At 40.1% G+C, this 137680-nt stretch overlaps 1 protein-coding gene and 1 long non-coding RNA gene across 4 annotated transcripts; one reads left to right on the top strand and one right to left on the bottom strand.

Moving 5' to 3' along the window:
* The first annotated feature begins 29762 nt into the window (after window positions 1–29762).
* Window positions 29763–59152, top strand: TIPARP (TCDD inducible poly(ADP-ribose) polymerase). The gene is made up of 6 exons (XM_068980084.1): window positions 29763–29960; window positions 32819–33771; window positions 50009–50177; window positions 51499–51659; window positions 56164–56442; window positions 57113–59152. The coding sequence occupies exons 2-6, from the start codon at window positions 32858–32860 to the stop codon at window positions 57558–57560; spliced, it is 1971 nt and encodes a 656-aa protein (XP_068836185.1). The 5' UTR covers window positions 29763–29960; window positions 32819–32857; the 3' UTR covers window positions 57561–59152.
* LOC138085622 (uncharacterized) lies at window positions 58459–90121 on the bottom strand. Of its 3 annotated transcripts, XR_011145378.1 has the most exons (5): window positions 89993–90121; window positions 88139–88242; window positions 87373–87510; window positions 86632–86721; window positions 58459–59103 (listed from the first exon to the last, which is right to left on the bottom strand). It is a non-coding gene; the product is annotated as an uncharacterized lncRNA (long non-coding RNA). The 3 variants fall into 3 exon arrangements; XR_011145377.1 differs by having other exon boundaries at window positions 87373–88242; XR_011145379.1 differs by lacking the exon at window positions 58459–59103 and adding an exon at window positions 86431–86460 and having other exon boundaries at window positions 87373–88242.
* Window positions 90122–137680: the final 47559 nt, after the last annotated feature.

Below are 137680 nucleotides of genomic sequence, written 5' to 3'. Positions count from 1 at the left end.
AAGGAGAATGTGTTTGAATGCATAATATAGTTATGGTGGGCTATTTTATTGTTCATAAAGATTCAGTGCTCCTTCCTGGAGGAGATTTCTCAATTCTAATGATATTAGTCTTGGCCATGAGGGCCAATTTAGCCAATAAAATATGAATGAAGGTGAGTTATGACATTTTGAGACAGAAAGTTAAGAGCCACTGTTTGCCATGTTCCCTTTTCTCTCTGCCATAACAACCAACAATGTTCTAGACAGCAACTATTGTGAAACTTTGTCTCAAAGTAAAGAAAATGTAGAATAGTGACAACCCAGCATGCAGTGGACATGCAGCATGAGTAAGAAAGAAAACCAGGTTGTAAGCTATAAGCCACTGAGCTTTGGGGGTTGCCTGTTATTAGAACATAACCTAGCCTGTGTTCACTGATGGACACAGTATCCAGCTTATTTTAAGAGCTCATATAATGTCTGGGAAGCTGTAAGCCAATTCCAGTGTTCACATAGTCCTGGAAGACATTTGAGTTCTGTACAGCTAGTGTCCTTGATGTCACCTAGTAACAGAACTTCAAAATACATGAAGTGAAAATTAACAGAAATGTAAAGAAAAGTAGACAAATCCACAGTTATGGTCAGATTTCAATACTACTATCTCAATAATCTATTGAACAAGTAGACAGAAAAGGATATAGACTATTTGAACAGCAATCAACTTGATCTAATTGACATTTATAGGCTATTCCACCCAACAGTAGCAGAATACACATCCTTCTCAAGTGCACACAGAATAATCATCAAGAAAGACCATATTCAAGCCCATTTAACAAGTCTCAGTTCAAATCATTCAGAAGATATTCTCTGACTACAAGGTAAATTAATTAGAAATCAGTAACACATCTGGAAAATCCCTAAATATTTGGAATTATGCTACACATAAACCTATGCATCAAAGAAAAAACAAGATGATTAGAAAACATCTTGAACAGAATTAAAATGAAAGCACAACATATCAAAATTTGTGGACACAGCAAAAGCAGTACTTAGCGGGAGATCTCTACCTTTAAAGACTTCTATTAGAAAAGTAGAAAGGTATAAAATCAGTAATACTTTCAACTTAAGCTACAAAAAAGAAAACTTTAACCAAAGTAAGCAGAAGGAAAGACAATAAGACCAGAAATTGGTAGAATAATTAAACCCAAAGCTAATTTTTTATAAAGATTAATAAAACCAATAGAGAAGAAAGAAGAATGTTAGAAACCAAAGAGGGGACATTATTATAGATTATATAAATATCAAAAGCTTAATAAAGTAATATGAACAGCTTTGTTAATAAATTTGGCAACTTACATGAAATGAAAAAGATCCCTTAAAAGACTCAGTCAACAATGATTCAAGAAGAAATGGGAAACCTGCTTAGCTTCATTAAAGAAATTGAATTCCTACTATGTATTTAAAATATTAAAATTTGGCCTGGGAATTCCCTGGTGGTCCAGTGATAAGGACTCTGCTTTCACTGCTGCTGCCCAGGTTCAATCCCTGGTGGGGTAACTAAAATCCCACACGCTGCCTCACTCGATCAATAAATAAAAGTCAGGCCCAAATCTGGGCCTAGCAATAGATGCTATTACTCCACTGGTAAATTTCACCAAACATTTAAAGAAAAATAGTATCAATTCTACCTAAACTCCCTCACAAAACAGAGAAGGAGAGCAAATTTCCCAACTCATTTTAAGAAGCCAGCATTTCTGAGACCTTGTTAAAAATATTATAAGAGCACTGACCAGTATCCCTCATGAATGTATATGTAAGGATCCTTAGCAAAATATTAGCAAATTGAATCCAGCAAGATTAAAAGGAGACCCTGTCATGATCCAGTAAGATTTATCTCAGGAAAACAAGATTGATTTGAAATTCAAAAATTGATCAATATTTATTATTAATATGGTAATTGTTAAATTGGACTTCCTTGGTAGCTCAGATGGTAAAGAATCTGCCTGCAATGCCGGAGAACCCAGGTTTGATCCCTAAGGAAGATCCCCTGGAAAAGAGAATGGCAACCCACTCCAGTATTCTTGCCTGGAGAATTCCATGGACAGAGGAGCCTGGTGGGCTACAGTCCATGGGTCACAAAAAGTTGGACATGACTGAGCAGCTAACACTTTCACTTTTCCATATTAACAAAATAAAGGATAATATGATCATCTTAATAGATACAAAAAAATCATTTGATAAATGATTCATTTATGACAATCTCTCAGCAAATCAGGAGTAGAAAGGAACTTCTTACACCTGAGCTAAAAAAAAAATCTACAAAAGTCTGCCATTAACACCATACTTAATTGTAAAAGATTGGATGAGAAAACATGGGGAGAAAGTCTTCTGAAGCTTTCTTCAGAAGATAGGCAAAGATTTCTTAAAACAAAGATAAGGGAGGAAAAAATTGAACCTCTGCTCTTAAACAAAAGCAGAAAAGCCACAAACTGGAAAAAAATATTTGCAAAATACACATTAAATCAAAGACTAGTACCCAGAATATATGAAGTACGTGTATAGCTCAGTAGTATGAAGATTTAGTTCAGTTCAGTCGCTCAGTTGTGTACAACTCTTTGCGACCCCATGAACCACAGCATGCCAGGCCTCCCTGTCCATCACCAACTCCCGGGGTCTACCCAAACCCATGTCCATCGAGTCAGTGATGCCATCTAACCGTCTCATCCTCTGTCGTCCCCTTCTCCTCCTGCCTTCAGTCTTTCAGGGTCTTTTCAAATGAGTCAGCTCTTCACATCAGGTGGCCAAAGTATAGGAGTTTCAGCTTCAACATCAGTCCTTCCAATGAACACCCAGGACTGATCTCCTTTAGGATGGACTGGTTGGATCTCCTTGCAGTCCAAGGGTCTTCTCCAACACCACAGTTCAAAAGCATCAATTCTTCGGCACTCAGCTTTCTTTATAGTCCAACTCTCATATCCATACATGACTACTGGAAAAACCATAGCCTTGACTAGATGGACCTTTGTAGCAAAGTAATGTCTCTGCTTTTTAATATGCTGTCTAGGTTGGTCATAACTTTCCTTCCAAGGTGTAAGCATCTTTTAATTTCGCTGCTGTAGTCCCCATCTGCAGTGATTTTGGAGCCCAGAAAAATAAAGTCATCCATTGATTCCACTGTTTCCGCATCTATTTCCCATGAAGTGATGGGACCAGGTGCCATGATCTTAGTTTCCTGAATGTTGAGATTTAAGCCAACTTTTTCTCTTTCCTCTTTCACTTTCATCAAGAGGTTTTTAGTTCCTCTTCACTTTCTGCCATAAGGGTAGTGTCATCTGCATATCTGAGGTTATTGATATTTCTCCTGGCAATCTTGATTCCAGCTTGTGCTTCCTCCAGCCCAGCATTTCTCATGATGTGCTCTGCATATAAATTAAAAAAGCAGGGTGACAATATATAGCCTTGATGTACTCCTTTTTCTATTTGGAACCAGTCTGTTAGTCCATGTCCAGTATGGAGATAAAACAATCCAATAAAACAAGAGGCAAATTATTTGAACTTTACAAAAGAAGATATATGAATGTCCAGTAAACCCATGAAAAGATGGTTCATATCCTTAGTCTTCAGGGAAGTGCAAAGTAAAACCACAATGAGTCACCACAACTTATTCATTTTGAAGGCTAAAATTAAAAAGACCCAAAATACCAACTGTTGGCAAGGATATTGAGCACCTAGAGCTTGTCATACATTGCTGGTGGATGGAAACAGAAAATGCTACAACAGCTCTGAAAAATAATTGGGCAGATTCTTAAAAAAGTTAAGTATATACTTACCATACAATCCACCTATGTCATTCATAAGTATTTACCCAAGACAAACGAAAGGGTGTATATATCTATATATGAATGTTTTTAGCAGGTTTATTCATAGTGTCACAGCTGCAAATAAACCAAATGTCTATCAATGGATGAAATGATAAATTATAAAATATCTATACAGTGGAATATTACTCAGTTATTGAAAGGAATTAGTAATGCATGCAACAGTATCAATGATCTCAAATAGTATGCTGAGCAAAAGAAACTAGACATAAAAGAGTAAGTACAAGCTGTATGATCCTATTTATATGAAAGTAGAGGAAGAAGAAATCTAATCTAGTTACAGAAAGCACACTAGTAGCTGCCTAAAACTAGGGGTTGTGGATCTAGGAAAAATGGACTACAAAAGAGTACAAGGGAACATTTTAGGGTGATGAAAATGTGCTGTTTCTTGACTATGATTGTGGCATGATTGTGCACACTTGTTTAAACTTATTAAACTATAACTTAAATTAGGCACATTTTAAGGAAATTATATCTCAATACTTATTTTTCGAAAAGTTAGAACTATCTAACTTTTCTTTAAGGGCACACATGGTGAACTCGTTAGCCTAGACTGGAAACCTAGCTCCAACTCTTTATTAGTGATGTAAACTTGGTTAAGTTATTTAATCTCCCTTAGCCTCCATGTCATCATCTGTACCATCAACATGATATTACTAGTACCTACCTCACAGAATTGTTATAGGAATTAAATGAATGAATATACAGAATGTGCTTAGATCAGACAGCAAATATAATATTGTTTCTTGGTCACATGACTATCCATAGAAAGACACAAATATTTCAAAAATGAAATATTTTTACTCCCTCTGTTGGTTTGTTTTTCTTCCGTTGCTCCTTATTCATCTCCAGTATCAACCATGGGATGATAAGCATAGTGGGTACTTAATAAATGTTTTTTTGTGGATGAACTATTTATTTAATGAATAAGCACTTAATCAACGTATTACATAAAATATACTTAGTGATACAGAGCTCCTGTTTAGAGTAATGAAAAAGTTTTGGAAATAAATACTGGTGACGGTTGTACAATATTATGAGTGTAGTTAATGTGCCTCTGAATTTCATGGTTAAAATGGCATATTTTGTTATGGACCTTACCACAATAAAAGAAAAACTCTTAAATACCTAATGAAAAAGAACCCACAGCTTTGGATTTTAGCTTTGCAAAGGCTACAAATAACCTCAGAAGAGTCACTACAGTTGTTTTGTCTGTGGTTAAAATAGGGAGGAAAATGTTTACTGTAAAGGCCTTTAAGGTCTGAAGATGGGGATGTTTGTGAACATCTCGAAGAAAAACAGGTGGAGATTGGGTCCATCACAGGGTGCATTAAGAACCAAAAATCTTGATCTATCAAGCATTTGTCTAGTAACATAAAATTTCCACCAACTAAACTACAGCTTGCTTCTCACACAAAAGCTATAAGAATATAACAGAATTAGCAAAAACCTGTTGGCAAAATTATGGATTGAAATCTTGAGTTCTAGTGTTAAGTTATTCAATGATTTTATGATTAGCATTCTTCTTCTTTAGAACTTTTTTAACATGATTTGCTTGCATCCCTTGAACACCTCTATGCTGCTGCTGCTAAGTCACTTCAGTCGTGTCCAACTCTGTGCGACCCCATAGACGGCAGCCCACCAGGCTCCCCTGTCCCTGGGATTCTCCGGGCAAGAACAGTGGAGTGGGTTGCCATTTCCTTCTCCAATGCATGAAAGTGAAAAGTGAAAGTGAAGTCGCTCAGTCGTGTCCAACTCTTAGCAACCCCATGGACTGCAGCCCACCAAGCTCCTCCATCTGTGGCATTTTCCAGGCAAGAGTACTGGATTGGGGTGCCATTACAGTGATTTTGTTGAAGTGGTCATTTTTTAGGAAATGTCAAAATGACAGCTTGAAAATATCATTTAGTTTATTTAGACACTTCTAAAGCAAATGGATAGAGAAATGTTTACTTTATGGATACTTACATCCTCTTCCTGGAGAAGGCAATGGCACCCCACTCCAGTACTCTGGCCTGGAAAATCCCATGGACAGAGGAGCCTGGTGGGCTGCAGTCCATGGGGTCGCTAAGAGTGGGACACCACTGAGCGACTACACTTTCCTGCATTGGAGAAGGAAATGGCAACCCACTCCACTGTTCTTGCCTGGAGAATCCCAGGGACAGGGGAGCCTGGTGGGCTGCCGTCTATGGGGTTTCACAGAGTCGAACACGAATGAAGCGACTTAGCAGCAGCAGCAGCAGCACATCCTCTTCCTCCTCTTGATGGAAATTACTTAAGAATTCATGTCCTGGTGTCTAAAATAATTAAAATTACAAATACAGAATAAAAACAGTTTTAATGGTCAAATTAGTTTCAACTAGCAAGGTCCGTCTAGTCAAGGCTATGGTTTTTCCTGTGGTCATGTATGGATGTGAGAGTTGGACTGTGAAGAAGGCTGAGCACCGAAGAATTGATGCTTTTGAACTGTGGTGTTGGAGAAGACTCTTGAGAGTCCCTTGGACTGCAAGGAGATCCAACCAGTCCATTCTGAAGGAGATCAACCCTGGAATTTCTTTGGAAGGAATGATGCTAAAGCTGAAACTCCAGTACTTTGGCCACCTCATGCGAAGAGTTGGCTTATTGGAAAAGACTCTGATGCTGGGAGGGATTGGGGGCAGGAGGAGAAGGGGACGACAGAGGATGAGATGGCTGGATGGCATCACTGACTCGATGGACATGAGTCTGAGTGAACTCCGGGAGTTGGTGATGGACAGGGAGGCCTGGTGTGCTGCGATTCATGGGGTCTCAAAAAGTCGGACAGGACTGAGCGACTGAACTGAACTGAATACACATAAAAGGAGTAGGCTGAAAGTGTTCAAGGAAAAGGGAACAGTTTATACAAAAGCCCTGAGGCAGGAAAGAGCTGGGCTGGTCCCAGGAACTGAAAGGACAGGAGGTTTAAGCTCTGTGGGTGAAGGAGAGAAGGGAATGAGATAAGCCTGGAGGGGCTAGCGAAAAGCCACATCATGTGTGGCCTTGTAGATTGTAGTAAGAAGTTCTTAAAATTTCACTTTCTAACTGGGTGAAGAGATGCAGGTTGGGGTGAAGGTGGTAAGAGATGTGTCAGAGAAGTCAGTCTCAAGGCTGGGTGTTAGCTTAGACCAAAGTGGTAGAAGAGAAATATAGAGAAATTCATTTAAGATTTTTTGTGAAGGTAGAAACCATAGAGTTTACATATGGATTAGACGTAGGGGACCAGGGAGAGGGAGAGGCTTCCAGCTGGCACAATTATGTGAAACTGAATATACCATTGACTGGGTTGGGAAGACTGGAGGAGGACAGGTTGAACTGGAAGAAGTTGAAAGAGAATCAGGAGTGTGACTGAGGCTGTGTTGGGCAAGAAGATCCAACCAGTCCATCCTAAAGATCGGTCCTGGGTGTTCATTGGAAGAACTGATGTTGAAGCTGAAACTCCAATACTTTCGCCACCTGATGCGAAGAGTTGACTCATTTGAAAAGACCCTGATGATGGGAAAGATTGAGGGCAGGAGGAGAAGGGGATGACAGAGGATGAGATGGTTGGATGGTATCACCGACTCAATGGACATGAGTTTGGGTAAACTCCGGGAGTTGGTGATGGACAGGGAGGCCTGGTGTGCTGCAGTTCATGGGGTCACAAAGAGTCGGACACGACTGAGTGACTGAACTGAGCTGATGTTGTGTTTGAGATGCCTGAGAGAGATTGAGAGAGAAATGTCAAGTAAGTAATTATTTGTACTATCTAGAGCCTACTGGATATATGGTCGATCAGTGTATATTAACAGTATTTAATGATATGTTAGTGGGACTCTGTATTTTAGGGATTGAAGAGGAGAGGGTAAGAAGGTAGAGAAGGAATGGAGAAAGGAAATAGAAAGGAAAGCAGGAGGTGCAATGTACCAGAGGTCAAGAGAAGAAATGGTCAGCTGAGAAGTGTGCAGCTCAAAAGCCACTGAGAAGTGTAAGGAGAATAAAGTGACTATTAGATTGGCCAACACCAAGGTCACTGGAGGCCTTAACCAGTTCATTTGGAGAGCATGACAGAGCTGAGCAATTTGAGACAGTATAAGCAGATAACTCTTGGGGGAGATTCAGAGAGCACATAAAAAGGAAATTCAAGAGGAAGAGACTGATTAGGGGAAGGGATATGGGGTGGAGATGAACTAAGTTTTTAGGTGTGGAGAGCTTCGGGTAACTGTGGAACATCTAAGTGAAAATATCATAGATAAGGCTAAATTATGACTTGAGAGGGAACTTTGGAACCATGTATGTGCAGCCAAAGCTGGGCAGCAGGCATCTCTGGCCCAGATGCCCTTTTAACATACCCTGTCCCCTTATACAGTCCATGTTCAAGGTCCTGATGTAAAATAGGAGACTTAGGATCTTATTTCTCTTCTAGACCTAAGTCTTGGGAGACTATCGATGAACTCACCTAGTAACCACTGGCTCTTTCCTCTCTCCATAAGCCACCCTAGTCCTTTCTGTGACCCTTCTTCTTTTTTTTTTCTTTTAATAAGTGAAATTTCTAGAAGTAGCATTTCTGGGCCACAAGATACATATTGATCTGACATGTCAGAGGCATGATCGTGGGAGGTTGGAGATAGCTGAATGAGATATGCTGTCTCTCTCTGTTCCTGCTCTGAGTGGTACCCTTACTTCTGCTTGGTTTCTGTAGTCTTTGCTAAATAAATCAGGCTCTTCCTCTTTTTTTTAGTCAGTAAGTGTGGCCTCTCAAGCCGTTCAATGGCCCAAGACTTTCTTTCAGTGTTGCGAAGGAGAGAATAGCTATGAAAATTAGAGGAAGTGGGAGGATTTTTGGAAGTGGAGCCCATTATGTATGATTGCTGAGAACTTTTCTCAACACTTTGGTTTAGACTGTGTTTTAAGATTCCTCATGGGACCTCTTTCTTGTGAGAATTGCATACAGGTTTATTTTACAGGCTTCTTTTCCTTTTTTCAAAATAACTTTAACATCCACCTACTCAAATAAGCTACCCATCTTACATGAAATGACTCATTTGTCAATACTAAGTGCAGAAGCCAGTGTGGAGGCTGACTGTTTCATCAAGAACACAAAGTGTATTGTATTTCAGCTTAAGCATGTCAAGTAGTGAACTTTTTCTTGTTCTTAGGACATCCTTTGACTTACACTTGAGCTCTCAGTGTCCTGAGAGAGACTGTGGTGGTGGTGATGGTGGTGTCACTCAGTCATGTCCTGCTTTTGCAATCCTGTAGACTATAGCCTGCCAGGCTCCTCTGTCCATGGGATTTCCCAGGCAAGAATACTGCAGTGGGTTGCCATTTCCTTCTCCAGGGGATCTCCCAACACAGGAATTGAACCTGGGTTTCTTGAATCACGGGCAGATTCTTGACTCAGAGCTACAAGGGAAGTTCAATGGGACACAAAATGGGCAGAATGTAATAGAGATAGATGATTTATGGTGCATCAAGAAAGGACTGTCTCATTGTATTCATTATTGTAGTAGTGTCCTAGGGCGATCATAACAAAGTACCACAAATGGGTGGCTTAAAACAACAGAGATGTATTGTCTCCCAGTTTTGAAGGCTAGGAGCCCCAAATCAAGATGTCAGCAGGACCCTGCTCTCTTCTGAAACCTGCAGAGGAAGTCTTCTTTGCTTTTTTCTGGCTTCCAGTGGTTGGCTAGTGACCTTTGGCATTTACTGGTTTATAGCTGCGTAACTGAACTGAACTGAACTGAACTGAACTAGTCTCTGCCTTCATCACTATGTGCTTCTGTGTTTGCCTGTGGCTGTGTCTTTCAAGGACACTATTATATTGAATTAGGGCCCACCCTTCTCCAGTATGATCTCATCTTAACTAATTATATCTATTTCCAAATTTTTGTGGCCCTATTTCCAATTAAGTTCACAGCCTAACTTACTAGGGATAAAGATTTCAACCTATCTTTTTTTTTTTTTTTTGAGGAGACATAATTCATCCCATAATGCTCATGTTCACAGGAAGGAAGATAGGGAGAGGGAAGGGAGGAAGAAAGAAAAGTGATTGATAGTTATGGGTAATACATTGGAAGGCTAATGTTTACAGACCACTACTTCCCTACCCTTTTTTAACAAAAAATTGCTTCTAAGGCCTCTGTTATTTGGGTAAATTGCCCTCTCTTACTTTCTTCTGGTAGAAACTGTTATGTACTGAACACTCTTCTGTCCTTTGCACTAAATTTTGGGCAGTGGTTGTCAGACTCTGCTGGATATTCCAGATCACCTGGGAACTTGCTAAAAATAAACAGATATCCAGTCTCTATCTCATTTCAATGAGCCTACCTCTGTATCTTCTAAATGGTGCCCTCCAGTCTGAGAACCTCTGGCCTTGGGTGTATATGGCTTGCAGTCTTTCTACCCCAATCTCTGCCAACATCGTGGATGCGTCATCATCCACACAGAAGACTCAGCTAACACCAGACTTTTCGTATCTTGACCTCTTCACCCTCAGTGACCTTCTAGTCCAGGCCTTTCAAGCCAGCCCCTCCCACAGCCACACAGTGTACCTCCTCAGCGGTATCGCACTGAAGTGTGAAAGCAATGTCTCTTGCCTCCTACTGGCTTCCTACATTCCTTCCTCAGCCTCAGGCCATCTGGTGGCCACTCCCTCTAGCCCATCTTGAAATCTGAGATAGCTCCAGACCGCCTCTTCCCACAGGCCCACATCTGGTCCAGGAGCAATACTCCCCGCCTCTGGCCCGGGAGATGGCCTTCCAGTGCAGCTCAGCGGCCCCCACCACCTCCCATTTGGCCAGAGCTTCTCTTACCAGTCCTTATACTCTTCAAACTGAAGGAGGCATGTTGGAAGCTCTTCGGGTGCTTTCTAAAATTATCTCTCTCACTTGGTTTGAGAAGAGAGGAGAACCATTCCCTTCACCTAGGAGAGGGGAGAAGAAAAAGTCAAGGTATTCCAATTCTTAAAAGAAAATGTCTCCCAATTTTTCAACCCCTGTGCTTATACATACTCCAGTTGAGTGGATTTAAGGTCACAAAACTAGTTTGACCCCCCTTTACAAGCTCTGCATTGGTGATATAGCCCCTCATTATAGCACCTATTGTTTTCTTCTCAATCTTTAGGGCTTCAGCCAAAAGGAAAACAGAAAGAGCTCCTACTGAACATCCTGTTTACATACAGCACTGCTCCCTAATTTAGGAAATGGCTAGTTTGTTTGTTAAACAATTTTCACTGGGACCATTCCTTGATCTTAAGGGGACCTTTCCTTAATCCATGCTTCCCTTCACTTTCACCACAGGACGTGTCCTGCCTCCCTGCATCCCAGGTTAGATTTCATGGTTCATACTTTCAGTAATTCCCTTGTCTCCTTAACTCCGGGAGTTGGTGATGGACAGGGACACCTGGCGTGCTGTGGTCCATGGGGTTGTGAAGAGTAGGACACAACTGAGCAACTAAACTGAACTGAGCTCTGGGCCCTCACTGCCAACAATGCTGTTATATTTCTTGGCCAACGGGCTCTCTTACTCTCTGCAAGGGCCATTTCAGATCTTCTCCACTCTCCTCAATCTCTAAACTCCTGCCTTGCTGCTTACTCAGAAAATATCTTATCTATCTTTTATTTCTTAGAGAAAACAGAAGTCATCATACTGTAACACCTTCTCCCTAGCATATTTACCACCCAACTTACATGGGCACCCACGGTATTCTCTGTCCCTCCTGTTAAAATAGAGGTATTCATACTTTGGTCCAAGACCAATGCCTCTGTCTCTTCTTCAGATCTCATTCCCTCTCACTTTCTTAGGAACCATATCCATTATCGCTTCTTCAATCTGGATTTCTATGGTATCTGAATATATTAAAGTCTCCTCTAGATTAACAAACCTGCAATAGCTTACACTTATAAAGTAATTACTGTGTATCACCATTGTGCTAAGTACTTTATATATGTAACCTATTTATTTATTTTTAAAAATTTATGTATTTCTTTATTTTTGGCTGCACTGGGTCTTTACGACTGTGCTTGGGCTTTCTCTGGAAATGGCAACCCACTCCAGTACTCTTGCCTGGAGAATTCCATGGACGGAGGAACCTGGTAGGCTAGAGTCCATAGGGTCACAAAGAGTTGGACACGACTGAATGACTTTCGTTTCACTTCAGTTTGGGCTTTCTCTACTTGCTGTGTGCTGGCTTCTCAATGCGGTGGCATCTCTTGTTGCCATGCCTATGCTCTAGGGTGCACAGGCGCAGCTGATCCAAGGCATGTGGATTCTTCCCAGACCATGGGTCAAACCTGTGTCCCCTGCATTGGCAGGCAGATTCTTAACCACTGGACCAACTGGGAAGTCCATATACAACTTATTTAGTCATCATATTACCATGTGAAGTAGGTAGCCTTTTTAACTCCTTTTTTTTTTAAGAGGAAATCAATTCAGAGAGTACATAACTTGTCCAAGATCATACAGCTGATGGGTAAAGTGGGATTCAAACTGAAGCAGTCTAATTCCACAGGGTTTTCTATTCTCTGGATTCCCTGTTGGTCTGTTTTTGTTGCCTATTGTTTCTCTACATTTTCTTATTTTGTTGTTTCCTCCACGACCTGCTTCTTTTCCCATCTTGCTCCAATTTTTATTATGACAAATTTGAAATTACAGAAAGCTGCCAAAATAGTGCAATGGGTACCTATATATCTTTTATTGAGATTCACACACATAAATAGGTGTACACACACAGAGAAAGGCAGTTACACAATGACATGATTCGAATTTCAATTACCATGGTATACTAACTGTAATTGTGTAAAGTACAAACTTCACTGCCAGCGCTTCAGTCTTCAAATAGCTACATAATTAACAGATGCTTGTAATGACCTGTGACAGTGGCCATTCATGACACGTCTTTCAAATCTGTTCGAATGGTCACTACACATCTGTTACTCAGTTTATGCAGAGATAGCACAGCATACAATTGTATTTCCTCCTTGCCTCTCAGTGATAAATTCACATGACATTTTATAAAAAGGGTATTGACCAAAAAAGATGAAAATGCAAGAAAGAAATGAAAAGTAATAATGCTGAAAGTGAAATTCAAATCAAACATAAATGGAGTTATGCAAGACTTAACTGGGAATATTGACACTGCTACCATTAGATATGCTCTGGAAATGCAGCCAGAGGAACTTAGTGAAGGCAAATCTATCTATCTTCTTAGTGAAGATTAATGAGGAAAGTGGTTGTGATGAAAAGGATGAAGATGTCCCAGGGAAGTGACAGTATCAAACACTTCACATTATAGGAGCGTTTGGAAATATTTCACAATATTGTAAGTGAAAGAGATGAAAGGCGGCAAACTGACTCAAACTTAGGAGTATGACAATTTGAAAGGCATAGAGAAGATTCTATATAGTTACATGATCAGAAGAACTGTTCAAACTACTCTTCAGTTTTTTATGAAGAAATGAAATACTTTAATCCTCAATATTTCTAGTGTTTTAAATTACAGTACCACTTCATGGCAGATCGAAGGGGAAAAAGTGGAAGCAGTGACAGATTTTATTTTCTTGGGCTCTCAAATCACTGTGGATGGTGACTGCAGCCATGAAATTAAAAGATGCTTGCCCCTTGAAAGGAAAGCTGTGACAAACGTAGACGGCATATTAAAAAGTAGAAACATCACTTTGCCAACAAAGGTGTGTACAGTGAAAGCTATGGTTTTTCCAGTAGTCATATGGATAATGAGAGTTGGTCCATAAAGAAGACTGAGTGCCAAAGAATTGATGCTTTTGAACTGTGGTGTTGGAGAAGACTCTTGAGAATCTCTTGGACTGCAAGATCAAACAGTCAATCCTAAAGGAAATCAACCTTAAATATTAATTGGAAGGACTGATGCTGAAGCTGAAGCTCCAATAACTTTGGCCAACTGATGCAAAGAGCCATCTCATTGGAAAAGACCCTGATGCTAGGAAAGATTGAAGGCAATAGGAGAAAGGGGCAGCAGAGGATAAGATGGTTAGATATCATCACCAGCTCAGTGGATATGAATTTGAACAAACTCCAGGAGATAGTAGTGGACAGAGGAGCCTGGTGTGCTGCAGTTCATGGGGTTGCAGAGTCAGAGATGACTTAGCAACTGAATGATAGCATACTAAACAAAAATTGAAAGTGAAAGTGAAGTCGCTCAGTCATGTCGACTCTTTGTGACCCCATGGATTGTAGCTACCAGATTCCTCTGTCCATGGGATTTTCCAGGCAAGAGTACTGGAGTTGGTTGCCATTTCCTTCTTTTCCTTTTCCTACATTTATAACTGAACATAAGAGTTTATAGTGTTTTGATATAACTGTTTAAAGGTCATAGAACAGTGATCATTTCCCCCACTGATCATTAAAAATACTTTTGCACAGTTTCACTTTACACAGTCATTAAAAAAAAATTATTTATTTTTGGTTGCACTGTGTAGGCTTTCTCTAGTTGCAGTGAGCAAAGGCTACTCTTCATTGCAGTGTGAGGGCTTCTCACTGCAGTGGCTGCTTTTGTGGCAGAGCACAGGTTCTAGGATATGTGGCCTTCAGTAGTTATGGCACATGGGCTTAGTTGCTCTTTGGCATGTGGAATAACCCAGGACCAGGGATCACACCCATTTCCCCTTGCATTGGCCGGTGGATTTTTATCCACTATGCCACCAGTCTTTTTTTTTTTTTAATGTGGTCATTTTTGAGTTTTGCACTACCAGGCAAAATGAGGACTGCATATATGCATACTTTTTTTTTTTTTTTTTTGCCTAAACCATTTGATGTCATGATGCTTCATCTTGTAAATATTTCAACATGTATCTCTGTCTCTTAAGAACAAGGACATTCTTCTACATAATCACAATACCTCTCTTACTACTCTCAAGAAGTTTGACATTAATAACATATATTCATTATGTATTCAAATTTTCCCAACTGTCTGAATAATAGTTTTTGCAGCATTTTTTAATATCTAATGTCTATATAAAGCTCAGACATGGCCTTTAGTTTCCTTTAACCTAGAATAGTTCTGCTGCTTTTGTTTTCTTTTCCTCTCATAACACTGCTATTCTTTACTGAGTTTTGCAGAGTGTCCCACTATTTGTGTGATTATTCTCTCATGCTTAGATTAAGACATTTATGTTCTAGAAATTTTTTCCTCCACCTACCCTACTCCCACTTCCCAACCAGGCCCCTGGTAGCTATGGGAAGGTATGCTGACATTTCTGTAATGTCCTTCTTTTCTTTATATTCCTTTCTTTCTCCTTAACCAAGTAATTAACCAATCCTCTTCTCTCCAAAAAACAAAACCAAACTATCCTACAACTAGCTCCCTCAACCCTCCCACACATTCTTAAGAAGGACTGAAATTCCATCATGCACTTCCTTCATTCTATTGTTTCTAGAGCAGGTCCTCTTTTAACCCCTTGGGTGCTCAAATGCCTGCACATTCCAGTCAAAGTGCACTCTCCAGAAAAGACTGAAAACTCTTTCACTAAACTTGAAATGACTACCAGTAGTTTTAAAAAGTCACATCTCCCAGAGGAGAGTTTTCCTTTGGAGAAATATGTTCAGTGCCCAGCCAGTTGCCAAGGCATAACAGAATCTCTAATTTTTTGTTCAGTTAAATTGCCATATAGCTCAGTAGGTAAACTTGAGATTTCCATATCAAACTCTGTCTTCATTAAAGCACTGCTTTCAGAGTGTTAACACTTTTTATTGGTAAGTTCATATAGGAGAGAGCTAGAGTCTTGGATGATCAGGTGGGCATTTGCAGATCTTTGTGATATTGCTGTTTTACCCTTGGCAAAGAAAATAATTCTTATAAGTTTCATGGATGGCTTACCTCATGAACTACTTATTAACTTGAATTCAGAGAAGACAAAGTTTTATCTTAAGGTCTCATTCATCTAAAGCTCCAAACACATGCCTTATGCTATAATCAAAGGTCAATATATTTGACAAGAATACTACATAGATGATGGTTTGTCTTCTTTTGTTCATCATATCAGAAGGTTTATAATGTCTGTTAGCAGTCATTTAAGTTTGACCATTGGGTTAAGCTAGTGTGTGATTTCTTTAATGGTCAGATTACTTCTTTACTTATTTTTTAAAAAAACATTTATTTGGCTACATCAGATCTTAGTTACATCATCTGGGATCTTTTGTTGCCTTGTATGAAATGGCAACCCACTCCAGTATTCTTGCCTGGAGAATCCCATGGATGGAGGAGCTTGATGGGCTACAGTCCACAGGTCACAAAGAGTCGGACACGACTGATCGACTTCACTTTATGGACTCTATAGTTGTGGAGTGTGCTGCTCCGAGGCATGAGGAATCTTAGTTTCCCAACAAGGGAACCCAAGTGTAGAACCCAAGTCTTCTGCATTGCAAGGCAGATTCTTAACCACAGGACCATCAGGGAAATCCCATCTTTCCTTTAGTTATTAATGAGTAATGTTTGGGCTTCTCTGGTGGCTCAGACAGTAAAGAATCTGCCTGCAACGCAGGAGACCGAAGTTTGATCCCTAGGTCAGAAAGGTCCCCTAGAGAAGGGAATGGCAATCCACTCCAGTATTTCTGTCTGGAGAATTCCATGGACAGAGGAGCCTAGTGGGCTACAGTCCATGTAGTCAAAAAGAGTTGGACACAGCTGAGCAACTAACACTTTCACTTTTTCTTTTTATCAATGTACAAGGAGATACTTGGAGACTATGTGAATGTTTTATTTTCCAACCTTTCACCCAGTAGTGTTAACATCCATTGATGATCTTTCCTTGTCAATTATTAGTTGTTATGAAATGATTATTTTCTAATCTTGTCGATCCATCTACATTTATTACCTGGAACCCTTCTGTAAAGAAGAGCTTTCCATCCTCCTCTGTACCCTGCTTCCACTCCCTGCCTTTTTTTCTTTCTTTCTTCTTTTTTTTTTTTTTTTTTTTTGAGTATTTTGATTGACTCATAGATTCTTTTTCATTCAATATATTATAATGAATTGCCATCATTATTTTTAGAATTCAAATTGCCCTGTTTTGGCCAGTAGGAGAACCTTTAAATCTGGCTTCTGTGTCCTTTGACATATCCCATTAGTTTGGAATGCTTATCTGGTTGCTTTTAATTGAGTGCCAGATATTGCATTTAGATAATTGTAAAAATAGTTTGAGGCCTACAATAATATTATCTTTCTCCAAGGAGGATTTATGTTTGCTTCTGGCAAGAGGTTAAGGCCACTAGCAATCCTAGATCATTTTAATCCAATTGCAGAACCTGAGAGGATTTGAAGCTAGGAGGGCTGGTCTATTTCTGGTTTACCCTCACTCCCCATGTAGTCCTTTGGGTCCCAACCCCAAACCTGACGTCTCTCCTCTTGACCTTTCCTGAACTTCAGTTTTTATACCTCGATCCCTGCTAGGCTGTCAAAAGTTCTCTTCAGCTTCTCAACCACCTCTTTGGGAAAAGTGGCTTGAAATGTTCTGCTCACCTCTGAGTCTTCTTCTCAGGTCTAATTACAGTAATTCTTTATGTTAGCTCTTGGAATAATTAAAGAAAAATTTTTTTTCCAACTTTGTGGGTTGTCTGGGTAAGAGGGCTAGCCTGAATTACCTAATCTATTACTGGAAGTGGAAGTTCTCCTGACCCCAGAGCTGACCTTTAAAAATAAACTATGGTCACATCATTTTTCTAATTTAAACACTGAAGTGACTGCCTATATTTCTGCCGAATTCTTAATCAAGCCTGAAGGTCTATATCCCCACAACATCTCTAGCCACTCTCCTTCTCACTTTCTACTTTCTAGACATACTTGCTCTCTTTGCATGCCACACCTTCACAATTTTGGCTTTGCACTTGCGGTTCCCATCTCCTGACCTCTGTTCATTTCTCCCACCCAACTCACTCTGAGCTAGTTAGTGCTTCCTTAATCTTCAGAGCTCAGTCAAATGTTTATTCATCAATGAAGCCTTCCCTGGCTCCCCCAGCCTAGGTAGTTCTCAGTGATGACACCCTGCTGTTCTTCAAAGCATTTAGTAAAGTTTGTAATTTTAGATTGATTTGAGTGATTATTCAAGTAATATCTGTCATCTTCCATATCCTATATGAAGGCAGGAATCATGTCTGTTCTGCTCACCATTACACACCCAGCAACTATTTGTGGCAGGCATTCAACAAAATAGAAGAATGAATAAAATTAATTGTCAATCAACACTCTTTTTCTAGGTCACTTACATATGCAATTAGCCCACTTATTTTTTTTTTACCAACGGGTCCACATATAGGATTTTTTGATGTTGTTACAATTTCCTGGCTTTTAACTTTGAAGCCTGATAAACAGTTTCGGTTTCCTTTTCTCTTACGGTCACATTGATTTCATGTCTGTAGAAGATTCTTTTTAACCAAAGAAACATTTTGATGTTTTTTGATGACTTTACATAACTCTGAAACCAAGAGGTTTCCTTTGTTTCAGTGTAAACACACTGATGGAGAAATAACCAATTCAGAGCCTTGATTTCCAATTAAGTGAAGTCTTTAGAAAGTGAAAAATAAAAGTCAGAGTCTCAGGTAGGTGATAGAGTCAAAAGAATTCAGTTAATAATGTTGCAAATATTTTATTTTGTTTAATATAGATTTCCCTGGTAAATTTCCATCTGCTTTGCATTTGAAAATAAAAGACAGCTGCTTTTTAAAAGTTTGTAGGCAAGAAGTCAATAAATAATGGGAACTCTAATTGCTACTATAGGTTTTTGTTTTAAAACCAGACTTTGGCTTACATTGCTAGAAACTGGTATGCACCTGTGTCAATTTTTAAAAAATATTTATTTATTTGGCTGCTGCACTGGGTCTTAGTTGCGGCATACAGGATCTTTAGTTGTGGCATTTGAACCCTTAGTTGTGGCATGTGGTATCTAGTTCCCTGACCAGGAATCAAACCCAAGGACCCCTGCATTGGAAATGTTGAGTCTTAGCCACTGGACTACTAGGGAAGTCCCTCAATTTTTTTTTATAAATGTGTTTTTCATATTGTAATATACTTCACTTGACTTGGCTATTTTTCTTCCTCTAAACCCATAGAACCCATACAAATGTCAGTTGTTTCTTTTTCTTTAGACTCAAATTAATTTCATAGCTTCCCCCAATGGGATCTTCATTAACAAAGTTAGATAATAAGACTTGTAAATTAGCTTAGATTTATAGATTTTTTTTTTCCTAACATGCCAAGCTTGCCTCTACCTCAGATGCTATTCCACCTACCTGAAATGCTCTTCCCCTAATATCCTCATGGCTAGCGACTGTATCTTCCCCAGGCTTCTGCTTAGAAGTTTCTTTTGAAGGAAATGCCTTTCTGAATGGCACATCATTTTTTAAAAGGCCCTCATTACTTACTCAAACTATGTTTTTTAACATCTTACCCAGAGTGACTGTATATCTTTATCCAGGACAGTCCTGGTTTCATTTGCATTCTCTTAACATAACTATAAATAATTACTCTCAATGTGTGCTTGTTGGATGCATTATGTGGCTTGTCTACCCTTGAAAAAAAAAATGTGAAAGTGTTAGTCACTCAGTCATGTCTGACTCTTTTTGGCCCTGTGAGCTATAGCCCACCAGGTTCCTCTATCCATGGAATTCTCCAGGCAAGAATACTGGAGTGGGTAGCCATTCCCTTTTCCAGGGGAGCTTCCAAACTGTTACCTTGTCTTATTTTTATAGCACTCATCACTACCTGATACCATCTGTCTGTCTCCTCCTATTAGAATATTGATAGGAATTGAGGGTTTTTTCTATTCTGTAGTATCCCTAGCACTTAGAAATGCTTACAGCACAAATATTCAGTAAATGTGTTGAATGAATGAGGGAATAGGTCATTAAGTACATGCTAATGTTAAATGTTGAATTTGTTGGATCATAGAAAAAGCAAGAGAGTTCCAGAAAAACATCTGCTTTATTGGCTATACCAAAGCCTTTGACTGTGTGGATCACAACAAATTGTGGAAAATTCTTAAAGAGATGGGAATACCAGATCATCTTATCTGCCTCCTGAGAAATCTGTATGCAGGTCAAGAAGCAACACTTAGAACCAGACATGAAACAATAGACTGGTTCCAAATTGGGAAAGGAGTATGGCAAGGCTGTATATTGTCACCCTGCTTATTTAACTTATATACAGAGTACATCCTGTGAAATGCCAGGCTGGATGAAGCACAACCTCAAATCAAGGTTGCCAGGAGAAACATCAGTAACCTCAGATATGGAGATGACACCACCCTTATGGCAAAAAGCAAAGAACAAAAGAGCCTCTTGATGAAACTGAAAGAAGACAGTGAAAAAGTTTGCTTTAAACTCAACATTCAAAAAACTAAGATCATGACATCTGGTCCCATCACTTCATGGCAAATAGATGGGGAAACAGTGGAAATAGTGAGATACTTTATCTTTTTTGGCTCCAAAATCACTATAGATGGTGACTGTAGCCATGAAATTAAAAGACACTTGCTCCTTGGAAGAAAAGTCATGACCAACCTAGACAGCATGTTAAAAAGCAGAGACATTACTTAGCTAACAAAGGTTCATCTAGTCAAAGCTATGGCTTTTCCATTAGTCATGTATGGATATGAGAGTTGGACTATAAAAAAAAGCTGAGCACCGAAGAATTGATCCTTTCGAACTGTGATGTTGGAGAAGATTCTTGAGAGTCCCTTGGACTGCAAGGAGATCCAACCAGTCAATCTTACAGAAAATCAATCCTGAATATTCATTGGAAGGAGTGATGCTGAAGCTGAAACCCCAATACTCTGGCCACCTGATGCGAAGAACTGACTCATTAAAAAAGACCCAACTCGATGGACATGAGTTTGAGCAAGCTCTGGGAGTTGGTGATGGACAGGGAAGCCTGGTGTGCTGCAGTCCATGGGGTCTCAAAGAGTCGAACACGACTGAGTGACTGGACTGAACTGAATGTTAAATGCTCTTCTGTGAATTAGACAGGAGAAGCTAAGACGGTCTATGTTCAATGCACAAGTCCCAGCTGAGAGATTCTTGTTTGATTGGTCTTATGTAAAGAATATATATATATATATATATATATATATATATTCTTTATATATATAAACAGATATGTATATACATAGGAGTATGTGTACACATACACACATATATAATAAGTAGCTGAAGTGATTCTCAGGCCAAGTTGAAAACCTATGCTCTAGGTGCTATATGCCTAGAGGAATCAGGGATGAAAGGCAGGTGGACTTTAGAGCCATCTCTTTTCAGTGAATGGCTAGCATGTCCAGTCTATCAAAATCAACACACTGAACTTGGATATTAGCATAAAAATTTATGCTCTGTACATGATCCTGCCCAGTGTGACTGGCCAGGGCTAATGATGAATTAAATTCCTAAATTCTGTTTTTGTCACTGGAAAACGTTTAGTATAGACAGAGTAAGGGCTTTGCAGGGCATGAAAAGAAATGGAAACTTATTTATAGCCCAGAATGTCTTATGACAATATATAAGTGGGAAAAGGGAGGTTGTCCATGGAGAACTGATTCTGGGACTTGATGAAAATGAACACTTGGTCACAATTTATTCACTACAGGGAATAACTTTGTTATCAAACCTGTGCATACACCCTAATTATATCGCTAGGATAAATTCACACAGTAGAAATGCTTTTAACTCAGTTGATGCTGCTGCTGCTGGAGAAACGCTTTTAACTCAGATGGTACCTGCATACAATTTTCAAGATTACTTGGGAATCTTTATTACTTGGGAATTCACTTTTTAAAAATATAAACTTTTTCCCTATTAAATTTAGGTGTACTTCAAGTATAAACAACTGAGTTGCTTAACATGCTAAGAAATAATATCAATAATACTAGATACAATAATTCTAGAAATCTTAGTAATTCTCCGACGATATGTAGTTCAGCTTAATTCTTCCTCACTATATATTCTTAGCACTTTGCATGTATAACTCTATTAAAGCACCCACCACACTATACTGTATTTATTTGTTTTACTTTTTGGCCATACCCGCCAAGTCTCCCTTCCCTCCTAGCATATGTACCTCCCCAAGTCCACCCCTCTCCACCCCCCTGACATTCTCCCTTCCTCCAACCCCAGAGTGTTTTAAACTCTGAACTCTTAAAGCAGCAGTGTCTGGAACATCTTGAAAGTGCAGAATCCTCTGCCTTTTGACATTTCTATTTCAAGAGGTCTAGGGTGGGGCTAGGCAATCTGTAGCTGACTTTTCCAGGTGATCTGGGTGGTCAGTTCACAAACAACCAACAGAAAGTAGGACTTATCTTAGTCATTATTGCGTAACTAGTACTTGGTATGTACACACCCAATAGAAGTGAATTGAATAAACTGAATGAATGGCCTGGTAAAAATGTGGGACTTCTCTGAAGGAAACATTTAATACAGATGAAAACCAGTTAGATTAAACTTTGATTGTGTGCTGCATGAATTAACCAACAGGTCTAAAATGAAGGGGATTAAAGATTACACCTGGCTGTCATGGATTCTGTGAAGATAAGAACAGTCCAGTAAGCAACTAAGCCTGTGCACCACAACCATTGAACCTGTGCTCTAGAGCCTGGGAATCACAACTACTGAGCCCACGTGCTGCAACTGTTGAAGCCTGCGTGGTCCAGAGCCTGTGCTTTGCAACAGGGGAAGTCACTGCAATAAGCCCACACACCTCAACTGGAGTAGCCCCTGCTTGCCACAACTAGAGAAAAGCCTGAGAGCAGCAACAAGACCCAGCATAGTCATAAATGAATAAAATTATTTTTTAAAAAAAGAACAGGTCAATAGAATATTAGGCACTTTACAAATAAAATTTGGATAAACACAATAGATTGTGATCTGGCATAAGCATTTTAGAATTCATTCTATTTTCTCTGTATCATTTTCCAATAAGCCTTCACTTTTTCCCAGACAAAAGTATCTTGTTGCCTCATCAGAGGTGGAGAAAAGATGTGAGTTTCAAGATAAAAGGAGATTATAAATGAGAAATATTTTTAAAACTTGGAAATGGTCTGCAAAGTGAACATTCTATCACTTTTTGAAAATATGAATCTTAAGTTTACATTTATCAAAACATGTTCATGTTAAGCTCTAAGCCATCTTACCTCTGAGCTTTACATTAATTCACCCTTCATTCCTGCTGATGAAATTCTCTACTTTTAGTTGCTGTGACATATTGTCTAGTAGCATTTTCCAATCTTCTCCCACCAACACTATATTTAAGATCCACTTGAGGTAAATAAATTTCAGCCAGAATCTTTTCTTATTCTAGGATCCAAGAGTAGAGAACTGCCTCTCCGGAAAATAGGAAATCTTCCTTCAGATAAATTCCAAGAGTGGCCCATTAGTAACAACATCAAGATAGGGTTTTCACCAATAGGTTTCATGTTTTAAAACATCAGTAATTCAGTTGCATAAAAATAGTATGACTTTTCTCCCACTTTGAATATATCACATACATGTACTTTGAGTTAGAGAATAAGCTGTCCTTATATACACAGCCAGAAAAAATTACAGCTTGGACTTAGCACTCAAAGATAAGGAATTGTCAACCTGCCATTTATGCAAATTGGCTGTGTTCTCAGAACGAAATTGCTGAGAGCCAAGCCCTCTGTTTTAAAATCTCAGGTCTTCATTGTGCTTTCTGAGTCATGCTAGTCACTGTTTCCTTCTTGGACTGGTAACCAGAAATGATTGTCTTTCCACCAGAAGGTTGTTGGGGAATTAACTATTACTAATAATTGTGAAAACAGAAAGCAAGAAAGAGATATTAATACTTTACAGCACACATTCTGTTAGTAAAAATGAAAACAGGAGATCTTCAGTCACTTGAAGTTTCAAGTAATCTCAGCTTTTACATGAATAAATTGTTCATTGGAAGTACTATACTGAACCTAGCAGTCATACTAAAGTAAATCCAGCAGAAAAGAATCATGGGAATTAGCAATAAAAGGAGTACATGTGTGCTTGCTTAGTCGTGTCTGACTCTTTGTGACCCCATGGGCTGTAGCCTGCCAGGCTCCTCTGTTCATGGAATTTTCCAGGGAAGAATACTAGAGTGGGTTGCCATTGAAAAGAAATTGGAATATTTCAATCCTATAAGCATATTTAAAAACAGATGACTTAGGGCCACATATAGAAAGTATGCACATGCATCTGCCATATATATTGCATGTATGTTTGTGTCTTGTAGTTTTGAAGAGCATTCAAATAGGCACTTCTTCACGTACATGTACTTCTAATATTTAATCTAGTGACTTGAATGTAGTACTCAGTGAATAAATCATTTTTTTTTTAAGTGAAAAGTTAAGAAGTTTTTTAAGTTAAGTTCAGTGACAAGAAACCAGTTAAGTAAAACTTAGTTACTTGGAAAGTTAAACAGCTATTTGTTTCCATGTGGAAAACTGCTTATAATATAATGTTAGGTAAAATATGAATATACTATAATGTTATAATAAAAAACCTTTGAATAAAATAAGACAGAATAACTATAGCAGGGCTATACCAGGGCTTCCCTGGTAGCTCAGTGGTAAAGTATTTGCCTGCCAATGCAGGAGATGAGGGTTTGATCCTTGGGTTGGGACTATCCCCTGGAGAAGGAAATGGCAACCAATTCCAATACTCTTGCCTGGGAAATCCCATGGACAGAGGAGCCTGGCGGGCTGCAGTCCATGGGGTTGCAAAGAGTCAGATATGATTTAGTGGCTAAACAACAACAGCTATAGCAAAATGTTAAAATGGGACTTGGGAAGTTTCACCTATGGGTAGTCTTATGTCTGCTCTCTGCTTTCTTTTCCTTTAATAAACATGTATCATAAAATGTTATATAATATATGTACTATATAACATGTACATAATTTGGCATATCTGGAATTGGCAGGAAATGCTATAGGAGTAGAAATATTGCTTTGTGACAGTTCTTATGTTTCTGACATTCTAGGTCATGCTGCTGTCTAATTGGTAGAGCCTGCAAGCAGGAAGACTTAGTTAGAAGATAACTTGTGGCAGTTTCTGCTTTAGCCAAGAATATGTTTAGCTACATGTAACAGAAAACAGTTTAACCAAATTGGGGGTTTATTTTTCAGATATAACAATGAGTCCAGGGGTAGCCACTCTAGGACTACTGTAGCAGCTTTAAGATGCCATGAATGACCCAGCTCCTCATATAATTCTGCTCCAGGGTCCTTAGCTTGTAGATACCATCTTCTTATTTTCCACATCATGTTCGCCCTCATTTTTGTCATGAGGTTCCAGTTCTATCTTCATGTTAGTATTCTATCAGGAAGGAAAAAAAAGGAAGTAAAGAATTGGGGTATCTTTATATTAGGAAAAAAAATCTTTCTTTTAGAAATCATCACTCTACGTCTAGGACCATATCTCATGGCCACCTACACGTGTACAGGATCTAGGGAATGCATTTTGAGGCTAGGCATATTGCTAGCCCTTCTCAAAAAAAAAAAAGTATCAGAATATTTCTATTAAAAAAGAGGTAACAAGCAATGTCTTTCCTTTCTTCTCATATAAGGAATACTCAACCCCTCCCTAAGAGAAAAAAGAAATCCCAAGGTTTCCACAATGAGCTTAGAGTCCAAGATTCAGAAATCCCAATGATGTGGGATACTCTGCAGTAGCAATGTGTATCTTCATGTACTAGCATCAGTTTTTTAAAAAAGTTATTTGCAATGTAATGATATAAGTAATTAAGTAATGGTGAGAGTGGAAGAATTTGCTTAAAGCTCAACATTCAGAAAACTAAGATCATGGCATCCGGTCCCATCACTTCATGGCAAATAGATGGGGAAACAGTGGCTTACTTTATTTTGGGGGGCTCCAGAATCAATGCAGATGGTGACTGCAGCCATGAAATTAAAAGATGCTTACTCCTTGGAAGAAAAGTTATGACCAATCTAGACAGCATATTAAAAAGCAGAGACATTACTTTGTCATCAAAGGTCTGTCTAGTCAAGACTATGGTTTTTCCAGTAGTCATGTATGGATGTGAGAGTTGGACTATAAAGAAAGCTGAGCACCGAAGAATTGATGCTTTTGAACTGTGGTGTTGGAGAAGACTCTTGAGAGTCCCTTGGACTGCAAGGAGATCCAACCAGTCCATTCTAAAGGAGATCAGTCCTGGATGTTCATTGAAAGGACTGATGTTGAAGCTGATACTCTAATATTTTGGCCACCTGATATGAAGAGCTGACTCATTTGAAAATTCCCTGATGCTGGGAAAGACTAAAGGCAGGAGGAGAAGGGGATGACAGAGGATGAGATGGTTAGATGGCATCACCGACTCAATGGACATGAGTTTGGGTAAACTCTGGGAGTTGGTGATGGACAGGGAGGCCTGGCATGCTGCAGTTCATGGGGTCGCAGAGTTGGACATGACTGAGCGACTGAACTGATAAGGAACATAAAGTTTTTAAAACTCCTATTCAGAAAAAGGAAGACAGAAACACAGTGGTCACTGGTCCATAGAGCATCTCAAATCCTGTTGGCTAGAGCAAAGAATCCATGCCAGTTAGTTAATCTGTCAGCTCCTGGTTCTGTTCTTCAAGAAGATCTTATTACTGCATTAAATTCCTGGGATCACATCTGAGGCAGACATTGTGGGGGAGATACATTTTCGGAGCAGTAAAATTTTAGCAGTACAAGGGCCTAGACCCAAGATTGGTGAGTCCAGATTTTGGTGCCATTTTCCCCTTTGAGCCAGCTGACACTCTGAAAACAGTAGTGGAGAGGTTGAGAGCTAGTTAGAGTTCTCCGCTGCAGCAAAAGGAGTAAGTAGGGAGTGGTGGGTAAAAAACAAGCTGGAATTCCAAAGGGCTACACCCTGGGAGTAACTTTTGATTATTAATCTTTGATTGGATTAAGGTGATCTGCTTTTATTCTAAGTGTCTCCCAATATTCCCAGCCTCTGCTGTTCCCTCCCACGTAGACTCTGAGCTTGGCTGTGTTATTTGTTTTGGCTCATAGTATATTACTAAGCATGATTCAACCAAAGGCTTGTGCATTGAGACTTGTCCCCTTGAAATGTTCCCTCTTGGAAACCCGAGAAGTTTCCATGTTGTGAGGAAGCCCAAGTTAGTCACATGAAGGATTCTTGTAGGAAAAAAAGCCAGGGAAGTCAGCCAAGAGCCAGAACAGACACATGACCCTCCCTGAACCAGGCCCCAGCCATCTGAGCCACCCCAACTGAGACTCCAGATATGGTGGAGCAGAGATGAGCCATCTGCCCTATGCCCTGACTGGATTCTTCAGCCAGAGACTCCAGAATCATAGGTAAATAAGAGTTGTTGTTTTAAGTCATAAGTTTTGGGGTCATTTGTTCACAGCAATAAGTAACTGAAACACTACTAAAAGAATAAAGAACGTATATGTATAACAAGTAACCTAATTGTTGAGAGACAATAGAATTTAAAATACTCGAAAAGGCATGAAAGGAAAAAACATAAAACAGATGAGACAAACAGAAAGCAAACAGTAAACTGGCAGATTTAAACTCAAATACTTGATTCTAGGAAACTCCATGTATGAGCAGGCACAGATCAAGATTTGTCTCAATACAATTAAAAAATTTTTTATTCATTTTTGGCTGCGCTGAATCTTTGTTGCTGCACACAGGCTTCGTCGAGTTGCAGTGAACGGGGGCTACTCTTCATTGTGGTGTGCAGGCTTGTCACTACACTGACATTTCTTGTGGAGCACAGGGGCTCTAACTGTGCTGGCTTCAGTATCTGTGGTTTGCAGTCCCCTGGTTGCAGCTCAGGGGCTCGAGAGCCCAGGTTCAGTAGATGTGGCACATAGGCTTAGTTGCCCCCTTGCATGTGGGATCTTTCCACACCAGGGATCTAATCTGTGTCCCCTGTATTGCTGCTGCTGCTAAGTCGCTTCAGTCGTGCCCAACTCTGTGCGACCCCACAGACGGCAGCCCACCAGGCTCCTCTGTCCCTGGGATTCTCCAGGCAAGAACACTGGAGTGGGTTGCCATTTCCTTCTCCGTCCCCTGCATTGGCAGGCAGATTTTAAATCACTGGACCACCTGGGAAGTCCCTCAGTACAATCTTTAAAGCTTGGAAATTCTTGTCTTTTACTTAGTAGTTTCTGAATTCTGTCCATAACATTCTCACCTTAAAGACCCTGCCTTGATGCATATGAAATAGGCCTGCTGGGGGAGCATATTGTTGTCACTGTGTTGTGTCTGACTCTATGACCCCATGGACTGTAGCCTGCCAGGCTCCTCTGTCCCTGGGACTTCCCAGGCAAGAATACTGGAGTGTGTTGCCACTTCCTTCTCCAGGAGATCTTCCTTACCCAGCGACTGAACTCGTGTCTCCTATATTGGCAGGCAGATTCTTTGCCATTGAGCCACCTAGGAAACCCAGATACTACCCTTAGTCTCTTCTTTGCTGATGTGTCACTCAGTTTGGTTTATAACAATTTAAGAAAGGCTTGGAACCATAGTATTTATTATTATCCCTTCTTATTTTTTAACAAGCTTGATAAAGTTATATTAATACTGACTTTTTCAGCCCATAATGCCTCCAAGCTACGGAATTAAGTCACTTTAGATTTCAGGTCACAGGAGAGCAACTCTTTGGGAGCTGTGTTCTTTTTCTACCAGCTGATGGGGATACAGTCGTGATTAATTTTCCTTGATTTTGACCCGGGCCTACTTTCTCCATAGTGAAGTGAAAGTCGCTCAGTCGTGTCCAACTCTTTGTGATCGCATGAACTATACAGTCCATGGAATTCTCCAGGCCAGAATACTGGAGTGGGTAGCCTTTCCCTTCTCCACGTGATCTTCCCAACCCAGGGATTGAACCCAGGTCTCCTGCATTGTAGGCGGATTCTTTACCAGCTGAGCCACAAGGGAAGCCCAACTTTTTCCATATATAGTGATTATATGAATAGTGCTTCTTCCTCCACCGCTGAAGAAATATTCAATAGATTGATTCACCATCCAGGATGTTTTACAATCCAGAAAATATGGCAAATTTGGGATATACGGCAAATATTTTAAAGGCGAGTACATGGTGCTACAAAAGCTCCATGAGGACAGGGAAGGTGTCTGGGCTGATCAGAACTGCTGTAGTCTAAACCTCCACTTAGCCCTCAGCATGCAATCCGCACTCGAAAAAATATTTGTTGAATGAAAAGACAAGTCATCATGGTGTCTGTATCCTTTAAAACACACATAAACGTGCTTATACCTCAACACCCCAAAACTAAGTTTCCCTTCTGCAATGCCGCGAATGTTTCCCGTGAAACAGGAATGCCTGCAACCAGGTCTGGCAAGCGCTCGCCCCGGTGCGGTTCGGGCCCGCCCGTCCGGAACGGGGCGGGCGACCCCGTCTGGCCGCAGCAGCCATAGCAGCCGATCACCTCGTCTCGGGGTCGGCGGCTTCAGCGGCAGGAGGCCTCTGGTGAGGAGGCAAATAAACAAAGCCAACCGCACAAAAACAGGTTGTTCTGTTTCACATCCTCCCTCGGGTTTCCTCCGAACAAAGTGACCCTCCATCTGTCCGCAGGCAGGTGGAGCTCGCCCCTCCCACGCGGCGTGCACCTCCCCTCCTCACAGCTGCTCGACCCTAGACGCGTGTAGGCGCGGACCCTCCAGGACACAGCAGGCGGCGAAAGGACACGCCTCCTCCAGAGAGCACGCGGCCCCGCACGCACACCTCTCGCGCGCCTCCTCGCGAGTGAGCGCGCACGCGCACGTGGGGCGGGCCGCCTTCCCGGCACCCACTGAGCTCCCAGTCCCCTCACCCCACCCCACCCCCCTGCTGCTCAGGCTCCGCCTCCGCGACAGGGCTGCTGAGAGGAGGCGACCGGAAGCCACTTTAAAGCAGAGCTCGAGGTGACAGGCGAGCGAGCTGGTTCGGGAGTGCAGTCGCGGCTTTCTGCGCTCCCCGCGGCAGAATGGCCCGAGTGCCGCTCGCCGCTTCTCCAGCCTATGACCCCTAGACGCCGGAGCCCACCCTCCGCGCCCACCCTCTGGCGCGAACGCTGCCTGCGAACCGGCGTCGCCCGGCTCAGCTCCTGTGGTCCGTTCTCTCAGACAGCCCGTTTCAGGTAAAGGACTCGGTTCTGAGGCGCCGGTGAGGGACCCTCGCTGGGATGGTGGTCGCGGAAGGGGGTGCCGGCCTTGCTGCCTGCATTTACAGATCTGGGGTGATTGGTGTTTAGACTACCTTTTTGTACCGAATTCACTTGGATCCAGTCAATATCAGGATGGCATTGATTTACACTTTTAGTCACTTCGGGTCTCTGGCAGGTGTATAAATTGGAGTGAGACACTGGGTTTAGTCGAGGGCGCCGGCGGCTTCCCATTTCCACTGTGTGAGAGAGGCTCGGGGGCGCGTCTATGCGGTCGCCCCTGCCGGGCAGACCCCTGGCGTTCTGAGGCGCACATCGCGGGGGAGAGCACGGCTGCTGAGGGGAGCCTTCCGGCAGACCCGCGTTACGGCTGCAGCCCAGAAGTTTGCAGGCTGTTTTCAGATTAACTTTTAAGTCCTCGCCTTCCTCCCCGCCAGCCCGAGAAACGCCCTCTGCGTTTCCTTCGCTCTGCTCAGGTCGGTCCTCCGAGCCCTCGAGCCTCGCAGGACAATCTTTTCGGGAAGGTCAGTCGAGGAAAGAAAGAAATTGAGGCGCCGCGAGTGGCTTCTGGAAGGGGGAGGGCAGCCGGGGCGGGGGGTCGCTGGGTGGGTGGGAGGAGGCCGGCCCGGGGTTATAGGAGCAGGAGGGGGTGGGCTACTCGGGAACACCAGGGATCTGGCCGCAAATCGGGCAGAGTTCGTGCAGTCCCGGGCGCCGAGCTGCGCAAACCGCCGCGGCCGGCAGGAGGCGTCCCCCGGACCCCCGGCCGAGATCCGAGCGTCGTTCTACGCCCAGACGGAGTCCTGAGTTGGGAGCGGGGCGGTTTCCCCGACGGTGGTGGGGTGCAGAGTGCCTGAGAACTGGGGCATCACCCGGGGGCATCGTGAGGTGAATGATGAAGCTGTAGGTCGCTGGCGGAGGGACTAGAGGAAGTGTCCTTCCAATCTTTTTTTTTTTCTGTTATGCAAACTAATTGAGGAACTAGGTTCTAGTGACTTCCTCACTCCAGCCACTCCTCCAGTTCTCTGCCTCTTTCTCGGTTTTATTTCTGAGTTTGACAGAGGGCAAAAATAGGAAAAGTTGTGGCGTGTGTGTGCCCTCGTATAAATGAACTGGATTTCGTGCCTGTTTTGCCTTGATTGGGTGTGATAGGAGTGGTTATTGTGTGTGTGTGTGTGTGTGTGTGCGTGCGTGCGTGCGTGCGTGGGGGAAGACACAGGCCAGTTTGGTGTGGAGAGGGAATACCACAATCTGTGCCAATTGTGCCTTAAGGCAAGAGCACCAAATGATGAATAATAACGCCTGGCTTGGCTGCTTTCCAGTTGATTTATGTCTTATGTCAAGTCCCTCCTTCGTGAAGCTTTCCCTAACAATGCCAGCTCACACTGAACTCTCCTTTTTCTACCTTTTTTTTTTTTGTACTTGCCCTGTACATTAACGCCTTGTTATATACTGTTTTTAATTTTTCTGAGTTTGATTTATTATGCACTTTTTACAAATGTAGACTTATAAATCCCTCCAATTAAATATTTTATTCTTTTTTTCTGGGAACTCAATTTTTTTCATTTGTTGCTTTTCTTGACCCATAAAGGCTCACGGAACTTGCCATTTAATTGGTGCTTTTTCTTCAATAATTCAGCTAGAAAATATTATGGAGCACCCACTGTGTGCATTGTGCTAGGCACTGTACCCTGGATGCTTACTTGGTGAAGTCATGAGCCCTTGCATCAAAGATTTCTTTCAGTCTATTGGATAAGGGAGAAGAGGATTAATTGCTCATCACCACCCCTTTTCCACCTGGCATAATGCTCAGTAAATATTTTCAGAATTAGTTAATGAATGCTAGATTGTGGAGGAGACACCATTCATCATTTTACAAAGTTTTCTTTGCTTTTTAAGTTCTAGTTTTTTTCAATAGGTCTGATTCTTCAAAGAAAGCACTTTTTAAGTCCCCGAGTAGTTCATTAGGAATCTGAAATTTGGTGTATTTTGTTTTCTTGTGTTATTTTTCTGTGCCTTCATTTTTTTTTTTTTTAATTCACATATGTAGTTTTTCTGAAGACAGGGAGGCCCCTTTCTGTATTAGGAAGTTGCTTTTGGTTTCTAAAACAGTGTGCAGTGGTTGTTGCTGATATAGCTTCTGTTCCTAAATAAACCCTGGTATTCTTCCACTAGTAGTGGTAATGTTTTGGGGATTGCAAAAGTAGACCCTTAACATTCTTAGGGAATATATTGGAACTTTCTGCATCTAGACATGCTTCAACAGGTTCCTGGTTTTCTCCCATATAATATTTCAGTTGAGAGCCTGCTTCCTCTGTATAGCCTCATACTGCAAATTCACTCACAGTTAATTTGCAGTTTTTCCTGCATTTGACAGTTTTTGGTTTTTTTTTTTACAGTTTTTGTCACCTCATGAGACAGGAGATACATAAATAGCTGTGAAGAGAACCACAAAGCAATAGAGATGTGGTTTCCCCACTGTCATAGAGGCACATATTTCTACCCCTCTCTCCACTCCATCCTAGACTTAAACTGTAAAAATTCATATCCCAGCAGAATTACAAATCATTATCTGTTAAGTCCACAAATAAATGGAGCCTAGTGGAAGATGCTGTCTCTCTCTCTTTCATCTTTACCTGTTTGTGGGCTTTTGAATAACCTTGGCTCCTTTGGAGCCTTGATTCTCAACAAAATTAAAAAGTGACATATAAAGATGAAATATAGTTTAGGAGGAAGGATTTCAGGAACTTAGAGACTAAAACAAAACATATTGATGAATGAAAAGGATTCCGTTGTTGTCAGCTTGTAAATGATCTTCTTTCCTTTCCTGGTAGGATTTTTAGACTGAGGAGCAATTGGAGCTAATCTGCATCATGGAAGTGGAAACCACCGAACCTGAGCCAGACTGTGTAGTGCAGCCTCCTTCTCCTGATGAATTTTCATGCCCAGTGAGACTCTCTGAGAAGATCACTCCATTGAAGACTTGTTTTAAGAAAAAAGATCAGAAGAGGTTGGGAACCGGAACCTTGAGGTCTTTGAGGCCAATATTAAACACTTTGTTAGAATCTGGCTCACTTGATGGGGTTTTTAGATCTAGAAACCAGAGTGCAGAAGAGAGCAGCTTACATGAACCTATGGTGAAGAAACCCTTGGAAATCAATACATCGTGTCCACCTACTGAAAACAGTATGTCTGTCCTGATTCCTGATGGGACAAATGTTGGGGCCCAGATGCCAGAAGCCCATCCTCCCACTGATGCTCCGGAGCAGGTGGTTCCAATCCAGGATCATAGCTTTCCACCAGAAACCATCAGTGGGACAGTGGCAGATTCTACAGCAGGGCACTTCCAGACTGACCTTTTGCACCCAGTTTCAAGTGATGTTCCTGCTAGTCCTGACTGCATAGACAAAGTCATGGATTATGTTCCAGGGGTTTTCCAAGATAACAGTTTTACAATCCAGTACATTTTGGACACCAGTGACAAGTTGAGTACCGAGCTCTTTCAGGACAAAAGTGAGGAGGCCTCCCTTGACCTTGTGTTTGAGCTGGTGAACCAGCTACAGTACCACACTCACCAAGAGAATGGAATTGAAATTTGCATGGACTTTTTGCAAGGCACTTGTATTTATGGCAGGGATTGTTTGAAGCACCACACGATCTTGCCATATCACTGGCAGATCAAGAGGACAACTACGCAAAAGTGGCAGAGTGTATCCAATGACTCCCAGGAACACTTGGAAAGATTTTACTGTAACCCAGAAAATGATAGAATGAGAATGAAGTATGGGTATGTATTCATAACTACTCTAAAGCTCTTGTGAAGTCCTAGAGAGAAGGTAAAAAGGCTAAAGGCTTAGTAGGGTGGTTTCTTTCAGTAGTAACCTAACAGGTTTTATCCTCTTTTTTACTTTTGTTCTTTTGGCTGTGTGCTATCCTGATTTTTCATGGCAGTTGAATGCAGGCTATTTATCTAACCAGACAATGAAGGTTTTATGATTTGAACAATTCAGATGTCACTCTGTGCAATATGTGTGTGACTGAGAAGTTGCATATACATTGAATATTGTGAATCAAATACTATTTTAATCACACAGGAGAGCTTGCTTTTGAAAGAAAATCTATGGTGAATCTTATGAATGCTTAATTTATCTAATTTTAAAGTTTTGCATACTGAGAAGTTGCTATATTTTTAAAAGAAAGTAGTGGTAGTTGGAGATTTTCATGACCCTCTTTTCATTTTGGATAGTTCAGAAAATTTTTCTGTGAATGACTCTGAGACCCTCCCAAACTTCTGAATTGTGCCCAAACATGTTAAGTTTCTTTTTTAGTTTCCTTAAAGCTTTCTATCATTAATTTTATTATTCTATTTATCTTACAGATAAATTGTTCCACAACTCAGTATTTTTTTAAACCTGAAAGAGTCTTTTAACAGTGAGTGAAGGAAAATCTATGCTAATGGACATATTTTTTGTCATTTACATAAAAGCAGTTATCCTCATGTTTTTGTGGGCAAGACCTATATTGGGTTGACCAGGAAGTTCATTTGGAAAAAAGATTGTATAGAAAAACCCAAATGACCTTTCTGGCCAACTCAATAAATAAATTGGTTCTTTTAGTATGGATATCCAAGCATTATTCACTGATAGGGGAACTGAAATTTCCACATCTGCGTTATTTAATGAACTTGAAAATAGAGAAATAATAGTTGCTACATATAAAGTTGCTAGTGCAAAAACGGTTGTATAATAAGCACTGATCTTTGTATTCTTAAGTTGTTTCTCCTGTAGTATAAAGGGACTTTACAATAGGCTGACTATCCTAACTCAAAAGTTCAGTTTTGAGTCAGTTTTATTCACTGATAAATTATATGACCCAAGTGTCTGGAGAGTCTGAAGGCAAATGGTGGTAGTGAACCATTTCCATGTTGTCCAGTTCTGTTAGTTTTGATGTTAACCTTCTGTGTTCTAACAGTGCCAGAGCATTGTTGGCATCACAGTAACCTGGCCTTTGTTTAACTTCTCTTGCTCCCATTTAGTATTAGGTAAGTGGTTTTCTTTGAATATTTCAGTACACAGACCCGTCTGTCTTTTTAGCAATTTAATTACATGAGAGTGGAATTTTGCATCTTGTGTTTCAAAAGCTACCTGTGGAGCAAGATGAGAAGCAATATAAAGCCCAAGTTTAGAGGCATTGTTATGTAGAAGACCTCTTGGGATAAAAGTAAAGCTTATATCAAGAATACAGTTTTCCTGATCATAAATGTATTCTCTTGATAATATAATGCACTCAAGATCCCATCCTGCTTGGGTAGCAGAATTCTTAGATCCTGTAACTACTTTTGACTTATTTTTTTAAGCCAGCATTGAAAGAGAGAAAAATGTTTTCCATTTTGCCTTAAAATTCTTTTTAATAAGGTATTGTCCAAAATCTCTGTTGCCTATGAGCTAGCAATTCTAATTGGTATGTCAAGGGTAATTAATTTTATATACTCTCAAAGCCACTCTAATCCTTCCATCTCCAGATTGCAAAACTGTACATAACAGTGGCCTCCCACTTCACTCTTATGAAGCAGATTTCCAGTCTGCTGAGTACTTGAGCATCTTGGTACATTAAGTTTCTGTCTGTTTGAATTGGTTGGGAAGAAACTAGCAGGATTATTGTCCAACACATTATGTTCTCTTACCATGAGCAAGACAAGACAGGTATTTTGATCCCAGAAAATCCAGGAATTCTTAGGACAGCAGCGTATTGAGTATTTTATCCTTTGGTAGACTTTCTTTACTGAAAAATAGACATAGAGGAAAGCCCATATGCATTCATTGTTGGATCAGTTATAAAGTGGTTACAGTGAGTGCTTGATTTCCAACCCAGTTTAAAGGAAGTAAGTGTTTGACACTTAAGAGGAAAAGTTTGAGAGAATTATCATTATAGTTACTGTTGCTGGCACTGTATTGTTAACTGGTGGTTAAGTGGTCCTGCCCTGATAAAAATAGCCAAAAATATTGTTAATTATTAGTAAAGTGAAGTTCGCCTTGGACTACAGTAAGAAATGTTGTAAGATTGTAGATAGCTAAGTGTCAAAAATGGGTTTTTGGGAAGTTGACCTGTGGTCACTGCAACCTGGTTTTCCTTGTATTCCAAAGCGATGTTGTGTTTCCTGGCAACAAGATGCAGATAACGGCATGTTGAGCCTTGCTGAGAGATTCACAAACAAGCTGGAGCAGCCCAGGTTCACATGGTTACCACATTATTTGGCTAAAGCTATTAATCTCTGTGGTCAGGCCTGTAAAGCTGGTCTATCTGTGCAGACTGCACATAACCAGGAAGTGTGTGTTCAGCTGTGTATATGCCCAAGTCGAACCTGGCAGTCTCTGGATTCAGGAATAATGAATGGCAGTTGTTTATCCCACTTGTTTTCAGCAGTTTTTATGACTTGGTAAATCATTCTTATATACTATACCCATAATAGTTCATTGTGTGGAACTTGGGGAAAGTTCATAGTTCTGCGTCTCTAGGAAAGATAAGAGTTCATAGTTTCAAACTGTGTAGATGAAATTCTTTGGTTTTTGCAAATGGATTTAACATCTGACTTAACTCAAATGAGATGTGCAGTGTTCATTTTATTCTTAAGAGTGAATGGAAGGAAAGTTGAGCTAGATAAGTTCACAGGTACCTTCCAACTATTAGTTAGGATGCTTAGCTACTAAAAACACGTATGAAAATGGGATTTCAATAATAAAAGTGCTTATTTGGTTCATTATAATGAAATTATTTTAACTGTTCTTTTCCAATTTTGCCTTCACTCCAAATTATATTATTCCACTTTGCTTTCTCACTGCTTTTGTACATCTGCAACATCAACTGAAAACTAGTTGTATGTATGAACTCCCTATATTTAGTTGCCTAGGCTTCTTTTGCACACAGGATGAGCTTTGGAGAATTTCCAAATCCAAATACACAGTTAAGAAAACAACATCGAAAACATGTTGTGTTTTCCATTAAGAAAACATAGTCTTTGACCAGTTTAGGCATTCATCCTTAGTAGAAAATGATAACTAAATGGCAGGACTAAGCAGTTTTAAAAGGGTCTTACGAACTGTGCAGAATACCGTTGTGGAGGATGTGCAAATCTCCCTTCAGCAACTGAGATCACCATTAGTTTTCACATTACATTCATTTTAAAGTGTGCCAGAATAATCTCCTAGTTATTATCACCCATAAGGAAGAGGCACTGTGCTGACCTTATTTTGGAGGTAACCTATAGTTGAAAATATGACCAGTGATTATTTGTAACTCTGAATTTCCTGAAAAAGGGAAGGATGAAGAAGAAAGTTGCAAACACTGACTCCATGGTTAATTTTTGTCAGAAGATAGTGTTCTTTTCTCCTCTTTAGAATTAAAACATTGATAAAAGAAGTTTGGGGGCTTAAGCCTAGAGTGTTGTCATAGCTGTAGTTCATTAGTTTTGAGTGATTTTGATTGCCATTGCTCTTAGAAGTTTGTTTCTGTTTTTTAAAAAACTGTCCAAGGGACAGTACCATTAGAAGACGTCACAGGAACTGTGTGAAAGAAGAATTGCTTATTAGTGATAATGAAGAGCACATGCTGTTGTTTTCTATATGACTTGCAGAGTGGATTATCTAAAGTAGACCAAGCTCCTGACTGAACTCTACTGGAATAGTTAAATTAGCCAAGTTAGCTCTGGCCTGCACAGCTGTGATGATGTATGAACTAACTCATTATGTGTTATTGATAACACAGAGAGAGGAGAACAGCTGAAACTTACTATGCCTTGTGACTTTTTGGTATTTCTTGAATATACACAGCTGGATGAGTTTGAATTTATTTAAAAAATTCCTGCCGAAGAGAAAGAGAGAGCTCCATAAGCAAGAACTGTGTTTGAAGTGACTTTCAAAATGTGTGCCTTGTGCTTCAGGAGAAAGCAATCCAGTGAATTATTTTCTGTACCTCTTTATGATGCTATTTACATATGAAATAAAGCTAATTGGCTTCTGTCTATACTAATCCAGGGAAGTTACTGGGTCTGTGTAGCGCCTTCATGAGAATCAATAGCAATCATTCATTTATTCCCTTTCTGGTTTTGTCAGTAAGCAGATTAGACTTTTTGAAGCAGCTGTCACCTGGCTTCAGGTTGGGGTCAGTCTGTTCCTGATATATTCATGGTCATGAAAATGAATCTTGTAGAGAGCAAAGATGTTTAACTTTTAAATCAGACAGTTGGAGGAAATAACTTACAAGGTTATCTGATAGTTCCTAAAAATAATTGCGTGATACATTATACATTTTCTTGTTGACTCTAAAGCTTTTACTTTTTATTATGAATAGAAAAAATAATAGTTCCATTCAACATTTAAAACTTCATTCTGCATATATGACCGTGCAGAAAATGCAACTTTTGAGTGATTACTCTGTTCCTGTAAAACTACTCCCTATTGTTAGACTAGAATTTCTAGATTCTAGCTTTGCATTCTACCATAAAGCAAAGGTAAATTCATAAATTTCTTCTGGGTGCATCTTTGATCTTAGTGACTCTTAGTTTCATATTGGGTTTGGGGACTATTTCTAAAGGGTGTGAAACAGTAGGTAACCCTTACAAACCTTGCCTACTTAGGGAATTTGAATAAAATGCAGCCATTTAAGATTGTGACTGTTTGCCTGTGGCCTCTTGTATCTTATCCCCTGATTTGAGACCACCAGATTCTGCATACTTTGTCAAAAAAAATAATTTTTTTTCACATTTAAAACTAGGACCTGAGATCCTCTTAACCTAGGTCAGTACCCTTTGATCATTACCAGTATCCTGTTAGTTGCAGTTGGCTTCTTGTGAAAGGAAAGCTTATTTTTGAGTTACAAGATGATTCTTGGTTATTCTGGAAAAATTTTTTGTAAGGCTGGTTCAGATTGGACATTGGTAAGTTTTACAAGAAACTCTCTTTGTAAAAGCAGTAGAGTTTCTCTTTTAAATAAATCTGAGAATATTAAGCTAAAAGGAAGTGAATATGAATGATGTTTTAATCTTTGGAAGATAGCAGAGTGCTGAGAGTTGAGCCATTTTGTGTTTTCACTCTGGGCTTGAAATCCGTAGGTAACAGCTTAAGATCCTGAGGTGAACTGCACTTTGCAACACCATCAGCAGAAACTGTACAGAATAAAATATTTCTAATTAAAGTTCACCATTTCTAGGAGCAAACAAGTCATGTTTTTAGACATGAAGGGACTCCCGTAGCAGAACAGAATGTTATTTTTATATTTATAGATTATTTATGGCAGTGCTTTCTAGGGACCAGGGATCATACTGCACAGACTCGCCTCTATTTAAAATCCCTGTAAGTGTTAAACATAATCCAGCCCAATCCCCAACACATTAGCTGAAAGCCTCAAATTTCTAATGTAGATTAATTCCTTGTTAATAGGAGGATTTGAAATTATAAGGGATAGTTTCTGAGATACATTTTGAGATCTTCAAAAATGAAGGATTTTATGTAAAAATAAATTCCACTTACTGAGCTTGGTAATTTGATTTATATTTGATTTGTGCAAAAAATAGTAGTGTTGTGCTAAATAAATGTGACTAATTCTGTGAGCAGGAGCTCATTTTAGAAAGTTGATTATATTAGTAAACTTCTGATTATGAAAACTCCAGGTTTCCTTGCTGACCTAGCCAATTGGTGTTGCTAAGACAAGCACAGAAGGGAGTTAACTAAGCACTTCTGTTTGCTGTGACCACACAACAAAATATGTCTGTCTCCTCGATCTTTCTCTGCTCGGTGCTGTTTACTTACTGGTAACACCCACTTGGCCAGTAAAGAACCTTTGCATGGTCATCACAATGAAGGGATAAGCGTGTTATGAGAGTGAGAATGCTAGAGCAACTGTTCTGCTTCATGTTCTACAGAAATCAGTGATTTGTGAATGTGTGTACCACAAAATGTGTAAGGAGTGCATTAAAATCCCTCGTGACTAAGTTGTCTGAGAAAGAGTTTGGGAAATTTGTATTCTGTATGCAAATAGATATCATTTGTTTTGGTGCTGTTGCCTCTGAGCATAAGGAAGGATTTGTGAATAGTCTTATGTTGAAACCTAGCACTTCTCACAATGATTGGAAAATAGTTTAGGCCACATTTACAGGAATTTCTCTTCATTAATTTTTTCCCTTTTTTGGATTAAGAGCTTCTTAAACTGTTGCCTTCTCATTTGACATATAGCCATAAAGTTTGTGTGATTTTCTTTGCTCTATGTTTTTACCAGCACTGAATAGTCAGTGAAGAATGGCAGGGTTAGGGTCCAAGAGTGAACTTTGCTTGCAGTGAACTTTCAGAATCTTGCCTGCACCTTGTGTTCTTCACAGTTCCTGCAGCTGATCTGGGCGTAGGGAGGGCAAATGGCACAAACTACTCTAAATAATTTCCTGCTGCGGTTGGTCTTTGGTTTCTGACTGTCACCTGGCTTCGCTCTTTCATTTCCAGGCATTGCAAGAATAAAAATAAGCACAGAGGAAATACTAGGTTTGCCTTCCAAGGTAATAAAAGAAAGACATCTTTGAATGGAGGGCAGAGAATGTAAAACAGAAGAACTTTGCTTTCTGATGTAACGATCGTCCAAATGCTGCCACTCATCAGTAAATAATGCCACTTATGTAAAGTGTTCCACAATTAATTTGTTACTAAAAAATAATTTTTAATTTGGTCATTTATCAATTAGTTTGTACTAAATGGGAAAGGCAAAATTTTATTTTTTTATTGGAGTTTAAATGTTTTACAGTATTGTGTTAATTTCTGCTACACAACAAAGTGAATCAGCTACATGCAAAATTTTAAATAAAAACCTTTCTCTAAAGGAGTTATTTATAAATTTAAAAGTCAACTCAGAAATAAGCTAATAGATTGTACCTAGTCTAGGGGCTACTAGGAGATAAATTTTATGATTATTTATAATTAGTATTTCATTTATGAGTAAACAAGTTCTAAATTGATGTTATTTGAAAATAATTATTTTTAAGCAGTTTGCATACAATTGATTTTATAATTATGTGGAAAAGTTTTATAAGTAAATAAAATTCAGCCTACTTTAAGTATTGTCAGATTTCATAACCACAGAACTTAATCAGTTGAGTACATGGCAGACATTTTTTATTTTCTACTTTGAGATTAGAAACCTCTTGTTTTAAAAATACTTCACTTGACAAGGGGATATTTACTAATCTTCATTAAAAGTGATAACTACATAATTTAAGGTAGTCTAAGACATAATACATTTCTTTTTAATCTGCTATATGTTTCTTATCCCAGCTGTTCTTATAGAAATTGTTTCACTTCCTCTTCAGACCGTGATTGAGATGTCTCACTTAAGTTACCTTCTGAGAGTCTCAGGACATGTGACTGAACTGGGATAAAAGTTAAGGCTGTATGACATTTTTGATGTCTTCAGGGTGTGAAATTTAGGCCCATGCCTCCATAAATAGATAGCTGCAAGATCTTCTGATCTCAGAATACAATTTTTATTTATGAAAGATTTTAGGCTTATCCACATATTATTAAAAAGTTCTCTTGAATTATTTGGCTTTGAACTGATAGTTTTGTAATTTAAGAAAAAGCCCAACATAACAGTATTTTAGTAGGTTCTTTTCTTCAGGCAGCTATTGTAATTTGCTTTCAGGGGTTGCCTGAGGTAGAGAGGGCTTATGATTTGTTAGGGGTATGGCACCCCACTCCAGTACTCTTGCCTGGAAAACCCCATGGACGGAGGAGCCTGGTAGGCTGCAGTCCTTGGGGTCGCTAAGAGTCTGACACGACTGAGCGACTTCACTTTCATTTTTCACTTTCATGCATTGGAGAAGGAAATGGCAACCCACTCCAGTGTCCTTGCCTGGAGAATCCCCGGGACAAGGGAGCCTGGTGGGCTGCCGTCTATGGGGCCGCACAGAGTCGGACACGACTGAAGCGACTTAGCAGCAGCAGCAGCAGTAGGAAACACTTAGGTGTACTCAGGTCTGGGCCATGTCCTGGTACAGAGTTCTTCGAGAATAAACTGTTATGTGTTTGTTTAGTTCCCCACATGCTTTTGGATAATATAGAATTATAAAAACTTAAAAAACAAGGTATCCTTTCATATAGACAGCCTACCTGCCTGCCTTTTTCGTCCTGTTTCTTATCCTCTCATTTTTACTTCACTGTGTTCACTTCTAGAATCACTTTAACACCACAGATTAGGTGTCTGACAATTTGTAAATCAAGCATGTGGTTTAGCATACAGATTATCCACTGTGTGGATAAATCCCCTCATTAACTTACTGCTGTCTCACTCACCTGTTTCCAAGATGTCCTAGGAGGGACCAAGAGAGCTGCACACACAGCCGGAAGTTTGCTCTAAGAAAGTTGATCCCCGGACACTCGAAGCCCTGTTGAATCTTAAAGTGGGAAATATTTTTACCTATCCCCAAATCTTTTGAGGTAAATATATCATCCCGGTTTAATGTTAATTGTTTTACAGGGTGCTCTAAGTCTCAGCAATCCTGCCTTGAATAAGTCAGGGTCTCCTTAGAGGTAGGCAGATTTAATTGCGAGTCAACATTTGATTCTTAGCTTGCTTGTAACTACTGAGGGTCATACGCAAAGTAACGTTAAAATAAAAACAAAACAAAACTCTGAGTTCTGATTTGTAGGTACATCTGTATTGATAACTACTTCTGGATACCAAGGGGGAAAACCCAGTTGTTACCTGGACCCAAAGTCATACTGTAGAAGTTAAGTAGAGAAATTTAACCTCGTAAACAGTGAAAGATGTTGCTTTGTATGTAGGCAACATATAAAGATAGATAATTTTTATTGCCTCCCCAAATAACTTCCTGCTATGTATTCAAGTCAGTGTTAGCAAAAATCTTAATTAGTGACAGAATAAATGACAGTTATTATGCTTCTAAAGCAGAAAGAGTACCTAGTCCTCTGAAGTTTAATAACTACACTGCTTTCACAGCGTATTTTGGTATTATATATGCCATGGCTTTGATTCTCATCACCTTGTAACATATTTGAAGGAATCTATAAGCTGCCAGATATTCCAGCACTGCTAAATGAGTTCCTGGAAACATCAAAGCCAGGTATCAAAAGCCAGCTATATTTCGTGTGCCTGTGGAATTTCTTTAGCAGCAGCAAACATACCCCATCTGTCATGCTTGTCTCAAGTCTGTAGCAGAAGAGCCTAAATAACTCTGATCTTTATCCTTCTCTCATCGTGACCTTCAGCTGGGGGTGACATTTTCCCTTTATATCATAGTAATAAATAATTGTGTCTGATTAATCCAGCTGGTTAGGGTGGGTGTTGATTAGTTTGAGGTCACAGGTTTATCCTTATAGAAACCAGTTAACTTTTATAGGCAGGAAGCCAAGGTTCCGAAGTCTAACTTATCTAGTTAAAACTGTACAGAGTAAGGTCCAGAAAACTCACTTAACTGACATTTGCTAAAGTCTGAGTTCTGTATCTTATTTGCATCATCTTCCCACTTAAATGTGTTCCATCTTCAGTGATTCTAGTCTCATGTAATGATACCATTAATCCAGTCACCAGGTCAGAAACATGGGACACATCCTGGACTCCTTCCACTCCATTCAGCCCCTCCGTGCAGTTAGTCTAACTCTTCAGTTGAGTTCAGTTGCTCAGTCGTGTCCAACTCTTTGCAACCCCGTGAATTGCAGCACGCCAGGCCTCGCTGTCCATCACCAACTCTCGGAGTTCACTCAGACTCACGTCCATCGAGTCAGTAATGCCATCCAGCCATCTCATCCTCTGTCGTCCCCTTCTCCTCCTGCCCCCAATCCCCTCCCAGCATCAGAGTCTTTTCCAGTGAGTCAACTCTTCGCATGAGGTGGCCAAAGTACTGGAGTTTCAGCTTTAGCATCATTCCTTCCAAAGAACACCCAGGACTGATCTCCTTCAGAATGGAGTGGTTGGATCTCCTAGCAGTTCAAGGGACTCTCAAGAGTCTTCTCTAACACCACAGTTCAAAAGCATCAATTCTTTGGCACTCAGCTTTCTTCACAGTCCAACTCTCACACCCATACATGACTACTGGAAAAACCATAGCCTTGACTAGATGGACCTTTGTTGGCAAAGTAATGTCTCTGCTTTTGAATATGTTATCTAGGTTGGTCATAACTTTCCTTCCAAGGAGTAAGCGTCTATTAATTTCATGGCTGCAGTCACCATCTGCAGTGATTTTGGGGCCCCCCAAAATGAAGTCTGACACTGTTTCCCCATCTATTTCCCATGAAGTGATGGGACCAGATGCCATGATCTTCGTTTTCTGAATGTTGAGCTTTAAGCCAACTTTTTCACTCTCCTCTTTCACTTTCATTAAGAGGCTTTTTAGTTCTTCTTCACTTTCTGCCATAAGGGTGATGTCATCTGCCTATCTGAGGTTACTGATATTTCTCCCGGCAATCTTGATTCCAGCTTGTGTTTCTTCCAGCCCAGCGTTTCTCATGATGTACTCTGCATATAAGTTAAATAAGCAGGGTGACAATATACAGCCTTGACATACTCCTTTTCCTATTTGGAACCAGTCTGTTGTTCCATGTCCAGTTCTAACTGTTGCTATCTGACCTGCATATAGGTTTCTCAAGAGGCCAGTCAGGTGGTCTGGTATTCCCATCTCTTTCAGAATTTTCCACAGTTTATTATGATCCACACAGTTAAAGGCATAGTCAATAAAGCAGAAATAGATGTTTTTTTCTGGAACTCTCTTGCTTTTTCCATGATCCAGCGGATGTTGGCAATTTGATCTCTGGTTCCTCTGCGTTTTCTGAAACCAGTTTGAACATCCCAAAGTTCACGGTTCACGTATTAACTGAAGCCTGGCTTGGAGAATTTTGAGCATTACTTTACTAGCGTGTGAGATGAGTGCAATTGTGTGGTAGTTTGAGCATTCTTTGGCATTGCCTTTCTTTGGGATTGGAATGAAAACTGACTTTTTCCAGTCCTGTGGCCACTGCTGAGTTTTCCATATTTGCTGGCATATTGAGTGCAGCACTTTCACCACAGCATCTTTCAGGATTTGAAACAGATCAACTGGAACAGTCTAACTCTTAAATACTCTCAAATCATCCCCATTGTTGCCTCCTCAGTTCTCTGCCATAATTTGTCTCATTTGCAGTTCTAGTAGCTATAGATGGCTAAGCATAATGTAAAAATATTTATAATAAACATGCTAATAAATATTTAGCAAATAAGTGTCTATCTCCACCCTTCCCCTACCTCCCTCTACCAAAATAAGCAAATCAGCCCTCCCTACCACTGCTGTTAGAGTGACTTTTATAAAAGGCGAATCTGACCCTTGTTGAAATCCACCGGTGATTCCTGTAGCCCACAGAATCAAGTCCTGACCTCTTAACCCAGCACACAAAGCTCTTCATTATCTGGCCCCAGCCAGCCTGTTCAGTTCAGGCTTACCTGTTACCGTCCCGCTCACGCACACACACCCTGGCCCCCCACATGAACTGCTTGTGCTGCTTGCTCTGGCTCGCTTGAGCTGCGCTTGGTTGGCTTCTGCACGTGTCAGTCACTCTGCATGTGGTGTCCTACCTCTCATGGTCTGCCTGGTGGCTGGCCAGACTTGGTCTTGTTTCACCTACTCTGGGACACCTCCCTTGACCACCTTCCGTGACCCTTTTCCCAGCAGTTAGGCCTTCTGCCTCTGGATTGTTCCCAGACCACCTTTGTGCCACACTTTACACAGTGCCACAGAGTTTGCTTGTCTCTTTCCCCACTGACTTTTGGGCATTTTACCTTTTTCATCTTATCCTGGCCATAGCCCAGCACTTAGTCATTGTGTCTACTTAGGATTACTTTTGTTTGTTGTCACGTTTCTTTCTTGGTTTTGAACAATTTGTAAATAGAGAAATTGCCTAAAATGGTTATATTCTCTTGAGCTCCCAAATGCATACACATAATCCCAAGAACTATTTATCCAGTGAAGGGATTCTGTCCTAATTTCTGGTTTATTGAGCAACTATTTCTTTAACAGTTTTGGTTTCCATTACATTACATTCCGTCATTTATGTGGCAAGCCCTTTTTACTTTTTAGTGTCTGACATACACATTCTAGAACAAATGATGGTGTAGCTATTGGTACACTGTGCATTGATAATATGCTGGAAATGTTGGTATGTCAAGATAGTCGTTGAGTGGGAAGAGAGATTGTTAGTAAGCATCTAAATTATGAAAATGGGTGTTCTCTTCAGAATTTTTAATTAATTTTGCAAAATTAATTCTTACATTGGTGTGTGTGCTGGTGTGTTTGGTGAAGCATGTTGACCCAGAATTGTTGATATTTCTTCAGTCCAGCCTCCTTCCCATTAAAGAGAAAATCAGCCATAGGTTCACAGTTTTTTTTTTTCTAATTCATTGTGATAAAGTTATTTTGGGTGGATCCAGATGGCTCGATGCAGGCATGTGGTGCGTCTCACCGGCTCTAGAGCGTACTGTGCGGCGGCCCTCTCCTGCTCTTCTCTGGCCGTCCCGCAGGCAGGCTGTCTTTAGGTCAGGCAGGGTCCCCATCTGCCAGGATGGCTGCACCCTGCTTTTAGAAAGCTCTGTCTCCTCTCTCCAACCCCATCTCTATAACTGTCTCTGTTGCTCAGTTAATACACATCCTGTATTGACCACTTTGACCTTTTACCCCCATCTGCTCAACAGTCTAAATTCCAACCTATATTGAAGGCTCTGAGACCCTAGACTTGCCTCCTTAGCTCATGGCCTGACATCTCACACTGTGCCATGTAGTATGCTGTTCACATTTTCTCATCTCTTACGTATCCCTCTCAGGTTTTCTTTTCCAACTCTGGCCCTGATATTGCCTGTCCCTACCCTTCAAGCAAAACACTTGAAGAACTTTTTTTCTTCCATATAACCTTCACTTTCTGGTCATTATTTCCTGTTGAAGTGAAGTGTTAGGTTATTTAGTCATGTCTGACTGTGATCCTGTGGCCTGTAGCCCGCTGGGCTCCTCTGTCCTTGGGATTCTTCAGGCAAGAATACTGGAGTGGATTGCCATTCCTGTCTCCAGGGGATCTTCCCAACTTAGGGATTGAACCCAGGTTTCCTACATTGTAGGCAGATTCTTTACTGTCTGAACTACCGAGGAATCCCTATTTCCTATTAAACTGTTCCTAAAATTCTTTCTCTTACAGAAAGATTGATACTGTAAAGCGTCTTACTTTTCTTTACCTTTATCCATTCCTGGAGCAGTAGCCACCTCTGCTCCCATAATGCTGCATGCTTTTTCTTTGTCCTCTCATTCCCAGAATGTACTTGTGTTAGATAGGCAGATGTACTGCTTCTTTGGTTTTAGATTTTGTTAGTTTTTTCTCTCTTGAAGCCAGGGACTACATCTGTTTGATTCTTTGTGTATCGCCTAAAACAGCCCACCCTCGCCATTTCCATACACACGACTCATAACCGGTTTCTGATAATACAAAACAATGGTTTGATAAGAGTGGTGAATGTTGAACATTTGGCTTTCATGTTGGATGAATTTTACACTGTTGCAGATTGAAGAGAATAAAAACTCTTGGCTTTGGATTTTTTAAGCATTCCCTGTTTAAGGGAGAGCAGGTGGTAAAATTAATCTTATAATTTAATGTTTTTCAGATTTGTTATTTTGTCTCTGTCAAGTCTAGAAAATCATATTGAAACTCAAATAGAGCTAAAACAGTACTTTGATACATCAATCCACAGAATAGTTGATTGTAGTAAATTAGGATTTGTCGTAGAAATTTCATAATGCCCAAAAGACTGAAGTGCTCAGAGAATGTAGCAAAGGCTGCAGTTTCAGATGTCTTTCTCATGCAAATCATTATCTATGAAGTCTTAATAACATAGGCGTAAACAGAAATTGCTAGAGAGATGTCCAGAATAAAATCTGATACTTTAACAGCAAAAAGCATTGGCTGTTTATAGTATAATGTATGTTAACATATTAACTGCACTACTGAGAACTCCATAAAGAAAATACTGAGGATTTGTTGACTCATAATTGGAAACAGTTACTGGGAAATAAAGCAGGAAAATCTGTTTAGAAACTGGAAGTGAACTTAAGAGGAAGAAAGAGGTTAATATCTCTCCACTCGATAACATCAGATTCTCCTAAAATTAAGGGAAGATTGTTTAAAGCAACTTGATGTGAAGTTTCAGTATAGGAGTTCCAGTTTTCAATATTTTTCTTTTTTGTAGAATTTCCCAGAAACATTGTTTTTAAATTCTGGATTATGTATTCCTATTTACCATAAATAATTTTAAACAAAGTAGTATTCAAATGTGATATAAACTGCATTTTATTATCTTCCCATTTCACACTTAAAATTATATGTTCTTTTTAAGACTGCATCCTGCTAGTTAGGATGAAATTAGGCATTCTAATCCTCACTTGAAATTAAGTAAGAAATTAGGGTTTGGGGAAGCTCTTTAGGAATTTTTAAAGGAACATAACTGCTTTTTACAAGTTATGTGCTCCATGGCCGCATCAGTTCGTATATGACTTTGAGTTTTTTGGTTTTTGTTTTTTTCCCAAAGAGAAGCTAATTCACAAATTATGAACATTGGGGTGGAGGGTAGGAAATGTTTTCTTTCCCTCACATTTGCCAGGAGTGTTCAGTGAGAGGTGTTAATAGGTGTTCATGGTAAAAAGGAGAGTGTTGTCATAGGTTTGGAAGAGTACTTTGTAGCCCTCATCATGGCATTGATACTTCAGTATCTACCTTCACATATTAAGGGACAGAGGAGTAGCTGCAGTAGGTAAATTGTTTAACTCTGTATAGACAACTTCTTCAGACTTGACCACAGAATGTTTTTTTGTGCAGAGTACCTATTTAACAGTCCTTGGAACAAGTGTTCTAAGAGCAGAGTCTGGAGTTTCACAGTAACCAACAAAACCCATAGGTCAAAATTCATACCCTTTTCAAAATCCTAATTTATGACAAGAAAACATGTCAGTTATTGGGAATATCTGTCCAAACACCTTGATTTCATATGAGCCAGTTTTGTGTGCCACTGGATCTGGAGTATCTGGATGTGTGTTAAAGACATTCATTTAGAAACTTGTGCTGGAAAGAATGAAACAATGCATTTAAAAACTTAGTCACTCTGCTTATAGCTGTGATGTTATGTTTTCTTAGGGAAATGTTGAAATATACACAACAAGAAAAACGAACATTTTGCCATTAATGGTTCAGATGAGTCAAACACTAGATGAAGTCCATTAAAAAAGAAACACAAGTTTTTTGTACCACCCTTTATAAATTTAGGTGATTCTGATCTATACATTGGGACCCCCCCCCCCCAGTAAAGTATGGATGCGGCAGCAGCAGACCGTAGAACATGACAAGACTTCTCATAGCTGAACGTGACGATAATGCAGACGATTTTTCTCATCATATTTTGTCCCAGACTTTTTTTCTCATCATATTTTGTCAACCTTTTTTTTTCCCCACCCACAGAATAAAAGATGATGTTAGGTAGATTAGCAGTACTTGCCTCATTTGAGGTCATTTTATTTTTCCTATCTTTCATCAGGCAGTATTGTGTATTCCTACGTTGGCTTAAGTGAACTGATGCCTCTGAAAAAAAGACAGGCTTCAAGAGAAGTTTCTTTTGTTTCTGTTTTCCATGTCAGCTTTGTCCTAGAGCTGACTCCCTGATTGGTTGAGACCAGGTTTGGCTCATCCTACTGTGGTGGGAAGAGCAGGACTATGTTGATTGGTTCAGGCCAGTGATGCTGTAGGAGAGAATCAATCCCTGCTCCATGGCTTGGACGTTTTGGTGTTGTTAAGAAAAGACATGAAAGAAATGGGGAAACCGCTCACAATGATATCTTTTTACTCCAAACAAAACAAGCTTTGAAAATTCTACAATATACTGTACTAGATATTTGTAATGTCATATGAGATGTTTAGGTATTTCTGTTTTGCAAATGTACTGCTATTAACAGTTCATCTTTTCTTGGGTCTTTTTAGAGGACAAGAATTTTGGGCAGATTTGAATGCCATGAATGTGTATGAAACAGCTGAATTTGACCAACTACGAAGGCTGTCCACACCACCCTCTAGCAATGCCAACTCTATTTACCACACAGTCTGGAAATTCTTCTGTAGGGACCACTTTGGATGGAGGGAGTATCCTGAGGTATTTACAGAATCTCTTTCCAAAAAGTGCATTTAAATTTTTTTGTCTTTCACTGTTCCTTTCTGACGATGACTAGACAGAACCACAAACCAAAGAGCTTATGGATATAAAATTGAGTCTTGTTGACAATTGACAATGAGTAATACTTTTCTGTCTTGATTTTTCTGGAAATGTATTTTTTTTACCATTAATTTCCTGGAGCCCATAAATGAAATACCATGGTTATCAGAGAGAAAATGCTTTTCCCAGTATCCTATTAAAATAGGGACCAAGTATTTACTGTGATAAGTATTCAGACTCAGTGCCAACTTTGGAGTAATTTTAATGAGATGAGCACTAGTGTAACGTTTGGCTATATCTGGCTCCTGGTGATTGGATCATGTGTTACACTATTAGCATTTTAGAAGACTGGGGAAAATAATTGCCCTTAAGCCCCTGGAAGAAGTACTTGAAAATGTTTATTGAACCATGTGGTCAAGCAAATCAGTCATTTAAAATTCTATAACAAGTGCACATGTATCTGTAGTCTGAGATGGTAAGAATAGTTCATCCATTACACAGTGAGGTTTTAAAATGATGGTACTTTACTTTTCCTCTGAATGAGAATTCTGAGTCACAATTAATTGCCCTGAAATGGATTTAAAGATTAATTTCACATTCCAAAGATCTGACTTCTTTAATTGATTAAATTCATTTCCAGCATTACAAAAAGGGAGAACTGACTTATCTACCTTAGATTTTCTTTTAAGGAAACAGCAAAAGAAAACAACCTAGTATATTAATTAGTATAAAACATAATATTGAGTTAAAATTTCTTATTCTTAAGTAGTCAATAGGATCTAGTATCTTCTGAAAAGAATAAGAAGCTGTTTAAAGTATATTTGGATAGTCCAATGTGTTGGACTGTCTTTGTGTTTTTCCTCTTGAGAGGTTTCTTGGGTTTGGAACTTAATTGATTTATGTGAGCAGTATATACTACCATCTTTAATCCTCTTCTGAAACTCTCATAAGGAATAGAAACAAAATCTCCAGGACATTTGTAAGGCCTCTAATTAGGATAGACTAACCCTTCACATGTTTCATAAGGTGGGAGATCCATGGAAGCATCTTTCTGTTCTGCATCTTAGAAAAAAATAAAATTCTTGCCTATAACAGGAAATAATTTGATTCACTGTACTTTTTGGCACTCTTCTGATGTTAACAGCAAAGTTAACTGTTTTTACCTTTTGTTACATTAACATTTTTCCTATCTTACAGTGACTTTTTATTGCTTTTTTAACTCGCTCTGTTTTTTCTTTGCCTTCTGTTTTCTCCTCCATAGTCTGTTATTCGATTGATTGAAGAAGCCAACTCTCGAGGTTTGAAAGAAGTCCGATTTATGATGTGGAACAACCACTACATTCTCCACAACTCATTCTTCAGAAGAGAAATAAAAAGGAGACCCCTTTTCCGTTCGTGTTTTATACTGCTTCCATATTTACAGTAAGTGTCCAGCAGAAATTCTCACCATTTTATGTAAATGTATAACTTTTAATGCCAAAAAGACTTTAAAAGACTAACTTGATTGTCTCTAAAATGTAAAATTGAGTTATTCTTTTAGTTTAATTCTTCCAAAAATAGAGTTCAGATGAGCTATAATTAACCCAGCACTAAAAGAATGAGCATCCTCTTGCATTTTTTTGGACTAGAAAGCAAAGTAAACATTTTTCCACAACTAAAAGTAGTTCTATCTAGATTAAGTCAGAGTTTGCATTTGCCTCTTTCATGGAAGATTGAGATACCCTTCCATGTTATGGGACTGTTTTCTAGGCCAGGTACACTGCCTTGGCAAGTAGAGATTGTCCCTCAAGGTAGTGTTCTCCATTCGTCTCCCTTCAGTGAATTTGCATGGAGAGAATTCACCTTTTCAAGCAATTTGCATTCTCATTTGCTCAGTAAGGCCCATGTTCCTGTAACACCCATTGAAAGTACCTGTCATACTTCTAGGTTTGAGACTGAACTCATCGTTCTGAATTAAAGGTGAGCTCTCCTTCCAGTTTCCCCAGTGCCATTTTGCTTTTCTCTAGAGAGCCTACTGGCATATCTCCATAGATGGCAAAAGCTGGGGCACATTGCCATTAGCAAGGCCATCGCTGAAAGGTAGTGTCTCTAGGGAAATCATTATCTACTCTAGTCAGATAGATCATATTTAGAGCTTGATTTTTAAAATACAACTGGGTTTACTTGGTTTTGTGAACTGGGGAGATCTAGGGTAATAGTGGTTGGCATCTTACATTCTTGCTGGTAGTTTATTTCAAGTCCAAAGTGTGTTTTCCGCATATCATTATGGTAGTCTTAATGATTCTAATTCTTAGATTGCAAAGGGAACATTAAAAACAAAATATAAACAAAAATCCTTGAAATGCTCAGTGCCTAAAAGCAGTTTGTCAGTAAGGCAGATTTTAGAAATATGTGTTTCTAAACTTGAGGTAAATATGTGCTTTCTTTTTAGTCTAGGTGTGAAAATTTTACCCTGTGGTTTGGTTTTTTATTAGAAACTAAGAAAAATGCCATTCTGTAATTGCACTAGCACAGCTGGAGACAGTGTCAGCGTCCAGTAGCTAGCAAGATACTGTCCTCCTGGTGAGACAGTAGAGCTCATCAGTGAGACCCGCAGCTTGGCATGCTGGGCCAATCAAGCACGATGCAGCTTCTGAGTGGGAGGAAGAACACTCATTGAATGCTGCATTGTTGGGAGAGTTTTACGGAAGAGTGAAAATTGATTTGTTTCGATCCTAAGACTAGCAATTACGGAATACCCTTCCCTTCACCTTTTTTTAATCTTAGACTTGTTTTGTAGAAGTATGAACTGTAAAAATAGTATGAGCAGTAGTAGAGTTAATGCCACAAATACGGCCTTCCTATTTATAATGTTGGCTTACAAGAGAACAAAGAAAGTCACTCTTTTCTTTTTCAAAATTTCCTATTTTAGTCTTCTTATCTGGAACAGTAATCATCAGGTAAAAAGTAAGAGCTTAGCAAATCAAAGAGATTATGCAGACATTTCAGCGAGAAAAGAATAGAGTAGCAGCAGGTTCACCAGGGTGTGATGGTGCATGCAGCCATTGAGTTCCTGTCTGCCCTAGAGTCCAGGGCTGGCCTAGAGGGGAGAAAGAGGAAGACCAATTCCAAAAACAGATTTCAGAAATGGATTTCTGGAGAGACCCTGATCTTAGTCAGGAAGAAAGTTTTGTTTTGAAGTGTTAGTAAGTGCAGAGGGTCCAGGAAAATCATAGGTGTCAAAAAGGCTGTAACTATCAGGGGATCAGAGATACCTAAGAATTGGGAATGCTCGAGTAGGGAGGTTGGGGGGGGGGGGGCGGGGTACAAGCTTAACTCATGAGTTTCCTGCAAAGTTGGCTCTTTTTAAAGGGTTTCCCTGCCTTTTCCCCCTTCCAGTTGTATTAACATTATTGACATAAAACACTGTATAAGTTGAAAGTGCACAGCGTAATGACTTTATATATATTGCAGAAATATTACCACAATCAAGTTTAGCTAGTGTTTCTCATAGTTAAATTTTTTTCCATGTGCTTGCTGGTTTTTAATAGGGCTAGTAAAAGCAGAAATACTATTTTGCCAACAAAGGTCTGTCTAGTCAAGGCTATGGTTTTTCCAGTGGTCATGTATGGATGTGAGAGTTGGACTGTGAAGAAAGCTGAGCGCCGAAGAATTGATGCTTTTGAACTGTGGCGTTGGAGAAGACTCTTGAGAGTCCCGTGGACTGCAAGGAGATCCAACCACTCCATCCTAAAGGAGATCAGTCCTGGGTGTTCATTGGAAGGACTGATGTGAAGCTGAAACTCCAATACTTTGGCCACCTCATGCGAAGAGTTGACTCATTGGAAAAGACCCTGATGCTGGGAGGGATTGAGGGCAGGAGGAGAAGGGATGACAGAGGATGAGGTGTCTGGATGTCATCACCGACTCGATGGGCATGAGTTTGAGTGAACTCCGGGAGTCAGTGAAGGACAGGGAGGCCTGGTGTGCTGTGATTCATGGTGTTGCAGAGAGTCAGACATGACTGAGCGACTGAACTGAGTAAAAATCTTATTCTTGAATATGCTTAGAATATTTGAGCTAAACACACAAATACCAGTGTTCAAAGTTTGGAAGTCCATTTCAGTTGACAGGACATCTGTCCTGTGCAGTCACCTCATGGTCTTGATAAGACCTGAGACCCAGAAAGCAGCGATCCTCAGCCTTCCTGGCACCAGGGATGGGTTCCATGGAAGACAGTTTTTCCACAGACTAGGGGTCAGAGGAAGGTTTCTGGGTGATTCAAGCATGTTACATTTATTGTACACCTTATTTTTATGATTATTATAGCAGCTTCACCTCAGATCATCAGGCATTAGCTCTGGGAGGTTGGGGACCCCTCCCCAAAAGGATAAAATTAATTTTTACTTCATCTCTAAAGTTAGGAAATGTCATTCAGAATGGCCAGGGGAGGGAAGGAGAGTGATAAACGGTGACCTTAGATTAGGAGAATTCATTCTTCAGAGGTCCTTGAGTATATGCTCCGTAGCCTTTGACTGACTCTGGCTCCTTAGAGAAGGCTAGGTCTGTGGGAAGCTTGCAGTGTGTCATTGGAATACCTATGAGCTGAATGTGAAGCTTCCGTTTTGTGCACTGATTTCCTGGCAGGAATGGCAGAAGGGAGAGGAACCGTCTCTTCTGGTGTCAGTGCCAGGTTTTCAGTACAGCTGTGACCACCTATAACCTATTTTGGGCAGAGTGGTTGGGAGAATCTTACCTTCCTCCTTCAACCCAGAAACTTCTGTTGGTAACATCAACCCCTAGCAATACTGGGAAACCTGGTGGGTTAGAAGTTAGACTCTTCACAGAGCAGGAATAGAGGGAACAGCTAAAAATAAGGAGATTACAGTCTGTGTCCTGCCATTCCTCTAGAATAGTGACAGCTTTTTAAGGAGTTACGTACCTGTCAGAATTTGATTAAAGCAGTGGGGCCTCTTTTCAGAAAAATGTACCAGACAAGGAAGGCTCTGGAGGAATCTGTCAGGTCTTTGTGAAAATGCTCCAGAAGATAACTGGCAGACCTTCTGTGCCCTGAATCTGAGCGTCAGGGTTAGGATTCCCTTTATCTCTGCTTGTTTCCTTTTGCTCTATTTTGAAAATGGCCAAGAAATAGGATTTAAATCATTTAATCAGGCAGGAATAAGTAACTGCTTGTCTAAACTCATCCTTTAGAGTAACAGACCTGAATTTAAAATTCAAGGATATTCTAGTGTCTAGGGCTTAAGGTAGTTAGCTCTATCTTAAGCACATCTAAAGCTATAACATTTGAATTCTATTGATGGTTTTGTTGTTAAATGTGATATTTAAAACAAGCAAATGCCAAATGTTAGCTTTCTTTTGATGCCTACTCCATGATCTGTTTTTATACAAAAACTAAAAGTATAAGCTTTTTTTTTTAATATTTTCTGTTATCTCCCTGTAAGCTCCCTCTTATCCACCTGCCTTACTGTCTCCATTCACTATGCTTCCCCATCTAAGTAGCCTTTAGTAGTGATATGTTTTCTGCTTAGTACAACAAAGTTTGAGGAACACATACAAATTGTTACCTTGAAATGGAGTGTAACTATATAGGCAAAAGAGGAATCCAGGACTCAGAAAGAAAAGATATTTATAAATTGGTGCTTGCTTGCTTGCTTGCCTTGCAGGAGTACATTCCAGAGTTTTCTCCATAAGGAAGCTGGGGGGAGCTAATAATAGATTATCTGTACAGTGTTCATTCTAAGATTTTTTTTCTTTCCTTTAATTGATAGCATTTTCTATAATTTTTAAAACTATTTTATATTGGAGTATCAGCCAGTTGTTTTTTAAATATGCATTTAAGTTATTCAGATGATAATGTTAGAGCAGTGTAATGTGAGTTGGACTTATGCTGAGGTTTTACATGGACATTCCTCCCTCTCCCTTCCAGGACACTTGGTGGTGTTCCCACACAGGCTCCGCCACCTCTTGAAGCAACCTCCTCATCGCAGATCATCTGCCCAGATGGGGTCACCTCAGCAAACTTTTACCCTGAAACTTGGGTTTATATGCATCCTTCTCAGGACTTCATCCAAGTGCCTGTTTCTGCAGAGGACAAAAGTTACCGAATTATCTATAATCTTTTTCATAAGACTGTGCCTGAGTTTAAATATAGAATTTTGCAAATATTGAGAGTCCAAAATCAGTTTCTTTGGGAAAAATATAAAAGGTGAGTCAGCAGTATGAAAAGTTCAAAAGAGGTTTTCTTGATGTAGTTAATGATAAATGCAGAACATAATAGTAAAGATTTGTATAGAACTAATGTCATATTTTTTCTTATATTAATTCATAATTCTCATAACAGACCTTCCAAGTAGGATTATTACAGTCTGCATTTTACAGAAAGAAAAGTAAGTCACAGAAAAGTTTGATAACTTGCCACAGGTCATACAGCTAATAAGATATGGTGCTGGAATTTGAACCCAGGCAGGCTAGCACCAGAGGCCTTGTTACTGATCACTTGATGGTGCTGTATTTCAGGTCAGCCACAAATTAATGTAATTCGGTAGGGGGGAGCTTGCATGTAGATTTGAGGAACCTCAGAATTGAGAGACTTTAGGTTGGTGGAATTAGGTAAGGAAGTCACCCTGAGAAGGTAAGCTGTGAGAGCTAGATTTGAAAAGAACAAGTGAACAAATGTTTGGTGGAGCAAAGAGGGAAAGGGCTTTTGTCTGCTGTGCAAAAGAGAAGTTTAAACTTGCAGTATGCTCTTTGATATTTTTGCCCTTGAAGCCAATGTTAACATTTCCTCCCCGTTGAAACCATAAAGAGAATATCATGCCTATTAAACTGATCTATACCTTCCTTCTTCTGAATTCCCTGTCCACTTTTTGCATTAGGAAAAAGGAATATATGAACCGGAAAATGTTTGGCCGTGACAGAATAATAAACGAGAGACATTTATTTCATGGAACATCCCAGGATGTGGTAGATGGGATCTGCAAGCACAACTTTGATCCGCGAGTCTGTGGAAAGCATGCTACAATGTTTGGACAGGGCAGTTACTTTGCAAAGAAGGCAAGCTACTCTCATAACTTTTCTAAGAAGTCCTCCAAAGGAGTCCATTTCATGTTTCTGGCTAAAGTGCTAACTGGCAGATACACGATGGGCAGTCACGGCATGAGAAGGCCCCCTCCCGTCAACCCCGGCAGCGTCACCAGTGACCTGTATGACTCTTGTGTCGATAATTTCTTTGAGCCTCAGATTTTTGTCATTTTTAATGATGACCAGAGTTACCCTTATTTTGTTATCCAATATGAAGAAGTCAGTAACACTGTTTCCATCTGAAAAATCTTGGTACTGCTAAATTATTTGTATAAACTCAATCCAGCGTTTGTAGCAGGTTTTGGATGGGTGGGCAGAGTAGGGAACAGCACTGGAAATAGGGCAGTTTTAAGACCATTTTTTTAAGTGCTAGAAAGTGAAAAAAAAATTTTTTTTAAGAAAAACACATGTTTTAAAATGACCACTTATTCTTTAATTATTTACTAATTGTTGTTAGTGTACTCAGTGTGGAAAAGACTACGGATTGCATACTCTTTTCATTCACACCTGTACATTATAGGCAGCAATGTTATTAGAAGCATTTTTAATAAAGAAACGGAACAGCCTAACTAAATGTGGCTTAAGCCTGGTAGAAGTTTGGCCAAATGGAGGCTGTGAGCAAATGTGAGGATCCAGTTTATTTACAAAGATTAAAACTGACTGGAACTAGTACTACCATATTTACTCTGTCCAAAGCACTGCTGCTGTGGTGTAGGATGAGTTTATGGCATTCTGGTGGGTGGAAAGAAATTTCTGTTTCTATCAGTAGGACTGAAATATGTCACCCTACCACAGAGTTAAATCAATGACTTTAACTGTTCTGCAGAGTTTGCCTGAGAACTCAGTTCTGTTTAGAGAAAATAAGAGGAAAAAAAAAAGAACCATTTGAAAAATTTGTCACCAGCAAAATTTTTCATTAACTAGTTATATAAAATATGGTTCTTCTGTTAAACTTCAGCCTTAGAAAACTCAGTCTCTCGTTATCGTCCACCCCAGTTTGAAGGAGTTGGGCACCTGATTTGGTTAAAGCCAGTCTTAAGAATTAAAAGTATTACTTTTAGGGTTCCAGACGTAGGCCCTGACTGAAGGTTTTAGAGAAAGAATTAATACATCTGTAACTGAATTGGTTAGAGTTTATTACTGTACTTTGCACAAAGGAGATCTCAAAAAAGTATTTGTTGACATGGAAATATTAAAAGTGGACCCCCACCCCTCTGCCTGCTTTGCCAGGTGTAGCTGGGTTCCCTGGTCAACTCTGTATCTTACACTACTTCACCGAAACACAGACTTGGAAATTGTGCCACTGACCCAGCAGGAGCAGTGTTAGGAGACCAGGCCTCTGCCTGAGCTGAGAGGTAGCTGCTCGGTGTACTTTGCCTTAAGCAAAGCAAACAGACCTGGATATACAAAAGTGGAAGTGGTTGTTCACAAAAGAATTCACTATGGAATTCTGTCAGATTCCAAGCTCTCCTAGAATGTTTGCAGTTATTTCATTTATACACAACTCTTCAGGAACTTCTGTGTTATTCAAAGCAAGATCTATCTATCCTGATGTCTCAGTGACTTGGCCTGTTTAAGCACTTACCAGGGCTTCCACACAGTTATTTATTTTGCCCTTGTTGATCTTTTTGTTTGCTGCCATTGGCATGAAATAGCCAGCTGAGGCTGGTATAGTTGTCCTTTTATTCAGTTGTAACTTGTAAACCAGTAATTCCCAATCTTTTTCAAGTTAAGACATCTTACTGTTGCTTATTTGGTTTTATGAAACTTGTTCCTTTTTTTCTCCCTAAAAGAAAAAAAAGCTTTATGACATATTTATTTTTTTAATAAAACTAAAGCAAAAATAAAAGTTCTGGTAATTCTTTAAAAAACTTTGTTGTTTTGGTTCTCTTTAAGACAGCCGCATCACGATCTGTAAATGCTGGTCAGTTGCGTGAATGAATGTGTGATTGAATGACTGAGTGAACAGACCTAACCAGAGATTGCTGCCTAAACACTTGTGCTCTGAGAAATCAGCAAAAAAGTGCATTATCTGGCAATTGACTTAAATCACAAGAGAATAGTAAATATTTTGCAGATAAGTGCTTGAAGGAAAGGGATAAGTCTTATATTAGCAAACAGCAATAGTAAGAAAATATATATATATTACCAGGTTGTCCCCTTCAGCATGTGTTGAAGGAAATATAAAAAGGAAGTGTAAAAATTTCATCCGCTCTCAAGCACCTTGCTGCTGCTGTTTGGCCGCTCAGTTGTGTCCCACTCTTACAGCCTCATTAACTGCCCACCTGGTTCCTCTGTCCATGGAATTCTCTAGACAAGAATACTGGAGCACGTTTCCATTTCCATCTCCAGGGGAATCTTCCATACTCAAGGATCAAACACCTGAGTGGGTCTCCTGCACTGGCAGGTGGAGTCTTTACCACTGAGCCACCAGGGAACCCCCTCAATGCCTTAGCTGCTTTCAGCTAACCTAAAGTGACCTGACTGGTAAACATAAGCCTCTTTGATGTACCTTCTCTCCAATGTGATTTTTAAATTCATGTATAGTATTGTATGTTTTAACTAATCAAAGACCTGTGGAGGCAGACCAAATTTTGTAATCGTTCCATGGATTTAAAACACTGAAAGGGATTCAGCCAATCTATCTCCTTCCTGGCACCACTGTAATTTATACCATTTTAGAAAGCTGGAACTGGGGTTAAGATTTTTAGGAAGAGTCTGCAAACTAATATTCCAGTGTCATACAATTCTGTGGACGAGAAAGTTTACATGTGTAAGGTTAATAAATACTGGGCCCTTTGTATTTATAAATTCTAAAGCCCAATCCACCTTTTTGCTATAAACCACCTTCAGTAAACGGTTTAGATACAAAAATAATCATTAGGGCCTGAAATATTGATCTTTGAGAAAAAAATTTTTATGATACTAGGTCTGAAAATGGCTTTTAAACATAATGCCCAAACAGTCCCGTATGGTCATTTTAAATCAGAGGGGTTTCCATTAATTAAGGAAGGTAAGTGGTTTTGTGTAGTCAGTTTTCTCATCTTTGTAGGTTTTCTTCCTGACTACAAATGATAAGAACATTCTTTGAGACTTTACAATCCAGTTTTTATGCTATACAAACCAATAATATTTATATACAAATTAAAAGCCAGAAGCAGTACGGAGGTTCCTCAGAAAACCAAAATTAGAATTAGCATATGATCCAGCAATCCCACTCCTGGGCACATATCCAGACAAAACCAATTCAGAAAGAAACATGGCACCCCTATGTTCATAGCAGCACTATTCACAATAGCCAGAGCATGGAAACAACCTAAATGTCCACTGACAGATGAATGGATAAAGGTGATGTGGTGTGTGTGTATACATGCACAATGGACTACTACTCAGCCATAAAAGAGAATGAAATACCCATTTGCAGCAATATCGATGCACCAGCATTTATCATATTAAGTAAGTCAAAAATACCATATGATATCATTTAATGTTGAATCTAAAATATGGTACAAATGAAAAACTCATTGGTGCCATATGACTCATAGACAGAAAATAGATGTGTCGTTGCCAAAGAGGAGGGGAGAAGGAAGAGGGATGGACGGAGAGTTTGGGGTTAGTAGATGCAAACTAGCATATATAGGATGTACATATATCAACAAGGTCCTACTGTATGGTACAGGAAACTTTCCAATCTCCTGGGATAAACCATAATGGAAAAGAATAGTTTAAAAAGAATGTCTAAATGTATATAAGCCACTTTGCTGTACAGCAGAAAACACAACATTGTAAATCAACTATACTTCAGTATTAAAAGCCAGAAGCATTTTCCTTAGCAATGATAGTGACAGGTTTTAAAAAGACTCATTTAGTTTATTGACTTAGGTACTCTTATTGCAGGCAAAATAAAGAAATAAGACTACTTTTCCTTAGCTTGCTTACCTTACAAGCTATCATCATCATAGGCAGAAAGAAGATGCTATTGAAGAGTTTCATCACCATTATTAGCTGGTCTTTTATTGCTCTACTTACTCTTCAGCATATATTTTGGGTGACTAATGCCTGACTAGAACTCTCAGATGGCAGCTCTTTTAAGGCTTTGAAGTGAAGTCGCTCAGTCGTGTCCAACTCTTTGCGACCCCATGGACTATAGCCCATCAGGCTCCTCCATCCATGGGATTTCCCAGGCAAGAGTACTGGAGTGGGTTGCCATTTCCTTCTCCAGGGGATCTTCCCGACCTAGGGATCGAACCCGGCTCTCCTGCACGGCAGGCAGATGCTTTAACCTCTGAGCCACCAGGGAAGCCAATCTTACATATATGTGGGAGATTTGTATGTTAGAATACTGCTAAATTCTCCAAACCAGAACAGATAGCCACCCACTTTGATGATGTTAGAATTTTAAGGGCTTAATTGTACTTAAAGTGAAGTTGCTCAGTTGTGTCCGACTCTGCGACCCCATGGATTGTAGGTTCCTCCATCCATGGGATCTTCCAATCAAGAGTACTGGAGTGGGTTGCCATTTCTTTCTCCAAGAGATCTTCCTGACCCAGGTATTGTAGGCATTGTAGGGAGACGCTTTACTGTCTGAGCCACTAGGGAAGTCCTAATTGTGCTTAAGTACCTAATTAATAAGATGAAAATGACCAAAAGCTCCTATGAATCCAGTGATCTTTTAGAGCAAATTCATATTAACATGACAACCATATCTACATTTTATGTGTAGGATATACTTAATTTCTCAACAAGATTTAGGGCTCATGAGTATTAATGGACTCCTTAGAATAATTCCTACATGCTGCTAAAGTTTACAGCCAATAGGCTGTAAACAACTGGGCTGGACTATTTCTAAATTCAAGTTTTATAACTTTATCTCCTTAATTATATCTAACCCTAAAATTTAGCCTTAATCAAATCAGCTCAGAGGCTCAACACAGTGTTCAGAAGCCTCTCATAAGTTTTAGGTGCCAAATTGTCATTGGTTGGGCCTTCTGTCTACATACATCAACTGCACTTCAGTGTTTCACAGCACATTAAGTACAGTATTTTAACAGGTCTGAGTGGCAAGAGTACACTAAAGATGCTATCCAACTATATGAGACTGTGGGACTCTTCCAAGCTAATATGAATTCCTTATGCAGCCACCAGTTTATAAATTTTTTTTGAGCAGCAGTGATGGATTTGGGGCTTAACCCACACTTTTCTGACAAAGGTCCTACTTGAAGGTTTGCATTTCAAAATATCTTTGTTATGGGTTTAAATCATAATTTCTAAGCTGAGTGCAATAAACTATTCTACTTCAGAGTAGCAACCGTAAATCGAATGAGAATTATTCTCAATGATCTAAGCCAACTGAATGCAGTAACTACTAGCTTTAGTTTCAACCACTCATAAATGCAGCTGAATTTCTTCTAAATGTAAATTTCTACCCATATGAATGCATTTTCTAAAAAAAAAAAAAAAGTTTGTAGTCTCATTTATAATTAACTTGTAGGCATATATAAGTCAGTGCTAGATAGGAGTGGGAATGCAGATTTTATGAATCATTGTTACTCAATTTTGCAATGAATTACTGTCACAGAGAGCAGTGGCTTAGTCACAAGCCTGTCTAAGAAAGTTACACAATCTTAGTGTTTGCTTGTGGACTGAGATATAGAATGTAAAGCCCCAACCACTAATGCTGAAGAAGCTGAATGGTTCTATGAAGACCTACCTACAAGACCTTCTAGAACTAACACCAGAAAAAGATGTCCTTTTCATCATAGGGGATTGGAATGCAAAAGTAGGAAGTCAAGAGATACGTGGAGTAACAGGCAAGCTGGGCCTTGGAGTACGAAAATGAAGCAGGGGAAAGGCTAACAGAGTTTTGCCAAAAGAATGCACTGGTCATGACAAACACCCTCTTCCAACAACACAAGAGAAGACTCTACACATGGACATCACCAGATGGTCAGTACTGAAATCACATTGATTTTATCTTTTGCAGCCGAAGATGAAGAAGTTCTTATTGAAAAATTCAGACTTAAATTGAAGAAAGAAGAGAAAACCACTAAACCATTCAGGTATCACCTAAATCAAATCCTTTATACAGTGGAAGTGACAAATTGATTCAAGGGATTAGATCTGATAGAGTGCCTGAAGAACTATGGATGGAGGTTTGCAACATTGTGTAGGAGGTGGTGAGCAAAACCATCCCCAAGAAAAAGAAATGCAAAAAGGCAAAGTGATTGTCTGAGGAAGCTTTACAAATAGCTGAGAAAAGAAGAGAAGCAAAAGGCAAAGGAAAATAGGAAAATATACCCATTTGAATGCAGAATTCCAAAGAATAGCAAGGAGAGATAAGAAAGACTAGAGATCTCTTCAATAAAATTAGAGATACCAAGGGAATATTTCATGCAAAGATGGGCTCAATAAAGGACAGAAACAGTATGGATCTAACAGAAGCTGAAGACATTAAGAAGAGGTGGCAAGAATACACAGAACTGTACAAAAAAGAGCTTCACAACCCAGATAATCACGATGGTGTGATTACTCACCTAGAGCCAGAAATCCTAGAGTGTGAAGTCAAGTGGGCCGTAGGAAACATTACTACAAACAAAGCTAGTGGATGTGATGGAATTCCAGTTGAGCTACTTCAAACCCTTAAAAATGATGCTGTGAAAGTGCTGCACTCAATATGCCAGCAAATCTGGAAAGCTCAGCAGGGGCCACAGGACTGGAAATCCCAAAGAAAGGCAATGCCAAAGAATGCTCAAACTACCGCACAATTGCACTCATCTCACATGCTAGCAAAGTAATGCGCAAAACTCTCCAAACCAAGCTTCAACAATACATGAACCATGAAATTCCAGATGTTCAAGCTGGATTTAGAAAAGGCAGAGGAATGACAGATCAAATTGCCAACATCTATTGGATCACTGAAAAAGCACGAGTTCCAGAAAAACATCTACTTCTGCTTTATTGACTATGCCAAAGCCTTTGACTGTGTGGATCACAATAAACTGGAAAATTCTTAGAGATGGGAATACCAGACCACCTGACCTGCCTCCTGAGAAATCTGTATGCAGGTCAAGAAGCAACAGTTAGAACTGGACATGGAACAACAGACTGGTTCCAAACCAGGAAAGGAGTACATCAAGGCTGTATATTGTCACCCTGCTTATTTAACTTATAGGCAAAGTACATCATGTGAAATGCTGGGCTGGATGAAGCACAAGCTGGAGTCAAGATTGCTGGGAGAAATATCAATAACCTCAGATATGCCGATGACACCACCCTTATGGCAGAAAGCAAAGAACTAAAGAGCCGCTGATGAAAGTGAAAGAGGAGAGTGAAAAAGTTGCCTTAAAACTCAACATTCAAAACACAAAGATTATGGCAGCTGGTCCCATCACTTCATGGAAAATAGATGGGGAAAAAAATGGAAACAGTGACAGACTATTTTTTGGGGCTCCAAAATCACTGCAGATGGTGACTGCAGCCATGAAATTAAAAGACACTTGCTCCTTGGAAGAAAAGCTATGACAAACCTAGACAGCATATTTAAAAGTAGAGATATTCCTTTATTGACAAAGGTCCGTCTAGTCAAAGCTATGTTTTTTCCAATAGTCAGGTATGGATGTGAGAGTTGGACTATAAAGAAAGCTGAGCACCAAAGAACTGATGCTTTTGAACTGTGGTGTTGGAGAAGACTCTTGAGGGTCCCCTGAACTGCATGGCGATCCAACCAGTTCATCCTAAAGGAAATTAGTCCTGAATATTCATTGAAAGGACTGATGTTGAAGCCGAAACTGCCACCTGATGTGAAGAACTGACTCATCTGAAAAGACCCTGATGCTGGGAAAGACTGAAGGTGGGAGTAGAAGGGGACAAAAGAGGATGAGATGGTTGGATGGCATCACTGACTCGATGGACATGAGTTTGAGTAAGCTTCGGGAGCTGGTAATGGACAGGGAAGCCTGGCATGCTGCAGTCCATGGGGTTGCAAAGAGTTGGACACAACTGAGCGACTGAACTGAACTGAACCTCAGGATGTGCTGACACCATAGGCCTTGAATTTGTGGCAGTGAGATAAAACTACTTGGAGATGACAAACTTAAATTGCCATATTACCAGCAAACTAACTCAGTTAGCTTTCTCCATTCATGCACACAAACAATATCATGTATGTATGCTAAGTTATTTCAGTCATGTCTAACTCTTTGCGACCCTGTGGACTTTAGCCTGGCAGGTTCTTCTGTCCATAGGATTCTCCAGGCAAGAATACTGGACTAGGTTGCCATACCCTCCTCCAGGGGATCTTCCCAACCCAATTAAGGTACTAACAGGTAGTATCTGACTGAGAAACTCAGGAATACCCCATTAAGAGTGTGACCTGTTCTGCTTTGGATCTATCACTTCACCTTCCCACAAGGTCTCTGAGAAAGTATTTGCCCAAAGGAACTAAGCAAAGAGATTATTATCAGCCAAGGTCTTGACTCTAATCTCCAATACAGTAAATTGGACTAAAGGTTGAAAGGCAGAGGCTACTCTATCAATAGTTTTAGGACCAAACACCCTGGATCTAGCAGGATATATAGAAGCCCTGCTTCAACTACTCTCTATATCTAATGCCTTAAATAAAGTTAAGCCTTCACGTCTATGACACAAAGAAAAACCATTTCTAAGAAGAAAAAATATTCATTACTTAGAGCAAGGGTTGCCAAATTTTTTTGTATAAAGAGCCTGAGAATAAATATTTTAGACTTGGTGGATCACACAGAATCTCACAGCTATTGAACCCTGCCATTGTAGCACAAAAACAGCCACAGATGATGTGTAAGTGAATGAGAATAGCTATGATCCAATAAAACCTTATCCTAGCCTCAGGTCACCTATGCTGTATAGCACTTTTCACTCAGTGTAATTGAACCAAAGTTAATTTTATTTCTTACTTGAGATGTCCAGGTACTGTATCAAATTTTTGTTTCTAACTCCTACTGTAGCTGTGCTCCTAATTACAGGGAATGCATTATTACTTATTAATATTTTTTCCCCTCTCTATTCTATATTAGACCATGTTCAACTCAAAAAGAAGACTGAAAACCTTTAAGAAGGCTATGTTCTCATGGCCAACATTACTTATAAAGGCCTGTTTTCCACTTTGGGGGCAGCGGATCATGAGGCCACCATTGGAAGGTGTCCATCATTGCACTGATAGACACCCCAGTTGAAAGGAAACCCAGTTGTTGATGTTCTATGAGGAACCTCCCATTAGACCATGAATAGATGAGAAACTAACTGGATCCACTAATGGCAGGTGGTCAGTCCCTTACTATGGTACCAAGGGGATGGAAAACTTTTCTGACTTCGGATTTTTGGTCATAGGATGGCCAAGCACCTAAAGAAGTCCCTAAAGGCAAGAGGTCACTTATAATAACTCATCCCCCTTTTTAAAAAAAAATTAGAGTTGTCTAGATGGTGGTGGGGTTTCCTGGAGCCAAGAAATAGCCCAGGGAAGTTCTCTGGAGATGATGGGAGACAACAAGATGGAAAGGGTAGAAACTATATTATAGAACTGACCATATGTTTGATAAGGCTCAGGATCAGCGCCAAGTCTGAAGAGGCCTCAATGTCTGATCTATAAGACATCAAGACTGGGACATTGGTTTTATTCTGGTCTTCTCTCCAGAAATGGAAGAAAAGGGTATCTGATGAGCAAAAAAGAAACAAAAACAAAACAAAATAAATGCTGGAAACTCACAGACATACCTATAGATAAAAGTAAGACCTCCAGAGAGCCCCGATGGCTTTTCATAGAATTGCCACAGGATCTCAGAAAAGTCAAGTTGGTAGTGACGGCTATGGTGGTAGTGATGATGATCATGGGGGAGGTGATGGCAGTCCTTCGTGTTGATGCTGACATGGTGTTGGTGGTGGAGAAAGTGACAGTGATGGTGGCAGTGGAGAGAGTGATGCTCTTGGCCAAGGAGGTCATGTAGGTCATGGTGGGGATGATAGTGATGATAGCTTTGTTGCTATTCGTAGTGGTGGTGGTTGAAAGAGGGGGCAAAAACAGACATCTAGTACTTGATTTAGAAAGAAAGTAGGGGTAATAAATTATATAGTGTCCAGCTCCATTATAAAGACTCACAAGGAAAGTAAAAAAAATTCTGACCTTGATCCCTGCCTCAGAATTCAATCTGATAACTTTGAAGTCAGAAAAGAAAAACAGTAGATTCAAACACTGCTTTTAATTGTTTAGTAAAAAAGAGAGACCTATGGCAATTTTTATTTATTTTTTTAATTTTAGGAAGATATGTTATAAGAGTCTTGATTTTGAAGGTGAAGCTTTTTCACCACCTCCACTCATGGTGAAAAGGGTCAGGGCTGCCTTACTGTGTAACTCCAGGAAGTGTTACTCACACATCGGTGTGAATAGCACCCTGGAGGAGTTTAAAGCTCAGAATGCAGCTATGCCTAAGGCATTGGCATGACACAGTAGCCTGTAGTGGTCTGAGAAACTGGGGCAATGATTCAAGGAAGAGCTAAGAAGGCAGAAAGTTCTCAAAAGTTCTTAGTGCTAACAACAGGGAGACAGACCAGGCCCAAAGACACACAGAATCAATAAGAGATTCCCAACAGTGGACAGCAGTCCATGAACTTCAGAAGGACATTGTGTGATATCAAGATTTTAAGTTGATTCCCTTAGTAACACAAGGTAAATACAGGGTAAACTGTATTTTTTTGAATTGTGGTGCTGCACAAGATTCTTGAAAGAACTTTGGACTGCAAGGAGATCAAACCAGTCAATCCTAAAGGAAATCAACCCTGAATATTTATTAGAAGGACTGATGCTGAAGCTGAAGCTCCAATACTTTCGCAACTTGATTTGAAGAGCCAATTCATTGAAAAAGACTCTGATGCTGGAAAGAACTGAAGGCAAATAGAGAAGAGGGTGGCAGAGGATGAGATATTTAGATAGCATCACTGAATCAATGGACAATGAATCTGAGCAAACTCAGAGATAGTGAAGGACAGGGAAGCCTGGCGTGCTGCAGTCCATGGAGTCACAAAGAGTCAGACACAACTCAGCAACTGAACAACAACAACAGCAAACTGTATTTACCTTTTGTTATCCACAAATCTTAAGGAAAATCTTAGAATAATCTTGAGTCTCAAGGAATGCTGGAAAGGAGATTATGTCCACTCTTGAAAGTCATGTAGAGAAGGAATAGGATGAAAGACTACAGGTGATGGACAATTGAGCTGGGATAGAGACATCAGGCAGCCACCAGAGAAGTGTAACCACCAAAAGAATTTAAGCACCTCCTACCGAAATTCAGGGGCATATGCTGGTCTTCTCATAAATAAGTAAGGTGGGAGGAACTGAGTTATTTATTGTGATATTAAAGAAAAGGGTGATCCTGGAAGACCGGAGAACTTGCAAATACTCAGGCACAATGATAATGTCTACTGATGTTTACCGAACATTCATGATATTTATTGAACATTTACTACATGGTACACTCTATTAAATGCTTTGTGGGCCTTATCTCAATTTACAGTGAGAAAACAAGACCTATAATAGATTATTTAGATCACGGGAATGCAGCCCGTGAGTGGCAGAGTCCTATTTAAACCTGTCTGCTAAATTCCAAACTCATACTTGAAAATCACTGGTCTCCAATTATTGTGATGATACATTCCCATAATTAAAAACTTAGGGGCATGCACTATAATCTATGTATATTTATTTATTCATAAATTATATACATATATGTATATACCTTCTCCACTAATAAATTATATGCACTATAAAATAAATATGAAAATAGAGAAAGATGAAGTAAATAATTTTTTTATGTTTTAAAAACAAGAAATGTAGTGTTTTTATATTTATTAAATGTACATACATATTGTTGCTCTCGCTAAAAAAATAATAATATTAATAGCTGGTAAAAGTATATCATGACTATATCTAAATGGAAGATGTCCATCACTGACAAAGCTTACTAAATCATTATAGTAATTTTTTCATTCTTAACCATAGTTTTGGTATGTTTACTAGCCACAGTAATCAAAGAAAAAGATATAAAAGGAATCCAAATTGGAAAAGAAGAAGTAAAACTGTAACTGTTTGCTGATAACCATGACACTATACATAGAAAATCCTTGCAGGATACAACATTAATACACAGAAATCTTTTGCATTTCTATACACTATCAGTGAAAGATTAGAGAGGAAAAGGAAGGAAACAATCCCATTTGCCACTGCTTAAAAAACAATAAAATATCTAGGAATAAATCTACCTACGGAAGCAAAAGTCCTATACCCTGAAAATAAGAATGTTGATGAAAGAAATAGAAGATAACACAAACAGATGGATACATCATGTTCTTAGATTGGAAGAATCAATATTGTGAAAACAGCTATACTACCAAGACAATCTACAGATTCAATGCAATTCCTATCAAATTACCAATAGCATTTTTCACAGAACTAGAAAAAAGATTTTTTTTTTTTTAATTTGCATGGAAACACAAAAGATCCCAAAGAATCAAAGCAATCCTAAGAAAGGAAAAAACAGAGCTGGAGGAATCTGGTTCCCTGGCTTCAGACTATCCTACAAAGCCACAGTAATCAAAGCAGTTTGGTACTTGTACAAAAACGGAAGTATAGATCAATGGAACAGAATAGAAAGTCTAGAAATAAATGCATGCACCTATAGTCAATTAATCTAAGACAAAGGAGGCAAGAATATACAGTTGGAGAAAAGACAGCCTCCTCAATAAGTATGCTGGAAAAACTGAACAGCTACATGTAAAATAATGAAATTAGAACATTCTCTAGCTTCTCAGGTGGTGCTAGGGGAAAGAACCTGCCTGCCAATGCAGGAGACAAAAGAGACGCAGGTTCAGTCCCTGGATTGAGAAGATCCCTGGAGGAAGAAGTGGCAACCCACTCCAGTATTCTTGTCTGGAGAATTCCACAGACAGAGGAGCCTGGTGGGCTACAGTCCATGGCATTGAAAAGAGTCAGACACGACTGAAGCAACCTAGCACACACGCAACATCTAACATACACAAAAATAAATTCAAAATGGATTAAAGTCCTAAATGTAAGGCTGGATACTATAAGGGTCTTAGAGGGAAACAGGCAGAACACTCTATAAATTGCAGCAATATTTTTCTGATCCACCTCCTAGACTAATGAAAACTAAAAAATAAACAAGTGGGACTTAATTAACTTAAAAGCTTTTACACAACCTTGGAAACCATAAACAAAACAAAAAGTCCCCAGAATGGGAGAAAATATTTGCAAATGAAGCAGCTGACAAAGGATTAATCTCCAAAATATACAAGCAGCTCATGCAGCTCCATATCAGAAAAACAACCCAAACAAAAAAATTGGTAGAAGACCTAAATAGACATTGCTCCAAAGAAGACATACAGATGGCCAAAAAGCACATGAAAAGATACTCAATATCACTCATTATTAGATAAATGCAAATCGAAACTACAATGAGATATCACCTCACACTGGTCAGAATGCTCATCATAAAAAAATCTAAAAACGATAAATGCTGAAGAGAATGTGGAGAAAAAGGAACCCTCTTGCACTATTGGTGGGAATGTAAGTTGACACAGGCACCATGGAAGACAGTAGAGAGATTCCCTAAAAAACTAGGAACAAAATTACCATATGACCCAGCAATCCCAGTACTGGGCATATACTCTGAGAAAACCATAATTCAAAATGACACATGTACCCCAGTGTTCATTTTTTCACCCCAGTGTTCATCGCAGCACTATTTACAATCATCAAGACATGGAGTCAACCAAGATGTCCATTGACAGATGAATGGATAGAGAAGATGTTGTATATACGTATAATGGAATATTACTCAGCCATTAAAAGGAATGAATTTGAGTCAGCTGTGGTGAGGTAGATGATCCTAGAGCCTGTTACACAGAGTGGCGTTAAGTTGGCAAGAGAAAAACAAATATTGCATGCTAACACATATCTGTGGAATCTAGAAAAAGGCTACTAATGAACTTATTTACAAGGCAGCAGTGGAAAAGCTGACATGGGGAACAGACTTGTGGACACAGCAGGGGAAGGAGAAAGTGGGACGACTTGACAGAGTGGCATTGACATATATACATTACCATGCGTAAAACAGATAGCTAACGAGAAGCTGCTGCACAATTCAGGGAGCCCACTCGGTGCTCTGTGAGGACGTAAAGGGGTGGAATACGGGGGTGAGGGAGGGAGGCTCACGAGGGAAAGGATATATGTATACTTATAGACTGTGTGGATCACAATAAACTGTGGAAAATTATGAAAGAGATGGGAATATCAGACCACCTGACCTGCCTCTTGGGAAACCTATTTGCAGGTCGGGAAGCAACAGTTAGAACTGGACACGGAACAACAGACTGGTTCCAAATAGGAAAAGGAGTACGTCAAGGCTGTATATTGTCACCCTGCTTATTTAACTTATATGCAGAGTATATCATGAGAAATGCTGGGCTGGAAGAAGCACAAGTTGGAATCAAGATTGCATAACCTCAGATATGCAGATAACACCACCCTTATGGCAGAAAGTGAAGAGGAACTAAAAAGCCTCTTGATGAAAATGAAAGAGGAGAGTGAAAAAGTTGGCTTAAAGCTCAACATTCAGAAAACAAGGATCATGGCATCTGGTCCCACCACTTTATGGGAAATAGATGGGGAAACAATGGAAACAGTGTCAGACTTTATATTTTGGGGCTCCCAAATCACTGCAGATGGTGACTGCAGCCATGAAATTTAAAGACGCTTACTCCTTGGAAGAAAATTATGACCAACCTAGACAGCATATTCAAAAGCAGAGACATTACTTTGCCAACAAAGGTCCTCTAGTCAAGGCTATGGTTTTTCCAGTAGTCATGTATGGATGTGAGAGTTGGACTGTGAAGAAAGCTGAGCGCCAAAGAATTGATGCTTTTGAACTGTGGTGCTGGAGAAGACTCTTGAGAATCCCTTGGACTGCAAGGAGATCCATTCTAAAGGAGATCAGCCCTGGGTGTTCTTTGGAAGGAATGATGCTAAAGCTGAAACTCCAGTACTTTGGCCACCTCATGTGAAGAGTTGACTCATTAGAAAAGACTCTGATGCTGGGAGGGATTGGGGGCAGGAGGAAAAGGGGACGACAGAGGATGAGATGGCTGGATGGCATCACCGACTTGATGGAGGTGAGTTTGAGTGAACTCCAGGAGTTGATGATGGACAGAGAAGCCTGGTGTGCTCCAATTCATGGGGTCGCAAAGAGTCGGACATGACTGAGAGACTGAACTGAACTGATAGCTGATGCATGTTGCTGTAGAGTAGAAACCAACACAAAATTGTAAAGCTATTATCCTCCAATTAAAAATAAATTTAAATTAAAAAAAATTTTTGTATGGAAACACAAAAGCAATCCTGAGAAAGAAAAACAAAGCTGGAGGAATCTGGTGCCCTGGCTTAAGACTATATTACAAAGTCACATCAATCAAAACAATTTGGTACTGGTACAAAAAGCAGAAATAGAGATCAATGGAACAGGACAGAAAGCCCAGAAACAAGTGCACACATATATGGTCAATGAATCTGCAACAAAGAAGACAAGAATATATAATGGAGAAAAGAGTCTCTTCAATAACTGGTAATGGGAAAACTGGACAGCTACATGTAAAAGAATGAAACTAGAACATTCTCTAATACCATACAGAAAAATGCAAAATGGATTAAAGACCTAAATATAAGGCTGGATACTATAAAATGTTTAGAGGAACACATATGCAGAACATTCTTTGATATAAATTGCAGCAAAATCTTTTGTGAGCCACCTCCTAGAGGAATAAAAATTTTAAAAAACAAGGTGGACCTAATTAACTTTACAGGTCTTGCACAGCAAAGGAAACCATAAGCAAAAGGCAACCCACAAAAAGGGATAAAATATTTGCAAATGAAATGACCAAAAAGGGCTTGATCTCCAAAATATATAAACAGCTCATGAAGCTCAATACCAAAAAAAGCAAACAACCCAACCAAAAAATGGGCAGATCTATATAGATATTTCTTTAAAGAAGACATACAGATAGTCAAAAAATACATGAAAAGTTACTCATTATTAGAGGAACACAGATCAAAACTATAAATGAGATACCACCTCACACCAGTCAGAATGGCCATCATAAAAAAATCTATTAATAATAAATGCTAGAGAGGGTGTGGAGAAAAGGGAACCTTCTTACACTGTTGATGGGAATATAAGTTGGCACAACCATTATGAGGAATACGGAGATTTCTTGAAAAAAAAAAAACCTACCACATGATCCAGCTTGCACAAGTTTCTATCCCCATTCATCAGAGGGGAGACAGAAGAAGCGAGAACTGCATTCCCACAGCCTCCAGAATGAAAACCACAATCACAGAAAGCTAACCAAAATGACCACATGGATCACAGCCTGTGTAACTCAGTGATGCTGGGAGCCATACCGTGCGGGGCCACCTGAGATGGACAGGTCACGGTGAAGAGTTCTGACAAAACGTGGTCCACTGGAGAAGGTAATGACTCCAGTAATCTTGCCTTGAGAACCGCATGAACAGCATGGAAATGCAAAAAGATACGACACGGACGACGAGCCTGTCAGTTCAGTAGGTGTCAGAGAAATAGCTCCAGAAAGAATAAAGAGGTTGGGCCAAAGTGGAAATGACGCTCAGTTGTGAATGTGTCTGGTGGTAAAAGTAAAATCTGATGCTGTAAAGAACAATATTGCATAGGAACCTTGAATGTTAGGTCCACTCTGTGTGCTAAGTCGCTTCATTTGTGTCCGCCTCTTTGCGGCCCCATGGACTGTAGCCTGCCAGTCTCCTATGTCCATGAGATTCTCCAGGCAAGAATACTGGAGTGGGTTGCCATGCACCTCTCCAGGGCATCTTCCAAACCAGGGGTCAAAGCTGCATCTCTTACACCACCTGCATTGAGAGGAGAGTTCTTTACCATTAGCGCCACCTGGGTAAATTGGACGTAGTCAAGCAGGAGATGGCAAAAAGAGTGGACATCAACCTTTTAGCAGTGAACTAAAATGGATAGGAAAGGGTAAATTTAATTCAGATGACCATTATATCTACTACTGTGGGTAAGAATCCTTTAGAAGAAATGGAATAGTCCTCATAGTCAACAAAAAAAGTTCAAAATGCAGTATTTGGGTGCAATCTCAAAAGTGAAACAATGATCTTGGTTTATTTCCAAGGCAAACCATTCAGTATCATAGTAATCCATGTCTACGCCCCAATCATTAATGCTGAAGAAGCTGAAGTTGAGCGGTTCTATGAAGACCTACAAGATCTTCTAGAACTACACCAGAAAAAGATGTCCTTTTCATCATAGGGGATTGGGATGCAAAAATAGGAAGTCAAGAGATACCTGGAGTAACAGGCAAGTTTGGCCTTGGAGTACAAAATGAAGCAGGGCAAAGGCTAACAGAGTTCTGCCAAGAGAAGACACTGGTCATAGCAAACATACTCTTCCAATAGCACAAGAGATAACTGTAGAGTTGTTGGACATCACCAGATAGTCAATACTGAAATCAGATTGATTATATTCCTTGCAGCCAAAGATGGAGAAGTTCTATACTGTCAGCCAAAACAGGACCTGGCACTGACTGTGGCTCAGATCATAAATTCCTTACTGCAAAATTCAGCCTTAAATTGAAGAAAGTAGGGGAAACCACTAGACTATTCAAGTATGACCTAAAACAAATCCCTTATTATTATACAGTGGAGGTGACAAATAGATTCAAGGGATTAGATCTGGTAGAGTGCTGAAGAACTATGGACAGATGTTTGTAACACTGTACAGGAAGTGATGACCAAAACCATCCAAAAGAAAAAAATGCAAGAAGGCAAAATGGTTGTCTGAGGAAGACTGACAAATAGCTGTGAAAAGAAGACAAGTGAAAAGCAAAAGAGAAAGGGAAAGATATACCCAACTGAATGCAAAGTTCCAGAGAATAGCAAGGAGAGATAAGCCTTTTTAAGTGAACAATGTGAAGAAATATAGGAAAATGACAAAATGGGAAAGACTAAAAAATTGGAGATATAAAGGGAACATTTCATACAAGGATGGGCACAACAAAGGACAGAAACGGCAAGAACCTAACAGAAGCAGAAGAGATTAAGAAGAGATGGCAACAATACACAGAAGAACTGTATAAAAAAGGCCTTAACGCCCCAGATAACTATGGTGGTGTGGTCACTCACCTAGAGCCAGACCTCCTGGAGTGAAGTCAAGCAGGCCTTAGGAAGCATCACTACCAACAAAGCTAGGGGAGGCAGTGGAATTCCCTCTGAGCTATTTCAAATCCTAAAAGATGATGCTGTTAAAGTGCTGAACTCAATATGCTAGCAGATTTGGAAAACTCAGCAGGGGCCACCGGACTGGAAAGGGTCAGTTTTTATTCCGGTTCCAAAGAAAGGTAATGCCAATGTTCAAACGAATACACAATTGGGCTCATTTCACATGCTAGCAAGGTAATGCTCAAAATCCTTCAAGCTCGGCTTCAACAGTATGTGAACTGAGAACTTCCAGATGTTCAAGCTGGATTTAGAAAAGGCAGAGGAACCAGAGATCTAATTGCCAACATCTGTTTTGTCATGGAGAAAGCAAGGGATTCCAGAAGAATATCTACTTCTCCTTCACTGACTACACTAACTCCTTTGACTGTGTGGATCAAAACAAACTGTGGAAAATTCTTCAAGGGAAGGGGAATACCTGATCACCTTACCTGCCTCCTGAGAAACTTGTATGTAGGACATGAAGCAACAGTTAGAACTGGACATGGAACAATGGACTGGTTCAAAATTGGGAAAGAAGTACGTCAAGGCTGTATATTGTCACCCTATTTAACTTATATGCATAATACAGCATGTGAAATGCTGGGTTGGATAAATCACAAACTGGAATCTAGTTTACCAGGAGAAATGTCAATAACCTCAGATATGCAGATACCACCATTTTAATGGCAGAAAGCAAAGAGGAACTAAAGAGCCTCTTGATGAAGATGAAGGAGGAGAGTGAAAATGCTGGCTTAAAACTAGACATGCAAAAATCTAGGTCCCATTGTTGCTGTTGTCCAGTCACTCGGTCATGTCCGACTCTTTGTGACCTCACGGACTGCAGCACCCCAGGCTTCCCTGTCCTTCATCTCCCAGTATTTGCTCAAACTCATGTTCATTGAGTTGGTGATGCCATCCAACCATCTCATCCTCTGTCATCCCCTTTTCCTCCTTTCTCAGCATCAGGGTATTTTCCAATGAGTCGGCTCTTCACACCAGGTGGCCTAACTACTGGAGCTTCAGCTTGAACTTCAGTCCTTCCAATGAACACCCTGGACTGATCTCCTTTAGAATGGACTAGTTGGATCTCCTTGCAGTCCAAGGGACTCTCAAGAGTCTTCTCCAACACCACAGTTCAAAAGCATCAATTCTTTGGCGCTCAACTTTCTTTACGGTCCAGCTCTCACATCCATACATGACTACTGGAAAAACCATAGCTCTCACTAGATGGACCTTTATAGGCAGTCATGCCTCTGCTTTTTAATATGCTGTCCTGGTTTGTTATTGCTTTTCTTCCAAGAAGCAAGCATCCTTTAATTTCATGGCTACAGTCACCCTCTACAGTGATTTTGGAGCCTAAGAAAATAAAGTCTGTCACTATTTCCATTGTTTCCTCATCTATCTGTCCCATTACTCCAAGGCAAATAGATGGGGAATAAGCGGAAGCAGTGACAGGTTTTATTTTCTTGGGCTCCCTAATCACTGCAGATGATGACTGCAGCCATGAAATTAAAATACGCTTGTGCCTTGGAAAAGTATCACAAACCTAGACAGCATATTAAAAGGCAGAGACACCATTTTGTCAACAAAGGTTCATATAGTCAAAGCTATGGTTTTTTCAGTAGTCATGTACAGACGTGAGAGTCAGACTATAAAGAAGTCTCAGGGCCTACAAATTGATGCCTTCAAATTGTGGTCCTGGAGAAGACTCTTGAGGGTCTCTTGGACCACATGGAGATCAAACTGGTCAATCTTAAAGGAAATCTACTTTGAATATTCATTGGAAGGACTGATGCTAAAGCTGAGGCTCCAATAGTTTGGCCACCTGATTGGAAGAGTTGACTTACTGGAAAAGATCCTGATGCTGGGAAAGATTGAGGGGAAGAGGAGCAGGGGGTGACAGAGGATGAGATGTTTGGATGGCATCACCAACTCAATGCACAGGAGTTTGAGCAAGCTCCGGGAGACGGTGAAGGACAGGGAAGCCTGGTGTGCTGCAGTCCATGGGGTTGTGGAGTCGGATATGACTTAGTGACTAAACCACATGATCCAGCAATCCCACTCCTAGGCATATATTTGGATAAAATCATAATTTAAAAAGATACATGCACCCCAATGCTGATTGCAGCACTATTTAGAATAGCCAGGACATGGAAGCAACTCATATGTCCATCAACAGAGAAATACATTAAGAAAATGTGGTACACATATACAATGGAATATTCCTTAGCCTTAGAAAAGAATGAAACAATGCCATTTGTAGCAACATTGATGGACCTAGAGATTTTCATACTAAGTGATATAAATCAGAAAGAGGAAGACAAATACTATGATACCACTTATATGTGGAGTTTTAAAAAATGATATAAATGAACTTATTTACAAAACAGAAACAGACTTATAGATACTGAAAACAAAGTTATGATTGGTTACCAAAGGAGAAAGGTGAGAAGAGGGACAAACTAGGAATTTGAGATTAATATATACATACTACTATAAATAAAATAGATCACCAATAAGGACCTACTATGTAACACAGGGAATTCTACTCAATATTCTGTAATAACCTATATGGGAAAAGAATCTGAAAAAGAATGGATATACATACATGTATAACAGAATCATCACTTTGCTGTACACATGACACTAACACAATATTATAAATCAACTGTAATATAAATAGCTTTTAATGTTTTAAAGACAAGAACTGTAGTGTTTTTAAATTTATTAAATGTACAAAAATAGTTTTGTTCTTACTAAAAATAATAGTAGTAGCTGGAAAAAATATATCATGAAAATACTCAAATGGAAGATGTCCATCACTGACTAAGCTTAGTAAATCTTAATACCTATTTTTTTCATTTTTAACCTCCTTAGACAAAATTTTCTGTTGAAATTCAGCTAATAAATATTCATACTTCTAGATGTCAGTCATTCTTGCAAACTAATAAAAAGGTGTTGTATTTTTGTATTTTTAGCATATAGCTTTAAATTCCATCGAAACTCTTCATTTAGATGACTTTTAAATGGAAATTTTCACTTCCAAATGTTTCTAAGAAGGTACATGAGAACATTTTTATGTGATATATATATTTTTTTAGAAACAGAATTACATGAAATGGAAACACATCAAAATATTCTTTTTCAAAATGTTTTATCCAAAGTAGATGTCTTGTGAAAAATATTTTTGTGCAATGTTTAAAAGTGAAAAGACAATTTCACTTGAAAAGACAAAATTGCTTGCTTTGTGTTTTCTCAAAAATATCTTCTAGGTCACTAGTGTCAGCTGTTTATCATCAGAAGAAAAGTCAGCAACTTTGAAACATTAGTGTTTTCATAAAATAAAAGTTTATAACTCATTTTTAATGCTACTGTTCTTTCAAGCATTTTTGTCAGAAGATAACCAGTGAACCTACATATGAGACTAAGATTTTCATGGTCACAATTCTCCATACCCAACTTGTAAAATTTTACAAAAATAAAATTATTTAGACAGGGTTTGGCAAATGTTTTCTATAAGAGCTTTGATAGAAATATAATATATTAGGTTTTCCAGATCATATAGTCTCTTGCAACTACTCAGTTCAGCTGTTGATAATACTAAAAAGATGATAGTAAACCAAGGAGCATGGCTGTGGAAATAAAACTTTATTTACAAAAACAGGTATCAGCTGGGATTTGGTTGTGGCTATAGTTTGCCAACACAAGACTTAGGGTGATCTAATCCTTAAATCCACTCAACCAAGCAGAGATAACCTGCCATATGTTACTCCAATAGGGAAAAGAATGCTAGTGTCTCCATCTGCTCTGGGAACCTCTCTCTTTTTCATGAGGGTACCACACCTACCATACACGATGTGTACCCATCCAATAGACAGGCCTGAGTTCAGTTCAGTCGCTCAGTTGTGTCCAACTCTTTGAGACCCCATGAACCACAGCATGCCAGGCCTCTCTGTCCATTAGCCTATGACAAAGTTCAAAGCTGGGGAAACAAGATTTTTCTTAAACAGTTTTAGATTAAAATGAATGTAAATAGATGTTCCAAATTTTTGTCTTTCATCTCTGTTGATCATTTTTTACACCCCACTTTTGAGATCTTCATTCAGAACTATAGCACATCTGCCTGTGAAAGCAGGTCACTGAGATAAAAGGGGAGGTGAAATGAAGGAGCGGGTGTTTACTGCCTCTAACACCGGCCATCTTTCAGACGGTGGGTGGAGTGGGGAGGCTATGTAGTGCCTTCCTTGAAGGACGAAGGTCGAGGACTACAGATGAACCAGTGGAAGAAGAGACAAAATAGGGCTTGGGCTTTGGACAGACTTTCTCATCACTATCCAGACAAAGGCTGTTGTGCTTTTACCACACTCTTTTGTTGTAATTTAATTAAAGGTATGTCTCTACCACTAGACTGGGAGCTCCGGGATGGTATCTTTGTATCATCAGTAACTTTTTTTTTTTTTAAGAAACCAAGTGTCATGAACAGTCAATAAATAATATTTGTTGAGTGAGTAAATACAGAGGTAACAGAAGAAGAGCCACAAAATTTTCAACTCTTTCTTAAGGAATAAGGTTAATGTAAGATTAGCTAAAACAAGACTTCTCTGGTGGTTCAGATGATAAAAGAACCCGCCTGCCAATGTAGGAGACCTAGGTTTGATCCCTGGGTTGGGAAGATCCCTTGGAGAAGGAAATAGCTACCCACTCCAGTATTCTTGCCTGGAGAATTCCATGACACTAACACTTTCCCTTTCAAAATAAGACACATAAAAATATCAGGCAGTTTATGTCTCCAAAGTGTCACTGTGCATCTCAGCACCGCTTCACTGAGGGAGGGAGGGAAGAAATTCCAGTGACTCAGGAGAAAGGGATATTTCACCATCATCAGGAGATGTGCAAGAAGAGATGCAAGGTAAGCGTAAACCAGGTTTTTTTCACAGATAGTTAAAGCGGCAATGATTTAGTTGATTTGATCAACACGGATTGCAGAACTGGAAAATTCTGGTAAAACACAACCTACTTCATCCCAAATTATGCGGTTTGTTTAGATTTACTGAACTGGAAAATGCCAAATCCCTTTTCACTTGGCACCGCATGAATATCATCTATAATGATTAAGGGCAGAGTCCCAGACCGTGTCAAAACACCAGCCAGCTGATGACGTGTGGTCCTTAATCAAGGTGTGGCTTCCCCTGAAAATAAAGGCTAACGCTGTCTTCTGTATTTCATATGTTTGAGCTGGTGTCATTTTATATATCTCAAGTGTTGTTAAGCCTGGACATTATTTGTCAATTAAGACTCTTCCAGTCATGCTACTCTTAGTGAGCCTTATCTATAGGTTTGTGTGCTTTCTCAGCTCAGTTCTCTAAAATCTCCTGCTGAATCAACATATTCATTCTCTTTGGGATAGGGAAATGGACCAGTTTGAAATGGAGTGAACAGAGGTGTGGGTAGAATGTAAAAGTAGGAAATTAATGTTACTTTACAAGTAGCAAAGGACTCAGCTTGGAGGAGGAAAGCTAAACTCTAGTCCCAGCTTTTCTGATAACTTCATCCAAGTTACCCAGCCATTATAGTCTTCAGTTTCCTTATCTGCCAAATGACTGAGTCAGGTCTCTACTCAACCTTCAATGATTCTAAGACAGATGAAGAAATAAGTCTGTCATTAATACTGAAGACCTTGACCTTAGTGACATAATATGCTTCATGAAGTCATGTGACTCAGGGTTGTGACTCTAAAGAGGAATCTCAAAAACAGAAGGTGGGAAATACAAGTCGAAACCCAGATTATTCACTCTCCCTGATCTCCACAGGACTTGCAAACATTTACTGCCTGTATGAGCAGCTCCTCTTGGAGTCAACCAATCTTAGTCTTGATTTCTAGAGTTTTACCTGAATTATTCTTTCTCAGGTTTCTCTCTCTCCACATCCACTAGCCAGTGCCCACACCATAACTCTTTCCTTTCCTCCTCCAAGAATACCAGAAAATGTGTGTTTGCAAGGGCCACCAAAGCCTGCCCTGAAACCTGATCATGAGGACAGGGTACCCTGATCTGGAGTGGGCCCAGTCCTCACCAGTGACCCGCTTTTTAATAGATAACAGACTACCACCTGGAAAGGCCTTCAGGGATAGTTACTCTGGCCTCCTCCTCTGGGGCTCAGGTGGCAGTGCAAGCCAATGGCCCGGGAGCCCAAAGTTCCAACACACCTTTCATCAGTGCTGTGCCAGCTTCCCAGAGTGGGGAACCTCTGCCAAGAATGGGTGGCATTCTCTTCTTGAATGGAGCATTCAAAGCTGCTGCCACGTGTTGAAGGTGAACCCTTTCTGTTCCTTCTGCCCCTCCTTGATCAGGCTGTGCTCTGACTCAGCTTCACATGCAGCTGTTCCCTGGAGTGTTACCATAGTTTTTTTTTTTTCCTAATGAGCCATTTCTCCTTTCTGCAGCCCCACTGGGACTCAAACCTCAGGCCATTGTGCTAATTCCCCAGGCTCTGCCTTGGCTTGGATTCTCACAGCCACCTTGCAGCTGATGGAAATTCCACCTACAAGCAAATTAATTCCTCACACTTCTACTAGATACATATTTAATGCATTTTTAAAATAGATACTGAATGTCATTTCCATGGCTATTGCAGATTATGATGGCAAATTTTTTCAATAAAACTTTTATATGCATATATGATTTATTTAACATGGGGCAGATTTTATTACCATGAAGAATAGAGGTTATAAGCAGTACTTGCTGTCCTCCCTGGCACAGTGATGTAGGAAACCATACAGACTATGCTCTGAACAGAGACATCTGAAAACATTTGATTTCCATCATATTTCTTAAAACTTTTACTAGTAGCTTAAGACTCTTATCAGGCCATAATTATAAATGGACCAGAACATGAAATAGCTGTGAGAGCTAAGAAAAATATTCCTGCTGGAACAAGTTCATTCTTAGAAACCCAGGCCTCTTATAACTTAGAAGATTATAATACTGCATATGCATTAGAAGGTATTTTTCAAGAAAAATCTTTTTTCAGTTCTTCTTCTGAACACTGGTCAGCTCAGTTGTTCAAATCTTCAAATGGATTAGAAATGAGTACACTGTCTTCCAAAAAAGGAGGCCCATTCTAAGAGAAAATGCCTTTCTTACAATATGTCCTAAACTCACTCTCACTGAAGCCATATCCAAGCCTGATTGAGAAATGCCCACACATCGAGCTAGCCAAGAAGACGATTACACACTGATGTTAAGAGCTTTTCCCCTTTTAACATTTAAAATTCTTTCCAGCCAGAACTGTAATGTGTGAGTACACATGAAAAGATCTTTGTATGAAGATTATATATAATTATACTGCAATGCTCTATTTTCAACATGTTTATCAAATAGCTAAGACATACACAAGGTGAAAAATGCTGAAGTTACAAAAGAATATATAGCATTTCCCTAATTCTCCTCTAACCCCTGCTGAGGCAGAATTTTATGAGTTCCTTGTATACCCTTCCAAAGATAATGTGTCTATATTTTTTTAAAAGATTACAGCATAGTAAACATAATTCTTGAATGTTTTTCTCTGCCTTAAAATTTATCTTGGAGCTCAACCTCACTCTTTTCAATGACAATAAAGTGTTCTCTCATATGAATGTTTCATAATTTAGCCAATCCCCTAGTGATGAACATTCGGGCTGTTCAGTCTTTTGCTATTATAAACTATACTGTGATAAACATCCATATGTACACACACACACACACATCTTCCTGCATATATGCCACTGTGTCTACAGAATAAATTTCTACAAGTAGGGTTGTTGGGTCTAAGGATAATTCTTTTTTTTTAAGCCTCATATTACAGCTTGCAGGATCTTAGTTCCTCCTGAAGGGATTGAACCCAGGCCCTGGCAGTGAAAGTGCCAAGTCCTAACCACTGGACCATCAGGGAATTTCAAATAATGCATTTTTAATTTTAGTGGATATTGCAATTTTGACCTTAGAGACTGAACCATTTACCAGCACGCCTTGCCTACCTCCCTCAACTCAAAAAAGAAAAAAGTATGAAAGAACAATGCTTTCCTAATCTCTGCTCTATTTGAGTTTGTATTTGTGGAATTGCTTTAAATACAAAGAGTATCAGAACATGATACAACTGACATAATATTGTCATTCACGTCTTCACTCAAATGTTATTCCCTCCAAAACTTCCCTGAGCACCCAACACACACATCCTCAGGCACACTCTAGCCCATTCCCTTGGTCCCCAACCTTTTTGACACCAGGGACTGGTTTCATGGAAGACAATTTTTCCAAAGACCAGGGTTGGGAGGGATAGTTTCAGGATGATTCAAGTGCATTTCATTTACTGTATACTTTTATTTCTACTATTATTGTTATCAGCTCCACCTCAGATCATCAGGCATTCAGTCCCTGAGGCTGGGAATCCCTGCATTATCCTTTGTGTATCACCATCATTTGTAACTATCAGAGAATTACCTTGCTTTCTTTTTTATCTCCCTCTACCTTGCCACCGCCTACTAGAAGGTAAGCCTTAGGAGGGCAGGAAGCACAATGACCCAGTACTTTGAACAGAATCTGGCACAGAACTGGCACTCAATGTGCATGTGTTGAATGAAGCCCTGGCTTCAAAGGTACCTCTGGTACAAAGGATGCACATATGCGCTGGGATAACGTTCCGGAGCCCTCAAGCAAGAGAGGTGGGTGCTGCTTAGAGGAGTTTTTAACCCATTCTGAGACTATTTTACAGGCCTCAGAGAGAAAACAAATTGGGCTGGTAGAAACCATCCAATTCTTTGATTTGGCCCTGAACAAAAATAAATCACACTATCCTTCATTTTAAGCAAACTATGTGTCAAAGTGTCAAAACACTTTTCAAACATTTGTAAAGTGGCGTAAAGAATGTCAAGCACCATTGCTCTATTAAGAGCCTAGAGAGATCGTAACGAAAAATAAAGCAGCAGTTTTGGACTTTCAGTTCATAAAGTACCCTGTTTTGAGGAAGTTCTGTCTGGCGGTATCTGTTATGGAGGTGATTCACTGAATACAGGTGGTAATAAATGAGTGTTTGTCGAAGGGGTGTTTCTAAATCCTCTAAGGGTTATGCTCTGGGTCCCGGGCGTGGCTGGCAGCCTCAGCTAGGCCTAATTAATTAGATTCAGCTGTGTGGGAAACTATAGTAATGACTGTTGGTATGAACATTTCTTGCCGCCCATTAACTGGCTTGGCACCAGGAACACATGAAAATGTCATTTGAGCTTTCTGGACGTTATATATTCTGGGAGATATAGGGCAATGCCATGTGAATTTTCCCATTGGAAAAGACTTCTCAGTCTTAATGCAGGAAGTAGGTTCATCTTCATTGCTAAAGGAAGTACATTTTTCAGAATTCTTAGAGAAGCCTGCTAACTCAGTTCCTTATATAGCAATTGCATGTAGGCTTTTAGGAGCCAGTGCCAAGTCAAGGGGGAGGCTTCTGGGGTTTAGACCCTTTAATCCTCGTTAGTCACCTTTGCCAATTCTTTAAACAGACAGTGAGTGTTTTCTCAAGCTTAAAGTGTTACGAAAGCACAGCTTCTAGAATAAGTCTCCCAGCTGACCCCTACCTCCAGCTGCAAGTCCCCCACGCACCCCCAAAGAGTAGTCCTGAAGTCACCCCCTGGGCCTGATTCTCCATATCTGAAGACCCTGGAGAAAGCAGCCATTGCAGGGCCATCTGTCCAAAGACAGCCTCAGTTGTCAGCTCTCTACTTCCTCCCTACCAGACATACCACCTCCAGGGAATTCATTCCTGGCAGCCTTTCACAGGGGTTTCCCTGGTGACTCAGTGGTAAAGAATTCACCAGCCAATGCAGGGGACATGGGTTTAATCCCAGATCTGCGAAGATCCTACATGCCGTGGAGCAACTAAGCCCATGCACCACAACTATTAAATTCCGCACGCTCTAGAGTCCGTGCTCTGCAATGAGAGAAGCCGCCTGTGCACCGCAGCTAAGAGTTGCCTCTGCCCACTGCAACTAGAGAAAGCCCGCACAGCAACAAAGACCCAACAGTCAAAATTAATTTTTTTAAAAAAGATGTAGGGACCCAAGTTGATCTGAAGGATTCTAGATAATTCCTTTTCATATATTTTTCAGACCTTTTGTAAAATATCCTTCAAAGAAAAATGAAGGTTATATTTATGTTTAAGAAATATACACGCTTTTGGAAAAAGGTAACGCTAAAATCCTGTCCCACTTAAGATTATCCAATATATTTCTGTACAGGTTGTCAAACATCTGTCTGCCTGCCTTAGATTTTCTGTCCAGAAAGTAAGAATTTTCCCACAAGTGACTTAAATTGCCTAAGGGGAAAAGGTGGAGAGAGAGACACACTTCCTGGCATGTGGAGTGAGGAGTGAGGTTATGATTCCCACTCATATGATCCACTGAATCTTTCTGAAACCAAATGCCCTCTAATTAAGAAAGCTGCCCCGTAGAAAGGCTCATTTCGCCAAGCCCAGCTTAAGTCCTCCCCTTTGAATGAACACCAAATAAGACCCGGTGCCTCCACTCAGTTGTGCAGAGGTGAGGGCACAAGATTAAGGACGAAGCTTTCTCTGTAGTTTTAAATCCTCTTCAGAACTGTTCTGTCAAGAACCTGTGGATGGGTTTCCAGGGCAGCCATGACTATAGTCTAACCCTGCATCAAGTTTGTATGAGAAAAGCCCATATGCAGTTATTACCTTGGTCAGCTGGGGCCACCAATACAGGATGCTCAGTGGCCTAAACCAACGGTCCTCCACGTTTTGGGCACCAGGGACCTGTTTCATGGAAGACAATCTTTCCATGGACTGGCGATGGGGGATGATTCAAGAGCATTACATTCATTGTGCACTTTATTTCTATAATTGTTGCATCAGGTCTACCTCAGATCATCAGCATTAGATTCTGGAGGTTAGGGACCCTTGACTTAAACAAATTTATTTTCTCACCATTCTGGGGGCTGGAAGTCAAGATCAGAGTGCCAGTTTGGCCCGACTCTGGTGAAGATTCTTCCTGATTTGTGAATGGTCATGTTCTTACTGTGCCAGAAAGAGAAGAAAGAGACAAAAACATGAGGGCCCCACCCGAAGGCCATACTCCTAATACCACCACTCTAGGAGGTACAAGACTCACAGAGGCACAAGCCAGCCAAGGCCCAACTGTCAGCATTGAGGCTAACACACAGCCCAGATTCCTCATCCTTCATCTAATATTTACTGAGCCCCTACCATGAGTCAGGAGCAGGTCTAGGCACTGGCCATACAACGGCCAAGAAAATATCAACATTCCCTGCCTTTGTAAAACTTCCAGTTTATATATTCCACCAAAAGCCTGGCCCTCAATAATTCCAATACAGAGCTAGAGGCTTTGACAAGCTGAGCTTCTGAGCACACAATCAGTGCTGCATTTTTAAAATGTGCATTGCCTCATGTTTCTTCCCTTTGTCAAATTTTGAGCCACCCTGGGAGTACATGCTGTTGAGAGGCGAAGCTGCCCAGGGTGTGAGCAGAGGCCCAGGAGCCTCACCCCGTGAGTGCTGCTCGGTCTGTGGCTGACAGTGCTTGTTGTGCAGCCGTTGGGCTGCACCCTGCATGGCTGTAAGCCTCGTAGTCATCCAGCCCAGAGACTGAAGAAAGAGCCCAGAACACAGACAGAGATGCCAGTGGTCTATCAGACAGGGGGAGCCTTACTCAGAGTCCTGGAGAGACACCCCGCCTAGTGCGGCAGACGACAGTGAGCAGGATGCGGCCGCCATCTTTGTTACTCTGGCGAGATCTTCTGCGGGAATTAATATCAGGTGGGCTCAGTTACCAGGGACTACTTATGCCCTATAATTAAGAGAATTGGGTAGTCATGTGAGAGAAGCAGGACCTGGTCGAGCTGGGGATACAGAGGACAAGAGGATAGCCATCTTGAATGGCCTGACCATACAGGGACCCTGAATCAGAAAGTTCCACCATATCCCCGTTTCTTCACTGACACAGAGGGGATGATGCTGTTTACCTGCATCCTAGGGATGTGTGTGAATTTTTCCCACCAGTCGGAGATTTGAAAGATGGAAGGACAAATAAATGAGATTTACAACTTGCCTTCAAGCAGCTCACTTGCTGCCTGCCTTTTAGAAGATTCACGTGTAAACACAGGACCGTGTAATTAACCTATGTCAACACCAGCTGAACAAAAGCACAGGGCTGAGGAGGGCCAGGTGGCCCAGGAGAGAGACATTCGGGCAGGCTTTGTGAAAGAAAGAGCCCTTTCCTCTGGCTCCTTATTCAAATCCCTTCAAGGGAGGAATGACCTACTAAATGTGGGCAAATAGTTCCCAGAACTGCTGAGTTTCTTACACACAGGAAAAACAAAATGTTACCCCTGGTAGGCATTTATTTTCCAAGAAGCCATGGGTAGCCAGTGGCTATGGGCATTTGTCCAGATACTTCAGGTGGAAGTTGCACTTACCTGAATTAGCCCCAACAAATTCTGTGATATGGTGATGTCTGGTGATGTCTGTCTGCTATGTTAAGCAGGGCGTGGAAGACGCATTGTGTTTGGTCCTGTGATTGCTGACGGAGATGGGGGATGGGTGGCAGTTAATGGTTAAATTGCTATCTCCCACTTGGTCCAATGTTTTTCTTCACTTGGGGAAATAACGAAAGTTGTGATAAGATGAATAAAGCAACTTTAAAAACAGAAAGTGTGAGAGAAAGCCATTTTGCTGTAATAGTAATGAAAAATGCAAAGGTAAACTTCACATGAAATTAAGACATAAAAACCACAATGTGCTATCACCTTACTCCTATCAGAGTGGCCATCAACGAAAGAATACAAATAACAAATGTTGGTGAGGATGTAGAGAAAAGGGAACCCTTGTATACTACTGATGGGAAAGTGGACTGGTACAGTCACTTTTGAAAATAGTATAGAGGTTTCTCAAAAAAAAAAAAAGAAGCTAAAAATTGAAGTACTGTATGACCCAAGTATTCTACTCATGGGTATATATCCAAAGAAAACGAAAACACTAATTTGAAAAGATACATGAACCTCAATGTTCATAGCAGCATTACTTACATTTGCCAAGATATGGAAGCAACCTCAGTGTCTATCAATAGGTAAATGGATAAAGATGTGACCTACATATACAACAGAATACTATTCAATCATAAAAAGAATGAAAATTTGCCACTTAAAACAACATGGATGGACTTGGAAGATATTATGCTAAGTGAAATCAGTTAGAGAAGAACAAATACTGTATGATATTACTTACATATGGAACATAAAAAATAAAGCAAACTAGTGAATATAACAAAAAAGAAACAGACTCAGATATAGAGACCAAACTGGTGGTTATCAGTGGGGAGAAGGAAGAGGGGAGGAACAAGATAGGGATAGGGGATTAAGATATACAAACTATTGTGCATAAAATAAATAAGCTATGGGGATATATTGTACAACACAGGGAATATAGCCAATATTTTATAATAACTATAAAATATTATCCCCTCTCAAAAAAAGAAAATGGTCCTTTTTATTTCTGCATTGTTTTGAACTGGTGTCCTAACTTTGAATAAAACGTAATTTGAAGCAGCATAAAAAAATAAACTACAAGGATTTATTGTACAGCACAGGAAATATAGCCAATACTTTATGATAACTAAATGAAGTATACCCTTTAAAAATTGTGACTCGATATGTTATACACCTGTAACTTATATAATATTATACACTAACTATACCTCAGTTTAAAAAAAAAGGACATAACGAGCTTGAAGATTATCAGGGCAAGATGTGGCATCACTAAGGGACCGTCTCCCCACGACTCTCCCACAATTTAAAAGGAACTTCCTGTCCTTCCCTCCTCTTCTCCTTCCTGTCCTCCCTTCTTTCCCCTCCCTGTTCTTAACCATGATTAACAGGTTTTAGTGCTTTAGGTAAAAAGTGACACCTTTTTGACCCCTCTGTCCTCTGAGGTGTTCCAAGTGTGTCACCTACCCAGTGCAACCAAACAGCAACAAGATATACTTCCAAGTCTGGCTCCCAAGATAAGTTTCACCACTTTGTAGTCAAAGGCATTGTTTATGGGAGGGAGTCGGGCAGGCAGGCTAGTGACCCCTTGGGAACGTGAGCTCTGGTAAGCTTCACAGTAAGCCAGCTTCCGCTGCAGGAAAGCCCTTCCTTCTAGGAGACCAGGCAGACGTGCAGTAGGATCAGATGCTTTGCAGCCTTCTTAGGGCCAGGTGTCTGACCTCACGTGTTCCTGAGGTGAGCAGGGCCAGAACAAAACAACCAAACCAAACACACGGCTGCCTTTACCTTGAATCCTTGCACCCTTTCTTCATGGGTTCCAGATTCTGGTGACTTCAGACCACGGCTGACACTCCAGGAGTTGTCTTCTGCCCTGGACTCTCTGAAAGAACTAGATGATGCCTAATTCCGATTTCTGCTCTGAACAGTCAACAGAGCTGAGCTCTGAACAGCGCTGTTTGTTTTTCTATTTGTATTTTGTTTGTTTGGGGTAGAGTCTTTTTGGCTGGTCTGTTTTCCATTCAATGGTTAACTTTTGAATAAAAAAACATTAGGAGCTGTGAGTTCTCATGGGCGGGTATTAGTGCATCAGACTGTCGATTCAAGAATGCTGAGCCATAGAAACTACTGACAAGTGCCAAACCTTGAGCACCTTGCTAAACAAAGTACGCACATCCCTGGGTCTGTCATGACCAGCTTCACACCCTGGAAGAGCAGACCCTCCCAGCATACCAGGCCCACGGCTTCTTCAGGCCATAGCTCTTTCTTTCTTTACCCTGAGGAGGAGCTACCCTGACATAGTTTTCTGCACAAAACATGCAATCTAGCTGGAGGGATGGGTGGGCATGATCCCACTTTATGTTTTTTTTTTTTCAGTTATCACACTTTTGCTATGCTCAGGCCAGCAAATCCCTCTGTGCATTTTGGAAACACATCTGTCTCAGGTGGAGCTTAATGCTACCGACTGTTGACTATGGTGCAGGCAGTGAGCTTGTCTGCGGACATATCTCGTAGACTCAGGGGGCAGTCGAGATGATGAATTCTGTACAGTCAAAAAGAGAGTCACTGTGCTTATCTGTCATTAGGTGGCTGACTTAACACTAGGTTTTTCTATCTTGCTTTTTTTGTCTTCCTTAGAAGGTAGCATCAGCTGTCAGAATGTTTTAAAAATACCAAGCATAGGTTACCACAGGAAGTATAACATTTCTTATCATTGAAAAAACTGAACAGAATTACAGAAAGGCAAGGCAATATGTTGATCCTTACAGAAGCCAGGTAATACTCATAGGGAGAGTTATTATACTATTTTCTACCCTTTTAAATGTGTTTGAAAGAAGTTAAATAAATTTTTTAAATAGACTCTGAACACCCATTTGAAATGATAACAAAGACAACCGACGTACAAAATCTCACTCGAGAATTGTTCAGTTCAGTTCAGTCCAGTCGCTCAGTTGTGTCCGACTCTTTGTGACCCCATGGATTGAAGCATGACAGGCTTCCTTGTTCTTCACTATCTCCTCTTGGAGCTTGCTCAGACTCATGTCCATTGAGTCAGTGATGCCATCCAAACATCTTGTCCTCTTTCATCCCCTTCTCCTCCTGCCTTCAATCTTTTCCAGCATCAGGGTCTTTTCTTATGAGTCAGTTCTTCATATCAGGTGGCCGAAGTATTAGAGTTTCAGCTTCAGCATCAGTCCTTCCAATGAATATTCAGGACTAATATCCTTTAGGATTGACTGGTTTGATCTTGCAGTCCAAGGGACCCTCAAGATTCTTCTCCAGCACCACAATTCGAAAGCATAAATTCTTTGGCATTCAGCCTTCTTTATGGTTCAACTCTCACATTGGTACATGACTACTGGAAAAACCATAGTTTTGACTAGATGGACTTTTGTTGGCAAAGTGATGTCTCTGCTTTTTAATATGCGGTCTCGATTTGTCACAGCTTTTCTTCCAAAGAGCAAGCGTCTTTTACTTCCACAGATGCAGTCACCATCTGCAGTGATTTGGGAGCCCAAGAAAATAAAATCTGTCACTGCTTCCATTTTTTCCCCATCTATTTGCCATGAAGTGATGTGACTAAATGCCATGATCTTAGTTTTTTGAATGCTGATATTTAAGCCAGCTTTTTCCGCTCTCCTCTTTTACCCTGTGGAGAGGCTCTTTAGTTCCTCTTCACTTTCTGCCATTCCAGTGGTATCATCTGCATATGTCTCCCAGCAAGCTTGATTCCAGCTTGTAACTCATCCAGGCTGGCATTTCACATGATGTACTTTGCATGTAAATTAAATAAGCAGAGTGATAATAAACAGCCTTGACTTCTACCTTCCCAATTTTGAATCAGTTCGTTGTTCCATGTTCAGTCGTAACTGTTGCTCCTTGACCTGCATACAGTTTTCTCAGAAGGCAGGTAATGTAGTCTGGTATTCCCATCTCTTTAAGAATTTTCCACAGCTTGTTGTGATTCACCCAGTCGAAGGCTTTAACGTAGTCGATGAAGTGATTCTCCTGGGAAGAGAATTTAGGAAATTCTCCCATTCTCCTTGATTTGAGGCTCTTGGATTCCCCCTTGCCAAAAACAAACAAACAAACAAACAAAAAAAAAGGGAAACTTGTTTCTCCAAAGTGTCTCCTCTTGGCTGTTGCTGTTGTTTAGTCTCTAAGTTGTGTCTGACTCTTGCGATCTCATGGACTATAGCCTGCCAGGCTCCTCTGTTCATGGAATTTTCCAGGCAGGAATACTAGAGTGGGTTGCCATTCCCTTCTCCAGGAGATCTTTCTGACCCAAGGACTGAACCTAGGTCTCCTGCATTGCAGGCAGATTCTTTACCACTGAGCCACCTGGGAAGCCCTATCTCCTCTTTAGATATTGTCTTTTTAAAAATGTATTGCTTTTGGGTGCCATAAAATGTTTCAACACATTCCTAATTTTTTCCCTTTGAGTTAATTTATTATGCAGCTTCATTTTTTCCCCCATTGGCAGAGAATGTCCTAAAAGCAGGGACATCTGGGGCAGGGGAGTCACTAAGAGGTGATAAAATGTTACAAAAAAAGGAAAATGGGGAAATCCCATGTCCTCTCCTTTGTGTTTTCCCCTAAGCAGCAGTCAGCACCACACCCTTATGGGTGTATATTTGATCTTTATATATTGTAAAGTCTAAAAATAAAAGAACCATCTTTGAAAGGGAACATTGTGCCCTCAGTTTTTGTGGAGAATTTGAATCCACAGTTTTTGTGGGGAATTTGAATCCAGTAATTAATTCTATTTTTTAAAGGCCAAACTTTGATATCTGGATTTTCTTTCTTGATGCCTCTTCCCTGCCCAGCTCAGCGAGTGTTTGCTGAATGGATGTAAGGGTCAGTTCCAGGCCAAAAAGAACAATGGGTGCATTAGAACTGCCAAGGGTCAGAAGCTGAAGCATTTCACATCACAGGTCTGAGTAGCAGGAAACCATGACATTCCTGAGCTCTTTGGAGATACTGGTATTCAGAGGCATGGATGATTCCAGCTTCATTTCAGGTCTCGGGGGATGGCACTGGGTTGTGAAGACACACATTTACACACACACACACATACACACAGATACACACACATATCCACATACCCTATCTATGAAAACCACATCATCTCAGTGACTCCTGACAGTCTTGACAAACATTTCCCCCTCCCACTACCACATCCATCCCCACTGTGAGGGATCCAGAGGGCCTCATAATTTGCTACTGGGAGAGAAGAAAACCAACACTGGATTTCCCCCCATGTGCTTATTGGCCAAGGCTAAGAAAACATTCAAGCTGATGGCTTCTTTGCTCAACCAGCTGAACCAAGAGCAGGGGAGCAAATTAGAGCAGGAGCCTCAGGAATTCCTGCATCCAACCTCAATTCCAAAGATGACCTTCTTTAAAGAAAGAATTCTTTGAATGTGTCCATGTTATCTTGAGACGTGGGGGATGCCGGTGGCTGAGGCTACACACAGCCAAAGTAGCAGTGGATCTCGTGTTCATGGGTTGACCAGAAAAATGTACCCGTAGGAATTAGACAAACCACAGAGATATGGGTCCATTTCAAATAATCTCTCTGAGGAGAGACTGCATGGTCAGCCACTGTCCCAGCTTCCCCTCATGGGCCCCGATGGGGGACTTAAAGGCATCCAACAGGGACATTGGCAGTTCCATTAAACAACCTCCTCAGACCCACTTGTAAAGTTCTATGAACTTAGAAGCCCATATTCCAAGAAGAGAGAATCTCAGACTCAGAGGGCATCCCAAGGTCATTTTATCAAGCCTGGTCAGAAAATACCATAGATCTTGCAAGTGAATCTTCTACCTTTTCATAATAACTTGACGTCACCCTTAAACTTCAATTTTCCCACCTATAAAGTGGAGAAAACAATAGCCCTGACTTAACAGGGATATTGTCATGACTGAATGAGACATGAATTATAAAAGTGGTAGGTACAGCACCTTACCCATTGCCAGTGTTAAATAAATAGCAGCAAGAATGAGGATACCACCATAGTCCTAGCAACCACAACCATCAAATATCTCCTGGACTGGCACACTGAGATGTTCTACAGCACTTCGTCACACCTGTTAAGTCTGTTGTGGGCTGCAAAACTAGAAAAATCAAACATGTCCAGAATTATACATTTACATGCTCAATTAGAGTCAATAAATATCCAAATGAGTGGTTAAATGTATAGTTGTGTGAGTGCTTTATATGGTCTATAAAAGCTTTATTCCACACAGAAATATAGTCTGTGATTTGAAGGGTTGAATATATTATAAATCAGTTCTCCAGGGTCTAGATGAATGAGCTGTTACTGTATTTATTATTCCCTACATATACAAGCATATATTTCTTTTGAATAAAGTAGTCTTAATCATACATTTTAAAGGTCTTTCTGGGAAGTTTCTCTCTTTCCATCTCCTGGCAAAGAGGCACACCAGAGCACACAAAAGTGATGTATTATGATCAACAGAAACCAAAGCCATGGCTCCTCCATGGACCACCTAGATTTAGAGATATAGTCAACGCTATGGTTTTTCCAGTAGTCATGTATGGATGTGAGAGTTGGACTATAAAAAGAGCTAAGCACTGAAGAATTGATGCTTTTGAACTGTGGTATTGGAGAAGACTCTTGAGTGTCCCCTGGACTCTTGCAAGGAGATCAAATGAATCAATCCTTAAGAAAATCAGTCCTGAACATTAATTGGAAGGACTGATGCTGAAGCTGAAATTCTAGTACTTTGGCCATCTGATATGAAGAAGTGACTCATTGGAAAAGACCCTGATGCTGGGCAAGATTGAAGGCAGGAGAAGAAGGGGACGACAGAGGATGAGATTGTTGGATGGCATCACCTACTCGATGGAAATGGGTTTGAGCAAGCTCCAGGAGTTGGTGATGGACAGGGAAGCCTGGCGTGCTACAGTCCACAGGGTCACAAAGAGTCGGACATGACTGAGCAACTGAACTGACTGACTGACTAATGCTTGTTAACCCAGGAGAAGTCTCTACTCATGACTGTGCAAAACAAATTTCACAGAAGGATGTCTACCTCCGGCTTTATAACAGGGGGTAATGAAAAACAATGATGTCTTTCTGGTTGGTAGCTTGGCATTGCCAGTCTTCATCATAAGGGGATGAGTGTAATGTGATGTAATCGTCTGTTATAAAGCCAGATACGTACAGATGTAGTGACTGTGATGGATTTTGCCAGCTCAGCACTGTTACCTTCCTTTAATAACAGCACTCCAGTCCAGGGATGGGTATGTAACTTGGGTCTGGCCAACGAGAGCCCCATATCTGAAAGGGATCCCGTGATTGGTTCCAAGATAAATATTTTAGCCAATAGAAGGCCTGCTAGGATTTTTGTTGGTGCTAACAGGAAGGAGGAAGTTTCTCTCTTTTAAACTGGAGATGGAAGCCTGGAGCAAGGTGGTCATCTTACTACCATAAGAGGAAAGCTGATCTGAGAATGAGACAGAACTTGTAGACATCATTTTAGCACCTTTATCCAGCCACAGCAAGACTTTACAGTTACGTGTGCTATAGACAGATTCTCTCTTAGCATTTTTTTCCCCACCTTGGAACTATTTGAGTTAGATTTTTGTCACTTGCAACTGAGGGATTTTTGATTATACATCCTGATAATGTGCAGTTCTTGGTTCTGTATGGCCTCATGGTAGCCAGCCTCCAAGATGACCCTCAGTGAACTTTATTTCCTAGAAATCATATCCTGTGCAGTCCATCCCTACACTGAATTAGAGCTGGTCTGTGTGACTAGAGAAAGCAGCAGAAGCAATGGTGTATGATTTCCAAGCCTAGGTCCAAAAACTGCCTTGCAGCTTCTGCCTTGGCTATTTGAGGCTCTCATTCTCGGGGAAGCCAGTCACAGTGTTGGGGGGACCACTCAGAAAGCTCATGTGAAGAGGTCCACATGAAGAGCACTCAGGCGCGCTACAAAGAACTGGCACCAGTTAGCCAGACACGTGTATGCACCACCTTGGAAGTGCACCTTCCAGCCCCACTTAAGCCTTCAGATGACATGCGCCACCTTGGAAGTGCACCTTCCCACCCCATGTAAGCCTTCAGATGACTGCAGCCCAGCTGACATCTTGACTGCAATCTTGTAAGGGATCCTGAGCTTACCGGCTTGATCCCAAATTCCTGATCCACTGTGGGAAACTACGAGAGACAAGAAATAATTATTGTTGTGTGTAGTTGCTAAATTTTAGAGTAATGTGGAGTAATACAACATTATGCAACTATCAGACCTCATCTTCTACTTCTCACGTCCTGCCCTGATGAGAAAAACAGGATACTTTAACACAGGTTCCCAGGCTCTTATCCCTCAAAGTCTCACTTAGTTTCTGAGAGTTGCCAGAAGGGAAATGATTATCACAGTGGAGTCCCTCCTACCATGTGTCCTCTCCTTCCTCAAGCACCACCTCTGCTGGGCATCACCTCCCCAGGTGTCAGCGCCTCTTTAGTGATTGGCCCTGAGGCCTCGTCCATGGTAACCCTTGAGTTTCCACAGAACTTAGGCCTCCTGGACTTGTGTGAGCTCAGGGCTCACCATGTCCCTTGCAATAATGAGGCTACTTCTTGTCCTCTCTCTGTGTCACTTTAACCTTTGACTTGTCCATAAAGTTTGGAATGTGTAATTTTGTATATATCATATGATATCTCAGAGATCTGGCTTGGCCATTTTCTCTTCCATTGTTGAATAAATAACTTTATTTAAAGCAGACCAGCCTAATAGAATTTTTTGTCAAGATAAAAATGTTCTGTATCTTCACCATCCAATACAGTATACACTAGGCCCATGAGATCACTGATCACTTGAAATATGACTAGTGTGATATGAGTAGAATTTTTAATTATAGTTAAAGAGTCTGCTGAGTTATATTAACTAAATCTAAAGTTAAATTATATTTAAACATTATATGATGAGTGGCTTCTGTATTAGACAGTGCAGCTTTAGATGCAGTGGTTGTGAATCAAAACACTTTTCATCTTCAGCAGAAAGTTTGCACTGAGATCAATATGACTTTAAGGAAATGCTTTAAAACCAGTGTCATCCCAATTTTAATGGAAGTCGTTCCTTTGAGTTTTACTTTCAGAATCTCCTCCCACCTTCCCCTCAGGACTCAGACAGGAGCCCAAGACTGACTAATCCCACTGTCCTCCAGATGTACCCCCACACAACTGAATCTCAATGATGGGTGTGGCCCACTTTCAAATGGATTCCCTACTTTTGGCATCTCAGAGTGGGAACACATCTAGACGTTTTTCTCGGCCACACTTTCATGGCCCCCTCAGTGCTTATGACTGCATAATTGCTCACTGAGCAGTCTCAACCCAGTGGGGTCTAAACATGAAGTGGTTTTAATTTTTCCAATCACTACCTCTAAATTTGATTTACTCTGAAACAAACAAAACAAACTTACAAATAAAAAACAAAAAGCTTTTCCCTTAGCACATCTTGGGTAGATCCCATTACTCTCTGGTCACTTTCAGTCCATTAAAAGAAAAAGACAACCACCTTCTCATAATCTAGTTCTATGCCAGCCTGCTTCTGGAGGAGAAGGGGACAACAGAGGATGAGATGGTTGGATGGCATCACCGACGCAATGGACATGAGTTTGAGCAAGCTCCAGGAGTTGGTGATAGACAGGGAAGCCTAGCGTGCTGTAATAATCCATGGGGTCACAAAGAGTCAGACGTGACTGAGCTTCTGTTAATTTTAAGGTCAAGCCTGTTGAGATGAGAAGGTGTAGGGAAGAAGGGACCACACGGTTCCCTGATCTGAGAGATCCAGCTCAGTGAGGCTGCCTCTGCCACTTCCCAGCTCTGCCTAGTGGCTGACTACACAACTGGGTTGTGTGCTGCTGGGTTCCTTTATGAGAGGGCAGCCCTCTGGAATGGATCCTGGTGAGGCAGCTTGAGACCAGTGATTTCTCTGGGTACAGACTCCTTGCCACCATCTCCGGTTCATGCAGGCAAAGAGAGAGATCTGCAAGTTCACAGCCCAAGCAGATGTCCACCTGGGGAAGGAGATGCACTCTCCCTTCTTTCACCCTCTCCCCATTTCTCTTGCCTGAGCAGGGGTGGACAGTGGGGCACAGAAGGGAATCACTTCCTACTTTGAACTTACCTCCAACCCCCAACCCTCCTCCCACCACCCCCCACCCTCACCACTCTTTACCATGTAAAAGAAACAGGAAAGTGATCTGATGGGTGTTGATTAGTTGATTACGAAAGCCTAATCTGTTGCCCCTTAGAAAGCCAAGGGAGGTAAGGGGTAGGGGTTGGTGGGGTGGGGGTGGGGAGAGTATGGCTTCTGGTTTCTACTAATTCCCTTTTGAATGTGAGGCATTTGGCACCTCTTTTCTCAGATGGGACTCTAAATGCCAGTTCCGAGCAATAGGAACACCCTTACCTGGCCCTCCCCACTCCTGATTTGGTTTGGTTTAGGTGGTCTTGAGCAGAAAGTGTGGATGTGTAGGGATCTTGTGAGTTGCTGGATGGTCTTGGGTGAGCTGCTGGCAGAAGGGTTGCAGACAGAGGCTGGCCTGGACATTCAGAAGGTGGACAGAGACCCCAGCACCAGGCAGCAACTAGCTGTCCTGGTGTCCTCACGGTGGGCAGGGGCTGCCCTGCCCCTTGCAAGGCCAGGCAGAAGGATTCTCATTGCACTGGCCAAGGTCAGAAGGTTAAGCTCTTTGCTCGTCTCTGCTGACTCACATGTGTGTAGTGAGAGAAGTTCTAGCCTAGGTAAGAGAAACCTTTGGGATCAATGTGCCATTTGCAGGGCACAGGGTGACCTGGGAACCAGTGGCTGCTGATCTCCCTGGCTAAGCAAACCCTGAAGGAGAGGTTTGGGGGCAGAGTTGGAGTCTGGGCAAGATGGAGCTGGTCAGTTTACAGGACTTCTTGGGGTGGACATGGCTCTAGCATCACTTGGTCTGTGGCAGGGCTTCTTGCACTTCTTATCAGGCAGACTCCCCAGCTATGGACATTCTCAGTGACCTGCACATTGAGCTCATGTGCACAGACATCTGAAGGCCAGGAGGCTGGGAATGATGGCTCAGGATGGGCGTCAGCATCAACCTGTCTCCCCTTGACCAAACCACCATCATGTCCCAAACACATGAACCCTGTCCCCACCCTATCCAGGAGGAAACACTCCTCTGCTTTTCTTTCTATGCATAAAGGGACAACTCACTCCATATCCACCATTCTTGGGGAGGTTTGCTTCATAGATTTCAAGGTGGTTTTCTGAACTAGCCTATATTTCTAAGTATTTGGCTCTTCTCACACTCCGGAACAGAAAAGGAAGAAAGAAAAATCAAATTAAGGCTCCAGGACTTGGCTCCAACAGAGTACCTGCTCCCCATGCACACTTGAGTAAGAGAAAGGAAAAAACACCATTGCTCTTAAAGCATTCATCTCCAGCCGGATTTTGGCAGTCTTTTCTCTGCCTGAATATGTCCCATTTCCCAATACCATCTGTTCTCACACACCTGCGGCATTTAAATAGGCCAAATATTCCTGTGACAGGTATAAGCAACATACCCTGTAAAGGAAATGTAGTTTCTTTAAACTCACTGGGTTCTGAAACTTAATTAGAATATATAGGGAAGTCATTCCAAATGAATTCTCAGTAAAAGATATAAAGCATGATTGCCTTGTCTCTTTATTAAAAAGAGGATATACAGCCGAAAGCTGGGTCAGCCATTTTTTTTCTCTTTCAACTGTTTTTTCTTTGTGGTTTGGCTAACTTTCAGAAGACTTTATTTTATTTCTAAAAACAATATTCCATTGGTTCTTAAAAGATGAGAGTGTTTAATTCACTGCACGAGGTTACATTTTCATTAGAATTATGGTGGCATTTTACATCATTCATTTTCTCACAACAGAGACAACATAGTATTATTTTATTTTATTTACGAGAATACCGAGGCAAGGAAATTTAGGAAAATTTCTCTAAAGTTATATAACTATTGACTGACCTAAGATTTTAAATCATTATGCAGTCCCAAATATTTAAGCAGTTATGCCACTGTTGACTTTCTGACTGGCCAAGATATTTTCCTTTAGTTCTTAATATCAAGCCCTTTATTAGGAGAAGCACACTGATTGAAACTGCCCACCCTGGCCAGGCACCATAGTAACCATTTGCATGAGTTGTTTTATGACAGGAGGTCCTGGTAAGGAACAGGGAACTAATAAGCCTCTACCAACCAGAAGAGTTCAGAAAAGGTCAAAAGGAGACACCACCTGTCCGACCACCTCCCAGAATCCTTCTCTCTGGTATCCATCTTGGCTGAACAAGGGATGCACCACCAGGAAGCACTCTGAGTCAAAATGATTGGCTAAGGACAACCTGGAAACTAATCCCATCACCATAAAACCCGAGACTGCAAGCCAGGTGACAGAGCTGTTCTCCTGGGTTCCCTTACCCTCCTGCTCTCCGCCCGGGCGCCCTTTCCCAATAAAATCTCTTGCTTTGTCAGCACATGTGTCTCCTTGGACAATTCATTTCTGAATGTTAGACAAGAGCCCAATTTTGGGCCCTGGAAGGGGTCCCCCTTCCTGCAACAACTTGACCAATGTTATCACTTTATTTTACATTCTCCTGTAGTAGGTTCAGATTGATAAGTATATTAACTGAAAGTGTCCTGATAGTTTTTTTATAACTGCCTAAGGAAATGTGTAAGTAAATATGGTCAGATTTTTGTTCCAATTTTTAATATATTGTTTTAGCATTGATCTTGTTGGCAAATCATACTTCCAGTGCTTTTGTTTTAAATGAGAGGCCTTACTAGTCTCCTGGAGTAAACATGAAAGGGAATAATCATGTCAAGTTACTCCCCTTCTCAATGCTTACCTTCTATATGAATAGATCATCTTTTATGTTGTTTTTTTCATGTGTATCATTAACAGTGCATCTCTGTATGCCTGCATTCTTTTCCTCTTTGGTTGTCTTTGTTTCCCGTAAAGCCACCCAGATTTTCCCACTTTTTCTACAGATGCATAGCCAACTGGCTTTCTCCCTTTCTCTCTCCCTTCCAGTTTGTTTTTGTTTATTTATTTATTTTACTTCTTTTCTTTAATCTGTAGTGTGTGCCCTATAACAGGATCAGGGGATTTAGGAGACTGCATTTTGACCCTGGTCACACAGGCACCAGTACAACACCTCCAGGGATTAAGTGTTTGTGCACCCCAGGTTCTCAGATTCAGGCCAGCAATGTGGGTGCGAGCTGGTCATTCTAGGTCACAGCAGTGGGAAGCTAAGTCCTAGGTGCCTTGCAGGGGATGGGGGGAGGGGGTAGAGCTGGGTAAGCAGCTCCAAGCAGCTCTCCTAGGCTGTCTGCTCCCCTGGAAACCAGTAGGAATCTTTTCTTTCCAGAAACCTTTTTGTGTGGCTGCTAGGTACTGGGACCTGTGGAATGTGGGGTTTTGCCTCACTTATTTGCCTAGTTACTGTCCTTTGACCCAACCTGGGAATATACTTTGACCCAATCTTGACTTCCAGGAGTCTCCCTTTCACTCTTTTAAATTAAAAAGGTACTAAAAATCACCAAATTGCTCATCTCTTAATTTAGGCTGTGGAAGATCAAGACTACAGCCTGGAGAAATAGGGAGTTACCTAAAACCATGGGAGGGCTTCCCTGATGGCTCAGTGGTAAAGAATCTGCTTGGAATGCAGAAGACACAGGAGAGGCAGGTTTGATTCCTGGGTAGGGAAGATCCCCTGGAGGAGGAATGGCAACCCACTCCAATATTCTCCCTGGAAAACCCCATAGACAGGGGAACCTGGTGGGCTACGGTCCATAGGGTCGCAAAGAGTCTGGGGCAACTGAGCACAAGCACGTGAAGCCATATGGACCACTTGGAAGGCAAAGGCACTCTGGCAATTTAAGCACAAGTTAGTGCAGGGTGAGGGGGAACATTCAGCACTTGGAGAGAGACAGAAAAAAAATGTTAGGGTTGAAAAGAATCTAGAGCCCATCAAGTCCAGTGGTCCCCAAAGCTTGTTTTAGCACAGGGGAGATTCTGCTGTCTTAAAATGACCAATAGAAGGAGGTGCTTGAAAAGGAGGCTTTGCAAAAAGTGTATTTCTGGTCCCCAGATTTACGAACCACTAGAAATTCTGCCTTCTCCAAATCCCCAGTTTATAGATGATGCCCAAGACAGGGATGTGAGTTTTCCAATATCTATGATCATTTAGGACAGACCTAGAATACAGAGTCCCCCAGCTTATTGGTTCATTTGTCCTTTTTAGTACAGCACAGAAATAATATATCAAGACTGTGCTTGGAGGGCTGGCTGTGAGGAAAGGAAGAACTGCCAACAAAATAATGAGTTAAAATATTAAGCAAAAGCTCGCTGTATACACACTAAATATAAAATACTTGCTCTCGCTAAGTCATGTCTGACTCCTTGTAACCCCAAGGACTGTAGTCTGCCAGGCTTCTCAGTACCTGGGATTTCCTAGGCAAGAATACTGGAGTAGGCTGTCATTTCCTTCTCCAGGAGGTCTTCCGACCCAGGGATTGAACTCACATCTCCTGTATTGGCAGGCAGATTCTTTACCATTGAGCCACCTAAAAAGCCCCTAAACATAAAATGTTCATGTTTTTAAAGAAAGCTGAGCACTGAAGAACTGATGCTGTTGAACTGTGGTGTTGGAGAAGACTCTTGAGAGTCCCTTGGACTGCAAGGAGATCCAACCAGTCCATCCTAAAGAAAATCAGTCCTGAATATTCATTGGAAGGACTGATGCTGAAGCTGAAACTCCAATACTCTGGCCACCTGATGTGAAGAACTGACTCATTTGAAAAGACTCTGATGCTGGGAAAGATTGAAGGTGGGAGGAGAAGGGGACAGCAGAGGATGAGATGGTTGGGTGGGATCACTGACTCAATGGACATGAGTTTGAGCAAGCTCCAGGAGTTGGTGATGGACAGGGAAGCCTGGCATGCTGCAGTCCATGGGGTCACAAAGAGTCGGACATGACTGAGTGACTGAACTGAATTGAACTGAAACATAAAATAGATAAAGTAGACAGGAACCACCAAGGGCCTACTGTATCACACAGGGAACTATTCAGTACCTTGTAATAACCTGTAAGGGAAAAGAATCTGAAAAAGAATATATACCAAACTGAATCACTTTGCTGTATACCTGAAACTAATACAACATTGTATACCAACTACACTTCAATTTTTTTTTTTTTTACTTTATTTTACTTTACAATACTGTATTGGTTTTGCCATACATTGACATGAATCCACCACGGGTGTACATGCGATCCCAAACATGAACCCCCCTCCCACCTCCCTCCCCACAACATCCCTCTGGGTCATCCCCATGCACCAGCCCCAAGCATGCTGTATCCTGCATCGGACATAGACTGGTGATTCGATTCTTACATGATAGTATACATGTTTCAATGCCATTCTCCCAAATCATCCCACCCTCTCCCTCTCCCTCTGAGTCCAAAAGTCCACTATACACATCTGTGTCTTTTTTGCTGTCTTGCATACAGGGTCATCATTGCCATCTTTCTAAATTCCATATATATGTGTTAGTATACTGTACTGGTGTTTTTCTTTCTGGCTTACTTCACTCTGTATAATCGGCTCCAGTTTCATCCATCTCATCAGAACTGATTCAAATGTATTCTTTTTAATGGCTGAGTAATACTCCATTGTGTATATGTACCACCGCTTTCTTATCCATTCATCTGCTGATGGACATCTAGGTTGTTTCCATGTCCTGGCTATTATAAACAGTGCTGCAATGAACATTGGGGTACATGTGTCTCTTTCAATTCTGGTTTCCTCGGTGTGTATGCCCAGCAGTGGGATTGCTGGGTCATATGGCAGTTCTATTTGCAATTTTTTAAGGAATCTCCACACTGTTTTCCATAGTGGTTGTACTAGTTTGCATTCCCACCAACAGTGTAGGAGGGTTCCCTTTTCTCCACACCCTCTCCAGCATTTATTGCTTGCAGATTTTTGGATCGCAGACATTCTGACTGGTGTGAAGTGGTACCTCATTGTGGTTTTGATTTGCATTTCTCTAATAAGGATACACTTCAATTTTTAAAGAAGAAAAATAAATAGATATGTCTTTTTAAAGCTCACTGTGAAAAGGGCAGTAGGGTATAAGGAGGTAAAAGGCAGATCACCCAGAATAATATTTGTTCTCAAGCTCAAAAGCATTCAGAGGCCAGGCATGTCATACAGATAAAACTAACTTGATCCAGATCTGGGAAATTGTTGTCCCAAGTATGTTTTATAACTCCTGCTTTCTCTTCCCTCCCTTCCAAGGTGTGGTTGGACCTGATGCATGGAGGTTAGGTGAATTCCCTGGGAAGATTTAGAGATATAGAGTCCAGGAAATCACTACAGCTCTTGTGTTCCCAGCACAGAAGTGACAGTAGGAATGTATAATGCAGCTGTCTTTTCCAAGGGGAACAAAAGGCCAGGTGATCCTGAAGGAAAGAATATTTTAGCTCAAATATTTTTTAAAAAGCTTGCTAAAGCTCAGAGCCATTTGTGTAAGCTTCCTTCGCTGCCATATTCAGATCACATTTATTATTACTATTTTTTTTTTTTACAGCAGTGCAACAGCAAGGCAGAAACTATCATTCTACCAAACAAATTCAGGTCAAATTTTTTGGTTGTCTGTCTTGTTGCTGCACTTTAAGAAATCTGTTCAGTAAATATAGCAGGACAGTGGCATGACTGGCCTTTTCCCCAGTTTGAGTCAGCCCTAGGCATAGCTGCTTGTAAGGAATAGGATCTTTCTTTAACCCTTCACATGGTGCCAGGGCAAATTCCTCAGTGTATTCACAAGTCAAGGGATAGTATCCCTGGTGTGGAAATGTCTGGCAGGCTGGAATTTCTGGGTGGCTTTTCTGACTGTAGGGATTCAAGTAAACCATTGTCATTCTTCCATCTCTAGCAAGAGACAGGAAAATCCCAGCCATTAGAGAATTAGTTCTGGCTCAAGAACATGGGTTTTCTTTCCTGGAAATAGGGTCTGGCTCAGTGAGATGCCCTCAGACTTGGTGTTTTGTGTTGCCAAGATGCCTGCTTCTGGCAAGCTACAGGGGAAAGAGGCTGCTTGAGAGAGAGTCTTGATGCCCCTCAGAATGACACAAAACCTCCATTATTTAATAGTTATTCAGTACAAAAGAAATTTTATCCCAAGAGTAAGGCTTAGACAATCTGACAAATAGAAGTATTTTAAGAATTATAAACAGAAATCAGATCACATTAAATAGTTCATGTCTAAGCATAATACACGTTAAATTGCCTTATGGGCCGAATAGGGAAACAAAGAAGCTGGTTGTGGATTTGCAGTGTTGTAAGTGCATCTGTGACTAGCAGCACAGGGACTGGGTAAGCCAATTTCCTGTGCCCTCTGGCACAAACACCTCAGCACCTGGACACTCCTAAGACTCCTCTGTTAATGACCCTGTGTGATGGAAGCTACTGGGTCAGTAGTGAAGTTGCCCCAGATGCAGGGCCAGACCGTGATGTGACATAGAACTCAGTCTCTTCCAGACCCTTGCAATAATCACTTTGTATCCAGAAATTTTCCTAAGAGTTGTTGCTCATGAAATTATTACCCGCTGTAGGTGTTCTCCTAGAGAAGGCAATGGCAACCCACTCCAGTATTCTCGCCTGGAAAATCCCATGGACAGAGGAGCCTGGTAGGCTGCAGTCCATGGGGTCACACAGAGTTGGACACGACTGAAGCGACTTAGCAGCAGCAGCAGCAGGTGTTCTCCAAGTGTGGTCTGTGGCCACATGGGGAGTCCAAAGCCGTCTCAGGTGGCCCATGAGGTCAAAACTAGTTTCAGGATAATACTAAGATGCCATTTATCTTTTTCACTGTGTTGACATTTGCATGGATGATACACAAGTCAAGGTGGTGAAAACCTCTGGTGCCTTAGCTCAAGTCCAGGCAGTGGTACCAAACAATACTATTAGTTATTGCATTCACTGTCACACACTCAAAGTACCAAAAAAGCCCCATCTCTTTCATTGAAGAACGTCTTTGACAGGACTTCCCTAGTGGTCCAGTGGTTAAGGATCCACCTGCCAATGCCAGGGACACGGTTTTTTGACCTTTGGTCCAGGAAGTTCCAAATGCCACAGAGCAACTAAGCCTGCGTGCTGCAACTGTTGAGCCCGCAGGCTGCAGAGCCTGTGCTCCACAGAGAACCCACTGCACAGAGAAGCCTGAGCACTGAACTAGAGAGGAGGCCCCACTCAACATAACAAGAGAAAGCTCACGCATAACAACGGAGACCCAGCACAGACAAAACCATAATAAATAAATAAAATTTAGAAAAAGAATGTCTTTGACAAAGCCATTAACATTATTATATTAAATCTAGACCTTTAAGCATATTTTTTTTTTAATATTTTATGTGAAGAAATGGAAAATAAGCATAAAGAACATCTGCTACAAACTGAAGTACAATGTTTGTCTCAAGGAAAAGCACTTGCGTAATTGAGTTACAAGCTAAACTAGCTGTCTTTCTCAAGAACCATTAATTTTACTTGAAAGAAAAACAGAAACAAATTACAGTTATTCAAACTTGGGCATTTAGCATATTTTTTTTTTCAAAAATAAACAAGCAAGCCTGTTACTTTCAAGAAAATAACTGACAGTATTTTGTTGCCAGTGGTAAAACTGAGCCTTCAAAAAAAAATCAGAATTTTTGAAAACTTGTATCAGCCAATGAATATCTTACATTTTGAAGATCTGCATAATTCAGTGAATCAACATTTTCCAAGTGACCAATGCCTGGTGTTACAAAATTAGGCATGGGTAAAAGATCACTGCAAACTACAAAGTGGATCACTGGATTTTAATGCAACAGAGATGAGAAAATCACTCTTTCATTTTTAAGTTCCACATTGCAACTAACCTTTAAGAAACTACCACTTGTACAGTTCTGGTGTAGTATCAAAGAGTATACAATTATCTGAAAGAGCTCATGAAATACTCCTCTCTTTTCCAATGACACATCTGTGCAAAGTCAGATTTTCTCTGTATACTTTAACTAAAACAATACAGACTAAATGTGGAAGTAGATAGAATCCAGCTGTCTGCTCTTAAGCCAGGTTTAAAGAGATTTGCAAAAGTGTAAAACAATGTCACTCTTCTCATTACCTCATTTTGTTTTGGAAAATATAATTATTTCTCAAAAAAACTGTATTACTGAAGTGAGTATTGGATGAGTTAATTAATACTATTCTTGAATGAATTAAATAAATACCTTAAAAATTTCCATTTTAATTTTCAGTGTGTTAAGTATCAGTAGTTAAAAACTAAATAAGTGAAAAATCTTCATGATTCTAAATCATTTTTAAGAATGTAAAAGGGTCTTAAGTTTAAAAAATTGAGAACTATTGATCTTCTTAAACCTCATGCAATAAAGCTACTCAAACTAGGAAGCATGGGAGAGCGGACAAAACATGTGCTCTGGACTGAGACCTAGGTTAAGATTCTGTCTTTACCATTTGATAGCTATTTGATCTAATGAATCATTTTACTGCTTTACGTTTCAGTTTCCTCATCTATAAGATGGGAGTAATAGATTGCTTGAGGGTTGGGGATAACACTTTAAGGTACTAAACATAATGCTTCACAATAAATCAAATATTTATTGATTGAATGAATTTAGTAAGATATTCAGTATATCAATGACTGCTTTGGGTTGCAAGGATTGGAAATGGTTTAAACGGTTAAAAATATAAGCAAACAAACAAAAAACACCAACAAAAAAATTTACCTTCCATAAAAGAAGTCCAGAGACAGCAAGGCACAACAATGCCATAGACTCATGTTCTTCCTATCTCTTTGCTCCGATTCCTCAGCATTGACCTTCCTCCTTAGGCAGGTGGCAAGGTGGTAGCAGCAGTTCAAGGGATCACATGCAGGAAAGAGAAGAATTTCCTGAAGAAGAGAGATTTTTTTCTCCCATATGTGCCTTTCTTTTAGGAAAGAGAAAACTTTCTGTATTGCCCTTAGGTTACTTACCCTCATATTCATTCCTGAATCTGGTCTCACGTCCATTCCTGAACTGATCCCTGGCCAGACGGATAGGCCATGCCTTTGACCAATCAGGTCCTCTTATTGGGCTGGAGGTGGGATCAAGCTTCCTGAGGCACTGGCTTGACAGGTGAAGGCCTGATAACTGAACAAAATCAGGGCTTTGCAAGGAAGGGAAAGGGAGAGCAGAAGCAACTAGTAGGCAATCAGGGCTTTCCAGGTGACTCAGTGTTAAAGAATCCACCTGCCAGTGCAGAAGGGACAGGGTTGAATTGTTGTGTCAGGAAGATTCCCTGGAGAAGGAAATGGCAACCCACTCCAGTATTCTTGCCTGGGAAATCCCATGTACAGAGGAGCCTGGCAGGCTATAGATCATGGGCTCAAGAAGAGTCGGACACGACTTAGGGACTAAACAACGGCAGCAGTAGGCAATTACACAGGGTTCACTACATGCAGTAAATAAAATTCTAAGATGGTGGGTCCCAATACTGGTTGGCAGACTGGCTACATAGAAGCCACCTGGGAACTTGTTAAAAAATATACCTCAAACTGTGCTGTACATATGAATTACCTTGAGATCTCATTAAAATGCAAATTTTACATTTATAACAAGTGCTCAGATAATATAGCCAAGCTCTAGTGTATGAACCCTACTTTGATTATCAAAGATTACAGGCTGCCACCTCCAAATTACTAACTTGGTCTCCCAGGGGACCGTGGTCAGAGAATTGGGATCAAAGTGATGGAACATCAACAATATCAAGATTAGCATTCATTCACTCATTCTTTCATTCAATAAACATTCATAGAAACCCCTACCCTGCCATATCGGGTGCTCATTGCCGAAAGCAGAGTCCACATTCCAGCTGGGGAGAGAGAACGGGCAGATCGATAAGCAGATGTTGTTAATATAATGTGAGAAAAGCTATGAACTGTGATTGAGGGGCAAGAAGTGACTCACTGGTGAAGATGAGGTGACAGGTAGGGAAGGCTGCACAGAAGACTTTTAACTGGCCTTTCTTTGGTGACCAGAGTGAGACAATGTGGATGCATAAAAGCATGAAAATATAAATGAACAAAGTACATTCAGGCATAGTGAGAAGGTCTCTTTGTGTCTCATGTACAGGCTGAGATGGGGGTGGAGAAAGATAAGGTCAAAAAGCCTGGCTGGGGCTAGATGATGGAGCGGCCTTAAATGCTGTCTTAAATCACTCTATAGCTATTCTCAAGTTTGCTTCCTAGAGTCACTTGGAGAGCTTTAAAAAATCATGATGCCCCTGGCCACATCTGAGGTCAGTTACAATAAATCATACTTTTGGGGAGGGCGTAGGATGGTGATAGGGAGGCAGCATTAGTACATTTTAGAGCAGGTGGGGCAATGTGCAGCCAAATTGAGAACCACAGCTCAGCACCCAGCGCCTGCTCAACCTGTTTGCATAGAACATGCATTTCAGTGTGGTTACAGCCCATCCTTCCTAAATGCACTTTTCATTTCAATTTGATATTCAAAATCAGAATTATTAAAAGGCTTTTATGCCACGGAGCCCATGTGATGGGCACTGGAATGGCGCTCCCCCTGCACATGGGCCTGTGGGGTGCGGGCAGATGAAGCCTGCTCTTTGTTCTCCTGCCTGCATCTGTGAAAGCTGATCCCTGCCTAGCCACAGCCAGGCAGAGGGCACCCCTTTCTCTCACTAGCCTAGACCACAGGGATCTTTGACTGGAGTCCGCAGAGTGTTTGCCAAATGAGAACACCTCCCCTGTTCCCTTGTTTGAACTGAATACCTACTCGGGAATTGGGGCATATTTTCACTTGATGAGATGAAAAGATGAACTCTCCACACTGTGAAAGCTGACAGAAGAATCTTTTTGTAGGCGTTTCACAATATGAATTTGGAACGCCTGCTCTTGGTTTTGATTTCTGTATTCAGCTACTAAAATGTTTTTCTTAATAAAAGTTGTCCCTTCTTGTTTCTCACCATTCAAGTCCCTGAAGTAACCTTGAAAGTGTCCAAATGTTGCCCTGGAACTTTTGCAGTGGTTGTCCCCTCAAGCTGCAGAATTTCTGGAGTGTTTTGAATTTAACAAAAAAATACTTAAAACTGTTCCATGTATAAAACATAAACACAATTCAAAAACAGCACTCCAAACTTGTTTACCATCCAGCCCAGGCCCCTAGTTTTTAGCCAATAAAATATTCAGGCATTCTTAATGGAATAGAACAAGTTCTTCCTGTGGGAGACAATGGAGACTGGGGACTGATGTATGCAAATACCATGGCCCAGCAGGTTCCTGGGAATGCAGGCCTGGCTTTGGGCTGACTCTGGTTTGGCCTTAATGACTATTTTGACTGTGTCCTCTTTTACAATTCCCCACCCAGCACATACGAGGTGAAGTGCTGCTCTATTTTCTGAATTAAACTGGTGTCCAACAAGCCTTCTGGGGTCCTTTCTGCTTTCTGCCCCCAGATGAGGGAGAGATGCCATCCCACCTCCCCGGAGATTCACAGGCCTTTGCTGCATACTTTTTAAATAATTCACTCAGCTTCTTCTCTCTGTGATAGCCCAGGCTTCCCCACAACCAAAGGATGTGTAATCACCTTGAAAAGAAAAATAAAACAAACATTCATCTGCAGCTCTGACTCAAAAGAACTGGATTCTATGGAAATTACAGGCTTTCACTCTGGCTGTGCAGATGTGACCAGGAATCCACGCTGTAGCTAATGCGGGAGGGGAGCTGGACTCCATGTGCACGGAGTGCCAGTGTGGGTGGCCTGGGCCAGTGGGCGCAGCCAGCCCCTCCTAGATAGGATTGGGCTGGGTTGAGTCCCTGAGCTGGAAGCCCCGCTGATGCCTGACCACTTTCAGGGAGAATATGTAATTAGTAAACAAAGCCTCAACAGCCCCCACCCCGAGCCTGCATTTCCACAGCCTCAGTCTTGCTTGGCCTCCCATTCCTGCGGCTGCGGCTGCTCCGACCCAGCGCCTGGCTCTCCCAAGGCCCCGCTCGGATACAAACAAGCTGGCCTTTGATGACAGGAAGGGAGTGGAGTTTTAATCTTGGTTCAGGGAGACGTTACCTCCCTCTTTGTGGATCAGCGACTGCTTTCAAAATACCAGGAATCATTATTTTACCTTACAGGAAGGGTTATTCTGTGCCATGATTAATTTAGCTGAGGCTCTTAGAAAACAGTAAAAGCTGAGTAGCCTTATTAGTCCCCATTTTAAAAAGCACTTTAACATCCCTGGGCAACAGGTCTGATGAGAAGTGCTACTTATCGTGACCCTCTGTACATCCCTTCTTCTGAGCTGATTCTCACAGGGCTTTTTAGTCGCTCTGATGAAAATGCACTGGTTCCAAATGAATCAAATAGGAATTAAGCAGAAATGTAATTTTTATCTTTAAAGAAGATCAATTCCAGTTTCTAATGAAGGAAAGAGAAGAAATCATTTCATGCTAACCAGAAGGGAGACACATCCTGCATTTTGGAGAGAGGTGAAACAAGGGTTTGGGTTTAAAGTTTAATTAGAAAATGTTTGCCTAAAAGAACAGCTCAACTGAAACTTGCTCACACTCTGGGGCCCCAGAGCTGCTCTCATCTCTTCTCCCAGTCCCTTCCCCTTCCCTTCTTCATTCTCTCTCCTTCTCTCTCCCCCAGTGAAAATAGCATGGAGGAAAGGATGTCTTCATAAGACACATGAAGACATCTTCAGTGGTACAGAAAAGGCAGGGATTACAAATGCAGGGGATGAATTGGTAGAGAGAGGGACCTCACCCCAGCTCTGGGAAATTCCACATATCTTCCCCAAGGGAGCAGCCCCTTTGCCTACAAACGCATACTACCAGCAGCCAGGGTGTCAGCAAGAGCCCTGGGAGCTGAGGGGTTTCCTGGAAACCAGTCCCAAGCTGTACCTCTGTCACCAAGGAGGTACCAGGATGTGCCAAACTCTCATCCCATTTGACAGTTTAACTGTCCTTTACATGTGCTTTTAATTTTTATTTAATAAAGGAACAGATGCTTTATAATTAAAGACCACTTGGTGATTAAAATCAGTTTTACTGATGGCTAACAAACACAAGGAAAAGCTGATACAAATCTTTATGAGCTGCTTTTTGACAGTCCCTCCTCTCTCAACCTTGTTTTCTCTGAAACAGCATGTCTCTCACTTTCTTCCAACTTTGTTTTGGCCTAGTAATTCTATCCTGTCACACAATGGCTCATCCTCTGTCCTCCTGGTTTTGATTACCAACTGTTGTTTATTTTAAATGTAGTTACTGGCTAATTAAATAGAAATTAACTACATTTAGAGACAGGGTTCTCAACTATTGGGTTATTGCCTCTAACTTTGGCAAATATTCCTCCTTCAGGTAGTTCTGATAGCAGAAATTCCAGAGGCAAAGTCTTTGTATAGGCCCCTTAGGGCAACTACCTGCTACACCCAGAGTTTCATGAAGCCAGGTGGCATGCTATCTTCATTCATCAGGACCTAGAGCAAGCTGGGCTGTAACTGGAGCTGCTTCCTGTTGTGATTTAGTTAAACCATTTCTGATTCAAGACAGACTCTCCTATCAGAAGGTCAGGTTTATTTCACTGAAGAAGGGGGTTGGGGGAACCATCTTCTGCTTTTCTTCATTTTGGGGACAGCTGGAATGCATCTTCCTTTCTACCCAAACACTGAACTCTACTTGGTTGGGTGAAGGAGAGGCTGGCTCCCTTCCTGGTTTGGGTGGAACACATGGATTAAATCAGTCAAACGCAGAGAACAGCTGAGCTGGAGGCTTCCTACTCTGAGGTCAATCCCATTGTACTAACCACCTAGATAATCTGATATGGGTATCATTTATTCTAAAATGAGAACAAGAAACACATCAATGACAGAATTCAATAGTCCAAGCCTTTTTCGGTCTCAGTCTGTGCTTCTGTAGATTGTACAGATATGTATAAGTTATACATAGTTGTGTCCCCACATCATCATTGCCTTCTCATCAGGATACGTATTCTCCTGTCTTTGCCTATTGTTAAGCTACCTATCTTTCAAGATTCAGCTCAGGCCCATCTCCTCTTTTATGAAGATATTCCCTGAGATACTGAGTCAAGTCCCAGCTCCATTACTTAACAGTCTTATTTTCCTAATAAGGAAAATGGGGCATTATGGTTAAAATCAAAAGGTTAATAAGCGTGAAGGATATTAAGTTCTTCACAGATGTGAGGCACCATTATAATTTCATTATGACTCCTTATTATTATTGAATTCTAGAATGCTATTTTGGGCATTCATTTTATGGTACCTTACCTCATTACTTAATTGTTCCTGATATGCCTGCTTGTTCTCTCTCTAGGTTGTAAATGAATAGAAAGTAAATAATCAAAGATAGATTTATCTACAAGGGTGACACAACCTTATTTATAATAGCAAAAAAATGGAAAATTGCCTAAAAGTACAATATAAAGGACTGGGATTGGTTTTAAAAAGTGGATTATATATTCATTTAATGGAATCTAGTTTGGCTATTAAAATGGAAGGAAAGAATGAAAAGAGCTAAAAGGAGCACCACTCTTAAAATGAGGGCATTAACTTCAAAATCATAACTTTTCTATGTTAACTTATAAAAGAGTTGAAGTTGCAAAGCAAACAACAGGTCTAAAACCTAAGGAAGGGACAAGGTCTGTAGAGAGAAAGGGAATGCAAAGTATTCACTTGGGGTAGATGTCATCAGATACCAGTGTATGTGTTAAGTCACTCAGACATGTCTGACTCTTTGTGATCCCATGGACTGTAACCTCCCAGGCTCCTCTGTCCATGGAATTCTCCAGGCAAGAATACTGGAGTGGGTTGCCATTCCCTTCTCCAGGGGATCTTCCTGACCCAGAGATCCAATGTGGGCCTCCTGCGTTGCAGGTAGATTCTTTACCATCTGTACCACCAGGGAAGTCAATGATGAGTATTTCTCAATAAATTTATGACTGAAATGCATGATTACAATGTGTAATTTAAAACCAACTTGGTGACAGCACTTGAAATTCCTAAAGAATTCTGCAAACATGAGGCTATCTGCAGAGCTCAACTCTTCTTAGAGCCTATCATTGTGAGTCAGTCACCATATACAGTAAGAACACCAGGGTCTCCCTATCACTAGGGCTTTCCTAGTGGCTCACTCAGATACCAGTGAAAGTGAAAGCCACTCATTCGTGCCCAACTCTTTGTGACCCCATGGACTATACAGTCCATGGAATTCTACAGGCCAGAATACTGGAATGGGTAGCCTTTCCCTTCTCCAGGGGATCTTCCCAACCGAGGGATCAAACCCAGGTCTCCCGCAATGCAGGCGGATTCTTTCCCAACTAAGCTATCTGGGAAGCCCTCAAATACCAGTAAATGAGTTTAAATGAAATAGCTGATAAGTTGGTGAAGACAGAATACAGGCTGACAGTTCAGTTCAGTTCAGTTGCTCAGTCGTGTCCGACTCTTTGCGACCCCATGAACTGCAGCACACCAGGCTGCCCTGTCCATCACCAACTCCCGGAGTCTACCCAAACCCTTGTCATTGAGTCAGTGATGCCATCCAACCATCTCATCCTCTTTCATCCCCTTCTCCTCCTGCCCTCAATCTTTCCCAACATCAGGGTCTTTTCAAATGAGTCAGCTCTTCGCATCAGATGGCCAAAGTATTGGAGTTTCAGCTTCAGCATCAGTCCTTCCAATGAACACCCAGGACTGATCTCCTTTAGGATGGAGTGGTTGGATCTCCTTGCAGTCCAAGGGACTCTCAAGAGTCTTCTCCAACACCACAGTTCAAAAGCATCCGTTCTTTTGCACTCAGCTTTCTTTATAGTCCAGCTCACATCCATACATGACCACTGGAAAAACCACAGCCTTGACTAGACAGACCTTTGTTGACAGGCTGACAGGCAAGTGTGAAACCGAGGGCCACAGAATTTGGGGAAATTTATACTTCTTTCAGGCTCTTTCTCCACAACCCCTACAATTGCTCACAGAAAAGACTGGAAAGAGCCCTAAGTTGGATCCATCATGTTGTAGAGCTAGGAGAGTTCTAGAGTCATTTTGTGGGAGGGGCAAGAAATACTGGTTGGATCTATCTCTCCTACTTCCTATAGAGAAAAAAAAAAACCCTTAATCTTTAGAAGGAAAGTGCATCAAGCACTGCTACCTTTAAGGCATTGGAGAAAACTCACTGCAAATGGGTGAAAGGAGCAGAAGCAAAAAATAAGGGAGGGATATGGCTCAGACAGTAAAGAATCTGCCTGCAATGTGGGAGACCAGGGTTTGATCTCTGGGTTGGGAAGATCCCCTGGAGGAGGGCATGGCAACCCACTCCAGTATTCTTGCCTGGAGAACTTCATGGACAGAGGAGCCTGGCGGGCTACCATCCACGGGGTTGCAAAGAGTTGGAAACGACTGAGTGACTAACACACATAATAGAGCTTCCCTGGTAGCTCAACTGGTAAAGAATCTGCATGCAATGCAGGAGATATCAGTTTGATTCCTGGGTCAGGAAGATCCCCCTGGAGAAGGGATAGGCTATCAACTCCAGTATTGGGCTTCCCTGGTGGCTCAGACAGTAAAGAATCTGCCTGCAATGCAGGAAACCTGGATTTGATCCCTAGGTTAGGAAGATTCCCTGGAGGATGGGCATGGCAACCCACTCCAGTATTCTTGTCTGGAGGATCCCATGGACAGAGGAGCCTGGTGGGCTAAAGTCCATGGGGTTTCAAAGAGTTGGACATGACTGAGCAACAAAGCACAGCACAGTACAGGATTACACACGGAGCCTACAAACACAGCCAGGATAGGGGAAGAGAACTGAAATGCCATATCTCATATGATGCATGCCTAAGACTGAGGCTTATTCAGGACACAGAGGATAGATTCCTGCACCATAGCTCCCCCACCACAAGCTAGCAACAACAAATTACTTAAATAACAACAGTAGAATACTACTGAGAGAGAAATGGAAGAAAAATAAGAGTAGACCAAGAAACTCTTGCTGAGAAACAATGCAAAGGGAACAGCTAAAATTCAGAATCAAACAGACATTGTTCTGGTAAATTAACTTCCAACCTAAGCACAAGGTAGGTCTATGAAAAATTTGAAGGCTGTGATATACTGAAGAAAAGCACAGCAATCCAAACCTAGAAAGCTTCAAGTCATCTCATCAAAGGTCTAACAGAAGGAAAGGTACTTTCATATTAAGGCTTATAAACCACTTTTTCCAGTCTCTACTAAGCTATACAAGATGATTAGCTTCAACAGAAAATTAAAAGGCATATGAAAAGGCAAGAAAAAATAGACTCCAAAGAAACTAAGCAAACACTGGAACCAGAAACAATTCTGACACAGATGTTAGGACTATCTGACAGGGAATTTTAAATATGTTAATGGCCCTAATGAAAAAGGTAGACAACATGCAAGATCAGATGGTTAATATAAGCAGTGAGAAAGAAAGTATGAGAAAGAATCAAATTACATCAAAATGCTGGAAATGAAAAACACAATAATAGAGCTAAAAAATGCCTTAGACAGTTTCACTAATAGACAGAGACAGATGGGGCATGAATCAGTACACTTGAAGATAGGTCAATATAAATTACCAAGAATGAAACACAAATAGAAAAAAGAGTGGGATGAAAGATAAAGCATAATACCCAAGAGTTATAGGACAATATTAAATATTCTAATATATGCATAATTAGAATCCTAGGAATAGAAGAGAGGGGGACCCAAGATACATTTGAAGAAATAATGACCAAGATTTATTTAAATTTTATGTTAAACCACAGATCTAAGAAGCTCAGAGGGCATAAAAGTAGGATGATATAACACACATACATACCTAGGTATATCATAAGATTCAAACTGCTGAAAACCATTGACAAAGAAAAAACATTAAAGGAAGCCACAGAAAAAGAAACATACAGAGGAACAAAGAAGAGTTGCAACAGAATTCTTCTCAGAAATAATGCAAGCCAGAAGACAGTGAAGTGACATTTTTAAAGTACTAAAAGAAAAAAAAAAGAAAGAAAACCCCTGTCAACCCAGAATCCTCTATCCAGCAAAAATACCTTTCACAAAAGAAAAATACTTTTTCTGGCTTACAAAACTGAAGAAACTTATTACTAGGAAACTCGTGTTATAAGAAATGTTAAAGGAAGCTCTTCATGCAAAAAGAATATTAGACTGAAGCTTGGATCAATACAGAGAAATGAAGATCGTGGAAATGGGATAAATAAATGAAGTAAAATAAAATTCATTTCTTTTCTTATCTTTGATTGCTCTAAAAGATAACTATTCAGTGTTGGAAGCAATGATAGTAGCAATGTGTTCTGTGTTGACAGTGCATGTAAAAGTGAAAGGTATGAAAATAATAACACAAAGGATAGAAGGGAGGAATTGAGACGGTATTGCTGCCAGCTCCATAAAAGAGTATAATATTTGGAGGCAGACCAGATTAATTAAAGATGTATAGTGAAACCACTTGAGAGACTACTAAAAACAATTTTTTTAAAGAGGAAAGAGTAATAAATAACAGGGGAGATGAAATAGAATAATTAAACATTCTCAATTAACACAAGAGAAAGCAGGAAAAGAAAAAGTGCAGAGGGAACAAGTGAACTCACATTAAAGACAGCTTGGTTAAAAGTAAAAGGATAAATGAAGGAAAATATGTCATGCAAGCACTAATCAAAAAAAAAAAAAAAAAAAAAGGCTGGAGCAGCTGTTATCAAAGAAAACCAAAACAAGATAATATCAGGGAGAAAGAGGTATATACTACATAATGATAAAAGATTTAGTTTTCCAAGAAAATGTAACCAATCAACTTGTGAATATACCTAATAGCACAACTTCATAGACATGAAGCAAAAGAGATGGACCTGAAAGGAGAAATGTACAATTACCTCTTAGTAATCAACAGAAGATTACTTGGCTCAAACTGGGGTCTCCTACATTGCTGGTGGATTCTTTACCAGCTGAGCTACCAGGAATGCTCTCAATCAATAGAAGATTACTTGGCTGCTTCCCAGGTGGTGCTACTGGTAAAGAATTGACCTGTCAATGCAGGTGACATAAGAGACACAGGTTCAATCCCTGGGTTCAGGAAGATCCCCTGGAAATGGCAACCCACTCCAGTATTCTTGCCTGGAAAATCCCATGGACAGAGAAGACTTGTGGGCTACAGTCCATATAGTCACAAAGAGTCGAATATGACTTAAGCAACTCAGCACAGCACAGCACAATCAATAGAGGCAAATAGCTAATTAACATGGAAATAGAAGCCCTAAAGGACACTATTAACAACCAGACCAAACTGGCATGTATAGAACACTCTGCCCAACAACAGCAGAATACACTTTCTTTTCAACTACACATGGAACATTCACCAATATGTACCATATTCTGTGAAATAAAATAACCTTTAAAATATAGACACCATTCAAAGTATATTCTCAGACCATAATGGAATTAAACTACAAATCAATATCATAAAGTACTCAAATACTAGAACCGAGTCTTCTTCTAATAATCTATGGAACAAAGAGAAAACCTCAAGAGAAGTTAAAAAAGTGTTTTGACTGAAAGAAAATAAAAATGCAACATATCAAAATGTGTGCAGTGCAGCTGAAGTAGTATTAGAGAGAAATTTAGGCATTAAGTACTTTTAGAAGAGAAAAAGGGTCTCACATCAACAATCTAAGCTCCTGCCTTTATAACCTAGAAAAACAAGAGCAAGATACACTTAAGTTACACATAAACCAGGGAAAGAAAATAATAAAAATTAAAACAAATCAATGAAGTTAAAAACAGAAAACAATAAAGAAACATTGATGAACCCCAAAGCTGGTTCTTCTGATAAACCTCTGGCCGGACTGACCAAGGAAAAAGAGAAAAATATATAAATTACCAATATCAGGTACAAAAGAAGGGATATCATTACAGACCCTACAAACATTAACAAGATTATAAGGGTATATTATGAACAACTCTATGCCCAGAAATTTGACAACTTAAATGTAATGGAATCCAGGAAAGATACAAGTTACTAAAGCTCACTCAAGAAGAAACTAGATAAACCAGCAGTCCTAGATCTATTAAAGAAATTAATTTGTACTTTAAAAATCTTTAAAAAAGAAATCTCCAGGCCCAAATGGTTTCATTGTTGAATTCTATCAAACATTTAAGAAAGAGATAATATAAATTCAACAAGACCTTTTTCAGAAAATAGAAATGACACCAGCATTGCCCTAATATCAAGACAAACAAAAACATCATGAGAGAAGAAAACTACAGAATGATATCCCTCATGAACATGGATGGAAAAAAATTCTTACCAAAATGTTAGCAAATTTAATGCAGAGAATATAAAAAAGATAATACATCATGACCATGCTCACAAGAATGTAAGACTGGCTTAACATTTGAAAATCAATGTAAGGCACTGTGTTAACAGACTAAAGAAGAAAATAGATGCAAAAACAGTATTTGACAAAATTCTACCTCCATTCATGATTAAAGCTCTCAGCAAACTAGTAAGAGAACTTCTAAAACCTAATAAAAGACATCTACAAAACGCCTTTTGCTAACATCATACTAAATGGTATAAGACTCAATATTTTACCTCTAAAATAGAGAAGATACCCACTTTCACTACATCTATAGAACATCATAGTAGAAAACCTAGCCATTACAATAAGACAAGACATGGAATTAAAAGGCATATCATCTCTGTTCATAGCCTCCCACAACAAAGAATTATCCAACTCAAAATATCCATGTAGAAATTTCTAAAGAATCTACACAAAGGCGATTAGAATAAATAAGTGAGTTCCCTGGTGGCTCAGACAGTAAAGAATCTGCCTGCAATGTGAGGGACCTGGGTTTGATCCATGGATTGGGACAATCCCCTGGAGAAGGGCATGGCAACCCACACCAATATTCTTGTCTGGAGAATCCCCATGGACAGAGGAATCTGAAGGGCTACAGTCCATGGGATCGCAGAGTCAGACATGACTGAGCGACTAAGCATAGCACAAAGTCTCATGATACAAGGTCAGTGCACACAAAACCATGGTATTTCTGTATACTAGCACTAAATGATTGAAATTCAAAATTAAAATAAAAATATCATTTACAATTGCACCAAGAAGCTCCAACTTCGGTAAAATCCAAAAAACAAAAAAAATTATGTGGGATCTGTATGATGCAAAGAACAAAATACTTGAGAAAAGTATATAAGAAGATCCAAACAAATGGAAAAATAGATCATGTTCTTGGACTAGAAGATTTGGTATTATTAAGATGTTAAATCTCCCAAATTCCTCATATAGATTCAATGTAATTCCAATAAAACAATCCAGCAGGCTTGTATATAGGTATTAACATGGTGGTTTTAAAGTTTATATGAAAAGGCAAAGGAACTAGAATTGCCAACAAAGTTGGTGGTTTCACACTATGTAATTTAGTGTTACTGTGATGCTACAGTAATCAACATGGTGTGGTAATGGAGAAAGAATAGATATATAAATCAATGAAACAGAAGAGAGAGACCAGAAATAAAATCACATAAATATAGTCAACTATGTTTTGAGAGTCATGCAACTACAATTCATTAGAGAAGGTGGTCTCTTCATTTGGTACTGGAACAACTAAATGTCCCCATATGAAAAGAGAAAAAAACCCTCAGCCTGTATCTCACACCTCACAGAAAATTAATTTAAAACGGATCATAGACCTAAAATACAAAGCATAAAACCAAAAGTCTTCGCAAAGAAAACACGGAAGAAAAAAACACATGAGGTACATGGCCTTGGATTAGGCCAGTGATTCTGAAAAAAGTCATCTTTATACCCAGGGGACATTTTGCAATGTCTAAAACATTTATGACCATCATGAGTAGGTGGCAGGGGTAAGGGGGGGGGCGGTTCTATAGGTATCTAATGGGTATATGCCAGGGGTACTGTTAAACATTCTAAAATGCACAGGACAGCCCACCACAGCAAAGAATTATCCAGTCTAAAATGTTAATAGTGCCACCACCGAGCAAACCTGAGTTAGGCAAAGAGTTTTTAGATATGATAACAAAGCCATGATCTATGAAAGAAAAAAATTAATAAACTGCCGTTTATGGGGTCACACAGAGTCGGACATGACTGAAGCGGCAGCAGCAGCAGCACTGTATTAAAATAAAAAAAAATTTATCTAGAAAAACTTTTGCTTTTTCATTAAGACAATGAAAAGGTAAGTCACAAACTAGGAGAAAATATTTTAACAGCACATCTAACAAAGGACTCCTGGTGGTGTTGGTTTCTAAATATCACCCTCCAATATAAGAGATCAGGGATGTCTTTTGATTGCAGGGACTGGAGTTGTTGATGATCCTGGAACACCTGCCATGTTTCAAAGTAAGTGGTATAAAAATGCACAGGAGCCAATATGAAAGAGCTCCCAATAATAAAGGTGAAACAATTTGAACAACAAAATTAAAAGCAATAGTACAATATTAGATTATAGCAAAAAGAATGTCTAGAATATATAAAGAATTCATAAATTGTGAAATCAGAAAACAACCCATTTTTTAAAACAGATGAAAGATCTGAACATATACTTTACCAATGAACATATTCAGATGAAAAATGAGCATAAGACAAATGATCAATATCATTAAGCATTATGGAAATATAAATTAAAACCACAATAAGATACTACAATATATCTATTTGACTATTTTAAATGTAAAAAGCCTGGCAATATCAAGTGCTGATAAGGATGAAAAATGGTGAAAATGCAAAATGGTGCATCCACTTGTGAAATAGTTCAGCTGTTTCTTAAAAAGATAAACATATACCAACCATGTGACCCAGCAATCCCACTCTGAGGCGTGCATCCAAAAGTAAAGAAAATATGTTCATACAAAAACCGATAGGTAAATATTCACAGCTGCTTTAAAACTGGAAACAACCTTGATGTTCCATAAAATTTAATACATCCATATAATAGAATTCTTTCAGCAATAAAATTGGTACAGATTTATAAAATAGCATGCATGAATCTTAGCTGCATTTTACAAGGTGAAAGAAGCCAGACCCAGAATTGTTTGATTCTAGTCACACAGCACTCTGGAAAGGGCAAAATCATAAGGAGGAAAACCAATGAGTAATTGATGGATCATGGGTTGGGGGAAGGTTCTCTCTATAGGAATAGCAGGAGAAACTTTTGGATGATGGAATTGTGTATAAAATGATGGTTCTTAATACTACTCTGTGCATTTGCCCAAACTGATAGAACTGTACACCACAAAAGTGAATTTTATTACATAAATACATTTTTTAAAAAACCTATCATGATGGGGGAGACAAGATAGGGTGCAGACTGTGACAAATGCATTTAACTTATTATAAATGAATCGCACAAGCACACTGAAGGGAATAGTCCATGGAATTCTCCAGGCCAGAATACTGGAGTGGGTAGCCTTTCCCTTCTCCAGGGGATCTTCTCAACCCAGGGATCGAACCCAGGTCTCCCACATTGCAGGCAGATTCTTTACCAGCTGAGCCACCAAGGCAGCCTATATTTAAAAAAAATAACCAAAAACTATCAGAATGTGGGAGGCAAGATAGGGTGCAGATTGTGACAATTGCATTTAACTTATTTTAAATGGATCATACAAGCACACTGAAGGAGCCAACCTAAGTAACTTTAGATAAACTGTTTTGATTTTATGTAAGGCTAATGTACACAAACACTGTGCTTCAGTTGTTTCTCACAGGGGGATGGACTAAGAATTCTGACACTACTTATTTAGGATAGTTGTATTAAACAAACAACTAAATATATTATAGATAATCAGAGTCAGGTTTTTCACTATTGGAGAAAGAAGGAAGTTAACCTATAAGAAAACAGGGAAGGCTATAGTGACTCCTGTGGTGCTCAACTGGATTTAAAGGTATCAATATGCACTCATGTTTTAAATTTGAGAAAGTATAAATATATATTATAAATTGGTACCAAAATATAGATATGTGCTAATGCATGAGTTAGTGTATACTTAAACACACAGATGTATTCCTGGTTCTATCTCCTGACAGGGATTAGAAACAGTGACACCTCGGTAGCAAAGAAAATATCTAGCTCCTGGTGGTGTTGGTTTCTAAATATCACCCTCCAATATAAGAGATCAGGGATCTCTTTTGATTGCAGGGACTGGAGTTGTTGATGATCCTGGAACACCTGCCATGTTTCAAAGTAAGTGGTATAAAAATGCACAGGAGCCAATATGAAAGAGCTCCCAATAATAAAGCTGAAACAATTTGAACAACAAAATTAAAAGCAATAGTACAATATTAGATTATAGCAAAAAGAACAAAATAAATGTTCATGAGTTCACAGGGATACAAATTAAATAAATATATGGGAGAGAAGGAACAGCTCTTCCTCAGAGAATAATACCAATAAATAAATGCAGAAGGGTACATGAGGGAAATAGAAAATCACCATTAAAATACCACAGTAATCATTGCTGCAGGCAATATCCACCAAAGTATGATAAAAAGAGTGGGTAATTATTTAAGTAGAAACAGGATATTTGCATAGTCTTCAAGTAGCTCTACATGATTTTTACCATTCTTCTTTAAGTCCAAAACTATTTTGAAATTTCTCAAAAATTTCATAATAACAAAAAGAGAAGAATATTTAGTAACACAGAAAGAAGTTTATGATGTTTTAAGTTTTTAAAAGCAGTATGATTCTAATTTTGCATACACCTATATACACACATACACCACACACACAAAGACCAAAATAATTTAAACCTAAGTGTGAGACATTGCTGTCTCTTGGTAGTGACAATGTAGGTGATTTCAATTATATTTTATTATTATAATTATAAAACACATGATGTGTGTTTTTATTATACAGATATATATATATAGTTATAATAATTATCATTGCTTATCAGTGTTTTCTAAAATTTTCTGCAATGACCATGCATGAATATTAGAATTATAAAAATATATTTAAAATATTCCTTGAAGGATGCATTATATGTCTTCTGTACTTCAAGCTGTGTTGAAAACAATAGTGGGTACTGTCAAAGTGAATTCTTAAATTGAAGCACTGCGTTGTTACTTCCTTTTGCAATATAGACAACTATCCCCCTAATTTATACTTGTATACAGCACTTGGGGCTTCCCTGGTGGCTCAGTGGTAAATAACCCACCTGTCAATGCAGGAGACGTGGGTTTGATCTCTGGGCTGGGAAGATTCTCTGGAGAAGGAAATGGCAAACCATTCCAGTATTCTTGCCTGGGAAATCCCATAGACAGAGGAGCCTGGCGTGCTACATACAGCCCACGGGGTCGCCAAAGAGTCAGACACAACTTAGCAACTAAACAATACCAACAGCACTTATCTTAGTGTTTTGAACAAAATACTCAGTAATAGTTGAAGCATAAATGTAAATTCTGCTGTATTTAAATTATAAAGTGAAGTACCCCTGAAAAAATAACCTATGTATATCATCCAATAAACAGAAATAACAGAAAACATTTAGAGTTAAGTATGCAGTAGCATACTGTATGTTAGGCACTATTCTGAGCACTTTACATGTATTGCTAAGTCGCTTCAGTCGTGTCCAACTCTATGTGACCCCATAGATGGCAGCCCATTAGGCTCCGCTGTCCCTGGGATTCTCCAGGCAAGAAAACTGGAGCGGGCTGCCATTTCCTTCTCCAGTGCATGAAAGTGAAAAGTGAAAGTGAAGTTGCTCAGTCGTGTCCAACTCTTAGCGACCCCATGGATTGCAGCGCACCAGGGTCTGTCCATGGGATTTTTCAGGCAAGAGCGCTGGAGTGGGGTGCCATTGCCTTCTCCGTTACATGTATTAACTTATGCAATTATCACCACAACTCAAGCAAGGGTAGCACCACTAACCCCATTTTACAAATGAAGAAACCTAGGCATAGAGATTTAAGTAATTTGCACAAAGTCACACAGCTAGCACGTAGGAGGCAGCAATATAAAGTACTTCTATATTCATTATTGTTTTACTTCTCACAGCCACTCATTAAGTGTCATTACCTCAATTATCAGATTTATAACCTGAAGCTCAGAGAAACAGGTGGCTAGCTAGCTGAAAATGACAGGACTGGGACACTTGTTCTCAAAACACATGATTTTTCAGCTATATCATGCTGCCTCATGCATTAACATGAAGTAGGCAAACCAAAACAGGAAACTACCAGAAAACTGTCAAAACACATCTCCAGTGGAGAATTCCAAACATGGATTAGTTCTTTCCCAAGTCTGCTTAAATTTCACACCATCCACCTGCATGTTTTTTTTTCTTCTCTACCAGCTGAATAGGGTGACATTTCCTGTTTTCTGCTTTAAATCAGAGAAGTTTGCAATACTATAATCACCAATGAAGCTACATATTAGCTTACAGAGATTTTTTTTTCTCCTTTAAATTAGAGGGGCAGTGAAAGGTACAGTCTTGCTTCTGTCCCCAGATCTCTGAGAAAGTCATTCTCAGGCAAAAAGAAAACAACTTCATTTTAAGAGAATAACGCCCCGTTGAGAAGTTGTCAAGGCTGCCTTGCTTGGAAAAGACTGTGCAGAAAACCTGAAAGATAATGTGTGGTGATCTAACAGTATGTATCAGGACAATAGTATGCCTGGCAGAGGCAGGTACAACCACACAGTTTACTAGCACTGTATAATTTGTTTGATTTCCGTTGGGGCAACTAGAGAAGGGTCTAGAACTTGGATAGAACCCCCAAATAGACTCTCTGATCTCAGTTGCAGTGATTCTAAGCCACAGCCTTGAGCCCTGGGAGATTAGACCAGAATTCCTTATAAACCTATTTATTTTGTGTTGACAATCATCTTTACATTGCCCATTCTGATAGAGGAAAGCCATGGCATAGATGGTCAAAGTAAAGGAGAATTTTACAACTGACCTTACAATGTACTATACAATGATTCTGATATTGCTGCTGCTGCTGCTGCTAAGTCGCTTCAGTCATGTCTGACTCTGTGCAACCCCATAGACGGCAGCCCACCAGGCTCCTCTGTCCACGGGATTTTCCAGGCAAGAGTACTGGAGTGGGGTGCCATTGCCTTCTCCGGATTCTGGTATTATGCCCACCTTCTATCTTACAGTTCTTACTGAACTGAACTTTATCTTACATTTTGTGTCAAAGTCACAGGTGCTTCCAATTTTACAGGAGTGAATAAATTTTGGTAAAATTGTCTATGAAGTGATTTTCTATTAATATAATTCTGTTCTGCTAATGATTTAAGATGACTAAAGATATCTTTCACTGGAGGAAAAAAATTTGCTAGGAAGTGTTGATTTTTATGTATTTTGAAATGCTTTATAACATTCTGAGAATGTTCATTACTCTCCTGATCTGAGATTTCTCCTATTTAAAGGAAAAATTATTATCCTATTTAAATTCTCCTATTTAAACACCTTTTATTTTTCCCTTTCCTTTTCTCAGACCATGAAAATCCTCACTTGGGTTCAAAGATTCTCAGTCTCTACACTTGCAACTCTCGAAATCCAGTCTGGGAGATCTCTCTCTGCCTCTGTGTATTTAGTGTCCAACAGAGCTAGAATGCACTGTCACATACAGCCAATAGGTGCTGCCCTAAAATATGACGGACCCCAACCTGATATATTCACTTATGAATTCTCTCATGCAAATAGGTGCTGCATTCAATAAGTTCACTGACCTTGAAAGTCTATCAGAGAAATCTGTTTACAATGCTGCACTTGCAGTGTGGATTTTCTGAGCTTGGAAACTGATGGTAAGGGAAGCAATCCAGCATTATGCTGAGTGAAGAGGGAAAGCCAAGCTGCCACTAAATATTTTCTGTAAGTCATCCTCTGTCAGGTTAATCAGCCAACAGATAAACAAGTGTCTTTGAGTCATTTTTAAAAATTAAATAAGAACAGATTTTTTTCTAGGCCACATGTATAGCCTGTCAGAGGAACACGAACTACTAGGCAAATGCCTGTACTCTCCTACTCCTACCCCAACCACCTTGAGCAGAAGAAAGGAACACGTGCAGCTTTTGTTTATAGCTGTGGGTCAGTGTGGGGTGTCACTGATCTGATCAATGCCACTGTGTGCCCTGGGCAGGACTCTAGCCTTTCAGCAAAGGATTGCTGCATCTTGCCAAGACTTCTGTTGAGCTGTTATTAATATGTTCTCTTTCTCTCTTTCTACCTGCCTTTTCCTGACTGCCAGGAAGAAGTAGGCTGTCTTTGGCAATTCCTTTACACTCCTACATCTATTTTCCTATGGAGTAAGGCAAAAAGCATTGTGAGACTTCTCTCCTACTCCTTCTGAGGAGAGGGAACTAGAGTCACCAGCATAAAACTTGCTGCTGGTACGGTGTCCAACGTGGCTTCTTGTTCCTAGTGACCCTGAGTGGTTCAGTGAGTCTGAGACATTACCCAGCACCAGCTCCATTCAGCAAATGGTGTGGGCTTCCTGGCTTTATTTCCTTAGCTCTGGAACTCGTCATGCCATAAACCACAGGGACTTTGTAGGCATGTTATTGTATTAGCACCATATGGAGAATACTCATGGAACTCACATGCAGAATGTGTGATGTCAGACCAGTTTACATGACTCCAAATTTTGTGCAGCTGTTACACTCAGATGTTTCATTTCATTTTTTATGTCAGCACTAGCCCAATAAACCCACTGATTCTGAGACTGAAAAGGAAAGAGAGTTCTGTGTGCTCACACGTGTTTCAGAGCTGGGAAACTCTGCATCACATCTGTGTGGACCTGCTCTCACGATCAGAGGTCACATCAGAGCCTTGACTCCTGTACTCCTCACAGAAGGGCAAGCGTGATTTCTATGGAAATCAACAGACAAGCAAATACAAAAAGACAGTGACTCTTACACAAATGAGAAACAATTACCTAGGACTGCATGTGCTCTTAGAAAGAGACTCTTGCAAAGAAAAAAAGTCAGGAAAGATATTGCAGTTTCTTTGGAAGGTATTTGATAAAATCCACACATAAAAAATAATTGGCCTCTGACAAGGAAAAGTGTTTGCTAACAAGTTCCCCTGTCTCTACCTCTTAAAGAATCAGCAAGCTTGTCTTGGGTTTGCCTTAGTGAGGGCAAGATGAATCACTGTCTTTCACCAGTAAAGGAAAACCCTCAAAGGTCATCACCAAAATAATGCTGATCTTCAAAAATAAATAGCTTTTAACATTTCCTTGGAATTAAGGCTAGAAGGCTACACATTTTTTAATACCTGAATTTTTAGGTTCATATAAGCTATTTATGACTCCATAATATGACTACATGTGTTATTTAAAAATAAATGCTGAGAACTGTGGATTTTCTGTGATTCATTTGGGAAAGGTTGTGGTTCTTTGCGGTTTGGTTAAAAAGAAAAAGGAACAGAAATTTAAAGATTAAAATAAAAAAAGACGGTATTCTCTGCTGTTCTGGACTGGTGCAGGCACAGTTTCTGGGCCCAAGTTAAGATTTGATATAAGCTTATTTCCTCTTTGTTCCATCCCCATCACTCCACCTCAGAGATTTTCACAGACTCATCTCCATGCCTTGTGATACAGCAGAGTAAAGCTTTGCAAACACAACAGACTGTTAGAAAGTGGATCCCGTATAAGAGACATTATGGAATTGCTTGCTTGTCGCTCCTCCCTGTATAATTTTTTGAAATTCAGAGAAAACAAATCAAAACTTCTGAGGAAGAGAGTTTATCTTCTGAAGAAGAGAGAAAACATTCAGTTGCAACACGCTGTGAACATTTCAGGGCCTGCTTCTGATTCCAGCTGCATGGCGTGCCTTGCTACTTAAGACAGAAAATCCCCTGCCGTGTTCCCTAAGCAGGCACATTCAGCAGCTTTCATGAACTCCTGGGCACAGTTTAGACTTTGGCTCTTAATGCTCAGTCATTAAAATTGCTATAGGAGATGGAACTCTGTGGGGAGTTATTTGGGAAAATTCCCCCCACTCCCCAAATGGCATCTTCCCAAATATGGTGGGGAGAAGGAATGGAGCTCAATTCAGCAACAAGGAAAGGGTGTGCTTGGTATAAGGCTTAATCAGCTTGCTCTGGAAGATGCTGCCCTTTGAACAGAAAGCTTTGCTCCATTGCACCATCAACTTCAAAGATTCCTGAAACTCTCTGAACCTGGGGAAAGATGCTAACAGGCTTATGGTCCTTTTTGAGTATGGGGCTGAGACTGGGTAAGTCATGCAGCAGCACATGACTACAAGCAACTGCTAGCAATTCTCATTTAGGAAAATCAGAAGATTTGCATGAGGACTTGGTGGCAATTGTAGCAATTATACAAATTGCTCAAGTGTGAAAGTTAAATCTTATGAAAGATTCAGTTCTTGGTGAATGAAACCCTTCTGGATGCTTTTTAAATCAGTTTTGTTTTTCATGACTCATCCTTCTCAAGACTAAGGCTTCATCATTCTTTCTAAAGTCATATTGTTTTCCCAGTGACAAACATATATCCATTTAATGAGGACACGTAGGAATTTGCAACATAAAATAAGTCTTATAGTAAAAAAAAAAAAAAAATTTGTACCGTAAGCCTGATTTCTGGAGGTGGTTTTCTTCTTATATTATTGCTGATTTTTGGATGTCTTACTCTCAACCCCTCATGTGCTTAACAGATTACTCATCTCTGAGTTGGTGCTGCGATTCATGGGGTCGCAAAGAGTCGGACAAGACTGAGTGACTGAACTGAACTGAACTGAACTGACTGAATCCATTAACTCTTTCACTGCAGAAAATCTTCCAGGTTGTTCCTTCCAAAGGAATGCGAGACTTAATGGTCAGATATTCAAACACACGTGATGAGGACACATCAAACTTATGGATGGACTCACCAACCTCCTTTCAAGAGATGTCTGACTCTATGTGACCCCATAGATGGCAGCCCACCAGGCTCCCCCGGCCCTGGGATTCTCCTGGCAAGAACACTGGAGTGGGTTGCCATTTCCTTCTCCAGTGCATGAAAGTGAAAGGTGAAAGTGAAGTCGCTCAGTCGTGTCCGACTCTTAGTGACCCCATGGACTGCAGCCTTCCAGGCTCCATCGTCCAAGGGATTTTCCAGGCAAGAGTACTGGAGTGGGGTGCCATTGCCTTCTCCGCTTTCAAGAGCTACCAGTGACTAACTGTGCAGCTTGTATATCTGGTAATCTAACTTATCAGGACAATACTCACTTCAAATATTTGATATATTTAAAAAAATTACACTCCATATTTTGTTTATATTGGTTAAAAATGCAGTGTGGAACCAAGAGGGAACACTTAAGATAGAAAAATAGTTGACTGATTTTGCCATTCTAGATACATAAGAAGCTATGGCTGGGTTTGCTGTAATGGGAACAAAACAAAACTTTTTCCCAAGGGTAGAATATGTGAGACCAGTGGGTCCTCCTGAATGACAATGTCCAAAGGTGAATCCCAAGTCCTGCAGACAGACTGACTTTTATGAGTTCTGGAAGAAGTACACTGGAATAAATCATAGATGAAGAGGTGGCCCAGGTTCAGGTGGTTCACTGGCAAGTTCTAGCAAGCCTTCAGGATATGGTGATTTCTATATTATTTGATCTATTTGAGAGTATACAAAAAGATGGAAAGTCTTTCAAGACATTTGACTAAATACCCTACCCAAAATCTCATTGAAATGACACAAGAAATATGAAAAGTCAGAATAATCAACAGCAGAACTAAGAAACTGGAAAGGGTACAATTAGCAGACTCAGAACAGGGAGAACAGTGAGAAAGTCTTGAAAGTTATACAAGATAAAACTGGTATGCTGCTGCTACTGCTGCTAAGTCACTTCAGTCGTGTCAGACTCTGTGCGACCCCATAGATGGCAGCCCACCAGGCTCCCCCGTCCCTGGGATTCTCCAGGCAAGAACACTGGAGTAGATTGCCATTTCCTTCTCCAGTGCATGAAAGTGAAAGGTGAAAGTGAAGTCACTCAGCCATGTCCGACTCTTAGCAACCCCATGGACGGCAGCCTACCAGGCTCCTCCGTCCATAGGATTTTCTGGGCAAGAGTACTGGAGTGGGGTGCCATTGCCTTCTCCTAAAACTGGTGTAAGTATATACTGGTATAAGTATATATAATAAGTATACCAGTTTCCGAGAGTCTATTTCCTCAAGGAACAGATAATTCCTTAGCTATTTAAATTGTTATAGAGCAAAGACAAAGCAAGAAAACATCCCATCTGATGAATAAGGACAATATAACGCTGATATTTAAGCTTAGCACAAAACACATACCAGTAAAAAAAAAAAAAGAAAGATAGAGTGAGGTATCACCTCACACCAGCCAGAGTTCCAATCATCAAAAAGTCTACAAATAACAAATGATGAAGAGGGTGTGGAGAAAAAGGAACCCTCCTGAACCCTTGGTGGGACTGTAAATTGGCACAGTCACTATGCAGAACAGTATTGCAGTTCCTTAAAAAGCTAAAAGTAGACCTACAAGTAAAACTCAAAGTATGATCCTACAATCCCACTACTAGGCACTTATCTGGAGAAAACCATAATTCAAAAACATACATGCACCCCAATATTCACTGCAGCACTATTTACAATAGCCAAGACATGCAAGCTATTGTGAATAGCCAAATGTACATTGACAGAGGAATAGATAAAGAAGATGTGGTAATATATACAAAGGAATATTATTCTCGTGATCATAATGAAAGAATGAAAGAGGAAAAAAAGATTGAAATAATGTCATTTGCAGCAACATAGATGGACCTAGAAATTATACGAAGTGAAGTAAGCCAGACAAAGATAAATATCACAATATTGCTTATATGTGGAATCTAAAAAAAATTATACATATGAACTTATATATGAAACAGAAATAGATCCACAGACATAGAAAACAGATTTATGATTACCGAAGAAGATGGAGGAGGGATAAATTAGGAATTTGGGATTAATGTAAACTCACTACTATAATATAAAATAGATAACCAACAAAGACCTACTGTATAGCACAGAGAACTATACTCAGTATTTTGTAATAACCTATAAGAGAAATGAATCTGAAATGGAATATATTAAATATATAGAATATATAATATATAGGGAATGCATATATATATATAACTGAATCACTTTGCTGTACACTTGAAACTAACACAATATTGTAAGTCAACTACACTTCAATTTTAAAAAATAAAGAAGAAAAAGAAATGACTACATCAATACAACTCAAGTATCAAATATAAAAAATCTTAAAATAATAGAAAATCAAAATGCATTGCAGAAATAAAATATTGTAATCAACTAGTGTTAACATAAGAATGCAAAAATAAATTTAACAAATGTTAGGAAATCTGTTAAAGTAACCCATTACATATATAGGTTAAAAGAAAAAATCCACATGATCATCTTAATAGATGCTTCAACATATATCAAAAATGAATGCCTGTACCTTTTGAAAATTATTAGCAAGACAAAACTAGAAGGAAAACTTTTTATTTGATATCAGAAATAATAAATATTATCCATAACAGTGAAACATTAGAAGCAACCCCATTAATTTTTGAAAGGGTATATATAATTATTACTAGTTAATAATGTGTTGGGTAATTGTAATAAGGTAAGAAGAAAGATATTATTAGTAGAAGTAAGTGGTAGAAATAAAAAGAAAAGTTGTCATTTGTAATTATAAAAAGCTACTTAGGAAATCCAAGATAATTAATTGGAAAAAAATCAGAACTAACAAGAGTTAAAATTTACTACTGTGACCAGATATTATATTGATATACAAAAAACAAAAAGCTTTACTATAATTAAAAGAATTGCAATTACAATAGCAGTACAAGAAGTATACAAGACCCATATGAAGAAAACTATAAAACTTTACCCAAGAGGATATAAAGAAAGAGCTGAACAATGGCAGAAATGCCCATGTTATTGGATGGAGAGACTCAAGATTATAAAGCTGTTGATTTTTTCCTAAATTAACATCTAAATTTAATCAACTCCAATCAAAATTCCACTAGCATTATTTAAAATGAAATGGAGCTTCCCTGATGGTCCAGTGGCTAAGACTCTATGCTCTGAATGCAGGGATTCCTTTATTTGATTCCTGGTCAAGGAACTAGGTCTCACATGCTGCAACTAAGAGTTCACATGCCACAACTAAAGATCCTGCATGCCCCAACAAAGACTGAAGATCTCACGTGCTGCAACTGAGACCCAGCACAGCCAAATAAATAATTTTTTTATTAAAAAAAATTAAATGACATGCTCATTCTAAATGGCAAATGGGTAAAAATAGCAAAGAGAGCTGAAAAAGCAGAACAAGCAAAAATGACTGACATGCTTCAACCAAATACAGCATTTAAGTATAATATAAAGCTATAGTAATTATAAAAAGTGATTTTTAGCATGGAAATAAATCAGTAGTTCCCTAAAATGGAATTGAAGGTCCAAATAGTTTGTCATAAATAGGTAGATGAAGGATAGAACTTTCAATATATATCTTTTAATAATAAAGGCGGAATTTTAATGGAGGGAAAAATAGACTATTTGGTAATTGATATTAGAAAATTGCTATTCAATTAGAAAATAGTAAAGTATATCTTTACCTCATAACATATGCAATAATGAATTCCATATACATTAGAGAGCTATGCACTGAATATAAAAAAGTATTCAAAGAAAAAAGAAGTGTTTTTTTTTTTTTATAATTTGGGGATGTTAAAGAGCATCTCTAAGCATATAAAAACTAGAAATTAAGGAAAAAAGGTTGACAAAATTGATCAAACATATTTTCAGTATTAGACTATGGTTAAAGACTTCACAGACAAAGTTATGGGAGAAATATCTGCCATGTACATAACAAAGGATTACTACACATAATATATAAAATATTCCTGTAAATCTATAATAGTCAAACAATATGAGCAGTTAATTAACAGAAAAAAGACAAATTGTCAGGATTCCAAACTTCACTTGTAATAAAAGAGATGGGAAACAAAATGCCTAGGTTTTGAATTTTTCTTTTATCTTGTTTGGTATCTGTGGAGGGTTGCTATCTATAACTGATATTGGAAAATTCTCAGACATTATTATTTCAAATCTTTTTTATGCTCTGGTCCCTTCTCCTTCCAGCATTCCAATCACACACATGTTGGCCCTTTTGATATTGTCTCACCATTTTTTTTTTCTTTCTTTTTTTATTGGGGGATAATTGCTTTACAATATTTTGTTGGCCTCTGCCATGTATCAACATGAATGAGCCACAGTTATACATATATCCCCTCCTTCCTTCTCCCATCTCCCCCCCATCCCACCCCTCTAGGTTGTCACAGAGCACTGGTTTGAGGCCCCTGTGTGCGTGGGTCTGTGTGTGTAAGTCACTTCAGTCATGTCCAACTCTTTGCAACTCCATGACTGTAGCCCACCAGGTTCCTCTGTCCATGGGATTCCCTAGGCAAGGATACTGGAATCAGTTACCTTGCCCTCCTCTAGGGGAACTTCCTGACCCAGGGATCAAACCCACATTTCTTGTTTCCTGCACTGACAGGGGGGTTGTTTACCACTAGCACCACCTGGAAAGCCCATGTCACACGACAAATTCCCACTTGCCATGTATTTTACACATGGTAATGTGTATGTAGTTGTGTATGGATGTGAGAGTTGGACTATAAAGAAAGCTGAGTGCAGAAGAACTGATGCTTTTGAACTGTGGTGTTGGAGAAGGCTCATGAGTGTCCCTTGGACTGCAAGGAGAACCAACCAGTCCATCCTAAAGGAAATCAGTCCTGAATGTTCATTGGAAGGACTGCTGCTGAAGCTGAAACTCCAATACTTTGGCCACCTGATGCGAAGAACTGACTCACTGGAAAAGACCCTGATGCTGGGAAAGACTGAAGGCAGAAGAAGGGGACAGCAGAGGATGAGATGGTTGGATGGCATCACTGACTCAATGGACATGAGTTTGAGTAAGCTCTGGGAATTGGTGATGGTCAGGGAGGCCTGGCATGCTGCAGTCCATGGGATCACAAAGAGTCAGACACGACTGAGCGACTGAACTGACTGAATGTATGTTTCTATGCTATTCTTTCAATTTGTCCCACCTTCTTCCCCTAGTGTCCACAAGTCTGTTCTCTACATCTGAGTATCAAATGAAAGTGGAAGTTGCTCAGTCATGTCCAACTCTTTGTGACCCCATGGACTGTATAGTTCTTGGAATTCTCCAGGCCAGAATACTGGAGTGGGTAGCCTTTCCCTTCTCCAGGGGAATCTTCCCAACCCAGGGATTGAATCCAGATCTCCCGCATTGCAGGTGGATTCTTTACCAGCTGAGCCACAAGGGAAGCTTGAGAATAGTGGAGTGGGTAGCTTATCCCCTCTCCAGTGGATCTTCTTGACCCAGGAATTGAACTGGAGTCTCCTGCATTGCAGATGGATTCTTTACCAACTGAGCTATGAGGGAAGCCCATTGCTACCCTGCAAATAGGTTTATCAGTACCATCTTTCTAGATTCCATATGCATGCATTAATATACAACATCTGTCTTTCTCTTTCTAACTTACTTTACTCTGTATTTTTGAATGTTATTTTTTTTTTAATTCTTTTTTCTCTTTGAGTTTCTATTTTTTAAGTTTCTATTGGGCTACTTTAAATTCATTCTTTTTCCTCACTGTGTCCAGCAGATGAGCCTACTGAAGAAAGTCTTCATTTCCATTACAGTTTTTCATTTCTAATACTTCCTTCTGATTCTTACAGTTTCCATCTTTCTGCTGATGTTACTGATTTTCTATTTCATTTTATTAGCGCTTTTAACATATTAATCATAGTTATTTTAATTCCTTGTCTGATAATTCCAACATCTGTATTATATCTGAATCTGGTTCTGGGGCTTGCTTTGTGTCTTCAGACTGTTTTTTTCTTGTGTTTTAGTATGCCTTGTAATTTTTTTTGGTTGAAAACCTGATATGTTGTAGTAGGTAGTGAGGTAATTAGGCTTTTAGAGTAAGGATTTATGTTAATCTGGCTGGGAGCTGGACTATGTTTCATGTTTGTTGTAAAAGTTCCAAAGGATTCAAATTCCTCTGGTGTTCTTATTTTTCTGTGCTCTCTTGGCTTCAGTCTTCCCTTCGTACTTCCGCTCAGAAAGCCACGGGACTTTGCAGATCTTTCAGCTGTAATCCATTGAAGGCTTATTGGAATGGCAGTAAGGTATAGGGGAAGGGAAGTTTTTATAAACTGATTAAGTTCATCTTTGGCAGGCCTGTGTCTTAGAAGTGTTTCTCTCCCTCTTCACTAAGTATAGGACTTTCTCCCATACTCCATTCCCAGTGTCCTATTAACTATATTTTGGGAGGTTGTTTTAGTTGAGACAGGAAGGCTAGGGCCTGGCTATGGTGGAAGTGCCCACCTCCAAGTGGGATACAGTTTCAGTATTGTCCCTGGAGAGTGAGACTTTACTATGGAGAAGGATCCAGGAGGGTTATATCTTTGCTATTCTTCCCATCTCCTCCCTCTGCCTTCCTATCCCAAGAGGAAGGAGAAGGTTTTCCTCAGATCCTCACCATAAGAATGTGGTGGGGTTCCTAGAGGAAGAAACACTTCAAAACTGGGGGGCCCTCTGACGATTGGGGCCCCAGGTGTTTCTCAGTCACACTAGTCCATACTCTGCCTCCAGCAATTCGTCACAATTACTAGTTAAATTAAGTGGTCACACCCTTATTGGTCCACTGACTTCTGTTGTCTCTCTCTGGATGCACCTGTCTCTCCAGATTTCAAGGGTGTGGTTTACCTTGAAACTTAAATTCTGCGATGGATCTAAGAAAAGTCATTGATTTTCAGCTTGTCCAGATTTTCCTTGTAAGAAAATGGTGTTTTCCAAGCTTTTTACATGTCAGAGTAGAAACCAAAAGTTTGCAAATTAGAATGTAATTCCATTTTCCCCATCAGACTGGCAAACTTAAGAATGATAATATTCAGAGAGGGAGGAAGTGAGTATTTTCACGTGGTGTTGACAGGAAACTAAATTGGGTGTCATCTTTCTTGAAGGCAGTTTTACATTTTCAAAGTTTAAAAGGCACAATTCCTTTGACCTAGCAATTTCACTTAAAGGATTCTAGTCCAGATAAGCCATACAAATGAGAAAACATATATGTACAAGAACATTTACTAAGTAATTGTCCCTAATATCAAGAAATTGGAAACAACTAGAAGTTCTAGCGATAGAAGGTGGTTAAAAAACAAGTATGATTGATTAATCCTATAACTATTGTGTAGCACACTAAAAATGCAGCTAGATTAATATGCTGAAATATGTCCATGACACACTGCTAAGTAAAAAAA

This window comes from Capricornis sumatraensis, chromosome 1 (genome assembly GCF_032405125.1).
Source record: "Capricornis sumatraensis isolate serow.1 chromosome 1, serow.2, whole genome shotgun sequence".
Taxonomy (NCBI): domain Eukaryota; kingdom Metazoa; phylum Chordata; class Mammalia; order Artiodactyla; family Bovidae; genus Capricornis; species Capricornis sumatraensis.
This window is presented reverse-complemented; position numbering and strand designations above follow the sequence as displayed.

What these genes read in the sequence shown, in the direction of transcription:
- TIPARP (XM_068980084.1), top strand. Translation starts at nt 32,858, where the DNA reads ATGGAAGTGGAAACCACCGAACCTGAGCCAGACTGTGTAGTGCAGCCT. An exon ending in GATGGAGGGAGTATCCTGAG is followed by an intron (nt 50,178 to 51,498) that starts GTATTTACAGAA and finishes TCTCCTCCATAG; the next exon opens with TCTGTTATTCGATTGATTGA. An exon ending in ATACTGCTTCCATATTTACA is followed by an intron (nt 51,660 to 56,163) that starts GTAAGTGTCCAG and finishes TCTCCCTTCCAG; the next exon opens with GACACTTGGTGGTGTTCCCA.